General features: G+C 34.4%; 12 protein-coding genes and 1 long non-coding RNA gene across 25 annotated transcripts in view; 7 read left to right on the plus strand and 6 right to left on the minus strand.

The window, feature by feature from the left end:
• Positions 1 to 11,475: 11,475 nt before the first annotated feature.
• On the plus strand, positions 11,476 to 12,980 carry LOC110824198 (suppressor). The gene has a single exon (XM_022054770.2). It carries the CDS (start codon positions 11,759 to 11,761, stop codon positions 12,743 to 12,745), a length of 987 nt encoding a protein of 328 aa, XP_021910462.1. The 5' UTR covers positions 11,476 to 11,758; the 3' UTR covers positions 12,746 to 12,980.
• Positions 12,981 to 18,458: 5,478 nt separating this feature from the next.
• LOC148268738 (uncharacterized) lies at positions 18,459 to 19,496 on the minus strand. Its single transcript, XR_015816925.1, has 2 exons — positions 19,164 to 19,496; positions 18,459 to 18,801 (listed from the first exon to the last, which is right to left on the minus strand). It is a non-coding gene; the product is annotated as an uncharacterized LOC148268738 (long non-coding RNA).
• Positions 19,497 to 21,931: 2,435 nt separating this feature from the next.
• On the plus strand, positions 21,932 to 46,892 carry LOC110824094 (mitochondrial inner membrane protein OXA1-like). Its single transcript, XM_022054627.2, has 10 exons — positions 21,932 to 22,381; positions 22,462 to 22,922; positions 23,323 to 23,413; positions 23,572 to 23,619; positions 43,234 to 43,292; positions 44,889 to 44,964; positions 45,067 to 45,198; positions 45,404 to 45,511; positions 46,098 to 46,152; positions 46,377 to 46,892. The coding sequence occupies exons 2-10, from the start codon at positions 22,477 to 22,479 to the stop codon at positions 46,637 to 46,639; spliced, it is 1,278 nt and encodes a 425-aa protein (XP_021910319.1). The 5' UTR covers positions 21,932 to 22,381; positions 22,462 to 22,476; the 3' UTR covers positions 46,640 to 46,892.
• Positions 46,893 to 59,835: 12,943 nt separating this feature from the next.
• Positions 59,836 to 66,216, plus strand: LOC110806572 (Squamosa promoter-binding protein-like (SBP domain) transcription factor family protein). Of its 6 annotated transcripts, none has more exons than XM_022031476.2 (5): positions 59,836 to 61,888; positions 62,670 to 62,806; positions 64,320 to 64,407; positions 64,537 to 65,104; positions 65,486 to 65,812. In XM_022031476.2, the coding sequence occupies exons 1-4, from the start codon at positions 61,140 to 61,142 to the stop codon at positions 65,081 to 65,083; spliced, it is 1,521 nt and encodes a 506-aa protein (XP_021887168.2). In that variant the 5' UTR covers positions 59,836 to 61,139; the 3' UTR covers positions 65,084 to 65,104; positions 65,486 to 65,812. The 6 variants fall into 6 exon arrangements, with proteins under 6 accessions (XP_021887168.2, XP_088069276.1, XP_088069275.1 ...); XM_088213152.1 differs by having other exon boundaries at positions 59,837 to 60,271; positions 61,165 to 61,888; positions 64,320 to 65,104; XM_088213151.1 differs by having other exon boundaries at positions 59,837 to 60,115; positions 61,165 to 61,888; positions 64,320 to 65,104.
• Positions 66,217 to 72,148: 5,932 nt separating this feature from the next.
• CRC (Plant-specific transcription factor YABBY family protein) lies at positions 72,149 to 74,592 on the minus strand. 4 transcript variants are annotated; one of them, XM_088213155.1, is made up of 7 exons: positions 74,139 to 74,592; positions 73,647 to 73,781; positions 73,188 to 73,293; positions 73,020 to 73,068; positions 72,738 to 72,813; positions 72,510 to 72,569; positions 72,149 to 72,435 (listed from the first exon to the last, which is right to left on the minus strand). In XM_088213155.1, exons 1-7 carry the CDS (start codon positions 74,232 to 74,234, stop codon positions 72,295 to 72,297), a joined length of 663 nt encoding a protein of 220 aa, XP_088069281.1. In that variant the 5' UTR covers positions 74,235 to 74,592; the 3' UTR covers positions 72,149 to 72,294. The 4 variants fall into 4 exon arrangements, with proteins under 4 accessions (XP_088069281.1, XP_088069280.1, XP_088069279.1 ...); XM_088213154.1 differs by having other exon boundaries at positions 73,188 to 73,299; XM_088213153.1 differs by having other exon boundaries at positions 73,188 to 73,302; positions 74,139 to 74,583.
• Positions 74,593 to 79,129: 4,537 nt separating this feature from the next.
• LOC110809640 (DNA binding protein) lies at positions 79,130 to 96,284 on the plus strand. Of its 4 annotated transcripts, none has more exons than XM_088213160.1 (15): positions 79,130 to 79,341; positions 79,577 to 79,701; positions 84,352 to 84,459; positions 84,544 to 84,678; positions 85,304 to 85,864; positions 86,108 to 86,255; positions 86,367 to 86,708; positions 87,146 to 87,625; positions 88,003 to 88,907; positions 89,009 to 89,094; positions 89,177 to 89,395; positions 90,249 to 90,368; positions 93,529 to 93,903; positions 94,390 to 94,505; positions 96,043 to 96,284. In XM_088213160.1, the coding sequence occupies exons 2-15, from the start codon at positions 79,582 to 79,584 to the stop codon at positions 96,165 to 96,167; spliced, it is 3,840 nt and encodes a 1,279-aa protein (XP_088069286.1). In that variant the 5' UTR covers positions 79,130 to 79,341; positions 79,577 to 79,581; the 3' UTR covers positions 96,168 to 96,284. The 4 variants fall into 4 exon arrangements, with proteins under 4 accessions (XP_088069286.1, XP_088069284.1, XP_088069283.1 ...); XM_088213158.1 differs by lacking the exon at positions 79,130 to 79,341 and having other exon boundaries at positions 79,477 to 79,701; positions 96,043 to 96,149; positions 96,219 to 96,284; XM_088213157.1 differs by lacking the exon at positions 79,130 to 79,341 and having other exon boundaries at positions 79,478 to 79,701.
• A 1,115-nt stretch (positions 96,285 to 97,399) lies between these two features.
• Positions 97,400 to 99,975, minus strand: LOC110824288 (putative UDP-arabinopyranose mutase 1). Its single transcript, XM_022054875.2, has 4 exons — positions 99,519 to 99,975; positions 98,507 to 98,757; positions 98,229 to 98,397; positions 97,400 to 98,063 (listed from the first exon to the last, which is right to left on the minus strand). Exons 1-4 carry the CDS (start codon positions 99,840 to 99,842, stop codon positions 97,722 to 97,724), a joined length of 1,086 nt encoding a protein of 361 aa, XP_021910567.1. The 5' UTR covers positions 99,843 to 99,975; the 3' UTR covers positions 97,400 to 97,721.
• Positions 99,976 to 100,587: 612 nt separating this feature from the next.
• Positions 100,588 to 103,696, minus strand: LOC110823995 (cytochrome P450 85A-like). Its single transcript, XM_022054501.2, has 9 exons — positions 103,366 to 103,696; positions 102,865 to 103,186; positions 102,586 to 102,735; positions 102,237 to 102,488; positions 101,667 to 101,753; positions 101,476 to 101,554; positions 101,240 to 101,346; positions 101,036 to 101,160; positions 100,588 to 100,952 (listed from the first exon to the last, which is right to left on the minus strand). The coding sequence occupies exons 1-9, from the start codon at positions 103,563 to 103,565 to the stop codon at positions 100,841 to 100,843; spliced, it is 1,434 nt and encodes a 477-aa protein (XP_021910193.2). The 5' UTR covers positions 103,566 to 103,696; the 3' UTR covers positions 100,588 to 100,840.
• A 3,143-nt stretch (positions 103,697 to 106,839) lies between these two features.
• On the minus strand, positions 106,840 to 109,179 carry LOC110823994 (PLC-like phosphodiesterases superfamily protein). Its single transcript, XM_022054500.2, has 8 exons — positions 109,068 to 109,179; positions 108,837 to 108,953; positions 108,361 to 108,498; positions 108,112 to 108,210; positions 107,634 to 107,937; positions 107,261 to 107,484; positions 107,094 to 107,180; positions 106,840 to 106,973 (listed from the first exon to the last, which is right to left on the minus strand). The coding sequence occupies exons 1-8, from the start codon at positions 109,161 to 109,163 to the stop codon at positions 106,944 to 106,946; spliced, it is 1,095 nt and encodes a 364-aa protein (XP_021910192.1). The 5' UTR covers positions 109,164 to 109,179; the 3' UTR covers positions 106,840 to 106,943.
• A 1,224-nt stretch (positions 109,180 to 110,403) lies between these two features.
• Positions 110,404 to 113,521, minus strand: LOC110824244 (Dihydropterin pyrophosphokinase / Dihydropteroate synthase). The gene is made up of 3 exons (XM_022054819.2): positions 112,941 to 113,521; positions 110,739 to 112,430; positions 110,404 to 110,646 (listed from the first exon to the last, which is right to left on the minus strand). Exons 1-2 carry the CDS (start codon positions 113,005 to 113,007, stop codon positions 110,965 to 110,967), a joined length of 1,533 nt encoding a protein of 510 aa, XP_021910511.1. The 5' UTR covers positions 113,008 to 113,521; the 3' UTR covers positions 110,404 to 110,646; positions 110,739 to 110,964.
• A 23,326-nt stretch (positions 113,522 to 136,847) lies between these two features.
• On the plus strand, positions 136,848 to 139,458 carry LOC110824142 (cytochrome b5). Its single transcript, XM_022054695.2, has 3 exons — positions 136,848 to 137,138; positions 138,765 to 138,831; positions 138,978 to 139,458. The coding sequence occupies exons 1-3, from the start codon at positions 137,052 to 137,054 to the stop codon at positions 139,235 to 139,237; spliced, it is 414 nt and encodes a 137-aa protein (XP_021910387.1). The 5' UTR covers positions 136,848 to 137,051; the 3' UTR covers positions 139,238 to 139,458.
• A 993-nt stretch (positions 139,459 to 140,451) lies between these two features.
• On the plus strand, positions 140,452 to 142,607 carry ATE1 (ATPase E1). Of its 2 annotated transcripts, XM_088213166.1 has the most exons (3): positions 140,452 to 140,823; positions 141,134 to 141,363; positions 142,468 to 142,607. In XM_088213166.1, the coding sequence occupies exons 1-2, from the start codon at positions 140,469 to 140,471 to the stop codon at positions 141,343 to 141,345; spliced, it is 567 nt and encodes a 188-aa protein (XP_088069292.1). In that variant the 5' UTR covers positions 140,452 to 140,468; the 3' UTR covers positions 141,346 to 141,363; positions 142,468 to 142,607. The 2 variants fall into 2 exon arrangements, with proteins under 2 accessions (XP_088069292.1, XP_088069291.1); XM_088213165.1 differs by lacking the exon at positions 142,468 to 142,607 and having other exon boundaries at positions 140,453 to 140,823; positions 141,134 to 141,461.
• The window catches only part of FLN2 (fructokinase-like protein), a 7,325-nt gene continuing 6,147 nt past the window's right edge, over positions 141,592 to 142,769 (plus strand). The window contains exons 1-2 of the mRNA XM_088213161.1: positions 141,592 to 141,930; positions 142,468 to 142,769. The exon at positions 142,468 to 142,769 is cut by the window's right edge and continues 33 nt beyond it. Coding sequence (XP_088069287.1) covers positions 141,890 to 141,930; positions 142,468 to 142,769 — 343 coding nt within the window. The 5' untranslated portion in view covers positions 141,592 to 141,889. The remainder of the gene's footprint in view (positions 141,931 to 142,467) is intronic.

Raw genomic sequence — 142,769 nt, forward strand, 5'->3', positions numbered from 1 at the left:
ATGCCCGAAAAAATTACAATGAGTACAGTACGGACAGTCTTTTTTGTGGTGGTTGTTCTCTCATTCATCTTTAAGCCTTAATGCAAAAGCTACATTTAGTTCACTAAAATTAGTACTCACATTCCTCTATCTTTTTTTGCAAGACATTAATGAGAAAAGCTTGTTTATTGATGGTGCGGGATCGAACAACAACAGTTGACCTTTAATTTGCATAAAATAATCATTAACTCCATCAAAAGAACCATAACATATTACTTTTATGTAAGGATAATTAACTCACTCCATCACATGTACATTTGCTATATGTATATATCGGCTTAAATTGTTTAATTCCTCTCAAAGTGCTTTTAATTTGGTAAAGTATACACTTATGGTATTCTGTCCTTGAACCAAAATGACAAGTTCCTTACTAAGTTGAAAGATTCGAGGGTACTATGTTGAAACGATCCTTCAAGTTAAGCAATATATATATATGGCTAAATCAGATAAAATGATACTCGCTGATATCTCCATCAAGATTGAATTAAGAATAAATAAAATTACCATATTATTGTTTATGATCCACACATGTAACAAATTGTGATCACCTTTACTCAGTCTCGAGATGACCTCATTTACAAACCTTAGCTTGTTCTTGACAAATAGGACTATTAACATCGCATGACTCCTAGATGCATAATTGTTACCTATTAACATCGCACGACTCCTAGATGCATACTCGAGGGTGCTATTATTCTTGACAAATAGGATTATTAACATCGCATGTCTCTTAGATGCATAATTGTTACCTATTAACATCACACGACTCCTAGATGCATACTCGAGAGTGCTATTATTCTTGATAAATAGGACATTAATTTATGATTATTTGAATGATGTATAAAATATGTACTCGTTTGACTGTCAACGACTGCTTTGCCAATTTGCGACGAGGAACTAGAATGATCTAAATTCTTGACTTAAAGGATTTGAAAAAAAAAAGAAAAAAATATAAAATTTAAATATGATAGCATATCAAAATTCAAGGAGTTTCAAGAAAAAACTGAGAGAGCTGGGAAGAACAAGAAGTTGTTAATTGACATAACAAGAAGGTGTTCCCTTTTACAAAGTTTTATATAATATGTCTACCCTCAATGCATTATGGCCCCTTACAATAATAAAATAAAGGTAAATATTAAATTAGTTTAGTAAATGACAACTGTTAATTGTTATTACAACTCGGCAACTTACTAACTTAATATCTGTAATGATCCCGGAATATTAAAGGAAATAAATTATAAATTAAGTACGGAAGCATAATAAATGTTCAAGGTTTACATTCCTTACATAATAACTTAAAGAATCAAACAGTACTACAGAATTCAGTATTTAAAAAAAAAATACAAGAAATAAGGAAATAAACGGAAAATAAAGAAAACTAGCATCTACTCGTAATCCTCTTACGGATCGGTCTCTAGAACTTGGTCCTCTTGATCTAAAATGATTAAATAATGGATTAGCTACACTAATCCAGTAAGGATATCACATTATATCATCGACACAGAAAAAAAAGTTAGTAGAAAATCAAAAACCACCAATGGAGCACTAAATTTAGCAAATTCATTTACCAATCATAAAACCGTTTATCGTCCACTTACCATAGTGGAATTTATAAAAATAACTATACAAATAATATTATTATGCAGATCATGATTTCATGTATAATCAGAAACATAACACATATTATAATTCTATATCCATCATCAATAAATCAAACAATAACTGTCACTCTTTTTACCAACCTGCTGGTATCCATGGGGGTTCATAGGGATGTCCCCGCTACACGTGAACCCTTTCTTTTAACATTCTCCATTACGAGCCGTCCCTATACTTCGTCCGGTATGAGCGCCAAATTACAAAACCTCAATACCCCGTCCGATATAAGGGTGAAGCGAGTCGTCCCCATACCCCATCCGGTATGAACACCAAATTACTAAGTCTCGATACCCCGTCCAGCATGAGACAACGTTCACGGTAAAGTTTCCTATGTACCCGGTCCGTCCACCATCTCTCAGGATATCCAGTAAGACTGTCGTTTCATCCATTCACTTAATCACACAATTTTTACCGTTAAACCTTCTTTTTTTTCCAATTCAGCCGTAAACACATAGAATAAAGCATACATGCATTCAAAACTATAACATAAATTAATAAGATACCATCATGCATATAAACTGTAAAAACAATCAACAAACAACATTAGATAATTTTCGGTTCTGGCTCCATTAGCAATCCATAATTAATTATGTATATTTTCTAAATTCGCACAAAATACTGGATTTTTATTTATTTAGACTTCAATTCTATTATAGAGAATAGGGTAAGGGGTCCTTACTCAGTTCGATGTCTCAAAAGTTAAACTGTTCGATTGCGCCTACGGGCGATTCCCAGGGTCCCTGAATTTTTTTTAAAAAAATTAAAATACGTTAATAGTACCTACAAATGTCCTAAAAAAAACCCAAAATCAGTCCCAGGGCCCACTTGGCCAATTTTAAAATTTCGGCACGGAGGCTCCGCCATGCTCTGGTGACGATGCCGCCGCCCGCGATGGCAATCTGCCTCGGGTCGGCTATTTTTTGCCGATTCTGCATCAATCCCTTCGAAAAAATATGTTAAAGGGCATCGGTTAGCTGAAAAAATACAAAAAATTAAAACTCACCAGCGGCAGGGCTCTCTGGTGCGGCGGCTCCTCCAGCTCACGTTGCGGTTGCGTGTTTTGCTCCGATCAACCTGTAGAGAAGGAAACAATGATCACAACGATAGAAAAATCACACATAACGGGAATCGGGAAGGGCCTCATCGGAGCTTTTTTGTGAAATTTCCTGCAGTCGCACCACCGGGCTTTGCCCATGTTTTTCGGCTAATCGGCTAGTTTTTTTGCTCTAATTTGGCCATGAGTGTGTTTAAAATTGAATTCCGAGTAAAAAATTTTTTTTTACCTTTTTTGGCGGTCGAAAAGGGATCCGGTGTGACAACGGGTGGCAACGGTCTCCTTCCCAGTGGCTGGGTCTTTTTCTCCGGCAAGAGGGTCTGGCGGCTAGGGTTAGGGTTTGGTGTGGATGGAGGTTATTTATATCCGTCTGTTTTCAATCTGGACCGTCTATCGCTTTTGATCTGAACTGTCCGATCGCAATTAAATAGAGAGTGAATCTGGACCGTTCATCGCGATCTAATCTGGACCATACATCGCGATCTAATCTGAACCGTGCGATCATGTTTGGGGAGGGAACGCATCTGGGCCGTCTGTGCGCGCAGAAATGAATATGTGTCGTTCGATTGCGGGCACGCGGATCGCCTGCGTGGTCTTCTACGTGGCACTGCATCAGCGTCTGCTGCCACGCGATGCATCCTGATTCATCGGCCTGCTGACCGAGTATCTGACGTGGTAAAACTTCTATAAATTGTATTTTGATTCCCGATTTCTAATTTTTCTTTCAAAAATACCCCCAGGATCCAAATTTTCACCTATTTTTCTTGAAATTATTTTTAATTTCATTATCCATCAAAATTATTTCATTTTCATTCCAAAATAAAATTAAAAAAATTAAAAAATTACATTTAGATAAGGGTCAAGCCACCCTTATTTTAATAATCAAAATGTAAAATTTGTAATTTTGAAATGTAATTTTTATTACCAAATTTAACATGTAACAATCCCTCATCTTTTCACACAAAAAACAAATATATATATCATGCTCATTCATTTTTAAAATAACAAATTCCATCTTAAACTGTTTAAATTATAATAATTACTATCGAAATAGAGTCCCTATAAAAATATTATTTATGGTAGGAGCTACATTAACAAAGTCCACATGACACATACAAAGAAATAAACATATATACATATATATATATATATATATAATATCACAAGTGACCACGAAAAGTATTTCCTCCTTGTTTGAAAATTAAGGTTAATATTAAAACACAACATATAACTGATAAATATTTCTACAGTTTTGATGTTTCCATGTATTCATTTATATTTAATTGAGTTTTTCAATCTTAAATAATATATTAAACCAATAATTCTAAAAATTATCTAGTCATTCATACGTAAACCTGTCAGATTAAAAATGTGGATTAAATAGAAATTTAAAAAAAAAATTCTAAAATTATCTTCTCATAATAAAAATTGTGTAATAATAATCTGAACTCTAGATCTCTTATTATAATATTATTTATTTAAAAAATTTAAATAGATAGAAAATAATACAACTAATTAATTATTTATATTTTAATATATTAAATATTTTGAAATATTCTGTTAACTTATCTGTTGGGAAGTCTCTTATGCATGCAAATAATAAAATTTATATAGATGTCAAATAGATTTAAAAAGAAAAAACAAATTGATGAAGTTTTAGAGAGTTTATTAATTTTTCTTAGTGAGTGGAAATAAAATAAGCCAAAGAAAGTTCTCAATCTTGGGAGGTAGATAAAAAGAAAGGAGGGTTACATACTTTTTGGGAAAAGCATATATATATATATATATATGTATATATAAACATATATGTGTTTTTTGAGTGAAGAAAGAAGACAGAAAAGATGCTCACCACATGGATGAATGTCTTTTTTCCTTTGAAGATACTCATGCATGCACCTTTTGTGAAGCTAATAAGGCCACGTTAATATGCATGTCTGTCCAACTTTTTAAGACTAGCTAGATCTAAAAGATAATTAGATTAATAGATGTTATCTGCCAGAGAAACTTGTCCTATGTATAACCCTACTTTGCTTAAGTTTTTTTTTATATATATCTCATCATCTTTAAGTAACAAAATTCTCTATCTTATCCCTTCCTCCAACATCTAAAACTTCATGTCCTGTTAATGAATCAAATTCAAGTCTTCATTTCATTGCCTGCGGAAAGTTGGAGCACTTGTACCCAATTGGTAGACGCTGATGAAGAGAGAGGAGGTCCAGGGATTATAGGGTAGGGACCCTTATTGTAACCCATAAAGGGAGACTAATCAGACCCTTGATGGATTCAAAATGGCATCTGGTGAGCCTACATCAGTAACGTTAGGTCAATATCTTAAGATGGAGACTGACCCACCATACGTATATATATATATATATATATATCCTTTTCTTCTTTTCTTTTGATCTATGTATATATTTCCAAGTTGGTTGATAATTGGATGTAACAAAAATTAGATTATTTGAGAATAGGAACATAACTTTTTAAAACGCATGGTGTAAAATTAAAGAAAACAACAGAACAGGAAGCATGTATCCAAACCAAAAAGATTACATGAAATTTTGTCTAGGCCATGCGGAGACAAGAGCAAGCCTTTTGATCTTAACATGCAGCCTAACAGCACCGAATTCTTGTGGTCTCCGTCCTCCAAATCGAGCCTACCTAGCTAGTTTTTTTTTGTTTTTTGTTGGACCATAATTAGCCAATTGATCACTATATAGATATATATATATATGTATATGTTTAGCCCTAGTCTAAATGATAATAATAATGATTGCAACAAATCTTGGTCGAAGATGGAGATCAAGTGAAGTGAAACTCTTTCTTGTGGTTGTGAACCCAAATAAGAGAGAACGGGGACCATTACATATGCAGATATCTATATGTATATACACATAAATGCAAGCTTGTCGTGATCATCAAAATTCAAACTCAGTTAGCGTAACCAATGTTCTACGCGGACGTGGTCTTAACAATTTCCCTCGTGTACTTGCACGTGTATCGGGTCCGACCTACTCCATCAATAGGCTTTGCCAAAATTTTAACACCATATCTTTACACTTTGGTTTTTCACAAGAATTTTTTTAACTAAAACATATATTATTTGATTATAATTTTTAAAAACTTGTAAAGAATTAAAATAACAAAACTAGTTGTTTCTGAAGATAAACTATCTTTTATTAAGATATCAAATTCGGACAGCGCAAGTGTATATGAAAATAAAATTTTGAATATTCATTGAGATATATTAAAAAGGTTTTCTAAAATCTTATCTTCTCTTTGCTATCAGCTTATGTTGATAAAGACTATCCATAAAGTTAGATGCACGGATCTCATACAAAAATTTTAGGTTAGACAATTTTCATAAATACAATAATATATTTTAGATTTTATTAATAAATAATTATATGTGTAATTATTTTTAAAAGAATTAAATATGTGTACGTTCCGTGTAATACCATATATATATATATACGGATAAATGATTTAATTAATAAAAGTTTAGGAGTAAATCATGATCATGAGTGCAAATTAATTAATTAACCTTAAGGGGTGAGGTGATTATTAAACTAAGTACGTAGATCGAGTAAAATTTAATTTCACATTTGTGTATGGTTGGTAATTTTTTATGTTCTGCCCATTATAATTTTTCATACATAATTCAATCTGCACTTGAGCCCCAGCAAGGCAGCGACATGAGGGTCGGGTTGGTGGGTTATTGGTTGCACCCTGCCCCTGCAGGATTCACTTCCACACTTATGATAAGCATAAATATCTTCAAATTGTTACATATGTCAACAAATGTTTTGCCCAAAATATAAGTAAAAATATGAAGTAATCCTAATTAATTCATGCACTTGTTATATTTTGTATGTATATATATATATATGCGACTGATTAACGTAGCAATACTCATCCATCACTTTTCTGCGCGAGAAATTGAGGGTGACATAAATATCTTAATTGGGAGATTTAAGAAATTTTTTTTTTATAGATATACATATATAATTTTGTACAGTTTTATCTGTCTACAATTAGAAAAAAGTTCCTCTCAATTTAGAAAAATTATTTATTTCAGCCTAAGTACTAAATAAAAGATATCAGTATTTGTTTAATTGACACATAATTTAAATTTCACTTAACATATTTTGTTAGATTTGTTTGAAATAAAGAAGTAATTGGTTGATAAATCACATTTATCAATCACTTGGATAATTACTACAAAATATATAATACACTAAAATAAAATATAACTTAGTTATACACACTTAAACTTTAGAATTAGATACACATTTATACATGTGTGGAGCATTTTTATATGAACATGTGAGTAGATAGAAAGCAAACTAAATTTCGACTATGGTTTGGTAGCAATCTAAGTTCTCTGCCACTTCTTAAGAGATTTGCAGTTGTGAACTCAAGAAACTCAAGAGACCATCAAAACACAAGAGAGGAAGCATTCTTTGACTTGTATTCCCTTGGATGAAGGGTGTACAATTTGTGATTGATTACAAATTGTAGTGTGAGACTATTTATAAATCGTTGGATGAAAGCTAGCTAAGCCACCCAACACAACTTCTCCTATTAAAGAATAGCTTGGACTTATATGGTGGACATGCATTCATTTGTGATTCGATGCATCCTATATAATTATCTATATATATTCTCAATTGATAAGAACTTGATGAGAGAAGAATACAAAAAGAAAATAATAAACTACCATAAAACGATTAGCTCATATGACTATAATGAACCGTAATTATTAGATTGTCAAGTTACCCTTAGGGTTCTCTTCAACTCTCCCTCAAAAACCAAAGATACTTCAATTAGTTGGTTGAGGAACTCCCAAGCAAGCAAACCTTAATAGAGCCTTTTGTAGCTTAATATGCTAGAGCATTGTAGAACATGTACACAAAATGAAGTGTTAGGATTTCAGCATTGTGGAGCCATCTTTTGATAGTTACGCACATTTGTCCAAAAACCACAAGTGAAAAATCTATGCTTTGAAAAGGACCCTTAAATGGATAAAACATTGATATCACCTTATAAATTTGTATTCTTTAACATGTCGATTGATGTTCAACTAGAACATGTAAAATGAGATTAAATAGAAAAATCTAAGTATTGTAAGCTCTTTAGTGAACTTTTTAAGGGTAAATAGTTTTTTATCCTTTTTTTAGAGAAATAATTTAAAAACTCTAAATGCCATTTACACTTGCCAAGATATTTACTATGTTAGAGGCTCATATATGTTTTATCTTTGCTAATAAAAGACTCCACTAAAAACCTAGTACAATTAGATTAGATAAGATTCAATCTTATAGGTTTATACTTGTGTTTAAAATGATTATTTACATTAGAGAAATAACATGAAGTTAATAAAATAAAAGCAAGGGAAAGAAAAGAATGTATGAATACTATGCAAAAAGCCCTAAAAACACTTACTACCTTGGCAATACTTATCCAATTTAATATGCATAAAATAGAGGCTGCCCACACAACATTAACAAAAATGCTTTCGTAACTCTTTTAGAGACTCTTTGACTTTATATAACTAACAAAATTTAGGTAAGAATGATTTTGTTTAGTATGTAATGTGCTCCTTTTTATAAAAGTATATATAAAAATCACTTCTTCTATCTCGTATAAAAACCCAATGATTGATGCAAAGTCACAGGAAATTATAGTTAACTCCTTTATCAGTAGACAAAATAGGTGCAATTGGGAGCATCTTGTAGCTACATATATATGTTCAATTAAGAAAGAATTGCGAATGAGAGAAAATAATACATAAAAAAATAAATTTCTAAGATACGACAAGTCATGGGATCATAGTAAAACGAAATCACTAGAGGGTCAAATTACACTTAGAATCCTCTTTATCCCTGCTTTCAAAAACCAAAGATACTTGGCTTGGCTGCCTGAGAAATCCTAGGTAGGGGAACCTTAATAGAGCCTTTTGTAACTCCATTCTAAGAGCATATAGTCGTTATACATATATGCAAAAGGGAATATTATGATTTCAACATTGTGGGGCCATCTTTTTTACAGTTAAACACGTTCGTCTAAGAAATAACATGCAACAATCCATGTTATTAAGGAGGTTTATAGGTTTTTTCTTTAAGAACATAGTGATTAAATGTAAATAATTTTTGAAGAGCTTTGAGAAAGTCAACTTGATGTTTACTTTGAGGGAAGCTCATAGAAAATTATATAGGGGTGAAACTAATTGTTTGGTCTAGACCCAGTTGAACCAAACTAACTACGATTCGATTCTCGATCTCAGAAGTTCTTGGGTCTAAAGTGGATTAGATAGGATTCAGTCTGGTCTGAACCGAAATAATAAAAAGAATATAAAAAATGTAAATTGCATAAGTAGTTAACCTTATAACCTCTTCCATCTCCTTTTTTCATCTTTATTATTTTCAGCCTTTAGTTGACAATAATATCTTTAGCTTTTTTTTTTTTCCTTTTTCAAGCGGCAACACAATAACCTATTCTTTCAACTTAACTCTTTTACTCCAATGTCATACATGTATGCAACACTTTGGCAATTCCTATTTAGCATACTCTAGCTTATTTAACACTAGTAACGACACTACTCTAGGCTCTCGGCCTCTCTTACAAGCATGCAAGCAACACACGATTGTCTAAACCTATTTACTTTCTTCCTCCTCTTCGCCATGGAGCTAGTTGGTCGCACACACCTCTATTAGCATGTCGTGCAGTTGTTGTTTTCCTTTCCTCAATGTGCTTTAAGTCTTGGATGAATAAAATGTTCAATATTTTAATTATGAATTCTTGTTACGAATTATGGATGGATTAATTTATGTTTAAAATTAAATTATTCTTTTAGTTGTTAAATTTATCTATAAAATTTATAGTAATTAAGTTTTTTCTCTAACAATAAAATTGATCTACTAAAACTATTTAAAGATAAAAAAAAATCAATTCTTTTGTTTCTAAAATAGTTTGGTTCAGATCCTAAATGATTTTCGATTTTGGTTCAACCGCCAATTCAACTTGGTTTAGAATCTTTGTACACTCCTGATATCATATTTAGCAAGAAATAAACAATTCCCTCCTCTCTTGTCTCCTTATATCATATTTAACAAAAAATAAACGACTCCCTCCTCTCTCGAACCTAATGGAGTTATCACCACTCCATTGATGTCGTATTCAATGGAGGAGCTACAAAACTTGCTAATGATGAAGCGTTGGAATAGTTTCATTTAGCTTGTGTTTTATTAAATCTATTTGCACCACTATTTCCAAATAATATATATATATACGCACGCACACATGCATACATATAAATTAAATTTGAATTTAATTTACGTTAAGGCATAAAATTGTATCAAACAAAGCAAAAAAAAAAAAAAGAAACATTAATAACCAAAGATAACTTTTTTCTTTAAATTGGGCAATTTTGTTTCATAAATGTCTATATTTCAATCATTGATTTAAATTACTAATCCGGAGACATTGTCAATTACATGATTTGCTTCACAGAAGATGTTTCAAAAAATAAATAATTTTCCTCTGTTACTATTTCTTCAAGATTTTTTTTAAAAAAAAAAAAAAAACTTAAAATTAATAATGTCGCATTCTACTTTTAAAATTTTATGCAAAAATGAGATTCAGGTGTACAGATGAAAAGATTATTGTGAAAAAGACATCCAAAATGAAAGTAAGAAATTAATGCAAAAGAATATTTGTTTATTCTCTTTTCCCCACCAACCGCAAGCACACAGATTAACCTTTAAATTTAGAGCTTAATTGCTTGGTAAATGAAAAAAGCAAGAGAAATTAAATAGTTATACAAACAAATTGTAGCTATACATCCTTTGGCACAAACCCTAGTTTCATCTATTCTCTCTTTAGCAATTCAAGTTCTGCTGAGTGTCAAAAGACAACCTATTTAGGTTGCCATGTTCGTGTATACATAAATGCAGATATATATATATATATATATATATATATATGAGTACATATGTGTGTGTGTGTGGTCGTATATTTGTTTTCTTCTTGCGCACCAATACTCCAACTTTTATCTTTTTATCATGAATAAGCATAATTGGGTAACACTCCAGGAGCTGGCCAATTAAAATCCACTATCAATTCCAAAGACCTAACAGACAAACCCCAAAGAGGAAGCAGGGCAGATATTACTGGGCCAGACTATGGTAGATTTTATGCCACCACACACTCACACCAGTCAAAGAAATAATATGTGACCAACCAAAATTACTACCTTTAATATAATTAAAGGTTCCAATTTTATAAAAAAGAGTGAATTTCAAGCTTTTTTTTCACCACAAAACTCTAAAAGCACATCTACCCAATTTTTTTTTTTTTAAATCTTCATTTTATGATAATCATAACATTAGATTTTTAAGGAGAATATATATAATATGCAATTTCATTTCAATCTACAAATTTTGTAAAGATAAAAATATCAAATGAAGTATTTGTAATTCTCTATATTTACTTACAATAAAAAGGAAAAGGTATGGTAATTAATCCAGCAAGCTAGTACATTAATTTAGACCCATATTGCAAAAACACCCACTTGAAAGCCAATCAAAAATCCCACTACAAAACCCTAGAATCCAAGGAAACACAGCTCTTTGCTCCCCACCATCCCCTACACAACCTTCTGGTCTTTCTTTTTTTCAAAGTCTCATATCCATACATACAAAAACATTGGTTTATAAATTGTGTGTGTGTATATATATGCCCCACTTCACTATACTTCTATAACTAAAGCACAAATTCTCACCATGTGGGTCTCCCCCAAAGAACCTCCAAAACAACTCTTCATCATATAATTTTATACACACTCCACCAATTTCATTATTATTGATATAAAAAGCTCCCACTACTCTCAATCATTTCAAAACCCATTCCCTCTCACTTAACCCTCCCAATCCTTTTATATATACTTCATCCCATCTCTATATCTTCTCAATTCTCATCATTCAAACACCCTAGAATATTTCGTATTCAACCATGTCCATCACTGGACTCTCTGACTCCGATAGACTCTACAAGAAATCACACCACTGGAGGAATGACTCCGGCGAGCTTGACGTTTTCGAGGCTGCAAGGTATTTCTCTGGGTATAATGAAGGTGGTGCTGGATATAACGCATGTGGATCCTACACGCAGAAGATCATGAGAGAAGAGAGGCAGCCATGGAGACCAGGAGGTGGAAGAATAAGCTTAGACGTGCCCATGAGATCAAATCCAGTCTCGCATCTTCACCAACAGTACTCTCATCATCATCTTCATCACCATTCATCATCTATGGAGAAGCAGATTATGAAGGAGAAGAAGTACAAGCAACCGAGCTCTCCAGGTGGCAGACTGGCTAGTTTCTTGAACTCTCTATTCAATCAAACAGGTTCCAAGAAGAAGAAATCAAAGTCAACGACACAGTCAATGAAAGACGAAGAGGAAAGCCCAGGTGGAAGGAGGAAAAGAAGGAGCAGCATTAGCCATTTTCGAAGCTCCAGCACCACTGATACAAAGTCCATGTATTCTTCGTCTTCGGCGTCAGGGTTTAGAACACCTCCTGCTTACGCACACACGCCGACAAAGAGCTATAAGGATTTGAGAACCTTGTCGTCGGATCACAAGCAAATAATTTCCTTGCCAAAGAACGCAAAATCTACACAAAATGATGAGGCCTCTGCAGATCATGACCAAATTAAAATCAACACAGATTTTTCTTGGTTGGATGAGAAATTAAAGTTAATTGACGCTTATACAGAGAAACAAAAGAATGTGGGTAAGAACCAAGATAGAATGTGGGAGGAGAAGGAGTTTAGAAAGTTGAACGAGATGATGGATGATGGAGGAGAAAGTGACTCGAGCTCTGATCTGTTCGAGCTGCAGAACTACGACTTGGGTATTTATTCAACTGGGTTGCCTGTTTACGAGACGACGCATATGGACACTGCCGTGAAAAGACCAATTTCCAATGCAGCCCTATGAACAGATCGATCCATCACCATGATCAACCTGTACATTTTCTCGTCGTCATCATCATGTGAATCAAAATTTATGGCTTCTTTCTTGTTGTTGTTGTTGTTTTTTTCTTCTTCTTTTTTTTCTGTTAATTTATATGAGGGTTTTAGAAGATTAGACTAATCTTCATATGGCTGCCTTCTTGCTAATTTTCTTTCTTTTCCTCTGTGTATGTACAGTTTCGAATGTTTGTTTGTCTTTTTTTCTTTTTTTACTTGTGTTTCTTTTTCTCCTTTTTTTTTAAAAAATAACGAAAAGAAAAAGCCAACATCAATTGAAGTAACTTTGAAATTTCCATTAGATTGTGCCGTGATTAGAGATTGCCATTAAACTAATTACAGATTAAAAAAGGATTAATTATCACATCATGTGGATAATACAATTCCTCTTTCCTATTTTGACTTTTTGACAAGAAGTAATCATAGATAGTATTATATTTTTAATACTATTTTGAATTACACGTGTGACAGGCATTAAGGCATATATGTATATATATATATATATTCATTAATTGATTATATCACTCTTACAGGAAAAAAAAAAAAAAAAAAACACATTCAATAAAGTAAGTATATATTGTGCGGGCGTTGGCTACCACGAATCATACGCAATGGCCAATTTTGCAATTTTCTCCATTTTATAATTAACGGGAAACTAGAGAAAATTTGCATTATGATTTATTTGTGTATATCTATACATATATATATATATATGTATCAGATGGTGCCACGTTATTCGTTTTCTTTTTTTTTTTTGGATGCCTTTTTCAATACTACGTCGTTTAATGTCTGTGTACTCAGATTACTATTTCTAACCATCTTATCCTCCTAAATTTTTTGTCTACTTCTTTTTGTGTCCATAGCCAATTTTGTCGTGGCGATAGCAACACCTGTTATATACTATATATTATCATTTCTAACAATAATAAAAACATAAAAGAAAAAAGAAAGCTCCTAACTATTGCTCATATATATATATATATATATATTCTAACATACAATATGGGACATGTAATATATATATATATTAAGAATTGTACGTACAACGAATAATAAAATAATGCCAACAACAATAATACTTAATATAAAAAATACAGTAATATAATGCCTATCCTTGACCCAACCTTCGGGCTACATATGTATGTATATATATATATATAGGTATACACACCAACCAGACAAATCACTAGAAAGAAAAGGAAAAACAAAGAGAAACATGCAAAAGCAAATATATATAGATATATATATAATGGCGTACAATATTCAATAAAATAATTTGAAAGTTGATTAGAAAAACCTTAATTAGAATATATATATAGATATATATGTAAAGAATCGTACGGACAAATTATTAGCTAGCTATGGGGGATGATAATTGTAAACCATTTATGTATGTGTGTGTGTGTGCGTTTATATTTTATATATAAATATAAATATATATATATATGTTTCTACCTAATGTAGAAATGGAAGGCCAAGAACCCAACAGTCACATCGCTAATTATGATAAACATCGATCTCTATAGATTACTCCCAATTAAACCAGCTGTATGAATAAATCAAAATTAAGCTAAAACTATTTAAAAACTTTTGAAGCTAACCTAGGTAGCTATAAGAAAAGGGAAAAGTCTAATGTGCATGGGTTGATGAAAAATAACTTTATTGAGACATGTATATATACATACATATATAGTTTTTAGTCAATAGCTAGGTATTAAATAATATTTTTTACAAATATTATTACAAGGAAAGAATAATATATATATATAATGAACTCTCATCTTTTCTTATTTAAAAAAAAATCAAATAATATATTTAACTAAATAATTAAATCAAGTCTTTCACGTACTAAAATTAATAAATTTGATGATGATGTTGCTTACTCTTAAAAAATCATTAAACTATTTATGAACTATCAATTTAAAACTTAATTAGGTGTCTCTCTTCTTTAATTATCAGAATAAACTGTAATGATCTCATGCTTGAAAAGACTATTGGGTATTTTTCTTTAAGAAAATTGAAATAATTAAACAAAGGATTAAAGCTCAAAAAAGGATGAGAGATAGATTTGATGATGAATCCTATGGATAGCCTTTAGAAAGAATTAATGATGCAAGGAGCACCAATGGAAGAAGCATAAATGATGGGCATAAATGATGCATGGGGCACCAAAAAGGTATAGTGGGTGGAGGGGCCAAACATGTTTGTGATGATTCAAAAGTGAATGTTTGATTGCACATTTTCATATAAATTTGCAAGAGATGTGGATGTTGTGAGCTTTCTTGCCCTCCATTATTTATTAAATCTCAGATTATGCTTGTTTTAGTTAACTAGTCTTTATCCACTTTATCATTTTAGACGTTATATGCTTCTTCTTTTTTTTCATTCAATTGTATATACTTACAGTATTTACATATATACACATATATATAAGAACCACAATTTAATATGAATACATGTAACATTAGTGCCAACTAGTGACAAGCCAATCCAATTCAAACACAAAATAATATAGTTGTACGTAAGCAATAAGACTATATGTAAGCACGAGACAAACATAGTCCAAAACACTAAATAATTCTAGACTGAGTGGAATACACAATTGGTTAAAAATCTGGACTTGGGACCAAGGAAACTATCCATATCTCAAAGGCATTGGGTCCTAAAGGAAGTAAAACACGTAAGCAGTTTATAGTTTATTACAAGGAGAGTTGTAGGCTATAACCTGATTTACATGCAAACTTTGAAATTAAAAGAATATATAATTAAGTTGGTATAACTAAAATAAAAAATTATTTACAAATGTAATTATCTATAGGCACCATCAATATTTTAATTACGTCTGTTACAAAACTTATGAAACTGTCATTGTGGTAACAATTTAGTAAAAAAATCTTAATTATTTAATGATGAGAAAATAAGGTGTTATTAGTTAAATATTTTTAGAGGTCTATGTAGAGGAAGACTTACTTTGGATAAAAAAAAATCAGGGACGAACAATTATCAAGACTTAATAATGATCCATACTTAATTGGTACCTAAACATACTTCATATTTTTTTAAGGAAATCGTAAAGGTTGGAGCTCAATCATCAGGTTATTATAGGGATAGCTTGGAGGCTTCATAATTGCAATGGGATCTCAACATAAGTTGATGATTTGGAAGGATGTTTGGGTGGATGAACTGCCTCTTATGACAATATTTTTTAGGTTGTTTATATTAGCGAAGGATAAGGACATGTTTATAGAAGATATTATCTCGTGATAAGGAGCTAAATTGGTCTTAGAATTTGACTTTAAAGAGAGAGCTCTTTGATAAAGAGATAAAATAATGATAAGAATTTATGGAGACCATATATGGAGTGATTCTATATTGCCATAAACTAGAGAGACTAATTTGAAGAGAAAATAATAAGAGAATCTAGACAATTAGATCTTTTCAGGTAGGTTAGTAGGGAGTCCCATTGCCAAAATCACTTCTAGTAGAGAATCTAACCTAAGATGAATATGTTTATATAGTAACTGCTAAAGCAGAGGTTGGATATGATGGAGGTACTGCACCATAGGAATTGTAGATTAGAGATATTAAATCTAGCCTTTTTTATTGTCAACAACCTGAGACTATAGAGCATTTATTCATCATATACAAACAAATGTAGTTGATACAGTGTCATGGTGGGATATCTCTTCAATTTCTCCCATGAACATCCTTACTTTGTTCTCTATGTAGAGAAGTTTATGTCAAAAAGACGATCACGGAATGTGTTAAGGATACTCTTTTATGTTATAATTCATAAGGTCAACTAGGAATGAAAGATTTTTATAAGTTAGATGAAGATAACTTTGAGGAGAGGCTTAGTTTGTAATCCTTATATATTCATCAACAATTATTAGAAATATTAGTTTTACCCTTTAATGGTGTTTACATCTTTCCACATATGCTGGTGTGAATAAGCTCAAGATGTGCACGTGTTTGCCAATATTCTCTATATGGAAAAGATATTCAATGTTTTTGCCAAAAATACATCCTTTATAAATGCTCGAATTCATATTAATGAATGGAAGGCCTTGAACTATATTTTTTAACTTTTAGCAGCTTTAAGATTTTATAGTTGAGATGGTCAAACCTTTTATGCCACAAGTCTGAGCAAGCTGCCACAAGTCTTCGCTATGTGAGTTCTGAAGCATACCTTATTTGCGCAACGAAAAATTTTTGGACCTCTCCACATAAACTTTGGCTAGAAAATGATTTTTAGTTCTCCGATTGAAAATTTTACAACCTTTATTTTCAAAATGAACTTCATATCCATTTTGTAGAATTTTTCCAATACTTAACAAATTCTGCTTCAAATTTGGAATTAATAGTACATCTTGAATAACTTTATGCCCCATCTCAGTTTCCAAAATAGTACTATTTTTGTCTTTAGCTTGAACCAGATTATCGTTTTTCATGTATACCTTAGTCTTGTACAATGCATCTATGTCCCGAAATAATTTTTAATTACCAATAATGTGGTTAGTGCAGCCACTATCCAAGTACCAATTATCATCTTTCTCTTCTATTACAGCATGGCATGTATAGAAAATATTTTCTTGACTATGCTTTTCTTTTACGAAATTTACTTAGTCACAAACTTGAGCTCTGCAGTGCTTCGCGATACGGTCATACATTTTACTCTTGCTGTAACTCTCTTTGTCCAATATCTCAATGTACTATGATTTCATTTCTTGCAAATGTCATACGACATATTTGAATTACTTGAACCTGATTCTTTTTGAATTTGATCTTGCTGCTTTTGCACATTTTGTCTACCTTTTATCTCATAATTCCTTTAATTTTTTTGACGCTTTTGAGTTCTGAAACTTTTGTTAAAAGCAATTTCAACTAACTTACTCTTGGCCTGTAATTTTCTGCACCTCATGCAACTTTAAGGAAATCATCAATTCTTGAATTATAAGTGTGAACAAATCTTTCCATTCTTCAATAATTGCAACAATATACTCATATATTTTAGGAAAATTATTTAAAATTTTCTCAACTACCATTTGATTGAAGATATCTTCACAATAATTTAACATCTGGTTCACGATCTCGATCACCTTTAAGAAATACTCTTTTATTTTTTCCAACTCTTTCTTTTGCAAATTTTAAAATTGTCTTTATAAGTTATGCAACTTAATAAAAATTAACTTCGCATATCTCTGAAATTCCTCTTGCAATATATCTCATACTTCTTTTAATTTTATTGCACCAATTATTTGAGAAAACAAACTCTCTACAACTTTTTCGTGGATAAGAAAATGAGTTTTGACATTGTCCATCTAATATTTTGCCAACTTCTTCATTTCTTCGGTGTTAGTTGTTGCCCAACAATAAATTAAGGATTACTATTCTCAATTATATCACAAAATTCTTATAATAATAGTAATATTTATATTTTAATATTTCACATATCATAATTTTCTCTCGAAAGTACAAGAACCATCAACTCTGATATACTTGCGCTAACAGCAAAAATCATCAATTCAAGATGCTTCTTCAAACTTTACGAATATAAATTCACTACTGCACTAACACTCGTGCTCAAACTAAGTTTTTATGTCAGTTGTTATGATTAAACTAAAAACTACAAATTATTGATAAGGTTGAAATGTAAATTATCTAATTTGAGAGACATCATAAGGCTAAAAACACATCAATTCTTCAATTTTAAAAAACAGGGATAGAGAACATAGAGACAGGGGGATGCTTATAAATAGCTGTGTGTGTGTATATATTTGTGCGCGTGTGGGTGACCAACTTAGGAGAAAGAAAAAAAAAATGCCGCCGCTTTACTTTCTTCACCACCACTTTCTCCCTACTTCTTCTTTCTTTACCGCCATTCTCAAGTCTTCTTCTCATCTTCCTCAACCATCATTCTCTCTCTCTCTCTCTCTCTCTCTCTCTCTCTCTCTCTCTCTCTCTCTCTCTCTCCTTGTGGTCCTCTGTTTTCGGCTTCATCGTCTTCTTCTTCTTTTCTAAATTCTTTTTTTCACCACCATAAAAAAAATGAATTAATTATTCTAACATGACATTCCCAAGTTCCAATTCTAAAGTGTATAAAAGAAGAATCATGCAAGACTTAAATTAGATAAACATGCAATTGCAACAGGAAAAAATATCATACCCGTAAACCATTAATCTATATATAAAATTCAAAATGCAATAGGTATTCACATGGCATTAAGAGATGCCGCTAACATGCTATAATTATACCCTTAGTGTAAATTCAACTTAAAGAAGAATGCTGTTGGGATGCATGACATGTTTGCTTTTTCCACAAATACTCACTTCAATGTTAAGTGAACACCTCATAATGTAAGCCAAGAGCCCAAACAGCATCCTACCTCATTGGGTTTCTCCTTCTCGGGTTTTCGTCCTCAGTCCACTATCTCTCTTCTCTTCATTCTCAGCTCCTTCTCCCCCCCCCCAAGCAGCTTCGGGCTCAACCTTTTACAGGCGGAGGGAGGTAATTTTGGACCAATGTTACGCGCTAGAAATCTCCAAAATCACGAGATTTCTTCAGCCAACAAAGCGTGCATGACTCTATCTTATCTTCTCTCTTGTCCCCCATTTTTCGTTGCCCCAATCAGCCTTCATCCTCACCTTCTCTGATTTTTGCTTAAACGAAACAATGTTGTTTGGATTAATAATTCAAAACGACTACGTTTTAGGCCTGCCTATTTTCTGATGACCTAGCTTGATTGGCGCCATTTTGGACGCCGGAGGTGCTGGGCTTGAGGTGCGTGGTGCTGCACCATGGGCTTTATTTCGTCTGGGTCGCTGTTTCAACCTTTCTTTTTCTTTCTTCTCGTCTTTTTATTCTTTCAGTTTCTCCTCCCTTGCTGGGCTGGGCTTGGTCAGGCTTCTGCCCCTTTTCTTTCTTTTTCATTGGGCTTGACTTGGGCTTCATCTCCATCTCCTTGTCCTTTTCTTCCATTTTTCTTTCTCTCTTTCTTTCTTTTTTTTTTTCCTTCTTATTTTCATAAAGACAAAATGAAACATAATAATAATAAAAATAACTATATAATAATAACAAATAAAAATGAGGATGATATAATAATAATAATAATAATAATAACAACAAAAACAATAATAATAATAATTTTGTAAACCATGGATAATTTGAATCTTCCAATTATTGTTATTATTATTATTATTAATCTAATTATTATTTTATTATAATTTTATTATCAATTTATTATATTACTATTATTATTTTATCACCGGATAAAATTAAAGTATGACAGATATGTACAAATTTAAAAATATTAACCTACTTAAAAATATAATTTATACTAAAAATATGAAAAATAAATAAATAAAAAGAAACTATAAATGATTTATAAATTTAAATGGATATAATATTTTATTCTTTTAGTAAAACACATAAATTTTAGTAATTAAGTAGTACATATACATTAATAATAATATAATTTCTTAACAAAATGATATAAAAATATCATATTTATAATATACAATCTTTTATAGAAAGAAGAACATACCATACCAACTATCTAATAAATGAATTATTCGTACAATATTTTAACTTTAAATTAATTTAATATCTATTTAAATTATATATTTTGTGATGCAACTATTGATAATTAAAAATATAAATATATCAATTGCTAATTGATTATATCAACAAAACTTATTTATATTAAATATATATTCATGACTAGTTTCTAAATTTTAAATGATTAAAATCTATAAATTAAATTAATTTGAACTAAAAATAATTAGTCAATTTGGTGGTAACAACGGTATTAGAGTCGTTCAAATCTCGACTATCATGATTTCTTATTCTACATCTTCTTTGATGTTGCTTTTAATTTATCTTTTTATTCTTTTGTTTTGTTACAAGAAAGTAGAAGAAATAAGACAATATTATAAAAGTTGATTAAATAAATATGAGCATTGTAACAATAAGCAAGACAAAGAAGGTGCCTAAGATTAAGAGTTCGAGAAAATATAACGAGCCATTTAGGGATTTGGTGGACTAAAGAGCTAATTAATTGATACGTACTTTGATTTTGTCTTTTCTATGAATATGATATACTTAATGTTTCAATCTTGGTCTAAGCAATCTATAATCTTTGACTCTATCACTGGTGAGTTCTTCATATCAATTATATTCTCAAGTTGATGTCGAATGTGCTAGGAATTCACCTTAATAATCAAGTTCTTGAACTCAGAATCCCAAACTAATTATAGTCTATTATTGGTCCCATAAAAGTTAACAGTCACAAGGTTACCATTACCAAGGTTGCGTATATATCTCATAATATAATTACTCTAATTGTCTTTGATTAGACCATCAGTGGTTGCCTCCTACTAATTTATTCACAAACATAATCTTTAAGTATGTTAGTGCCTTATTCATTCTGGTTGATTTTCTTCGTTGTGGTTTGTTATTGACGACTTCTTCATTATTGCTCAATTCTTCTAATATGCTAATTTCATCTAACTAATTTTATTTTTTATTATGTATACTCAAATCTCTGCACTGATTAACACAATCTTCAGCTTGATCTCGTATAAGGCAAGTGGTTTACGGGATGATAATCATGTTATCTCCCAATACTTGATCAATTTGGAACTCCCTTCTCGGCTCTCTATTATTGTAATAAAAAATTATTTCATAAAACAGATACGATAATTTTGTTCGTATCATAAAAAATGTACTTTCAATTTATGGGGTCAAGTTTGTACATGTTCCTATTAATAGAGATGTAAAAGTCAAACATCCGAAACCCTTTAAAAAATAAGCAAGAAATATAAAAAAAAGACATCGAGATTGAAGAACTTTAGAATGAAGATGGCCTCTTGGAGAGAAAATCCTATAAGGGTTTTGTGTTTTATCATTCACTCAAACATTATGAGATTTAACGAGGAATTTATCGCTCGGGTAAGTTCGGTGTATCTACAAACACACACACCATTTTTCCTTTAAATCCTAGGCTGATGGTCTGCACCTTTTATTCTCCTCTTCAGTCATGGGCTTGGGAAATCAGTCCTCCGTAGAGGCCCATCATATATTGATAACATTTATAAAATTTGAAAAAAAAAATGATTTAATTAAATATTTTGATTACTCAATTAATAATATTCTGATTGATTCAGTTCTAGTTCGTTTATCTTCGATCGGATTGGTTGATTAAGAGTCTTTGAATGCAAGTCCTATTTTTTAGTGTGCTTTTTTAGTTGCACCCTAGGTGGGAAATTTATTGCTTCATTTCATTTCTTAGGTACTATTTGCGGCTGCTCCGATTATTGTGATTTGGATATTTTTGAGCTAGGTTTTGTTAGAGAGGACTTTTCTTATTTCTTTTCATGCGTGAATTGTCCAATTGTGGTGGGGTTTTGAATCTAGGTATTCTGGAATTACGAAAACAAGTTCTGTTATTGACGTGAATGTGTAATGGGTTCTGTGGGTTTTTGATCTTAACCTTTTACGCTGTTGTTTTTGTTTGTCTCTGAACCATATACTGTTCCATCTCGGTATCAGAATCTCAACTCCCACATCCTGAATTGCCATTGCTGGAGTAACGACAGCTACAAGGTACCTCCTCCTCCTCTCTATTTTCTTTCCCGTGCGTTTTACTGTTTCCGTTTCTCTAACTTCTCTTCTTTGTTTCCTAGAGGGAGTCTGCATCAATGGCTTTTAGGCGTAGCCTTTCGAATATGTCTTCTTCTCTTCTTACTAGAAGATATCAGCCTTGTTTAAGCTATCTTCTCCATGATCGTGATACCAAAGAGGAACCTATCGGCCTCCATGATGTTGGTCGGCGGAGCTACTCTATTAGCAGCTTCAACAGTTCGATTCCCTTATACGAAATCAGGTCTTTTCACTTCTCTCGGTGGCCTGCCTTTGCCCCATCATCTTCTTGCCGCTTTATGTCAACTTCCATCGGTGAAGGATCGAGCGAGATTAATGCCTTAGGGGACGTTGCGCAAGTTCTCTCAGATACCACCCTGCAAACTGCGGCTTCACATAGTGCTCCCGTAAACGAGGTAGCAGTTGCGGCTGCTGATTCTTTCTTCCCTGTTGCAGCCCTGCAACATGTCATTGATAGTGTACACTCTTTTACCGGCTTTAACTGGTGAGCAAGTGTCTAACCATTCTTCTTCTACTAGTGGCAATGACAATGAAAAACTAGGAATTTTTGCATTGCTGGACTTGTCATCTCATACGTTGTTCTAAAAGTTAATTTTGAACCAACAATATATCTGGACACGAGAAAGGAATTGGTCACTTTTGCTCAAAGAAATTGGGAAGAACCATTTTAAGTACATTGCAATTGCAACACATTGGGTTTGTGGGAAGCAATGGTTAAATTTCATATATTATTACAAATATGTACATGTGATGTCCGAGACTTAATGTCTGAACCCCAAAGTTTCTACTTTTGCTGATTAACATATAATTTACATTTCACAGTTCATTCTGCCGTATGTCATTTATCAGCAGAAGTTTCAGATCTTCTTTATGATTTGTTTCAGGTGGGCTTCCATAATTGTAACTACTCTTCTGATTCGAGGAATAACAGTTCCCCTCTTAATAAATCAACTGAAAGCAACTTCAAAATTGACTGTATGTTGCCTGGTCTCATGTTTGATTCTTTTATGCATATTCATCCCCTTTTTCTACAGTCTGTTGCATAGGTAGAAAGAGGATAATACCTGAACTCACTTCTCATCGTGTATTAAGTGTTAGGGGATACATTTTCAGTTCATTCTTCTTGTTTGTAGTTATTGAGGCCACATTTGGAAAAAATCAAGCAGCAGGTGCAAGATAAGGTATGATACTATATCCCCTGCTTTTAGGCCAATGTCTTTAGTTTTCTTGGAAGTTTCTGTTTTTTTCTTAATGTCATCACTTTAACCGTGTAATAATCCTTTGTTCCTTTTAGTTGTCACCTTAGTGCATATTGGTAATTCAGGTTTTCCTAAAACGCTTCGAAGAAAAAAAATCTTGATTTAAATACTGCTACTTAGCCGAGCCCTAACATGTTTTTGATGTTAATATTCGAGCCTAGTGAGAGAGTTTTTTGCCAATGCTAGTCATGGTCTCGATGTTCAGTTTTGGCTGGTTTCTTCATCCATGTCATTTCCCCTCACCGAGAAAATTCTTGGTCATTGAAAGATGTTTCAATGTGGTTTTGGACTAGAAAATTCATGAGATCCATACAATCTGGAAGAATGGAGTTCAAAGCAAATTCTCCATCTTTTGTTTAACTTGTGGATGAGGTGGTTCTTCAAATTGTTACGTATGTTCTTTTGGGTTATAGAGAATGGTACGTGGGTCAAGGTTCATAAACCTCTCTTCACTGGGATCAAGAGAGGAAGCGTCAAGGAATTGAAGGAGAAAAATGAGAGAGGTGAGGGGCTTTTGCTAGTCCCAGAAGGTGCAAAAGCTAACGGCTGGTGTTGGATACTTTTGATAATGGTGCAAGCTTGTGGTTTGATGCTAATTAAGGGGAAGGTGGTCAAAGTTGACCCTTGCTGGTTGGAGGTTGAGCTGAGAGGCCTTTAATGGTCACTTGGCCTTCGACTCCTAGAAAACTTTAGTTGGATAGTGTGGGAGGGATGGTCTTTCTATGCACGCGGTTAGCTGGGAGTCAAGTTAACAATTGTTTTATACAAAAAAGGCTCAAGTTCAAGAGCAAGACAATGTTACTCTTTGCCTTGTAGAAATCAATGATTGAGATAGATATATCATGTCAATTAGTGTTGATTTTCAAATTGTTTTGATAAGAATACAAGAAGACTAATGAGCCAACACTTGTAATGAAAAAAGTCTATGCCAACACTTGTAATGAAAAAAGTCTATACCAACAACTATTAAGAAGGTAAATGGGTTGTTGGCAGGAATATTCATCAATCTGGAACCGAATCGAATTGGATTAAAAACTGAAAGTGAGAAAAGACTTGGACTCAATTGTTTCTCATTTGGTCCAGTCCAGCCTAAACTGAAAAAGTTTTGGTCTTATCCAGTGCGGACCAAAATAGATTAAAACATTTTTTAAAAAATATATATTTTAATTTAAACAATATTATATTTATTATATGCATATAGATATTATACATACATATGTATTTTATGCACTTATAAACAATGTATGTATGTACATATAATGTATATATACTCCATCTAAAATATAAATATATATGTGTACACAAATACAAACGTGAAATGGACAAAGAAGAGGAGAGGTAAAGATGAAGAGGAAGATGATGAAGAGAACATGAAGATGAACGTAACTAGCGGTGGCAGTGTAATGTTTCTCTCTTCTATAGAATTGCACTGGAAGCAAAATGGAGGTTGCTTTTTTTTTTAGCTATATATGATGAAAAGTAAAGTGGACTAGCATGAGCCAATGACGATGTTGGATAATGGACAGGTGTGGAGAAGGTGTATGGTCTTTTGACGTTAGGCATGCTGGGAAGAGAGGAGAAGGTCTATAGGTGAGTGAAAATAGGAGAGGGTTTAGGTCAACCTTTACTTTTTGGGATAATGAAACTGAGTGGCTATTGAGAGCATTATAGGAATTTTATTGGAGGAAAGGAGGGAAGTTTGGGGGGAGGAACATGGTGGCAGGGAGCATGAACTGTTGATAGCTATGGGAGGAAGCATAAGGGGCAATTATTCGGTGATCACCGAGAAGAAGGGAGAAGCGATCAGGTACAATCTTTGTTCCAGTGGGATCTCAGGCTGGGGGATGGTGGAGGATGATGGTGGTGCTGTTTGAAATGATGGGAGGAGTGTTTGAGGTATTTGAGTAGTAGAAAAAGGTAAAATTGAGCACCAAAGAGGAGGAGAGTTGCCCGGTGGTGGAGCAAATGATTGTTCCCTACTCTCTGTGGTGCCCGAGTTGCAATATGGAGTTGGTAGTCAGGCTAGAGTTTAGAAGAGGGAATAGTTCCGCTGAGGTCGTGAGAGAAGGAATAGTTCTGCTGGGGTCGAGAAGGGAAACGGGTAGGGAAAAAGTGACTAGATTTCAAGATGGCTTGGGTTTTAATTTAAATTTCACCAAATTATAGGAGAGGGACATCGTTTCAAGAGAAAAGAGGTGATGAGAGGGCCTTGACCCAAGGAGCTTATGAAGAAAGCTGAGGCCATAAAGAAGACGAAATTTACATGGGCTGAGAAGGGGAAGTGGATAAAATAATTGGATTGGGTCCAAAAGCATATATGCACCTGTGACCAATGCGTGCTTGGAGTGAACAGATTTGAGAATAGGGGAAGAGGAAGAAAATTGTGATCGACTTAAAAAGAGGAAGCATGTGAGGGAGTTAGATATGGCTTATGACAATGAGGATAGTAACAAAGAAAGAGGGGAGAGTAGTTGAAGGAGAGACGAAGCGGAAAAGAGGGAGGAGACACCAATAGGGGTGGAGAACCACAAAGGGGCGTGCAACAGGGTGAGGGCTAGGGCGGGTCCACTACTGCTTTGCCACTGGCACTGATTTCAGCTGAGAGTATCGTAGATGAAGAGAAGTTTGGGAGGAGGGAACAATTGAATTGCAGTTGATAACACAGGTGGAAGGGGGTGTAATGATGTCAGCGAGATTGGGGGGAGGAATGAGGAAGACAATTCTTAGTGGGTGCTTCAAAATATTCAACATATTAGCAAAATACTCAGAGTTAGCTTTGATGGACTTGATGAACATACCGTGACATTATTTATAGAAATTGGAAGAAGAGGAAAGAATAAGGTGAGGGGCGTCGACCAAAGCTCTCGGGAAAAAACAAACATGGAGTAGAAAAATTAAGGAAGTTGAGAAGGTTGCATTCAATGGTGAATTATGATAGCTCGAGGAAGGAGGAGAAGAAGGGTGAGACAGTGATTTTAAAACTAATGCAATGTTAGGAAAAATTATATTTTGAAATGTTAGGGGGATTCAATGATCACAAGAAGAGATCAGTTATTAGGGGTTGTATGATGGGGTGGAAATATGAAGTAGTTTGTCTGTAGAAAACAAAGGCAAGTTCCTCTATTACTAGTATGGCTTGAAGTATTTGGAAGATTAGGGAGATTGGATGGAGGGAGCTTCTTACTATTGGGTTTACTGGTTGGACTGCCATTTTATAGAATGATGATGTACTCGATTGCCTTGAGGTAGTACTTGGGCTCTACTTTATTTCTTGTCTCTTTGAGGGTAGAAGGAAAGGATGGAGGTGGGTGTTTACGAGATGTATGGTAGAGGTGAGGATAGGGAAAGAGTCAAAACTATGGGAGGATTTGGAGGGGTGTAGAAGGAAATGAGATCTCCCATGGGTCGTTAGGGTGATTTTAATATGGTCATGCGAAGACAAAAAATATCATATGAACATTTTTGTAGGACTTGTGCTAATGAAGTTTGTGAAACCTTAGACATGATACATTTGATCGATTTGCCCTTGGTTGGGGGTAAATAAACATGGTCTAATCAGAGGTCAAACCCGATATGTGACAAGATTGATAGACTTTGTGTTTGTGAATTGTCAATTTTTGCGTATTTGTCAGAAACTTTTGAGCACACCATCTCAAGCAACTTCCCTATTTGTTTAGACTCTACAAAATTAAATGGGGTCCATGTCCTTTTAGGTTTGAGGACAAATAGCTTAAGGTCATTGGATTTAGGAAAAAAAATAGAGACTGATGGAACGAAACAAGAGTGAAAGGGAACGCAAGCTATAAGGTAGCTAAGAGACTTCAGGCAATCAAGATTGAAATATAAATATGTTACAAAGAAGAGTTGGAAGGAGGGGGAGGAGAGTGTTCTCACTCAATCCTTATTTTAGGACCTTGGGGACTTGATCGTTTGGAGGGGAATGTGTTTTATTCACTGAATACTTGGCACCCGTGGAGTCCATTCGCCTTGAATTGGCTAACATACTGTAGATGAATGATATTTCTTGGAGATAGAAGTTAAGAACTAGATGGATAAAGGAGGGTAATAGAAACACAATTTTTTTATTGTATGACTAAACATCACATAATAGTTAATTATAGAAACTGATGGCAAGGTGGTGAAAGGGAATGAGGGGTTGAGGAATGGAGTCAAGTCTTTCTTTTAGTAAGCTCTATGAGGAGGACTTTTGTTGGAGGCCTAAGCTAGATGACTTGGACTTCTTGACCCTACATGAATAGAGTAATTGCATGCTTGAATAAAATTTTTTTGAGGAGGAGATCCTGGAAGGCTTTATGCAAATGTAGTAGGAACAAAGCACCTAGGCCATTTCCAGAATTTTTGACATGTTGTTAAGGGTGACATTGATGACTTATTAATGAGTTCCATGAGATGGGTTCCTTCATAAAAAGCTTAGACTCCACTTTTCTGGTGCTTATACCCAAGATTTAATGGGTGACTAGTATTAAGGATTTTAGACCCATTAGCCTTGTAGGTTGTGTCTACAAGCTTATTGGAAAAATATTAGCAAGAAGAATGGCGAAGGTGATGAAGAGCATAGTGGGGAATGGTAACATGCTTTTGTGGAGGGAAAACATATCCTAGATGCAGCCTTAAGAGCCAATGAGATTGTGGATGAGCTTAAATACAAGAATTTAGAATGTATGTCGTGCAAACTCGATATGAAGAAAATCGAAGATCATGAGAACTGGAGCTTTCTCGATTACATGTTGGAGAGAATGAGAGTTGGAGGCAAATGGTGCAAATGGATAATTTTTTGCTATGAGGGTCCATTAGCTATCTTCAAAACTAACTGTGGTCTCAGGTAATATGACCTATTGTCTCCATTATTATTCATCATAATTATGGAAGCTCTTGATGCATTGCTCTTGATATGGAGATGGAGATGTTAAAACGATTGGAGGTGGTACTGGTGATCAGGCGATGGAGGTGACTCATTTGTTCTTTGCTGAGTGATACTTTGATCTTTTGTTAATCGAATGAGACGATCGTATTCAACCTTAGATGTATCCTTGTGTTCCCAAGCTATTTCAGACTTCAACATTAATCTTGCTAAATCTAAGCTGGTGAGATGGGAGAGATGTAAGTAGATTAGGTAGCGTTTTGGGTTACAGGTGTGTGCATTTGCCGATTAAATATCTAGGATACCATTGGGAGCCAAATATAAAGAAGTATCGTTGTGAATCCTGTGTTGGCTAGGATTGAGCAGAGACTGACCAGGTTGAAGAGAAACTTTCTTTTAAAGGGAGGAGGCTCAAGCTTATCAGACACACTATGTCCAACATCCCAATCTATTATATGTCCTTATCGGCAATCCCAGGAAGCGAGGCTAAAAAATGGAATCACTCCAATGTAAATTCTTATAAGGTGGCACAGAGGATGATGCGAGAGGATATGGGAGGATCGAGTCAACTTCTATAACTCATTCAATGTTATGCAATACCGAAATTTAACTGTTTAGAAAACTCCTCCCTCTAATTGAGTCTAAAATGCTAAAGAAATGCAAAAACAAAAATTAGGGAAATAAAATAAAGAAAGGAAAAATGTCACGGACTTACCAATAAATTGATCTCTGCTCCTTATCTCAATAAGACTTCTGAAAACTCCTGCTTCTTGAAGAACTTGAATAAGTTAAATTAGCAAAAATACTAATAGAAGAAAATGCCAAGCTTTCAAAAATTTCTCTCAAATTGATTGTAATTGGTGTGTTTACAACCTATGGGCATATACCTATTTATAACATTTTCTGGAATAATTCTAGATGATTACAATCTTTTGAAGAAATTAATAAAATAATATTTTAAATAAAATTCTATTTAATTTTAAGATAATTACATAATAAAATATTTATTTTATCCTATATAAATATAAGATAACTAATTAAATAATCTTAAGGATAGAATTTGCATTAAAATAATAATTAAAATAAGATGAGATTTATCTCATGTGATTTTCATATAAAGCATATGGAGAAATTAATTTAGGCATATGAGAATTAATTTAAAAACATGAAAAATTAAAAGGTGGAGTCCACAAGCATTAAAATTAATAAAATAAAATTATTAATTAATTAAAAGTGGGAAGGGTCGGTTTTTGGACAACCTGGATGGGTTGGGGTGGCCGACCCGCTCGAGTCTTGCAAAGTAGGCCCATGGCCAGTCGTGGGCATGCATGTTTGGGCCAGCAGGGCCGGTTTCTGGCCCGGCTGCGTGGGGGCGGCTAGGTTAGCCTCCTGGCGTCTTCCTCTCCCGAGCCACGGGTCGCACACCGGGCAAACTTATGAGCCGCACAGGGCTGTTGCAGGGCGTGGGCTCGGGCCACACACATGCGCCCTTATTGGGCATGGGTTGGATGGCCAGCACAATATGCCCCCCTTCTTCTAAAAGATTTGTCCTCGAATCTGAACCTTCCCTAACATGTTTACTCTGTTGTTGGTACATATCATGACTTGATTCAAAATTCCTCTGGGATCTGAATCAAATCTTTGTAGTCCACTTGCCATGGTAATTAGCTGTAAGAGGAGAACAGTATGATTATGCAAAGAGTGGTTAAGGTCAAAATGAATCTTTTTGTAGGTAAGTGCAATTAAACTTTTTTTTTCACAAGAGATATTCCTTAACATTCTGTCTCTGTTTTCAGGACACTCTCTTGTTTTCTCTCTCTGTTTTTCTCTTAATAGACTATCTTTACTTGTCTACTGGCAGTCTTTATGCTCAATGGATCATTGACCTTTTTTGCGACCTGTTTTTCTCTAATGTCCTTTTTGAGTATTCAAAGGATCGTTTAATTTTGACCTGATTTTCATGTGCCTCTTTTAGTGATAAAAGAACATGATTCAAGCCGTCTTTTCTCAATGAATATCAGTTGGTGCAACCGCTATGTTGTACCTGTCTGTCAAACTGCCACGGTCTCCCTAGTATCAAATGATTGACATGCACAGGTACAATATCACAATATACCTCGTCATGATTTTTTTTGATGGAGAACGGTACTATAACTTGCTTGGTAACTTGGATTTCACCCCACTCATTCAACTACTGTAACCGATAGGGTTTCGGATGCTTGATGCATGTCAACCCTGCTTTTTCCACGAATAGAGTGTTTGCCACATTAGCACAGTTACCACTGTCAATGATCATTCTACATACCTTACAATTGACAAGGCATTGTGTGTGGAAAATGTGTGGAAATTGTTCTCCCTCTGCTTGTTGCCTTCACTCCTAACTTGTAAGTTAAGAGCTCTTCGGACAACAAGGACATTACTCCCAAGTGGAGTATTTTTAATGGATTGAGACATAATGTAGTACCTACAAGAAATGTTAGTGAAAAGAATACATTCTTTCCCTCACTTTCGCTCGTGTTTACCTCATAATCTCTTAATTGACAGTTTTGTCTGTCAAGTTGAGCGTCTGGAATTTGAATCACTTGAATTGGGTCTGCACGTTAGTTTTTATGACACAACAAGAAACCTTAAAAGGATATGATTTCTATGAAAGCTCAGAAACAAGCACACAGAAGGACTAGTGTGCTTCTTGTGTGTTAAGCAACTAGAATCGATTAGTCACTTATTTTTTTTCTACTAATAGAATAAAAGTAAAATAAAAGATAGGTACGTAGATCACAAAGATTGACAAGATGGATTGATGTGTAGGGATCCGATCAAATCCCAATGGATATAACCGAAAGGTGTACCTGTGTATACTTCCCCCGATTTGTCGGCTACGCTCTACGACCGCTAAAGTTTTTTCATGCAACCTTGATGCAAGATTATAGAAATGTAATTTGAAAATTAAATATGGATAATATGCGGAATGAAAACAAAAGTTTTCGTTCGCACCCGTTATGTGAGGTACTTTGTTTTCGATTTACTAATTAGGTAGACTATTCTGCTTTTGTTATACAAGATACAAATAACGTGCCAATTGCCTAACGGGTGCAATTGGAATATTTTTGTAATTTTGATATATATAATTTTTTTTTTAATAATAAACACGAACCACTTGAATTGAATGGATAGAAATGAATTCAAGCGGCATGCAATATGAATTAACAAATAAAAAATTAATTTGAATTGTTAATTAATGAACAAAAATACTGAAAGCAATAAAGATAAATTTGGGTTTTAGAAGCTTAGACTCTGATAGTAGATGATGCGGGAGGGTGTGGAGAGAATCGAATCAACTTTTATAACCCACTCAACGTTATGCAATATCAAAACTTAACCGTTTAGAAAACCCCTTCCTCTAATTAAATCTGCAATTCTAAAAAGAATGCAAAAACAAATACTAGGGAAATAAAATAAGGAAATGAAAAATACTACAGACTTACCGATAAGTTTATTCCCCCGCTCTTTGGTTCAATAAAACTTTTGAAAGAAACTAAATTAACGAAAATGCTAATAGAAGAAAAAACTAAACTTTCAAGAATTTCTCTCATATTGATTGTAGTTAGTATGTTTATAACCTATGAGTAAAGACCTATTTATAACATTTTTCGGATAATTTTGGATGATTATAATATCTTGAAGAAATTAATAAAATAATATTATAGATAAAATTTTATTTAATTTTAGGATAATTACATAATAAAATATTTATTATATCCCATATAAATACAAGATAACTAATTAAATAATCTTAGAGATAAAATTTGCATTAAAACAATAATTAAAATAAGATAAGATTTATCCCATGTGATTTCCATGTAGAACACATGGGAAAATTAATTTAAGCATGTAGGAATTAATTTAAAAACATGAAGAATTAAAAGGTGTGGTCCACAAGCTTTAAAAATAATAAAATAAAATTATTAATTAATTAAAAGTGGGAAGGGCCGGTTTTTGGATAACACAGACAGGTTGGGCCGATCGGCTCGCTCAGGTCTCGCAAGGTAGGCCTGTAGCATGCGCGTTTGGGCCAGCGGGGTCGGTTTCTGGTCCGGCCGCATGGGGGCGGCCAAATTGGGCTTGCCAGCTACGGGTCTTCCTCTCTCGGGCCGCGAGTTGTGTGCATGGGCCACACGCGTGTGCCCTCGTTGGACATGGGCTGGATGGCCAGCACACATATGAGTTGGTGCGCGCATGTGGGCTTCCCTTTACGCACATGTGCATGCAGGGAGCCTTGTTCGCACATGACAGGTCTTCCTAAGGCGCGACATGGGTCAACATTTTGCCTTTGGATTTGATCTTCTTGGGCCGTGGTCTACTTTGGTCATATGGCCTTGAAGCCATCTTGGGTTGCACTAAAAGTAGGCTTTTCCTTTCGATTCTTCAAGTCTATTAATCTTACTTGGACCTTAAGCCTTCTTGTTTGGACAAACTTAATCCATCTCTTAAAATAATCCCAATTAGAAAAGTGTTCAGAAATGAAATTACTTTTCTGTTCTGAGCGTTCCTCATTGATGCAAGATTGCATCTTTGGAACTAATTCTAGACTGTTTAGGATCATATCAGGGGAGAAGCGGAAATATCATCTTGTAGCATGTGACGAGGTTAAAAAGCCTATTCACTATGAGGTTTAGGCTTGAGATGTTTGATGAAAATCAATATAAGGATACATTGATCAATGATATGAGGATGCATTGATCAATGGTTCTTCATGTGATTCTAGGGGGAATAGGGAGTAATTCATGGAAGTTACAAGGAATCTCAATAATTGAGAAGTAAAGGAATATGAGGCTTTAATTTATGTTCTCACCAAGGTGAGACTTGATGAGACCAATGGGGCTTAATGCTAGGGGGGTGTTCTCGGTTAGATGTTTATATAGTCATTTGACCAAAGAAGAGATATGGGTACACACTTTCCATTCAAACAAATATAGAAGGTTAATGTTCCCCCTAGAATTGGTTTCTTTGCTCGGGAGGCAGACATGAGATGTATTTTGATTTTAGATAAATTGATTAGGATAGGATTCCGATCAATGGATGTTATCTATGCAAGAGAAATGCAGAGTCATGTTGTCATATCCTCTTTTGGTGCCCTTTTGTGTATAAACTTTGGTATCTTGCTTGTGGCCTTTTAGGTATAAATTGGGTGATGGTAGGCTCAGTGAGGGAGGAACTTTGAGTGTAGAAAGGTCTTGGCAGTAATGAGAAGCATATTAACCTCATTCCCCTAGTCACTTTTTGGAAGGTCTACAAGGAATGGAACAAGAGAGCTTTTGATAACATGGAAGAGAACGTCGATAAGATTAAAAATAGGTGGTTCCAGACTCTAAGTTTTTATATTATAGATCATCCTCTTTGTACATCTAAGGATTTGGGAGACCTTATTGATATTCTGATAGATATGTAAATATTTTTTGTAAATGAGTTTGCACCTCCTTAGTACTTTTTTTTTTAAATACAAGAAAAATATTATTATGCACAAAAGTACCAAGAAGATACCGTCCATGTACAAAGTATAGTTACAAGTCAATCAAGTGGTTCATGACAAACCCAAAATTATCCTAATTTTTGATGTTATGACCTAGCAAAATAGAGATAAAAGTGTGAATCCATTTATCTCTAATGTTTGTAAAATTAGTCTCAATACCTTCAAAAGCTCTCGCATTTTTTTCGTTCCACACAATTCAAAAAATAGTTAGTGGAATAAGAAGCAAATGTTTTTTCTTTGTACAAAAGCCTGCCCAAGTCCATAGATCTCTACTCACATGATCAGTCATTACCCAATTTAATCCAAACAAGCTCAAAACAGTAGACCAACTGCTGTAAGTTGTTGGACACATCAAAAGTAAGTGGTTGCACGTTTCCTTATCATACTTGCATAGGTCATCTGTTAAACAGGGTGTTACCTCTCTTTTTAAGCATATCAATAGTAAAATGCATTCATTTGCAGCTTCCCAAATAAAAAATGTCATTCTAGGAGGGGCATTAGTCTTCCAAATCTGCATGATGGGTGCTGTAATGGTATCATTTCTATCACTTATGCAGATAAATTTGTACATCGAATTCGCAGAAAAACCATTTTTTTCATCAGGTTTCCAAACTCTTTTATCTCTAACATCATTCAACTTCATGCTGTCCAAAAACAAAAGCAAATTGCAGTAGTCATTGATTTCTCAATCTTGTAAGTTTCTTTTTACCTTCACATTTCAGGCTTTTCCCTCTCCCACTGTTTCATATGTTCTTCCCCCTCACTTCCTTATCACTAGCAATATCAAAAATTCTGGTAAAGCGCTCCTTAAGCTTAAAGTATCCCAGCCATTCATCCTCCCAAAATCTAATTTCCTCACCATTACCTAACTGCCACCCAACACATCCCTTGAAAGAATCGCTGTCATCCCTAATTTTCTTCCAAAAACTCATCCCTTGCGGTTTGAATTTACCTCTCCTACCACTCTCCTTTTCCCAATCGCCCCACCTCACCTGCACAACCTTCCTCTACAGTCTTCCCTCTTCCACAGGAGATCTCCGTAACCATTTCCCATGAAGAGCATCATTTAGCTCCCTAATAGACCTTAATCCAAGACCCCCCTCCCTAGTCGGTTTCTTCACCTCCATCCACCTAAGCAAATGGTATTTTCTCTTCCCATCCTCATCACTCCATAGGAATCTACATTGAATGTTTTCAAGTTTCTTCGCAATGCTAGCCGGAATGGTTAAAATAGAGAGGTAGTATATAGGTAAATTAGCCAACGTGCTTTTGATCAAAGTAAGTCTACCCCCTTTAGAGAGAAAATTCATCTTCCACCCCGCTAACTCTTTTTTGAACATCTCCACAATAGACTCTCAAGTTTTCACATCTTTAAATTTTTCCCAAGAGGTAAACCAAGATATTTAATAGGAAGTGTCGTTGTCTTACAACTGAACACCAAGGCCAACCTCTCCTCATTCTCCCAATCCCTGATTCTAAGCATTTCTGTCTTTCTCATGTTTATTTTAAGACTGGAAATCATTTAGAAATAAAGAAAGATGCATATCAAGTGAAGCATAGCATTGATAGTAGGTTCACAAAAAATTAAGGCATCATCCTCAAAAAATAGATGAGAGATCTCAACACTTTCCTCACCCTCCCCACTTCCACCCCCTTCAATAAATTCAGCTCCCTGCTGTCTTCGTCAATCTACTAAAAGCCTCCATAATAGTGAGAAATAGTAATGGTGACAAAGGGTCTCTTTGGCGCAGCCCTCTAGAAGCTTTAAAAAAATTCAACGGACCTCCACTAACCATGACCGCAAAAGAAGTAGTGGAAATACATTTCATGATTCATGTTCGCCATTTACACCCAAAACCCATTCTTCTAAGCATATAATTTACAAAATCCCAACAAACATGGTCATAAGCCTTCTCCATATCAATTTTACACAAAAGACTGTCCCACCAATTCATCCACCACTTCATTAGCAATCATCACAGCATCAAGGATTTATTTACCTTCCATAAACGTATTCTGGTTTTTGCCAATCACTTTACCCAACACTTTAGATAGTCTCTTCCCTAAAACTTTAGAAATCATTTTGTAGATGCTTCCCACCAAGTTAATCGGTCTAAAGTTTTTAATATCTTTTGCATCCACCACTTTTGGAATAAGAACCAAGAAAGTTGAATTTATAGAGTTGACAAAAAGACCCCGTCCTATAAAACTCATTGAAAACAGCAAGAACATCTTTCTTGATCACATTCCAAAAGACTTGATAGAATTTCATATTAAAGCCATTCGGACTCAGCGCCTTCTCCCCATTACAATCATCAAGACACATTTAATTTCCTATTCGGTGAACGCGCTTCTAAACCATCTCTGCTTTTGACACACAACATCCTAAAGTGCAAATTATCAAGATTGGGTCTTTTATGCACATCTTCCGTATATTGTTGCTGAAAAAACAATCTTGCCATTTGCCTCATATCTTCATTACCTTTCACCACTTCCCCATTACAACAAATGATGTATCTTATCCTATTCTTATCTCAAAAAAGAAACCAATGTTAATATTTTCAGCAATAGCTTAATTAAGAGTTTATGGGGAGCTAGACTTGTTTTATCCTTTGTTTGAGGCTTTGAGGGATATTTCTGGGGATTAGAGGAAATTGGACATGATTAATGGTTGTAGTGCGAAGGTGATGAGTACTTGTGGATTCCAATGCAAGTGCTTGAATTGTTTTTGGATTTCCATTGAAGTTTACTAGAAGGGAGAAGGTAAGGAGAGGTAACTATTATGGGTTTATCGTGACTCTATTAGATAGTGATGGGACTTGCCTTGGACTGTTGGTGGCAATTTGGTATGTTTATGTTTGGCCATGGGAGGACAAGTCGAGGGTCATTTGATTCATTGACGTCAAACATATCAAAATTTTCACTTGAGAAAGTACTAAATGACCCTCAACCTGTCCGTTTGTGCCTAAATGACCCTCGAGTTCACTTTATGATATCTTGACTCTATCAAATCTTCTTGACCTTTTGTTATCTTAGAGTGAATTCATCCTTTTTTGCATTAACATCTTCTCTTTGGGTTTTGAGGAGAGGAAACTAGAGTTGGTTCAAAAATTCTTTTATAGGGTCACATTGAGTCACCAACCGGTGTCTTTATTTGATAGTTGTTAGATGTCCCTTTCTAATTTGAGAGAAATGGTTAAGAATTCATGGTATCCATGAGCTCATAGTGGCTGGACAATTTGAATGCTATGCTAGAATTAGAATAGCTAAAAAGCTTGGTTAGGTAAAGAATATGATCAAGTCTTGGATCTCACTTAATATGAGCGCAACAAAGGTATAAGGGAGAAATTAGTACAAGACACTGATGTACATGACCAAAAAGAGATTACATATGCCCTACTAGATGAGGATATAGAAGATGCATGGAAAATTTCGAACTTGCATATTTTATGCTTATGGATAGAAAAAACAACTTGAAGGAAACATTCTGGCAACTATCATCAACTAACTAATTATCATTGTTGGGATATTTCTTTATTCACATATGGTGGTTAGAGGGACCAAATTTAGTGCTGCTAGTGATACGAAGGTAGCAATCAAAGATTTTTATAATGATATCTCCTTATAAATTGAAACGTTGATAGCAAAGATTTCTCATAAATATGGATGGTCTACATTTTGGTATGCGTGGAGGAGCTTTAGAGGATCTCTTTTGATAAGATATGCATGTCCTTGATCCCTAATAAAGTGGTGGATTTTGTTTGGAATTATGGGTCAATCATCTCTAGAGTTGGATATTAAGAAGGTTTGTGGTCATGTCAGTTGGTCTTTTATACTTGTTACATCGTTGGTTTCGGTGTTGGGTGAAGTAAATCGATTGGGAGATGCATGTCTATGCATATTTTATTGTCTTGATTAATAGAGGCCAAGGGAAGTTTTAGATCCTCCAATGGTCTCAGATGGGATAACCTTTTTTCCTCTTTATTTTAGTTGTGTAGGCCTTTGGCATAATGATCCATAGAGCTATATCTTATAGTTTTAACTAAGGAGTATGTATAGGTGGTGGAAACTCTTTAAAGGAAGTTACCCAATTGCTTTCTGTTGATGACGATAGCATAGGAATTTTCATTGAATTTCATATTCATTGTAGTGTGCTTAGACCCATGAGGAGTCTAATGATGAACTTTGAAAAATTGGATTTTGTATCTATTAGGCAAACAAATGGTGATAGGGAAGTATCCTCGAGTTATGGGTTACAAGACTAATTTTTTCTCTTTGAAATATCTTGGATTGCCCTTAATTGTTTCAACATGGGAAGGACCTTACTAGTTACAAGATGGGAAGGAGGTCAACTTGTTGAAAAAATAGCTTTCTTTGAAATGGAGGTAAACTAATTAGTAAAAAAAAATACTAACCCTAGTCAAAAGTGCATTATTGTATCAACCTAATACATTTTGTATTTCCTTTGCCGTCCTTAGCAAGATTGCAAAGCATTTTGAAGTTATTTGCTGTTAGTTTTTATGATTATCCAAGGAGATACCACTTGTAGAATGGGCGACTGGCAAGTAGCATCCCGTAGTTGGAGCTAGGTAAGTGCTAGCTAGCTAAATCATTGTTGAAATTCATTTGTTGCAAGGAGAGGTCTTTAGAGGGATGTCATCAGTGTTAAATTTGGCCTTCTTAGGAGGGTTTGGATACTGGGTAAGAGGGGCTTATGGCTGTAGTTTATGGCAGTGGGGTTCAGTTAGGATTGAAGTCCTGCGGTTGATCTAGTTAGCTTTAAGGTCAATAATGCTTCCTTTGTTAGTTTTTAGGAGGACTGCTGATGTGGTAAAAGCCCTTGAGCTACTAAGTCTCTTGTATTTTCAACTTTATTAGAAATAAAATAATCTTGTTTGGTTATTTAGATTTGAACAGTTTCGAACAATCAAGTAGGAAAACTTATCTTTCTGGACACTTGGAGGATCAAGAAGTGGATGACTTGGTTGGGTTAGCAATTAACTTAGCTCCTAGCAAGACGATTCTAAACTATAGGGATAATTTGGTGGGGCCTTTTTTGAAGAATGGTGTGTTCTTGACAAAGCCTTATCAAAATCTTTTATCTTATAGTCTTGGCATATGGAGATTACTGGAATATCTCTTTCGAAATTTTTCCAATAGATATGAGTAGTGGTCTAGTGTCAAGTTCTTGTTTTTCTTTTTTTTCTTTCCTTTGGTTTAGGGGAGTTCATTATCCTCCTCCAGGGCATTTCATTTTCTCCTCTTAATAACGATACTTATTTTTCCCTTGTTGCTCTTCATCTCTTGTTAAAGACAATTTGAAAGAGCAAAGCAAATTATGGTTAATAATACTCGGTTTATTTTGTCACTCTTCAAGGGCAGGTCCCGCATTGGTCAGTTTTTTATTTCAAATGAGTGGGTTATTTGCTTCCTAATTTCTCTAGAAAGTTTTCCGTAACCTATTTTGACTATTTCCTCATCCTTCTAAAATCATGACGACTGGGATCCTAGTCCCTATATGTGGATCCAATACTCGAAGTTTCTCAAAAAGATAGGAGAACTGTGGGATAACCTTTCAATGGAGTGTTGGAAAGGTTTTAAGTTGGTAGGGAAACTAAAATTTATTAAAGTAATGTTGAAGTCTTGAATAAGGAGGTATTTGGAGATATTGAGTTAACAAGCACGATCTTCTTAATCATTTAAGTTTCTTGGATAGCCTGGAGATGGAGAATGGTTTAACTGAAGTCTAATTTGATCTTCAATTTCAATTCATAGGATCGATCATTGATGCAAAGATGACTTTTACCAATTTTCAATAAATCGGTTTTAGTTATTGGAAACGTTTCTAATAATCAAGCTTTCCTTAGTTTTAAATTAATTAAGAGACACTCGTTAATTAACCCTTATTAATGAAAATTCTTGAAAACGCTTTTAGAGTTTAATTCACTAACAACATTAAGGACTAGAAAGACTCAATTCTAACCAACAAACTAGACCACGTGGTTCATTCATATCAGATTATATATTTGTTTAGTATAAATACTAATTACCACTGGTTATCAAAATATTCTGAACAATTATGAATTTAAGAATCCTGACTAGCGATATATTATTATGCTAATTGCACAACAGATCTTGTTGTAACAAATAACAAATAATAATTTTTGTATATAGAGAAAATATATAAATACTGAAAATAAGAAAGAGAAGAAAATAAATCAATTCGATCTCACAGTCCTTGAATCGAAACTTCAATTAGATTTTCAACTGGAAATTAGAGTATTTAGCTGCTCATTTTGAATGTTAAACACCAACAACTTTTCAGAGCAAGCTAGCATAGGAATTTTACAGAAAAACAGAATCTGAGAAAGGAAAAATCTGGCTACCTTCTCAACTCTACTCCTTCCCTATGTAAAGAACAAAAAAATAATAATTAATTCTTAAGAAGATAGAGTCATCTTAGTTCTTATCTTTCAGCTTTCGAAAATGCCACTTTGACTCAATATCACGTCTGCGGATAAGAGTAGGATTAGAATTTGAAAGAGTCCAGGTAAAAACAGTTAGTATCTGCTAATGCCGCTAGGGAGCAAGCCTTGCCCAAGTCTTAATTGCTGATTGACAAATATTTTTGTGCAAAAATCAACTCAGCAATGCTATTTTTTTGGAGTTGAATCCTATATTTACACCTGCATTAAAAACTAACAAAATCCCTTAAGTTTGGTAGCAAGTAACCTAATTGTAAACTTAAACTAAGTAACAAAAATGATATTTATATACACTATCAGTAAGGAAACTAAAATTTATTAAAGCAATGTTGAAGTCTTGAATAATGAGGTATTTGGGAATATTGAGTTAACAAGCATGATCTTCTTAATCAATTAAGTTTCTTGGATAGCCTGGATGGAGAATGGTTTAATTAAAGTCCAAGTTGATTTTCGTGCCTTCCACTTCGAATATGAATTGGAGATGGAGGTCTATGATTAAATGGATTAGAGATGGGTATGCTAAGTTTACATTTTATAATGTGTTTGCGGGGAAGAGATTCAAAAGTTTTATTAAGATATTAGAGCTCAAGGATGGCAGGGTGGATGAAGAGCCTTTTTCCATTGAGGTTGAAATAACTAGTTTTTATAGAAGAATCTATGAAACGGAGATGGATTGTCATCATTTCCTTTAAGGGTTGGATTAGAGCCCTATTAGCTGACTTGAAAGACCTGTTAAGGATGCTAAGCTTGGAGATCTTACGTGGAACCTTAATTATGACAAAGTCCCTTTTTCATATGGATTTTCAATCGCCACCTTCTGAAATTGTTGCGACTTTGTTAAAAGAGGCCTTCATAAAAGTTTTCCAAGAGTTCTTTTTTGAATGGTAAATTGACATAAGCATGAAGTCAACAGTTATTATTTTGGTATCTAAGAAGGGTTAGATGAACTACCACTATATTAGTTTAGTGAGAAGTATTTACAAAATAATCACTATGGTTTTATCTGCCAAGATGAAAGAAGTGTTGGGTGGTACCATTTTCGCTAGTCATAGTGCAAATCTTGTGTGTTTGCTAATGAAATGGTTGACAATCTAAAAAGGAAGAAAACGAATGTGTTAAGATTTTTAAGTTAGACTACAAAAAACATATGGCAAAGTAGATGGGATTTTGTTAATAAGACTATGCACGATGTAGGACAAATAGGTTTGATATGTCCAATTAAGGATTTAGGGATAACACATTACATCTAAGTTTCTTAGACATCACATCTAGGAAGTCTTAAACATTATACGTACAAGTTGATTGCATCACACAATTAGAAAATTGAGAACTCTCAAACATTATTATATAACTTATGCTCTAATAAGTAAAATTACAAAACTATTTACAATGATTTATAAGTAGTCTTCCTACATAGAGTTAAACTAAGATTGAATTGGGAATACTAATCCAAATAGGAAATATACTAATAAGAATAACATCTAAGTTAAACGCTATAATAACACTTCTAAATACTATAATAATAGACTCCTAAATAGTATAGTTGTTTTACATTTAATATAATTACAATTTCTACTTTATTTAAAAAACCTAGTACTAGCTCATTCTGCATCAATGGATTGGAAGGGGTTGAAAGTAAAATGATTCTGAATTTCTAGAACCTCCTTCTTAGCTACTAATAATGGTGAGTCCAAACCTTGGGTTAAGTTCAACAATGGGTTAGTGTGGGGGATCCTCTTTCTGGGATTTGTCATGGTAAAAATCTGGAAACAATGAGATAGTTGGAATTAGAGCATTTTTGTCTCTTGGTTATAGAGTAACTCTATTGCAGCATGTTCGTCTAGCATCCCATTGTGTCATCTTTCATGGTTTAGAATTTTGGTTGCAGTTGCTGAGAGAATTGAGAAAATCGTAGGAGATTTCTTGTTGCCAGGTGTCTATAAGAATAATGGGAATTATCTTTTTTAGAAAGAACTCTGTTCTTGATATTAGAATTTGGTCCTTTGAATCTTCAGAAGCCTATACTTGTCAATCTCTTTATTCAATTCACTCATCCATAGCCAATAGTAAAATAACTTCTCTTTGGGGAAAGGATCTATTTGGACAGCATTGCTTTATAAAATTAATATTAATTACTTGATTCAAATTTGCAGGCCCCAAAATTCTCTTTCCCCTTATGTAGTTGTATATTTTTGCATTTTGAGGTGGCTTTGAGGAGGGTTGCCCTGTCATTTTTCCCCCTTTGATTTGCATTCAGTTTGCCTACTGAATTGGAGATTTTCATTTTTACATGTGATTTTGGGAGGAGTACACGCTTTAGGGTCTTTTGGCCGGGGGTGGGGGGTGTGGAGGAGGCAATTTGTTGAGGAGAAGTGCTAGAATTTTGTTTTTGAACATTCTATTCTTACCAATTTTGTGGGAAAAGATTGGAATGCCTACAACATACTGACATTTATTTTTACCTGTGTGATTTTGGGAGGAGTATTCCACACTTTGGGTGGGGGGGTGTGGAGGAGGCAATTTGTTGAGGAAAAGTGCTAGAATTTTTTAAACATTCTATTCTTACCAATTTGTGGGAAAAGATTGGAGGGCCTACAACATACTAACATGTTTTTCGTTTCTTTGCGGATTTTGATCAGGGTATGGATCCTACAGCTGTGGCTGATGGTCAGAAAGAAATGCAGAAGCTTTTTAAGGAGTAAGCAACTTTTACATTTCTCTTTGAGGGGTTTGTTGGTATTGTCATCATTGAATGTGAGTTGTACTAAGATAATAATTATTTTTTTATAGCCCCAAACGGGGGTAGTAACCTTTGAACCTCCACCCTCTTTATGGAGAGGAGGAGCGACATAACTAATCCATCAAATGTAAGTTGGTTTAGTACTAAGATTATTTTACGAGGAGTTCAGATGCTTCTATAAGGTATTGAATGTGAAAAAACACTTTTCTTGAAGACAAAAATATTAATTGTAATAAAACGTAGGACAGAGTATAGTTCTATATGGTTATGTTTTATTGCAATTTAACCATGAGTATCAAATGTTTGTTGGTTTAGTACTAAGACTATTTGACAAGGAGTTCAGATGCTTCTATTAGGTATTGAATGTAATAAAACATTTTTCTTGAAGATAAAAATATTGATTGTAATAAAACATAGGACAGAGTATAGTTCTATATGGTTATGTTTTATTGCAATTTAATCATGAGTTTTTTGTTTTTTGACAATTCAGTTTGTGGTTTGATTTCTTGTCATTTGCATAAATCACTATTTCAAGCTATTATCTTATAGTTCTTTTTTTTCCCCTAATTTTAATTCATTTACCTTTGAATTTTCACGTAATCATATTTAGAAGCATAAATATGTGCGGATAAAACTAAAGAGTTTTATGTAAAATAAAGAAAATAAACCACATTAAATTTTTACCAACAAAATCAAAGTTCAAATTGCTTTAAGTTAAATCACATGTTGAAATTGTAGTTTGACAAAAGATTCATTTTGGGAAGGCTAGAAGTGGAAGCTATCTCCTTAGTTTCAGTAACTACTTCTGACTGTGTACAGTTTCTTTGCAACATAAATATCAAATAGTGGAGATGTATGCGGTGCATGGAAATCAATCCAACATCTAAAATATTCACTGGTGCATGTGTATTACATCTATCTCTAAAAGTTTCTTGTGAAAAAGAACAAGATAGCTCAAAATCTTTAGAAACTCAAAGTAGGAAGTTGATGCAGTGTTGTTTTGTTTGTCTGATCTCCAAGATTGTCACACATGATTATGTACTCGTGCATATCCACCTTTTATTTTCATAATGATGCTAAGATGAACTGTATGGGTAATAATTTACTGATTCAATAATCAACTTATACAATGATTTCCAACATCTAAAATATTCATTAGTGTATTTGCCTACCTCTCTTAAAGTTTCTTATAAAAAAGAATAAGATAGCTCAAAATCTTTGGGAACTCAAAGAGGTAGGAAGTTGATACAGCAGTGTTTTGTTTGTCTTATCTCCAGACAGTTGCACATGGTTGTGTTCTCATATATGTCCACCTTTTATTTCCAGAATGATGCTAAGATGAAATGTTTTGAGTTATAATTTGCTGATTCATTAATCACCTTATATCATGATATGCATCTGGGAAAGTTATTGTGATGAATGCATTTGATTTGGTAGTTTCCTTGAGTCTAAATTTGGAAAAAAAAGGGTCTTCCATATCTTTCCTTTGTTTTTCTAGTAACTAATATGTTTAGCTAGGTTGATCATTTCATCATGCTGGTGTCGGTATTGCAGATATGGCGTGAGTCCGTTTACTCCTTTGAAAGGGCTCTTTATTCAGGGCCCTGTCTTTGTTAGCTTTTTTCTTGCTGTAAGTAAATTTTTGCTCGAGTAACATCTTCTGATAATTAAGTTTTTTCCATCTAAAATCCCTTTTGTAATTTTAGCCATGCCGCTGATATTTTGTTTGCAGATTTCAAACATGACAGAAAAGGTGCCGTCATTTAAACATGGGGGTGCTTTTTGGTTTACAGATCTCACTACTCCAGATAGCTTGTACATATTTCCAATTTTGACAGGGTTGACTTTCTTGGTAACAGTTGAGGTGGGTATCTTTTCTGTAATTAAAGTAGAGAATAGAACTAAAGTGGTGCCTGTTCAGATCTCCCCTGTTATTATTCTTTATGTTATAAATTCCTCCTTGGTTAATCTTATTGTCCTTTTCTTTCATTAGAAAATGAATACTCTCAGTTGAATTGTGCAATAAGTTTTATGTGGACTTGAACTTACTGATTTCATATCTTTCTCAGTGCAATATGCAAGAAGGTATGGAAGGAAATCCAGCTGCTGGTACCATTAAAAACATTTCTCGGGGCTTTGCTGTTCTTTCAGTTCCACTGACAATGACTTTCCCAAAGGTGATATGCTATTCACTATCTGCTGAAGGAATAATATTTGCGCAACATCCATAATGAAAATTCAAGGAAAATGAAAATGCACATGCACACAGTATTTTAGACGCTTTTTCCAATTGGCTTTCTGTGTCTAGCATTATGATTCTCAAATTTGGCTTGTTTTGATTTGTCTTATTTCAAAGCCTTGTCTCACTTATTATTTGTGAAAAAGAGGTCAAAACATTGACAAAGAGCAGTTTTAAGTACTTTTGAAGCAGTACTCTTTCTTGCTTGGATGTTTAGTTCCCTATTTTGGTGTCTAGATAAAAAATAAATACTGATCATCTCTACTGTTGGAAAATTGCTTGCTTTGGAAAATCGAACTCTTCTTAGTGCTTGAAGTGCCAAGATTGACAGCCGCAACTTTAGTTTCTCACTTGCACTGATTTTATAAATTACAAGGGAACTCGTTGTTCTTGCTCATAAAATTTATTTGTTTCTTTACCTCGAGTTTCTCTTTTCTTATCATTGTTTTAAATGCTTGGAGCGCTTGGTGACTGCTTAAGTATATATACCACATGTGATTGAAAGTTTTCACTTATATCTGCAGGCCGTATTTTGTTATTGGGTTACATCCAACGTGTTCTCCCTCATGTATGGACTAGGTGAGTTGTCTGATTTTGTTGTTTCACTTATCAAAGTGATATCTGATTCTACTTTCTTTCGTACTTGGTTAGAAGCTTCTCAATGTAATACACATTACATTTTTTGCTACTATGTGATGGTGTTGTCGTTTTTATCTTTTTGGTGACTCAACTTCAAACTGTCAGTATTTAGTAAATAATTGATTTGTGGGTATGGTCAATAAGACTTGATTTCGTTTCTTCAGTGCTCAAGGCTCCAGGGGTCAAGAAGTTCTTGGGTGTCCCTGAAATACCTGTGGCACCACCATCTAGTGCTCCCCAACCAAGCTTCTCGTTGTCTTCGATACTCAAACAAGCCAAAGCCATGCATCAGGTTTCTAACTCGGTTCCTGCTGAGCAACCAAAGGTAATGGATCAAAGAAGATCTTCTTCATCATCTGTTATCAGCCAGAGGCTAAGAAGCCTAGAGAATCAAGTAAAGGGGAGAAAGAAAAATAAGAAGAGGTGATGTCAGGTTAGGCATTCAAATAACTTTAAACATTTTTTTTTTTTTTTTAGTTTTATTGTTATATTCATGTATGGGATACAAGGAGCACAAAGAGAGTGAGAAAGGTACGAAGAACACAACGGCGTGAAATTTTCAACTTCACTGCTTATAATTTTGGTTTGATTAGCTGAGGATCTTGAGAAGGAAATAATGTACTCTGTGAACTGATTTTTGGAAGAAGAAATACATAGAGCCTCAGGTAGAAAAGTTTTGACTTTCTGTGTCGATTCTGACTGTGGTGAGATCATAGACAACATGGTAAGTTGGTAATTTTGGTTTAATTGCCGAATCATGTCTTCACATGTAAGTATTATGCCGGAACGAACAAATACACTATCAGTTAAGGATCTAGTTTCAGCACCAGGATCGGGACTATGAAGAATCTCCCTTATAACATGCTTGGCTTGGCCTGGCCAGAGAAATAGAATTAAGTAGCAATTATTCGAGATTTTATAGAATTAATTTATTGGGTGTTCTAACATATATTGATTTAGGAAAAGTTATATGTTGAATGTGTGAAACAACATTCTCTGCCAATGTGTGTAAGTGATTTTCTTCTTTTGGTAAATAATTGATTGGATCTGTTTCCATCAACTTCAAATTTTATGAACAAAACTCAGATCTATTAATTTAAGAACCATAATACTAACTTCATCATAAATGCTCAATATAAGCAGCAAGGAAAAACACCAAATGATACGAGTGTAATTAATTTCCAATTGGAAAGTTGGATAGGCCCCTAGCTCAGAGCCCAATCGAACTCTTAAGGCAAACGAAATGAAAAAGTAACACAAGTATAAACTATTGTTGAATAAGTTGAAATAATTCTTGTTATTATATAGTTGTCAAATTAACATATTTGATCTTATAAACATGTAGTTCAAATTTTCATATAAAAAACTCAACCCGAAGTCCAAATGTTTCCTCAAATCAACCAAAAACTTGACCGAGCTCAATATAATTGGGGAGGAGATTAGTTATAAGCACTTAATTAAAAGGTGGGTAACAAGTAATTTTTAATTTTAATATTAAAAACATGGTAGGCATATCTAATGCATAATTAGATTACGTGTCGAGAATAATAACTAAATATAGTCATGGAACTGAGTTTATGTAAAATTTAATTTTTAAAAAAAAAAAATCATAAAACTGAATTATTTTTACGAAAGAAAATATATTTAACTTATATTTTGGTTTAATTTTATGTGTAAATAAACACAATTAAATAAATATGTGAAATAATTTTTAATATAATAAAAATGGAGTTAATAAATAATTGTGATCTTAAATTTTGTGAAGCTCAGCTACCTATTATGGCTAGGTATTTTAATTGATTTTTTACCTATGTATTATTATTATTAAGTTAATTAAATGCATGCATGTAACCTGTTTTTTTAATTAGCAATAAAATATAGTACATAATAGCACTGTAGAGAAAAGCAATTCTTACATCTTATTACAATGCTTATATCAACATAAACATTATTTGAAAATAAAAAGGTAAATGCTTTTATCATATATATATATATATATATATCTTGTTTTTTCTTACCCTTTAATAATTTATAATTAAATACATTATTTTTTTATTTTTTTATTCTTTTTCTTTTCAACCCAATTCAATAGTGGCTTTAATCTCCATTATATTAATAATTAAAAAGAAAACAATAGTTTAATTAATTAATTTATTTTTTTTTTAAGAAATGGGATGTCATTGTCTTTACTTTACCACGAAATATAAAAATCTTAAGGAAAAAAAAAATCATATATATAGTGATATTATTAATTATAGAAGGTTTTATTTATTAATTAATTTAACAATGTGCATCTCTTTTTAAGAATTTAATGTAAAATGTTCTGTAATTAAGATTATCTAATTTGCTTCCGTCATGTAATGATGTAATGAAATTATCACAATTAACAACTGTAATCATAATTATGACTTATCATCTCTATAATCAATCATATTACACAATATAATTATATTAGATATTATTATTTAACTTAAATTAATTCATTTACTATATTTAATTTTTTATATATTGTAATTAAATATTACATCAAAATTTGACAATAAATTAAAATTATAAATTAATAGTTAAATATCAACGAATTTATTATATTTTTTTAACGAAATAAACATTTTATGACAGTTTGATTCTTTTAATTAAAATAATCATAATTTTTTATTTTTTAAAAAAAGATATTATAAATTAATAATTATATAATGGAGGACCTACACAATTAAATAAACTTTTTCATTACAAAAATGAAAGTGATGATTTAATTAGTAGTTGGGCTACTACCCTTAGTGGTTCTTGATATGAAATTATATAACTTATCTTTTCCATTAAATATAACATATATATATATATATGTATATAAATTAATATGTGAACAATGTGGAGGAAGGTATAAAAGGAAGATTAGGATTTATGTAATATAAGAATGAAGAGGCAAATGAAAGATGGGGCCAAGAAAATTGATTAGAACCCAAAATAGGAAAACAAACAAAATAGGAAATCTTTAGTGAAGATTTTGAAAATTTGTCAAAATCATGACTTTTGTAGTTGCTGTGTGGATCTTCCCAACCCAACACACACACACATACTCTCTCTTTTACTCATAAGTGGCATTAATTTGACCTTATAACTTTTTATTTGGGTTGCTTTGTTTTTTGGGGGTCTATACATGTCTTTACATTGATGTTGAAATCTAGAAAAAATGACAAAACAAATTGTCAATCATCAACTTTGAATTATTAAAACAAGTTACCATAAGGTAATAAGTTTTCTTCAAATTTTATTTAATGGAATAAGGAATAAGAAAATCATGTAAATGAGATATGAGTTTGAATTGATTTTGATAGATAATAATATTTGTTAAAGGAATTCTTGAAAATCAAAGTATGGCTAAAAAGAAAATTTGATGGGGCACAAAAGAAACAATTTGTACATAAAATTGGTAGTTCAATTTTGATGTCTCAAAAATGACATCTTTTCGTCTTTTAAATATTATTCGTTTACTTACTTTGAAAAAGTTTTTATTTGAATTAACTCTCCTTTAATTTTTCAAAGTGTTTATTTTTTCAAAAAAATAATGTTTGGAGAAAATAAAATTATTGTACATCTTTTAAATTCTCCTAAAAGCTAAATAACTTATTCGAATTGTCTTATTAATGAATTTAAGAGCAAAATATATGTAAAATAATAATAATAATAATAATAATGTTTAGCGAAATTAAAATGTACAATTGAATTTTTTTTTAATGTAAAACACTCTTCTTCTTTTTTTCCTACAACAACGTGTCGTGTAATGTAATCAATATATCACATCTTCGAAAATGTCAAAAAATATATAAAATAGTGAATGTGACATATGATGTATTTTTACAAATACCAACTCTAGTATTGACATAAATAATTGAGCCACAAGGTATCCTATATGAGATGCAACTCTAAAAAATATAGGTGGAAGTGGACTCTCAATATGCGATCAATGTCCTCGATTCACATTTAACACTAAACTCGTAATTTGGTTTACTTATTGATAATTTTTGTTTTTGTTCTTTCTGTTTTTTTTTTTTATAAAATTTTTTTGTTTCTTAAATTTCTTAAAACTATAATTTGGTAGCACATACAAAATGAAATTTGTATGCTGGAATTTCTTACTTTATTTGTTTCACTTATGATATAAGATGTTCTTTCACTATTTAATTGAATGAATTTTCAATTATTTTTCTTTAATAATTGAGAACGTGCAAAAAGAATCCTCCCAACAAAAGTCTAATACTAATGTTGCATATTATCCAGTTAATGAATGTATGAATTTCTACTGAAAAATCTCATTAAGATAAAAAAATTCAATCAACTAGTTAAAAATAGTTTTTTTTTTATTAACAATAATAAAATAACTTCTCGGATATAAGTTTGGTTGTAACGGCCCCGGAAATTTAAAATGGAATGTATATTAAAAATATCAAATGCAGAAGCGAAGTCAAAATTCGATTAACATCCCTTACACTAAAACCAAAAACGTGCTCAAAATATAAAAGATCAAACTAACTAAAAGAGAGATTCGAAAGTAAACTATGAATATGACTTTGGAGTCTTTAGGCGTCCCCTTCGTCGTCTTCTTGCGGAACGGGCTCGGGAACAATGTCTTCTTGATCTGAAATGATTAAATAAGGAATGAGCTACACTAGCCCAGTAAGGACATTACGATATCTCACCGTCACGGAGATAAAGGTGGGTAGAAAACACAAAAAGACCAATGTAGCATAATTTACAATAAACTCATTTATCAGTAATAAAACCTTTTACCATTCACTTACCTCGGTGAAATTCATAAAACAATATACGAAAGCAATAACATTATCATAATCATGAAATCATATAAACTGTGTAACATAATACTTGTCACGCCCTTGCAATTCAATTATTTCACAATTACTTTTCCTCATTCACCAGCCTACTAGTATCCATGGGGATCCATAGGGGTCCCGCTACCCGTTACCCTTAATACTTGTAATCAGATTCCAGGGTCGTCCCCATACCCCGTCTGGTATGGGCGCCAAAACTGTAAACCTCAATACCCCGTCCGGTATGAGGGTGAAACGGGTCGTCCCCATACCCCGTCCGGTATGGGCGCCAAAACACATAAGATCTCCATACCCCGTCCGGTATGAGAGACCACAATCCCGGTAGAGTCCCCTACGGACCCGGTCCGTCCACCATCTCTCAGGATATCTAGTCAGGCTGACCCCATTACACAATTATCAATTTATACAATCTTCCATTCTTCTTTCCCTTAATCAGCATCATCAATTCGCATTTAGATAAGCAAAACAGTAATTCATGCCAAACAGACAACATACAGTATCGGTATTTCAGTCATTCAACCAATAATCAATAAAACAGTAAAATATGCACACGAAACTATAAAATGAAAACATCAAACCTCATACTGCATTTAATACTGAAAATTAGATCAAACAATAACAGACCAACATTGTATCAGACTCGGGCTCCATTGGCAACCTCAATCAGTTATACATCTATAAAGTCTCAAAATACCGTTTAATTATTTATTAAGCTTTAATACCGTGATAGAAAATAGGGTGAGGGGTCCTTACTCGTTTCGGGGTCCGAACACGGCTTCACAGTGCGCCTACAGGCTGTCCCTAATTTTCTCTGAATTTTTCTCGGGGAACTGAACCGCACTACTGGTACCTGCACGTGTTCCAAAAAAATCCCAAATTAGGCCCAGGGCCCCTCTCGGCGCAAATCGCAACTCCGGCACGGCGGCTCCGCCGTGCTCCGGCGACGGCACCGCCGCTTGCGGCGGCGGTTTGCCTCGGGTTGGCCGTTTTCGGCCGAATTCGGCCACACTCGCATTGGTTCCTGTGATAAAACAACCCTACGGCCCTCGGGGGGCCGAAAATTTACGGAAAACCGAAGCTTACCGGCGGCGGTGCTCTCGGGTGCGGCGACTCTCCGGTGAAGTTCGTGTTTTGGTGATTCGGCTCCGATCAACCTGTAGAGAAAAGAATGGTGATCACGGTGATATAAAAATTGCATTAAACGGAGGCCGGGAAAGGCCTCATCAGAGGCAAAAACCGAGAAGGGGCGCGGCGGCGCCGCTGGCTTTCGGCCGTGTTTTCAGGCCGTTTGGCCGGGATTTTGGCTCCGATTTGGCCACTGGGGGGATCAGCGTGGAAAAACGAGTTGGGGGTATGAATTTTACCTCGATCGGCGGTCAGAAATCCCTCCGGTGCGGCGGCGGGTGGCGGCAGCCGGCTTTTGGTTCGTCTTCTCCGGCGAGCGGCAGGCGGCTAGGGTTTGTGGTCTAGTGTGGGGGTTCTATTAATAACCCTTTGCCCTTTTGATCTCAGCCGTCCATTTTGATTTAATCTGGGCCGTTCGTTTTTGATTAAATTTGGGCCGTCCGTGCGATTAAATCTGGGCCGTCCGATCGCGCCTACGTGGATCGTCAATGTGGCCCATTTCGGAACGACGTGGTCTTGCCACGTGGCAGGTCCCGGTTGGCCGGAACTACTAACCGAACCTGCTGACGTGGCTGCCGACGTGGCTTTTTTTTTTTTTTTTCGGCCCCTTTTTCCGGGCGCTACATTGGTAACATTCTATTATTGTGATTGTGAGAGATAAAAATAACATTCTATTATTAGTTAAGCTCTTCCCTACTCAACCTTAGTACTATAAATTTGAATGAATTTCTAATGAGATGGTTAATATAATCTTTAAATAGAAAACAAAATATTTGTTGGAAGTGGAAAAGAGGAGACAAGGAATGGGATGAGGGCATTTTCCATGGAAGTGCAGGACATATCCATCCAAACAAACAAGCTGTAAATCATAACACTTTGAAGGCGATGGTCCTTTTCCTTTCAACAAAGTAAATTTATGCAGGCTTTTTGGTTCACAAAATTTCACAGAGATAATAAATCAAATGCCCAAAAAGTTGGACAACAGAATTTGTCATCTTCCTCCTCCTCCTCACGATTATTCTAATTATTTCTAACTTTTAATTAAGTAAAATATATTATTTAATTTATTAATATATTAATGAAATTACACCAACCAAATTATATTTCATTCCCAAATATTTTTTTTTAATATTATATATATATATATACGCACACACACAAAGCAATGGGTGTGTAAATTTTTGTTAGGCATGCATTACAAAAGGCGAAAGTTTATTTAAAGGTTAATAATGTAGTATCAGAGTTTAAGGTCAATAATGTCAGCGCATAGCCAGAAGCCACGTTCACAACTTCCACCCCTCGGCCACGTGCCAGTCTACATCTGCTATTTTGCATCTTTTTATTGGGCCACGTTTCACCTCCATTTCGCGTACACGTGGCGACCATATTGTATACCCACTCTTCTTATCTAGTATATTTTGCCTGCTGCTCCCTTTTTTCTAGTGTTTCAACTACTTAACTTTCAACACCCCCCCACTCACCAACAACAAACTGTTTCCATGCCTTCAATAATATAAGAAAAATTTAAATTCCAAAAATGGTTGGTGAAATTTTTTTCACATCTAAAATTTTGAACTATATTATCCAAAAACTAAAATTATATTTATAAATTTGTGTGCAAGTTAGTTTCTAAATATTAATATATACATATATTAACATTTATATAAATCATTCTTTATTTATAAATCTAGTTAAATATATATTTTTCTTCTACGTTATTTATTGTCAAAATTTATCATTGCCAACATTTATTTATTGTCAAAATTTATCATTGCGAACATTTGAAATTAAACTCTCAGTAGAGCTTTACTCAAAATGATTTACGTAGATGAACCATTTTGAGCATACATTTAACATTCTTAGATATAGTTTGATTTATCCTCTCAGCTACGTCATTACGTTGTGGGGTGCCAAGAATTGTCTCCTCTTGCTTAATATTATGTTTTAAACAATAGCCTTCAAACTCCAATATGTATTCTCCTCCATCATCACATCGAATATATTTCAAAAGAAAATCATTCTTTCATTTACCATAATATAAAATTTTTTAAAATACTCTAAGACCTAGTCATTTCTTTGTAAAATAAAACTCACAATTTTTGTGAAATATCGTTAATAAAGATCACATAAAATCTGTTAACACTTATACTTTTAACTTAAGTGAAATCATATTTATCAAAATAAATTAAATCAAACATATTATATTTTCTTTTAAAAGTACTACGAAAAGAAATTCGATGTTACTCGTATAGTAAACAAATATATAAGGGTTTAAAGTCATACATTTAGCAATCAGAATGAGAAACTTTTTTACTAAAATCTACAACCATTTGCTAACAATATGACCTAGTTTTTTGTGCCAAGTGTCAAGTGAAACATCATCTTTAGCAGTGTTCAATTCACCATCAAACAGACCCATCTAAGTCTTCATCATCCTATTATAAATCTTATCTCTAGCCACCACCACATAATTCTTAATCAACTTTTATTTTAAATCACAAATATAGTTGTTATAACTGTCTAAATCTAGTGAATGAGTAGATAATAAGTTTAAGCATGACATCAGGCACATATTTTAATATTGATTATGTAAAGTAAATCAGTGTTTATACGAATTGCATCACTAATTATATACTTTGTAAACTGATATTATCAATTTTCAATACACTAAATTTTTCTGAGTTACATTCATGAAAAATATTATTTTGGGTATAACATGATAACATGCTCCTGAATTAATAAACCACTCAAGATAAGGATTTGTTGATAACATTATGTTAATTCTCTTTAAAGGTAAGCTTTATTTGTTCTTTACATTCTTCATATACAGTAGCAACTATATTATCATTATTTGTTTTTTTTTTTTTTAGCATTCTCATTCTTTTATTATCTCTTAAATAAATTGTAGTTTTTTTAATATGACACTCTTTGTAATAATGACAAAATTCGACTTTCTCTTTTAACCTAGGCTTTCTTCTACACCCGTATCCTCGGTTTGATTTTTTCATTTTATATATTGTCATTTACCATTTATAAAGTGACAACTCTATTGGGAGTGAAGTTGCTAAGAGACATACTAATGTTCTCTAACTGTCTGGTAAAACTTAAGAAGAGTAAAAGCCTATATTTCACTATTAAGTTATATATTCATGGTGCTTCATTGATTTACCAAATCCTGAAAAGTTACTCAAATATTCTTTTACATATTACCATTTTTTGAACTTCAAGTTTACTAATCTCCTAACCATAAACGCTTCATTCTAGGCGCTCTTATTCTAATACATATTATCTACTTTTCCATAATACCAGAGAATCAACTTCATTGCAATATGAAGATAAATATTATACATAACATATTTTTTAATATTTCTTATAATTTACGCAAATTTTTCCAATCGAATAATATGTATCTAATAATTTAATCTGATATTTCCAAATTATCCATCTCAGTTCACTCACATAATTTTGTAGCGCCCGGAAAAGGGGTCGAAAAAAAAAAAAGCCACGTCGGCAGCCACGTCAGCAGGCCCGGTCAGCAGTCCCGGCCAACCGGGACCTGCCACGTGGCAAGACCACGTCGTTCCGAAACGGGCCACGTTGGCGATCCACGTAGGCGCGATCGAACGGCCCAGATCAAGCGTGCGATCGGACGACCCAGATTTAATCGCACGGACGACCCAGATTTAATTAAAAACGGACGGTCCAGATTAAAATAAAATGGACGGCTGAGATCAAAAGGGCAAAGGGTTATAAATAGAACCCCCACACCAGACCACAAACCCTAGCCGCCTGCCGCTCGCCGGAGAAGACGAACCAGAAGCCGGCCGCCGCCACCCGCCGCCGCACCGGAGGGATTTCCGACCGCCGATCGAGGTAAATTTCATACCCCCGACTCGTTTTTCTACGCTGATTTCTCCAGTGGCCAAATTGGAGCCAAAATCCCGGCCAAACGGCCGAAAAACACGGCCGAAAGCCAGCGGCGCCGCCGCGCCCCTTCTCGGTTTTTGCCTCCGATGAGGCCCTTCCCGGCCTCCGTTTAATGCAATTTTTATATCACCGTGATCAACATTCTTTTCTCTACAGGTTGATCGGAGCCGAATCACCAAAACACGAACTTCACCGGAGAGCCGCCGCACCCAAGAGCACCGCCGCCGGTAAGCTTCGGTTTTTCGTAAATTTTCGGCCCCCCGAGGGCCATAGGGTTGTTTTATCACAGGAACCAATGCGAGTGTGGTCGAATTCGACCGAAAACGGCCAACCCGAGGCAAACCGCCGCCGCAAGCGGCGGTGTCGTCGCCGGAGCACGGCGGATCCGCCGTGCCGGAGTTGCGATTTGGGCTGAAAGGGGCCCTGGGCCTAATTTGGGATTTTTTGGAATACGTACAGGTACCAGTAGTGCGTTTTAGTTCCCCGAGAAAAATTCAGGAAAAATTAGGAACAGCCTGTAGGCGCACTGTGAAGCCGTGTTCGGACCCCGAAACGAGTAAGGATCTCTCACCCTATTTTCTATCACGGTATTAAAGCTTAATAAATAATTAAACTGTAATTTGAGACTTTATAGATGTATAATTGATTGAGGTTGCCAATGGAGCCCGAGTCTGATACAATGTTGGTCTGTTATTGTTTGATCTAATTTTCAGTATTAAATGCAGTATGAGGTTTGATGTTTTTATTTTATAGTTTCGTGTGCATATTTTACTGTTTTATTGATTATTGGTTGAATGACTGAAATATCGATACTGTATGTTGTCTGTTTGGCATGAATTACTGTTTGCTTATCTAAATGCGAATTGACGATGCTGATTGAGGGAAAGAAGAATGGAAGATTGTATAAATTGATAATTGTGTAATGGGGTCAGCCTGACTAGATATTCTGGGAGATGGTGGACGGACCGGGTCCGTAGGGGACCCTACCGGGATTGTGGTTTCTCATACCGGACGGAGTATGGAGATCTTATGTGTTTTGGCGCCCATACCGGACGGGGTATGGGGACGGCCCGTTTCACCCTCATACTGGACGGGGTATTGAGGTTTATAATTTTTGCGCCTATACCGGACGGGGTATGGGGACGGCCCGTTTTACCCTCATACCGGACGGGGTATTGAGGTTTACAGTTTTGGCGCCCATACCGGACGGGGTATGGGGACGGCCCTGGAATCTGATTACAAGTATTAAGGGTAACGGGTAGCGGGGCCCCTATGGATCCCCATGGATACTAGTAGGCTGGTGAATGAGGAAAAGTAATTGTGAAATGATTGAATTGCAAGGGCGTGATGAGTATTATATTACACAGTTTATATGATTTCATGATTATGATAATGTTATTGCTTTCGTATATTGTTTTATGAATTTCACCGAGGTAAGTGAATGGTAAAGGGTTTTATTACTGATAAATGAGTTTATTGTAAATTATGCTCCATTGGTCTTTTTGTGTTTTCTACCCACCTTTATCTCCGTGACGGTGAGATATCGTGATGTTCTTACTGGGTTAGTGTACCTCATTCCTTATTTAATCATTTCAGATCAGGAAGACATTGTTCCCGAGCCCGTTCCGCAAGAAGACGACGAAGGGGACGCCTAAAGACTCCAAAGTCATATTCATAGTTTACTTTCGAATCTCTCTTTTAGTTACTTTGATCTTTTATATTTTGAGCACGTTTTTGGTTTTAGTGTAAGGGATGTTAATCGAATTTTGATTTCGCTTCCGCATTTGATATTCTTAATATACATTCCATTTTAAATTTCCGGGATCGTTACAAATTTCATATATGATACAATTACCATTTATTGCATTTTGGATAAATTGTATAAATTTAATTAAATACAATTACATAAAAGTTCAATCATACAATAAAAAATAAATAAGTGCAAATCATAATACAAGAACACAATATTTTACTTCAAAAATCATCCAATAAAGAGGAAAAGACTACGTTTCAAATTTCGAATCAAATTGATTATCAAAAAAATTAATGAATATAAACAATTCCAAATTCATTATAGACTTGAAAAAATATATTTTAATTTTTTTAAAAAAAAATTATATCTCTAAACAACACCTTATGAATCTATATGTTTATAGATAAATACTAGAAAAATAATTGCTTAAATATTTTTGAATAATACGTACTCTCTAATTACTGAATAACCTAAAAAAGATATAGTAAAAGAATAAAAGATTCCCATGCACCCAAAAGGAATTTTCTCCTCTCCTTTTTCCCAAGTGTCACAAGCTCATTTTGTGTTTTTCTTTTTTGTGCCCTTTCATCAGCCACAAACTCTCATTTTATAATAATTTTTTTTTTCTCTTTCCCTACTCAATTTAAGATTTATAATTCTATACAAATACAAACACCAAATCCCTAAAAGAAACCAACTCCTGTATATACCTACATATATACATATATATATATATATATATATTTTCTTTTTGTCTTTAATGTGGCCTAAAACCCACCTAACACAATTGCCATGAATTTTTTTTTTTCGTGATTCTTGCACTAAACAATTCTTCATTTGTGCAAAGTGTTTTTTTTTTTTTTTAAAGTGACTTTGGTTGTTCTTTCTAATGTACCTAATCAAGTATGTAAGTTTGAATACATTGCTAAAATTAGTCCATTGGAACTTCTCTTTAGCAATTGTAATTGGGTTGCATTTATCTCATAAATTTCATACATGCTTATATATTCAAGAGCTTGCAATGTATTGGTGGAGAAATCATTGTGCAAAAAATACACACACACACACACACAAAACACACATGGTGTGTGTAGATCAACTATGTTTATATATATAACTAAATTATTTACCACTTTTGTGATTGTTGAATTTTTTTAAAACTTTTCTATAAATCATTCTTTTTTTTAAGTCGAGAAGTAATTAGAATAATTATGAAATTTTTTCTTCAAATATAAAAATATATTAGATGGTCATTTTAAAATTAATATGAGTATGCTTTGAGATATTTCTCTATATGTATATATTGTACCGGTCTAATCAACATGCATTTGAAAATTAACAATTACTTTTTTCTTATTATTACGGATTAAAATATATATATATATATATACACACACTAAAAATATGCACATGTTTGACGTTAATATTTATAAAATCAAATCATATTTGTTATAATAGAAATTTCTTACATACTACATACATGAATGTATAAGTCGTATGTGTGGAAAAGGGAGAAAAAGAAATAACGCAAAAATGGCAAAGCCTGGCTGCTTAGTCAAGAAAAGAAATTTTGGGCCAAAAATCCCTTCGTTCCACTAGCCGACATTTGGCATTTGCCATGCCATAGCTTTTTTTTAATTAATTTTTTAAAAAATATTAATTTATTAATTAAAATTTAACTGTAAATATATATATCGATAATAATAAATATATAATATTTATTTTAATAGAATTGAAAAATTAAATTATTAATATATGAATAGAATTTCAGAATTAAATTGAATAAAATTTTAATTAATATATTATATTTCTAAGTAAAAAAAAAATTTATGGGAAATGGGTCTTCTCAATTTGAGGAACAACAATGGTTATAAACCTTACCGACGTTTGTTTTTGGTAAAAAATAAAAATAAAAAAAGACTTTTTAAAGCCTTAAAAAAACAAAACATTTCTGCAGATTGCAGTATTGTTCCAAAGGGATTACCTTAAATTAAAATAGTGATTAACAGTTTAATCAACCAAAAGAGAAAGAATGGTGTACAAAAGAGGAATTACACGGCCTCTCAAAAGCTACAAAAAGGCCTGGGCACATGCTTTGGGGACAGGGTAGTAGTAGTAGTAGTGGAAATCATGTTGACTCACAGTGTATCTGCTTCGACCTTCCCACATACCTGAAATTTATTTTTACTCTCTTTCTCTTTATCTTTATCTTTTTCTCTTTCTCTTTCAGTTCCCTCCTTCTCTCTCTCTGGTAAGCTTGACCATACCCATTTTTTCTTTTTGTTTTTGTCATTTTCTTTTTGCTGTATATGTTGTTTGGTTCCCGAGAAACTGTGGGAAAAGGGGAGAAAACCCGGAATCAAGGCGCAAAACCAATCCCTGCCTTGCGGTTTTTCAGCAAACAAACGTGTGTCTATGTGAATTCTTCAAATGGGTTATTTTATGTTTGGTTTGTTTGTTTTCTTTTTGTTTTTTTTTTTTCATCTTGAAATGTCTCTTTCATTTTTTTTAATCTATTACGCGTGGTTTAAGTGTTGGTAATGTTGAGAGGAAACTCTTATGATCCTTTGATCTGGGTGGTTTTGGATTGTTTATTAGTAGCTAATACGATTCTGTCTTTCTATATTTCTGTGGGTTTTGAATATTTTTGCTTGTTTTCTGTTTTACTGTGAGGAAATTAAGAAAATAAAGTGAATGGAGAAGAAGTTTTATGTGTTCATTTCCATTGCTTATTTAGTTTTTTCTTTAATTAAAAAAAGAAAAACCGAGGAAGAATCGAAGACCCAGGATTTACTCGGTTGATATATTGCAAGGAGCTTCCTTAAGTTGATTTCCGTGGCTTGTCCACAAAATGGAAAGATGGGAATTTAGTTGTTCCTTTCTTCTCTCTTCCCATCCATGTTTTTCGGCAGCCAAACAGAACTTAGATTTGGTTTGCCCAGAAATAATAATGCTATTATTTTTCTGATTATATTTGAAGTACAGACGTGAGTTTTTATCTGTTTTTTTTTTTCCGGCTACTAAGTCCTTCAATTTTGTGGTTCTATTTTTAGATTGAGATGGAGTACTACCAACTACTTTTTGCATTATCATTTGGTTTTGTTTCTGTTTTATTGCATATTTGCTGATACATATTGCTAATTCTTACTTGTTTTCCCTCTGCTTGCTGGTAACCTCGTGCGCATTTTATAAAAAATGATGAATGGGTTAAATATGAATTGGCTTTTGTGAATTAGTGAAAAAATGAATTGGCTTTTGGCTGCAAGTTGTTAAATATGATTAAAGTCTGCTTCGTTCTAGTCTTGATAGGTAGTAACGACACCTTCTGCAACTTCAATTCTGTTATGCAAATGGAGTCTTGGAGCTATTTATCTGACGGGAAGGGCCTTATTTTTTCTGAGGAAATGGACATACCTGTTGATGCTTTTGTGAGAAGTAAAAAATCAGTCATGGGATGGGATCTTAGACCCTCTTGTAATTTTGATGACAATAGAATTGTTTCAGATAGGGAAGCTGGTGAAAGCATGGAAATTTACGATGTAGGTTTTCCTGATATGACAAGAAGACCATTTGATAGCTCAAATGCTGGGATGCTTAGTGGTGAAGTTAATAGTGACTGTAGTAGACGGGTCACCTCTGCTTGTGTGATTAACTCAACTTTATCATTTGGGGAGGATGAATCTGGTTCAAAAATTTCTAGTTCGCTCATGAAATCTTACAGTCAGGATTCACCACTAATTGATTTGAAGCTTGGGAGACTTAATGAGTCTAGTAACTCACAGAATGGTAAAGTTTCAAAAGAGAGGTCGGCTGCTTCTTCTGTTCGTCCATCTTTTCCAGCTAAAAGAGCACGCACAACGAGTTCATGCTCACAGATCCCATTATGCCAAGTCTATGGCTGTAACATGGATCTCAGCTCCTCGAAGGATTACCACAAGCGGCATAAAGTTTGTGAGGTTCACTCAAAGACTGCCAAAGTTATTGTTAATGGCATCGAGCAGAGGTTTTGTCAGCAGTGCAGCAGGTAGGTTCTACTTTTTGCTTCAATTTCTCTAAGGCATTTGTTGCTTGAATTTAGGTTTTGATAGGAACTCTTTGTTAAGTTTCTATAATTTCCTATCAAATATCAGATCTACCTTAATGCAAACAGATTCTGCTTCAAATGAAGCAGAACATGCAAGTGATGAAAAGGTTGACTGGCCTTTTGGTGTTGATTGTGTAGAGTCATATAATATGGGTAATGTTTGAACTCCATTTTTCGTATTTGGCTGGTTTTACTTATAAAAAGGTTGTATTCCAAGTTTCTGGCATGCCTCATGACTTTCCAGTTTCTGATTTGATCACATATTTATACAAAGCTATATTTGTAACAGATCAACAATGTTTATTGGATTCATTTCGGCACAATAGTTTAACTAGGAGGGATGCAAATTCTAATCAGAAGATTGTAAAATTGAGCTCATATAAAATTTTCAAGGGAACTAGTAAAATACATTCTCAAGTCCATCAAAGTCTATGGAAATCGAAATTTGTTTTCTCAATTTCACTTGCAACTCCATATGAACTGAATTTTTATTATTCTAGTGAGATCTTCACACACCCCTAGTTAATAAGTTGATATATCTATAAATGTTCAAATCAAACAATAATTCTTGATTTTTTCCAATAATAGCCTAGATGCTATAAGTATCATTTTGTGCCTTTGACTTGGCCTTTTTTTTTCTCTTAAAGGAATGTGCCCTTCCCTTAACCTATTTGTGGTTCTCACTTGTTTTATTAAATGTTACTGTCTTCTGGTTACTCAGGTTCCATTTGCTGGCTGAATTTGATGATGGTAAGCGAAGTTGCCGTAAGCGCCTTGCAGGTCATAACGAGCGCAGAAGGAAGCCTCAGTTTCATACACTTTCTGGTAAACTGCATAAGCAACTGCAGTCATATCATGGTATGAGAGTTTAGTGGTTCTGCTGAACAATTTTAGAGGTTTCATGCATTATTGAAATAGTTTATTGCAAACTGATACTGGTAGGCCAGTTAATAATAGCACGTGCCAATAATCCTGTGTTTGCCCTCTGCAAGGTTAGGATCTCGCTTCTTAAGTTTCAGGTCTAGCAACTAAAGTTTTAAGTAGGTTTGGAAAATTCCGGGTCATTTTAAGGACGTGTGCCAGACTTACTTTTAAGTTATGATTTACCTTGTCTGGAAGTTAAATCAGATAATTGCTGTTGTTGACATGTAGAACCTATCAAATTATGCTCATATGGGCACTATAAATTCTATAGTCTTGTGTTGCTGTCTAATAGTGACGATACAAAACTCTTTTGAAAGATTAGTTAGAATACAAATTTTGTTTTGAGAGAAAAAAAGAAAAGGGTAAAGGGGTTTAAAAATCCCTCTGGGGTAACCTTTTGTAGGATCGCAAGATGTCAAGACTTCAGAGAAATTATATATCATATGTAAGTTAACCAATGAACTCAACTGTGAGACCGACCTGTTAAGTGCAACACTAGTTAGACCTTAGCGATCAACTGCTGTTGGGTGGAAAAGCAGCGGCTCAATAGATAAAAGACACTTTAGGGATAACATATTAATAGATTAATCTTTCCCTGGAGCTTTCAATTAACTTTAGGCTAGTCTGCACAATGAGTGTTGTTATGGGTGTTATAAAATCATTAGAGCAAGATAACTTTGATCTCATTTCTGAAACTATAGTCATGTGCATTATCACACAATTTTTTCCCTTTTGATGTGAGTAAATATGAAGAAAAAACTTCCAATTTCAGGAATCGTCCTTGTTCTAAATTCCACAAAAAGAATAAGGCAATGTTAAAATCAGCCACCCCTTTATTTTTTGTCTAGCACTTTTATGATTCTATCATTGTCCTTTTTAAGTTGTTGAGAATGTTGTCAATAAGTCTGCTGCGAAACAATATGACTAATGTCAAGCACTGATGTATAGAACAGAAGCTAGATCTTCTGAGCGTTGTACATAACATGGATATCGGGATATTCGCTCAAATATTAAACTTGTCCTTTGTCGCCAGTTGAATAATTTGTAATGCCAATAAATGTAGCAGTTATATTAGGAATTTAATTGATTATCAGTGGGGAAATATGACAATACTCTGTGATGGACAAATTGAATTTTCTGGAGTTTACTACAAAGTTTTATAAGGTGCAGTCCTGTAATACAAAGAATTTGAGGGTAGAAGTTACTTTTAACTGCTTCATTTAAGCTTTTGGATAGAGGTTAAGTAATTTGGAAGCTGAAGTCACCTTTAGCTATTGTTGATTGTTTTCCCGAAATTTTATTAGGCCTAAATTTTCTGAGTAATCCCCTTAGTGTGCTATAGACTTGCACAAGATCGTAGGATAAAAGTTCCTTCAGTGGTTGATAACTTCTAACATTTTTATTAGGAAATTTGATCATCACCTTTAGCAAATACTGGTTTTGCCAGGTACTGAATTTTTGGGAACTTCCGTAGCCAAAGGAGCGGCATTTCTTTTGCCTGATATATTTCCTGGTGGCATCTCATTCCAAGAAAGGTGTGGAGAAGCTAATGAGTATAAACATGTTAAATTTGAACAAGAATCAAATTACACTATGCCCTTTGGAATTTCTATCCAAAACGCGCAGTCGCTACAAAAATCTTTTCTCCATGTCCATGACAACAGGAAACAATATGGCCCTGTGATCCCTACATCAAAAACTGATGACTGCAGTGGTTCTACTACAGTGTCAACCATTCAAGAAATATCTGGGGTGTCACATTCCAGCTGTGCTCTCTCTCTTCTGTCAGCTCAATCACAGGACTTGTCAAGCCAGGTGGCAGGAAATCCAAATGCTAGGTCCTCCATCAATCAAGCCAATCATGCACCAGGAAGTTTGGGTCAAAATTTTGACATAACTTTGGGCTCACGTCTTATTGAGAAACATATACCAACTGGATTTTGTTTATCAAGAGGTAACTTTGTGAACGTTGACCACGTGGGTCCTGTTATGGTTACTGATTCTGGTCATGTCGTTGACTGTGAAGTTCAAGCAGATGGGTTTTTCCAAGAATCTGATTTCTTGAATTCCAAGTGCTGCATTTCTCCTGAAAGTGGATCTACAGTTGATTTGCTTCAGCTATCATCACATCTTCAAAGAGTGCAGCAACAGAGGAATTCCATTCTAGTAAAGCAGGAAAACGAGGATCTCTGCTATTTCCTTACCACTTAAAAAAGTTATTGGAGGAACAAGGTATGTATGCTTAGCCATATGAAATCTTTATTTTGTATTATTGAGCTTAGCAGGTATGGTTCCTAGTTAAATATTTCTATATAGTTTGTGATTGGTTAGAATGGGGGCTGGGGAGACCCTGGCCTCTGGTAGTGGACCTTGTACTAAAGCAAACAGAATAGTATCAATAGAAGTCTTGATTTAGCTTAAACGGGGTGAAGTTGAATAGCTTTTTAAAAGGTGAGTCAATATGGATTCTTTCTTTTCTTAAAGATAACTGAAAGTAGACACATATAATTTTATATATGGATGGTGCATAAATTTTTTGGCTATTTATGCATGTCTTTAAAGGCATATTTGCTTTCAATTATGTTTAAATGATAACCATTTATATTTATTCAGGTTCGGGAGGTGCAGTTTAACGTATGCTGCATCAAGTATTGTAACTGTCTGGTGGATCTGCCCGGGGGGGCGGGTGGGGGTTGTGGAGGTGTTTAGAAAGACAGTTGTCTTAGAATTTTTTTTCACAGTAGTACATTCATTAGAAAGATCAGTAAATGGAAATGTATGGGTTTTTTTCTTCCTCCACCTAATTTTAGAAGGATGGCGTTTTATTTTGTTTGCCTAACTCTTTTTCTGTTGATTTGTAAACTACATCTGACTCAACTTCAAGACATTTTACAAAAGTTTGTATACCGTGTTCATAATTGAGTTTTTTCTATCTTCTGATCTAAACTACTTCAAGACACTCTGCTTCATTTGATCACAGTGAAGGGACTTGGAAATCTGGTACTTAAAAGGCATTGACCATAAAATTTAAATACCTAAGGCAGCATCATCCTGTCGATTTCTTTATATAAAGAAATGGTGATTGTTTGGAGAGAGATAATGCTTGATCAACAATTGTATCTCATTGCTGTTTGCTGTTAAAATATTCTGCAGCGTGCGTGTGGTGGATGAGATTTTGGTCTTTGTGACTTCGACAGAACATGATTGCTTTTTCCTTGCAGAAATCATCTGCTCCTTTGTGTAAGGTTATCTTATGATTGTGAGAGATTTGACCAGAAAGATTCACATGATATCTATATATATGTATATATTAATCCAATAAAAAAAAGAAATGTCTTTTTCCTCATGCCGTCTTAAAAAAAACCCAATTCCCATCTCATGCACCCAGCACACTCTTTAATATTTGCTCACTGCCCTATGAGTAATGAGCTGTAAAAGGGGCACCACCCCAAAGTGGAGCCATTAATTTCCATTTTGCAAAGACTTCTTTAATAACACAGAGAATGGCAACTTGTGATAAAGAATTCAGTTTCCAAAGGCATCAGAAATGCTATTAATTTTTTTGCTTAAAATCATGTATGTGATTAAATTTAAATTATCAGAAACTTTACCATGATTACCAGCTTACTATCAATCCATTGTAATTAAAGTAGTCTTTATTGATATGTTTTTTTATTAAGATAAATTTTAACTAAAATTTTTGTATACAAATTTTTAAAAGAAAAATTAATCAAATTTGACTTATTATTTGTCTAATTTACTTGCACTCTCTCCATCTGATCTGCATCTCCCACTCTTGCAACCATAGGTTTATACATCTTCTCCATCTATGCTTATCATGTTTACCATTTCATCCTCTCTTCAACTTTTCTACACCCCAACACAAAGACATTTCTTCTTCCGGACTTCTTGATGGAGATCAAGACACAAAGTATAATGGACCATGTGTGCAAAGAGATGAGCATAACGTGAATTCAAAGTATAGTGTGAACATAACGCCTAGTGTAAATGCAAGTCATGGTGCGAACACAACTCAAGATGTACACAGGCCACATGGGTTGAACATCATTATGCCAAGTGGACTACTCACTAGATCACGGGTCAAGAGACTTAAGTAAAGTCATTCAAACTTATATTCAAAAACATATCAATAAAAAATGAAAGTTTGCAAAATTGAGAGAGTTATAAAAAAAAGTGGGTCGAATTAACTTTGTCATGTGAAGAAGCAACTCATTGATCTTCTATAAGTCATTAAGCCAAATTTCCAAGCTCAAGTTCACGAAAGATAAAGCCAGTTAACTAATTGTAATCGCGAAGACTAAAGTTCAGTTAACTAATTGTAGTCATGTGCTATGCATGTGCTTAAGTTAGATTTATTTCTTATTTTTTCATGTGTGACATAAGATTTTATGGTACATAAGATTATTATTATTTAATTAAAATTAATTAAGCTAGGTGGGATTTAGTAGTCATGTAGCATTCATTAATTCACATGGATTAATAATTTATTTTTCTATTATAATTGAGGTTTAACCTTAGGATTAGATTAGATATAAAATATTTAATTTTTTTTTACTCTTTTAAGGGTTGGGATTAGTGAAAAAACAAAAAAACAAAAAAACCATTAGTCCCTTCCCTTCTGGCACTATTGTCAACTTCCTCTCATCTCTCAAATTCCTCTTCTCCTTTGTTAAAATGTTGACTCATTTTCTAAGAAAGGGTGATTCATTTTTCCACTTCTTAGTTTCTTTTATTTTTGTTTGAATGGTGATTTATGATATATGATGGATAAGTTTGTCATTCAGATTATGATTTTACACACACAAAAACATGAGATGTGTAGAACATTTGTTACAGATGTTGTAAAATTAGTTGACCAAGTGTGGTAACTGAGATTTTGGTGGGAAAAAAATGTATTTATATATATATATATGGTAATAATATATAAATATATATATGGGAGTGGGAGAGGAGTGAATGGTGTCGTTTGGGGGATGAAATAGACAGCTAGGATAGGTGAGGTTTATGAGAGGGAATGGATGGCTAGTATGAGTATAGATGGTGAGCTGGGATGGATAACCAGGATCAGTAGTAGGTGGAGTATAAATAGGAGGAAGAAAAAGGAAAAAAAAAGAAAAGAAAAAGGAAAAATAGAGGAGGAAAGAAAAGGGGGAACGGGAAAGGGAATGAGGAGGCTGGTGATAGAAGATTCGAGAGAGAGAGAAGTCGGAGAGGGAAGGAATGAGAAGAGAGAGCAGGAGAAGGAGGAAGACGATGGTGGGAGCTACGGAGGTGCGAAAAACGATGGAGACCGGAGGTATGGTGAATTTAAATTTTGACTATAAGATGATGGTGAACTGCTGATTTGTTTCTATAAATGTTGAAAGAATGTGTAGACAATAAAGGGAATGGAAATAGGAAATAGGTGATTGATGGAATAGGAAAGCGGAGAGAGAGACCATGAGTGATGGAACGGTTCGGTTGGGGTTGTGAGTGAAGAGAAGTAGAGGAAGCCATGGGAGGAGAGGTCGATAGGTACGGAAATGTATTGTCTAGACAGTGTAAAGAACTAGAAAAGGAAGTAGAGGAAGTAAGGAATAGGAGAGTGAAGGAAGGATTTCGGTTACAGGCTAGAGGAAGGAGGCCGATGAGTGAATAGGTGTAAGAGAATCCGTGGAGATGAGAGGTAAACTGGTACGGAAAGGGTGAGTAAGGAGAAACAGAATACATACGGGAGAATAGGAGGCGGAATGCCGAGAGAGAGAGGGAGGCAGGAAGGGAGAACGGCTGCGGATGGTCGGGTAGGGCATAAAGAGTGGGTGATAATGATAGAGAGAAGAGTGCTGGAAGCCGAAAAACACAAAGAGGAGGGAAGAGAGGGACTGAGAGTGAGAACAATTGGAAAGAGTGGCAGTGGCAGGTGTGATGAGGGGTGAAGTGAATGAAAGAGAAAGGGGATTGGAATGAAGGTTAGGGAACAGTGAGTGTGTGCATGTAAGGGTTATGTATGTGTGTATTTTGTGTGGATGTGTATTTGTGTGAATATGTATTTGTGTGGGTGTGTATTGGTATATATCATGCAAATATGATTGTAAATTTGAAAACTGCATGGAAAGGTTGGTTGTTTGTTAATAATTGAAGTTGGAATGACTGACGTATGGGTTAAGTATGCATGTATGTGTGGCTTATTGAGTAGAGACGGGGTGAGGTTGCATTCGTGGTGGTCGAGATGGGGACGTCGATATTGGTTGTCGTTACTTAAAAAAAGTAAGTCGATCGCCGATATTGGTGATGTCTGGGGTTGCTAGATTGGTAACGAGTTGAGTTGCCGATGTTGGTGACGAAAGAAAATAGTAACGGTGTATGTGTGGGTAGCCAGCTAGGGGTTGAGTGGTGGAAAAGGAAAGAATGGTCACTGATATTAGTGATGGATTGGAGTAACAGTGTGGGTGAATAGTCGGGTCATGGTCGAGGGGGTGATGTCATGGGGTGACCACACCTAGTATGATTGACAATTTATCATCAAGGAGACGTGGTAGTTACAGTAGAGTTAAATGAGTAGTAGTGGGGGTTGTGGGTAGAAAAGAAAGCATGACCAAGGTAACGGGAAGAGAAAACATAGAAGAATAGGCTTTTATTTGGGTTTACATGCTATATTTGTGATTTAAATTTATTGTAGTAAATTGTATGTACTCATTCTCTATCAATTACAGATGAAGTAGGACTGGAGACTAGATTGAAGTTGTAGGTTTACAAACCTATCGTATATAAGAAACGGATCAGAGTTTACGACTAGTAGAACGAGATAATTACGTATTTAGTAGTAATGTAAATCATGTGTAAAAACAGGAATTTATAAAATTTGTAAGCTATTATATTGATGCGTCTACAGTTGAAAATTTCTTTTAAAAATTGATTAATTAGTTTCAGTATCTTTTTTATATGTATGATTGATTTGAAATGAAATACAGGTATCCTATATGCTAATATAGTTGAGACAACGCCGCTGAAGAAAAAAAAAGGAGCGTTACACCAAGATATGCAAACTACAAATACCAAAGAGAATTAATCAAAACTAATTTGCATCGGGAGTTGTCGGACATGAGAGTTCACATTTTTTTCTTTAAATTTCATTTTACCCTTTGTATACCATACACGTTGTTTATATATCATTTAGTCAAGAAGTGTTTAAGGAAGTACCAAAAAAAAAAAAGAAAATTGGGTTCAAGAGCATAAATCAAAATAAGCTTCATTCTAAAAACAAAACAAATCTTAAAAATTAGCGGTGTACATTTTAGTTCCAATTTTCTAGAAATTTCATGCTAAATTCATGTCATACATGGATAATGGAGAGACAAACTACATGATGACCTTGAATTTTTGTATGTGGAGACATTTGATTCCAACAAAATAGATCTTAATGTATTTTGCTTTTTATTGTCATTATAATGCTGATCTCCAAGAAAACATTCAACCATTTATATACAAAGAATGGTATTTGATGAATTCTTGACTTCTCTTGAAATGTTGGTGCTAATAGCTTGGATTAATTTTGTTCGTTGCTTTTGATTTTTAATTAACTTTAAACTCCTCTTTTAGTTAATCTCATTATTTATGTCTTGTTTCAATCAATACAAATCCAAATTATCCAAGATTTTTGGAAATCCCAATAATTTTTAAAATTATGTTAAATTTCTAACCGTTCTGACATCCGTGGAGAAATTACATAAATCATTGGACAAAATAGTTGGTCTTGTACTCGTATTTATATTAATATAACCTATTTACACTTCTTAAAATTTTAAAATTATTTGGAAAAACATATTATTTAAATTAGTTATTAATTTATTTTGATAAATTATATATACAATAAAAATGATTTAATTGGTTCAACTATTGAAAACTTCAAAAAAACAAACTCGTCAATTCCTATACTAAATCCAAAATAGAGTCAACCAGTAATCAAAGCTAGGCAGAAACTGAAGTCATTCTCAGTCAGGTACATCAACAGGGAAAGAAACACATTAGCGGATGGTCTAACTGGGCTTGGAACTTCCAAGCATGGATATGAATTATACTACCATCTTGGATGTGTCCTTGCATTTTATAATCCTTAATGTATTGATGGGTTAAGATTCTACTTGTAAATCTCCTATTGTACAATCTTTTAGGTTTACTTGTACAATCTTTTAAGATTCTGCTTGGCCTCCCTGTTGGCTTTATATTTTTCCTAATAAGAATCTATCCTTCTCTCGAAAATGAAAATGAAAAGCAGTAAAGCTGGTAATGTTCCAGCAGAAAGTGATGGTACTAAGGAATCCAACCAATATAAATCTTGTGTACTAAAAGAGAAAAGCACCACAGTCAAAAGGGTGATCAAATTTTATACACCAAGCTATTTGAGATCAAATAGCTGAAATATGATATTGACTCTTGTAAGAATAGAATACAAAATTTAAAATTTTGACTTAGTATGGGCAGCTGCTAGATGGATAATAGCAGCATAGATTTTGGTTATTTTATGTAGATAATTAAAATTAAAATCAATTTTTAAGTTTCAATATTTATTCCAAAAATTGTTGTTAAAGTAATTAATTCATTAGTAGTAATTGTACTAGTTTTTAATGTTTAAATAAATTTAAATTCTAAAATATAGAAATATTTGAAAATATACCGTTAACGAATGAATATAGTAAGAATGATTAAAACTGATAAAAACGGAAAAGAATATATCCTTGGCCGAAAATATGAAAGGAATAAAGGGTTGAAATTGGTTTTGGAGAGTGTTTGAAAACTTATTAGCTTCTCATGCATTCTTATTTTTCTATGATATAATATAAGTTCTCACTTGAGTACCTATAATATGCTTAGATTCTAAGAAATTTTGTACCTAAAATTTACAGAGATTTTTACTTTACGTATTCTCAAGAGATCAAGAGAAGAAAAAAGAGAGAGAGAGGGAGAGAGAAATTTTCTTAGGATGAGAGGTTCCACCAAGAGTTGAAGAAGAAGAACATTTTTCTTTCCAATTATTGATGTATAACCTATGAGCTTGGAGGAAGAGGAAGGCAAAGGGAAATTTTTCTTCTCCCAGGGTTTTCGGCAAGACTACATTAGAATGATGTTTTTGTTAATTAACTTTTTTAGTTCTTAATTATCTTAGTTATGCTTATTTATAGGTTATATAATTAATTTTACGATATTTTCCTTCTTAAATTGCGAATAGACAGGTATTACCTATTAATTAAGTTCAAACCTAATTAGTTACTCACGGCATCAAATAATATAGGAAACTTAATTTGACATACATGCCCAGTTCAAATGGCACAGGAAAAACTAAACATGCATGATATAATATCATATATCTGACGAGAAAAACAAGTTTCAAGTTAATTAATCTAAACTAAACCAGCTAATTATAATTAATGTTGAAAGCTCATGATCAGCATCAATCTGGGTTTACCGCTGATCCCGCCGTACGTATCTGTCCAACTGCGACATGCTACTTCATCCCTCCAAGCTCTAAACCCTAGTTTTATATATAACACCACAATCGTCAGCACCTGTACTAGAAAACAACTGTGATATAATTTTCCAATTAGATGAACTAAAAAAAGAATTAATTTGATCCACTTACTGCGTTGCTGCTTCCAGAAACAGATCCAGTACTTGACGAATTTGGAATGTACCTTGCCCACTACGATCCCAAGACAAGTCAGATATACACCAGAAGAAATTTAACCCAATTTTTTCTTAATTTAAGATATAAATCCTTCTCAAAGAAAATGTATTTGAGAGTTTCTTACATAAAAAAAAAAAAAAAGGAAAAGAAAGTATTAAGAAACAGAAAGTGAAGGAAACGTACATTTTTAGCTGCTGTGCTAAAAGCCTCTCGGTGTGGTATCTCCGGGTTGGCAGCTTTGATACGCTGTATCTCCTCCCTTTATCATGGTGCGTGTGTATAAGATGCATGATTAGTACTTAATGAAAAAAAACTTTCATTTCTTTTTTTTAATGTTAGTGTCAATCTCCAGAAAGGGAAATCCTTTTCCTAGGATCATATATGTTGGTAGGATCATATACGTGCACATGCTATATAATATGCATAATAACAGAAGGGAAAGACATAATGATGCGATGATCCTACTTCATGAATCGATTGTAAGCAGATGGAAGCCTGTGTTTCTTCTCAGGTGCTGCAAAATAGTTCAGTACCCGATGTAAGTATGTCAAGTATTAATTTTTAACAAAATAAATTAGAATGTATATATATATGATTATTATATATACAGCGCAAGAATAAGGTTTTATATACGTTTCACGACAAAAGGTGCCTTGGGGAACAATGGTTCACTAGATGTCGTCGATGTGGATGATGAAGACGATGATGACTGGCCCCTCTTCAGGTCGCTACAAAAACTCTGCTTCTCCTTGCAATAGACACATCTCAAGTCAGTCACCAATTTAGATATTAGTCATTTCATATACGTATATAGTATACATTTATGCTGTAATTTCTAAAAATTACTATTCTTTGAAATAACATCAGATGGTTAAAAATATCCAATACCATGGCTTCTAGCACTGTTAATTGACTATGATATCCCATTTTTTAAAACTTTTTATCCTTCCATATATATATTTATTTTCTTTTGTAATCTAGCTGAGCATCTGCATGGAATCACGAAATAATTACTACATAATTTTATTGTTGATTTTTTTCCTTTGGTGAAAGTTGAATAAATTTTCTTGGTGTTTTACATATGATAAGTACCTGAAGGCTTAGGCTCATTTGGTGATCAAAACATTGGCCTTGAAGTGGAGGTCTAGTGCTGAGAAATGAGAGATTACTGCAGTGACCACATTTCACTGTCACAGTATCCAGCAATCTTTTGCATGGAATCCCAACCTACAACACAAACAAACACATTAATTAATATATATGTTAAACAAAACATACGCATAGATGTATATATATGTATGTGTATCTTTGATCTTTCATAGTTAAATCATCAGATAATAGTTAGAGTATGTATAGATATGAAGTTTTCACCAGTCTTATAGGTAAGAACCCACCAGTACTACTATATTGTCTCTGTAAACATATGCTTACTTTCTTTGCAGATGTAATGAAAAAGATCTGGTTATTTATAGCAAAAGACCAGAGACAAATTATCATTCTTTTCTTTCAGCGCTTTGACTAATGAACAAGTTTTTTGAGTTTATATAAATATAGGTAAGCTAGCCAAACAAAGAGTAGAGTTACCGCAAGAACAGTGCTGCAGAAGTTGCATCTCACATAGCAAAGATGCTCTGGTTGTGGAGCTTGCAGGTCCATGGAGACTTTCTCTTCTAGGTCCATGGTTGTGAAAACTAAAGAAGATGATGATACGGAGAGAGAATATATATGTATATGTGTATGTACTCAATATGAATGATAAATATATTTAGTTGGGTTTGGGGCCATTTAGGGTTTTGCTTGGGGAATGAAGACAAGAAGGTTTTAATGGTGGAGATTCTCTTTTAGGCGTGGAGGAAGAAAAGATTATGTACATGTACAATATAATAGGGGTAATTTGAGCTGGTTAAATGTGCTAGAAAGGTCTGTAAATTTAGCAGACATGCTGTACGGGCTTTTTGTCTTTTTTAAAAGTGTAAGATCTGAAAATTCATTAAACTAAATTGACACTTCCCACACTGACCAATATCTCACCATCTGTGATCCCTTTTTCACTCTGCCATCCCATTAAATACGACACTCACACGACGTCGTTTGATCCGTCCAAATCCCATGATCATATATATCTACATTCACACACACACACACACACACACACACACACATATATACACATATGCTTCCCTACCTAATGGCGAGGCCTAAGGGTGGTAAATTTAATTATTAGTGCAGTAAATATTGATTAATTAATTGACTAAAATATCCTCATTGGCAGCATGGATTTCCATTTTTACCCCTTGTTGTATTGGCTCTTTCTTGCTTTTAGGAGTCATGGCTGTGTTGGTGGTGGTAAAATTTAATTATTTATTGCTTCAGTATAAATAAAGTTTTATTTTCCTTTAAGAAAAAAATAATAATAATAATAAATCCTTGCTCAAACCCCTATAATAATTAATTACATTTGTACTATTTTACCAACTTTCATTAAATTTAATTTAATTAATTTCGTTATTTATATTTTAAAAATCTATTGAAAATAAATAGTTATTTGGGGAGGTAAAACACATTAAAAATATTAAATTTAAATAAATTTGGAACTATAATTAAGTTTTATAAGTTCATGTTTTGCAAATTCAAATTATTAATAAAACTTATTATTACTTATTTTTACATATAAATAATGCACACACACATATATATATATATATAGACATCAAAAAGAAAATATCTTCTTGAGTAATTTAAACACAAAGAACAAGTTCAAAGCTTAATTCTCTTAATTTTTTTAAATATTATTCGACAAATTCAACGATATTTTATTAGTTTTTCTTCATTTATACATGTTTTCGCATCACAAAGATATATTACCAATCAAATTAAATTCCACCCTCTAAATATAATCAAGAACAATTGCACTAATTAGTTAAAACTCGTAACTAATTCAGATTATTTTATAATACGTCTGTAAAGTTAATAATAAAAATTTAAAACAATTAATCCATGCACAATTATAATTCAATATTATATCAATTACAACCGAACAAATTAGAGAAGCAGACAATTATTTAGAGTTTACGTACACACCAAGAAGACGACAAAAGCAAAGTAAACAATTTTATTGCCTCAGAAATTCATTCACAGCTTCAACCAAACAAAACTTTTAACAGGCTTCAATCACTTGTTGCTATAGGATCGCCAAGTGAAAAAATAAATAAATAAAAGATAAGAAAAAAGTATGAAGAGAAGTTGGAAAACATTAAACAGATAAATGAAAAGATAGTGGAGAGAAGGGGTGCTGTCCAAGCATCCCATCTTTTGTGGGTGCATTCCTAAATGAGGAAACCTGAAGTTGACAGGTGCAAAGTATCACGAGTCATTTTCCCATTCATTGACACAGATCGATATAAATATGTATGCACCAGTGAATTAAATTAGGAGGGTGTACGGAACTAGTAAATGTTGAAGCCGATGTATACATACATACATACATACGTACGTACGTACGTATATACATACATACATCATACTGCATATGTGTCTTGGTTTGATGGGAAGAGACGTCCTTGAATTTCCAAACGAGGAAACAAAGCTAGTTTGACACTTGGTGTATTACCATTTCTTTGTCGGTATAAGTCGACTTTCCCTAGGTGGCCCCCCTTTGCTGTTCTCCTGCTTAAGCTCCCAGGTGTGTATCATATGTAGACTCTATTACTTTTGTATGAATTTTTCTCTGACCTCTCAACTCAACCCTCAAAGTCGCTACTAGCTATTCTCATTCATCATTTTCTCTCGTTCTTTTGTCTTTTTGGTTGATATAATATACAAATATATTTGGTGGAAATTCATAAAGTTGATGATGAGAGGGAGAGAGAGAGCTTTTTAATTTGCTTAACGAGATTCCCATGTCTTTGTTGAACCTTTACACCATGTAGTCCCGTCCATTTAACGGATTTGGGCACCATCATTTGAAGTGTGGATAACTCTCTTTCTTACCCATATCAGGAAATAAGTGAAATGTGATTAGACTTCTCCTTCTCTTACTTTCTGCATCCCCTTTCTCCTCTTTCATTTCAATAAAAGACCAATATATATTTTGATTTTTCATTCTCCTCTCTTTTGTCAAAAATAGCTAGAGATGATTTTGAATTTTCGCTTGTATATCTTTGCATACCCGTTACACATTGTATAGTGAGTTACAAGATAATTTGACAAGTTATGTATAGAGATAAATGCAAACTCGGTATAATCATCTTTAAGGTGTATAACACAAATAATAACTTCATCTTAAAACCTTGCACACAATTATTATGACAGTGTTGGCAGCATTTTGTTCTGTTGACAAGAAGTTGATTTGAGTAATACTCACAATTTTAATCTTTAATATCCTCTCACAAATTAACCCTTTTTGTGTTGAAAGATATAGTTTTTCCCTTAGTTACAAAAACATATGACTGCCTCTACACGGGGTTCGCAAAGATATTAGCAATCTGATTTTTGTTTAGAATTATTTGAATCAAAAGTTGTTTCGAAGATACTCATCCTTACAAAGTAAAAACCAAAAAATGTTCCCTTAAAGAATGGAAAACCAAATTGGTTATTGGAAATACTACTCATACATTATCAAACTCATTTGTGGGAGGTGTGGTTAAATAGATTGTAGGTTTGCTTAAATACTACTCATACTTATCAAACACAATTATAATTATCAGATAAATAAGTTATTGTAAATTATCTTTTTGGCTCACGACAAAACTACATTATTTAAAAAAAAAAAAAATAAGTTTTAGTGATTAAAACATAACTTTACAATATTATCACATAATATTGATAAGATAATTAAAAATTAGAACATCCCTAATTGAGACACTTCACTTCAATGAATGACAATAAAGAAAATGCAAGACTATAACAAGTCAAACTGATTTACTTGTCATATTCTTAAAAACAACGTGCACTAGTTATTATACATCTTTAAAAAATTACTCAGATTTCTATAAAATTATATTTTCACCAAGTATACTACAAAAAATCACTTATTGATTTTTTATAATTAGAAAATAATTCGTCGATTGACATTCAAGATAATAAGTTATGGACAAATAAGAAGGAATAAATTTTAGAAGAAGATTACTAGTATCTTAATATGCATGATAAACTGTTTTATAACGCATTAATATTATGAGAGATGAATATTTAGACTAACAAAACCTATTGATAGTGAAGGCAATATTAACTATTATGAGAGTAGCATAAGTGAAGTGCACTAATTGTCTATTTATAGAATTTAGTATTAGAAAATATAATTCTTAACTATATTTGTTAAAAACCTATAAAATATTAATCAATATAAAAATAATTCTAATAATATGTTGCGTTGCAATCTAGTATTAGGAAATATAATTCATAACTATATTTGTGTAAAACCTCTAAAGCACTAATCAATATACAAATAATTTTAATAATATATCATATTTTTTAAAAAAACAAGAGATTATTCTTTTATTAAATGATAAATTCATCTTAAAAATGTATATTTTACATACCTACAAAATATTTTCGACACTCTAATAATTTTGCATTAAAGTTTAATTTTATATAACATCTTAAATAACATTCTTAGAGTTTTCTCTTGTGAGAATTTCATAAACGTAGTGCAAAATATATAAGTTAAACTCATTTATATGATAGATAATTAATGTCTGACTTGAAAAATGATAATTTGTAGGAAATAAGAAATGAATTGAGTTTGTTGAACTATGTTCTTGCAACTTGCTTTATATCATATAAAATCTCCTTTAGTTTGTATACATGTTTAAAGAATCTAATGAATTTTTAATGCTGAGAATATGCAGATCATTTTGGAGATAATTAAAAATAAGACTATGAAAATTTTAATATCTTTAACATCATATCTTTTAAAAAATAATAATATCCAAAATTAATCTAAAAACTATGAATTTACAAATATATTAAATATTGCATTAGCGAATCATAATCTTGTCTTTAGTTGTAGACTTTCACAACTGCTTTCATTTTATATTGTTAATAGACATTAAAATATTTTTTTATTCTTTAAATAGTCTAAATTTTTTAATTAAGTTACTTTTTAGAAGGCAAGGGACGAGATCCAATTATTATTTCTTTTTAACAAAGACATCAAATTTATCACAATACTTTTATATTCAAGTCAAAGTTTAGTATAAGAGAAGGTTTGTAGTTTACTAATTGAGTTGGTAAAGATGATATTGTCTTGTAATTTACCATGTTTATTAGTGTTAAGGTCATGAAGTGGGTAAATAAATTCATATTTATGATTTGTGATAAGGTTAAACAAATAACAATAATAACAAAGTTCGCAAAAACTGAAGTTCTGGACTTGAAACTTTAAGAGAAGTATAAAAAATATATACTTATGACAGACGAAAATTTGATAAAGATAGAACTTGAAAAATAATTTAGAAATGAAGGGCATAATGAAAATAGTAGAAATTACCATTTATGAAAAGATAAGTAGGAGAAGAGATGTTAACTGCAAGGAATTGTACATGGGGTTGAGAAAAGAAGAGTTTAGGTATTGCAGGAATAAAAGTCGCAGAATGATTAAAAAAAGTAGCAGATTTCAAAATAGCCGAAAGAAGTATTGGTCGGGAATTTTGCAAGTCATGCGAGCAGCCCGAGTTCGACTCCAGGCAACAACGATACAATCCTTCTTTGCTGGCAAAGCATTTCTACGAAAAATCTCGCTTGTCTTTTTAGCGGTCTATCCGCGCTGTCAGATTCATAAATAACAGTTGAGTGCTTTTAACATTACTATTTATTATTATTATTATTATTATTTATGGAGGGAATGCATTGTTTATATTGCGTTTTTTTAGTCTTTTCCAATTTTACTTTCCCGCCATTTGAACCACTCTTTGCTCCTTGCCGGTTCCTGCATAAGGGTTGGGGTTGGGGTTGGGGTTGGGGTTTGTCTATTGATCGTTGGTTTGCTCTACATCTTTCGCAATACAATTTTCGAGTTTCAGATTCAATGGTGAAAGCTAAAGGTGAAGAAGGGAGAGGAGAAGGGAAAGCAGACGGTCTGGAAATCATATCGATTGGATCCCTTTACAATGGTCCATGGGACAAGAAATACTGGAGCTCCTCTAGGGTTCGATCTCAACTTTCTTCTTCCGTTTCGCATGCTATTATCGTGCTTTTACTATTTCAAGTCTTAGTGATTAATTGATTTTTTGTTCACATTTAAAAGTTTGACTTCCATTTCTTTTAAGAAAACCAGCGTCGTGTTTTGGTTGGAGAAATGATTCGAAAGTTGTCACTTTGTACTGATCGATTTCCGCAGTTTAAATATCTTATTAGGATTTGAGTTAGGATTAAAAACTACTACTTTTTCTAGAGAATTTTTTTTTGAAGTATTTGCTAAGAATGGTACATAATTTTGACAATTTTAAACAAAATATGCTAGTTTGAAAGGATGAGATAATTGTTTGGGTGATGTAGATTCTACTATTTTTGAAGATTTGAGCTATATCTTGTATTGACGAGCACACACTTCTATAATTTGTTGCAATAATGAGTTTCGTGACAATCAACCAGAGAGAACATGCAACTGATAGTAATTATTTGGTTTAGTTTGCCCGGTAAATTGGATTTGGATTAAAAAAAAAGTACTGGGAGCTGAACGGGTGGCTCGTTCTTTGATATGGTCAATTGTGAAAGTAATAAGGTTGTTTCACTGATGCTTGATAGACTAGTCTTTTATCCTGCTTGGTATGGTACCAGAATATTATGTATGTCCTGCTTGTTGTAACCAGTCCATGTGAAGCACTAAAAAATCTCTTAGGCCCTTTTTGACTAAAGGCATGAAGCAAATGGATGAATTTAAGGTCTTCTGGCCAGCTCTGACAGCACGAGTTAAGCTGCCACTTTTTTGATGACTCCATTGTCAAGCTTATAAATTGGCATGTTGAAGCTTGATGACGATAGATTTTTGGTTATAGAAGATGTTGGATGAAGAAGCCTAATTTTTGTTTTCTTCTTGACCCCTCATATTATAAAAACCAATGAGTGACTGGCATTTTAGCAAGAACCATCAAAAGCTAGGTTAACAAAGAAAGAGTGAGGGGGGGGGGGGGGGGGGGGAGGGAGAGGAACTGAAATGTTGAGTACACATTTGAGGCTTTTATTGTTTTTTTAATATCTCAATCTCACATTGAAAATATATATAATTAAGTCACGTATAATATTGAGTTCCATATAGTGAATCAAGTCACATATTACCAATAACTTAAGTTCAGACTTTTGAAAGGTGGTGGTTTAGTGGGTTATTAGTGTTTGGATCCAAAGTGTTACAAATGGTATCATAATACATGCCAACTTGGTGACTCTGAGCTGGTGTAACTTGGATCTTTTATCTTTTTGACTTTTGATTTGTGATTGTCCGATATGTGATGGGAACATTAATAATTTGATTAGTGGAGATTGTGATTATTATTTCCCACATAGGAAAAACATGCAATTATTGAATTTTAAGAGTTCAAGTTACACATTACCAATAATTTAAATTTGAGTTTTTGAAGGTTGGTATCTTAGGTCAAAAGAGTTGTTGGGTTAGCGGTGCTTGAATCCGGGATGTTACAATTTTCATATAGTATAGAATTTGAGTGGTTGTAGCTATGTCCATTTCTTTAGGATACTAACCTAAGTACGACGTTTGTTGTGGTTACTGGTGCAAGCAGAGACATGGTAAATGTAGTAACCGTAAAAGGAAGAGTTGCTTAATGGATTTTACTTAAAATTCTAAATAGATGAGCAATTATCTTTCTTGTTAATCCATAATTTGTTGTAATTGTATGGGTAAGGTTAGGCCTTTAGTAGCATTGAGATTTATTAAATTCTTTACATTAAATTTTTTTAGTAATAGTTAGATTTGGATTAAATTAAAACTTTATACATAGCTTTACAAGTTCAATTCTTAGGAAGCCATTATTAGTTAAGATATCGAAAATTCTCTAAATGTACTTGTCTTCTATGATTTTGTGATGCGATCATGATTTTACTAGGTTTGATGATTAAGAGATCCTAAGCATGACTCTTATACTTTTATGGTATTTTTGTTCCAATTCTTAGGTTTTGTTTCTTAGAATCTCTAGTGTTTTGTTCATTTTTTTAGGTGAAATAGGACTATAGTCTATTAGAAGGGAATAGAATAAGGTAGTAACGGAATTATGATTACATTATGTTATTTAGTTCACGAATAGTAATAGTTAATTTGAACCTTATTATTATGTTTATTTCAGTTATAAAGGATTAGACCTGTAATTAGATGTATGATCAAAATAACTTTTTATTGTATTTGGTAGAGGGTGCATTTTAATGCACTTTTACAATTATATAATACAACTAAAATAATAAATAAATAAGATTGTTCAAATAACGAATGCATAATAATTAATAATTAAAGTTCTTTAATATTGCATAACAATTAATAAACAACATGTAAGTTTTTAAATAATAAAAATAAAAAATCTAAATGTGCTCCAAACATAATCTAATTTTGATTTTGAAAAATTATGAATTGTTCATTTTTAATATATAAATTTTAATGTCTATTTGAGATTAAAAAATTATTTTTTATAAAGTTTTGGTGTTAATTTATTAGTTAATGTTACGGTGTATTAGGTATAAAGTAATATAAATTTAGGATATAACTGCGCTCAAACAAAAATGGTATTGTCAAGGGGCTGTAATCTCATGACCTCTATGCATGAATCGCAACTACAATGTCATGAACCATAATTACAATGTCTTTTGGATTTGTGATTAAGTGAACCGAACATGGTAACGTGGGGCATAATGTAGTTAGGTGATATATGCAAAAGAAAACTTAGAAGAGGACTATTCATTGTGCTTTACAAGATAAACTTCTTTTAAGTAGAGTTACTCAAGTTTAGACAAAGGCAAGGAGTGGGTTTTGAGAGCCAGTACTGATACTAACATTCTTGTAATCTGTTGGAAACTCCTCATATTTAAGTAGATCATACTATTCTTGAAAAAATTGGAGCTGGATTTAACTTTATAACCATTACGAATTTGAAATGAAAATAATGGAAAAAAGTCGGATGTTGCCAATAGGATTTACAACGGATTCAAGCCATATCACGTGGTTTCAAAGAAGCTTGCAATTCTCTCGACCTAAATCATATCATTTTTACATAAAGATCTCCTTGGATAAGTCATGATCAATAGATATGAGAGAGTCATACAGATTTTATTCTTTTGGAGATAGAAATGCACGGACAAATGATCCTTCATTATGTTGTAAAAGTCAAATTTTAATTGCATCTGTTTTGCATGAACTTGATCATGAATAGTTTTCCTTTGGTCAACCATGCTTCTCTATTGAAAGGGTAATATTAGGTTTAAAAGCTTTCTAGGTATAATAGCCAAGAGAGTGGCTTGTATCTATAACAGACTAAAGGAATTGACCTACTTCTAGAATGTGGCCTCAAGGTTTGGAAAGGCAAAACTATCATCATCATTGGTGGTAGTAGCTGCAGGACATTAAGCACTGCCATCATTATGATATATGAAACCATATACCAAGAAGATTGGAAGAAAAAGTATTTCCAACAAATGGATGAAGAGATGGCCTAGGAATAGAGGCAATAGAAAATTTTGGCTGGAATAGTTAAGGAATCAGACCGTTGAGAGTGATTCATGGTGAAAGCCAAAATTTAACTTCTTCTAGGAGCAAGATGGCTTTGATACCATATGAAGGTTATGAATGAATGAGCTCTCAATGCGTTGGTTAATTGTATAATGTTAAATTATTTGGGCATACAAAGGTATGGTAAACTCAATTCTACCGATAGAGTACAACTTAAGTACAAGAGATAAGTGGTATATTGAAACTTATCATATCCTAGTAGTTGAAGAGGTTATGTACTTCCGTGTAAACAGTCTCATGGGTGTAAGTTTCAACTTAGTGGAACTTTTTATTTTCAATTTTATTGCAGAGAATTGCTAAATAATGCTTAACTAGGCTTCGAATTTTGATTCCTTTTATTTAAAAAAAAAGATTTGGAATTTTGGTAGAACTATGGTTTGGAGGGAGAAAAAGCCTTCTGATCTAGTTAGGTGATTATATGCTTCACCTGCTTCTTAGGATGCCCAGTTGCTACAAGGTAAAAAGAGACACAAAATCTGTCATTAAATGGTATGCTGATGAAGCCTGTTTGTACAGGAGGCTGTTTGTGCCTTAAAAAGCCTAAATTGAAAATTTTTTTCTCTCATTGAAAGCATATTAGCTTTGGAAATGTAGAAAGGATCAATTGATTGATCTTTATATATATGGCTTGTCTGATGTTAAGTTTTAGTATCTGTATATGGGTATGAGAGTGACATGGTTTAAATTCTCTAATTCTATTCAGTCATTGAAAATATTTATCTACAACACTCTAGCTAACTCTACAATGGGGTAGCTTTTGGAGTAAGAAATTTAGGATTGAATGATCCTAGGATGGCAACGTTTGTACTTGTGTGTGTAGGTGTATTTTGAGAGGATACTTTTTGTGTATATCGGGTGCTTCTTTCTATGTGTAATTTCAGACAATACTTTGTATATTCAAGGATCATTTTAATTGGTAATTTGGATTTTGGCGACAACTTATAGAGTTAGCCCATTGTGCACAGAGAACTTGAATCTTCGCATGATAATTATATGCAGTATAATTTCTTCCTACATATATGTTTCACTTAGGGTCATGTTTGCTGTTGGTTTAATCTTCTTGTTTTTTAGGGTAAAGACCGTTATCCTTATCCTGTGGGTTACAAAGCCATTCGAGGTTATAATGGGAGCACATATAAGATGGAAATTCATGAAGGTGCAAAGGGGCCTTTGTTTTTGGTGGGTAGGCAGAACTTGCAGCTCTCAAATTGTGGTATCTGGCATAATCAACTAACAAAATGCAGGTTCAATAATTTTATGTAGATTAATTCTGCTGATGGACATATATCTTCTGGGCAAACTCCAGATATTGCATGGGAGCAAGTCCAGAAGACAAGTTGCCCACGCTTGAAGATATTGCACGTGAAGAGATTTTCGAGCAAGATAGATGGTGTGGAGGTATACTTAATACTTTTGAAATCACTCTGCTGAAAACCTAGTTCAAGATAAATTTGTTTACAATGATCCATATTTTGAAATCACTTACCTTGATTGGAAATTTCATCCTTTCGTAATAGTTAGAAAAGAATTTTGCATGAGAATCACAAATATGAAAATTTAGGGATTTATAGATAGTCATGATTACACCTCCACCCATCCTGCGGAGGAAGGATAATTAGCAGCTGACAGTGCATGAATTCTCTTCATCATCTAGTCAACTCTGTTGCTTCACATGTACATTAAGGTTCATCTCACTGGGGCATTTACTGAAGAGACGAACAAATAATATTACCAAGGTTTTCAAGTAATCTGGATAAGATGGAGCATATTGAATAACTATTCTGAGCGATCTGTTTGAGTATCTTATGCTGCTTCTGTTACTATATTATGACAACCGTGCTTTTTGGCAATGCTGGATAATTTTTTACTTCAATCTGGTAATAGATGGCTAAACTCAGAGATCATTTTCTGTTTATTTATCTTTATCCTTCATGTTCAGTTTCAGAAATGTCTATTCTTTGGTGAAAAGAATCCATAAGATTAAGTGAAACTACATTCCTCCTGTCTTGCATGTGATTTGCAGTTTTTCGGGTTTAAAAATCCATTTGTCCAAAGATTGCTTCGGGAACTGGTGGCCAATGTCAACCGAACATCAGAATCGAGTCTGTTATCTTCAAGTTTTTGCAACAAGCCTGGTAAACTTGAAGATGCTAATCTATATGCAGATGCACGTACAAATCTCAATTTATTGTCATACTTGGCTAAACCACAAAGTAGAAAGAAGAGAAGTAGGAGATCAGGAATTGCAAATAAAAAGTTAGCAAGTACGGCAGGCCTTAAAAGACCACGAACTCAAGATTTTTCATCTAATCTTGAGGCTTCAGATTTGGAAGAAAAGAATAAGAGAAATGAAAAGGAGAATTTTGTGTTTCCCTCTTCTTCAAAAGTAAAAAATGATCTTTGTAGACTTCCAGGAGGATCTCCATCAAGAATTCAGTTGAAACCTATACCTTCAGAATCTAAAGGTGACTTTCAATTGGAATCAGTTCCCCTATATGATCAGCTCAGGGAGGAGGTTGTCACTGATCAAGAGGATATTGAGCTCAGGAGAAGCACTGTGGCAGCCAACAATTTGTCAAAAGAGGTAACATCAGCAAATGCATCTTCCCTATTATAAAATTTCCTAAGAAGATATTCAACTAAAAATTCCTTGATTTTCTCTATGTATACATACCCTTATATTCGTATGTTTTCTCACAGTATTTAGGTCATTGCAATAATGCGCTATTTTATCGAAGTACTCAAACTGTTGCGTCTGAATGTTATCTGCAATCATGGTTCTTTAACCAATTGGTTTAGATAAAGAAGCATTCTTAATTTCTCTCAGAATGATAGGTCACAAGATACTGAGGATAAAGGTTCCTGTTTACCAATGGTAATAGAAAGCACAGCTGGAGATGCACCAGTTCCCAAAGATTGCCCAGCCATAGATGAAGCCAATGTTTATGCACCTGATACATTAGACTTTCTGCAAGGTAATCTTTAGTAGACAATTATTCTGATCAATAAAGTTCTTGCTCTAAAATTTCGGCAACACAGCATCATTTTCCTCCCCCCAAACGGTTATTGACAGCAGTTGCATGCAGATGAAATGTCTGCCTCAAGTATCGGGGATAAAAGTATTGGTCCTATAAAAGAAGGATTGACAGATGCTTATATGATCGTTAATGAAGGATTGGTGTCTGAATTGCACCCAGAAGAAGAGACAGTTACATCTGTTTCGAATGTTAGTTTGAGTTATTTTGATTTAGCTGGTGAAGCAATTACAAAGTCAATGATGACCCTTCTACTTCCCCAAGCAATCCCTCTGTTGAAGAAGGCATCAGCGAAGGAAATGGCAACAATCACCCCTTCAGAAATGCCTTGCAGGGCAACTTTCAGTGAGGAAAATAATGAAACTACCAATTTTGCAGATATTCCATCTCTTGGTACAGTTAAAACACCAAAACCTCATTGTTTGCTAGTGTTTTTGCTGCTAACTTATGGTAGTTTGATTTTAACTTTTACATAATAGAGGCGAAACAGTTTTCCTAAAAGCTTAAATTGATTGAAGATAACCTGATTTATTATTTATATATTAATATGGCCATTTAAGCTTTCTAGGTTGAAGGATGTGGATCTATCAAAGACTCATGGTATGTAATGCTACAATTAATGAGAGAAATTGGAAAATGGCTGTCAGATTTGAATACTAGATTTTTTGTTTCGATACCATGTTAAATAACGAAGTTAAAGTAGATATATCTTTTAAAAGTTTTAGGTTAATAGTGAAGGACCCGGTCTATTATTTATACTTAACATCAACCATGATTAGATTCTATCATATCATGTTTCCTACAACTGGAATTTTCTGTTAAACTTGCAGCCACTCTAACTGAGGGAGCACATGTTGAAAAGGAGGAGATGCAAATTCAAAATGTCAGTCCAGATTCAGTTGTCCCAAGTTTTGAACATTCCAAATCTGTTGTCCTTGACAGTCATGATAAAGATCTGGATGGGTTTCAAACGAATTACCAGGTGGCAATGATATCTCATGGTGAGGATGTTGCTCTTGGTAATGTTGAGAAAGACACATGTCCAACCACTATGCATGAACAGCTTGCTGGCGCCAATGCACAGAACTTGTCTGTTTTTACTCCTGAGACTAGTGGGAGCAAAACTCTCTTCTTTTATGGCAACACACACATGGTTTTGAACAGAAAGCTTCTGGAGGCTGATATATCCAAGCCTCTACTCAGCAAGTCTGAAGGACTCCAAGAAGAGTCTAAAGATTTGGACAGAAACTTAGTACATAGTGAATGTTACATTGAAAAGGACCTCAAGAATGTGCTAGATCCTGCTGAAGGTAATAGTAATTTTGCCAAAAAATTTATCCTCTTGAAGATGATCTTATAAAAGTAAAATTTTCTTGGAAGTTCTATAATTATTGACAAGATATCCCAAAAAATTGATGTAATCACTTCAGTCTGCTCTGCCATGTCAGCCAATTTTGTTCCACAAGCTTCCAATTAACTTGGTATTATTATGGCATCTTGTTTCTGGCACACAAGCCAAAGAAACTAACCTTACAATCAAGGGTTTCCATCATCAATTTGATTAGTGCATAAAAATTATTCTCTTTCATTATGTAAACAACTTTTTGGAATGTCTGGATTTTTTATTATTGAGCTATCCAGGGAATTCTAATTTTAATAATGTCAATAATCACATTTGTTGATATAGGTGATACTAGCCTGAGAAACATGGGCAGTAGTGTGAGATTTTCAAAGAAAGACATCAATGTTAATGCAGATCCTGCTGAAACTGGCTCCTCTATTCAAGCCCTGCATAAAGTGTATACCAGAAATAAAGTTTCCAGTCAAGATCATTTGGTAGGAAAGTATAGTGGTCCAGATCCTCCCTCTGAAAGCAGTATGATGTGCAGAAATATTGATGATAATTGTGTAACTGAAACCTTTTCTGGCAGTAGAACTCTGCTTCTTTCAGATGTTCATCATGTGAGATCTAATTATGACAGACCACCGAAAGGTGATCCTTTCCGTGTTGAAATCAGTCTTGAAGGACAACTCCATAGTTCGAATATGGAGAAAATGACATCAAAATCGAAAATTGTATCAAACAGTACAGGTGCTATATCACAGAATTCAACGTTGATTCATGGTTCTGAAGACAAAGACATGTTGCAACCTTTTGATTCATCTGTTCTGCATTTTGAGGAAAGGCAAGCCCATAGTGAGAACGAGATGGTTGTGCATGAAAACCTTGCAGCACCACGTCTATCTCAAAAATTGGGCATAAGTCACTGCAGAGAAAATGCATCCAAGTCTGTGGGAGATATAGCTAGTTCAGGTTCGAAGTCTGTTAGGGACTTGGCTTTCAACAATGATATAGAAGGCATTGCTGAGCTTGTTGGGTGCTATTTACACCCAATGCCAATTTGTTCGGTATTGCTGAACATTACAGAGAATGAAATCTACATTTGTGCTTCGTGTGGCCTTTTGATCAATAAAAAGAGAACCCTGTTTGTTTACAAAATAGTTGTTAAAGAACCATGGGAAGGAAGCCCTTCTTTTCTTGGTCATACATCAGTATTGTTGCCATCTTCCCAAGAAAACTTTGACAGAGAAGTAAGTTGTTACAAACTGCATTTCTGCGATTTCTGTTATAGTTGATATATGCATGCACATATTATGTGTTTACTTCTGACGTCTTTCCTACTCTTCATTAGATTTTAGAGGAAAAATCAGGTTTGCAGTTCAGTCCAGATGGCCAGCATCTAATTTTACTTGACAGCATAAAAACTCCTAACTGCAGGTTGATTCTTCTCTATCAAATATTAGTTATATCAATGAAACCCAGTAATCTTAGTGTTAATGTGCAGTGCATTTCATTGCAGGCAAGGGATAATTGATTGTTCGTGCTCTACTTGTATGTCAGACTGCTTTCTGGGCAATGCAGTGAAGATTGTGCAAGTAAAACATGGGCATGTTTCTGTTGTGACAAAACTGAAAACAGTTGCATGTGTCCGGTGTATATTGGTTTGCAATCCTAGCCATCTCATTGCTGGTGGAGACAACGGAAGGCTGCATCTATGGGTCATGAATTCAACATGGAGGTGATGTATTTTGCAAATACATACCCACTAGATTTACATTCTGTTCTCTGAGTAATCACCATGGATCTGTCTCTTTGTTTTATACCTTAAAAGGCTGATGTGCATATTATGACCTTGAATTGGTTGCTGTGTCAAACTATTTCATTGTTTTGGATCGTGTCTTTTCTTTTGGCTTTAAGCAAAAAGTCATTAGCTACATAACTTGGATGCCAAAAAAATGAATAGCGCTCATCTATTGAATAAAGGTTTCTTTTTTTTTCACTTGTATCATAGCATCATTAATGCACCCCTTTCTATTTTTATGTATGTGGAGAAATTTTTCCACATAAATTCCTCAACGTTTAGTAATAAGATAGACATAATCGTATTTGTATCTCATTTTAGTATTTATCCTCTTGTGCAGCTTACTCCTTTTATGCTTCTGATAGTTGTATGTTGCTATATGTATAGCACGCTATCAGTAGTAGTATCTCAGAGGAAACTTACTCATAAAACCTACATAATATCAAAGTTTGAGGTTCAAAATTTGAATATTCCCTCCTGTTTTTTTATGCAATTTCTCCTATTTATCAGTTTCATGTTTCCATCTATCTCTCTTCTGTCAGTCGGCCTGATCACTGTGTGCAGTATCGCTTTTATGTGAGTGAATGTTAGAATACAACATATGTAACAAGTTGGTTGCAACTTATTGTTTAACATTTAGAACCGTAACTGAATGCACCATTTTACTGAAACTTCATTTCACTTTTGTTTCCTGTTCTCTTTGCTCCATGTTTTCTTATGTGAGATTGAAATGATATAGATGTATTGCAGAAATATGGATTAATTTATTTTGCATTTTTACCATTTGCAGTGCCCAAACAGGAGAATTTGTGATTCCAGTTAATCATTCATGCATTGTGGAGTTGAAAAGAATCCCAAGGTCTGCCCATCTGGTTATTGGTCATAATGGTTTTGGAGAATTTAGTCTATGGTATGTAGATCTCTCCTTAAGGTTTATATTCTTTTATCAAGATAATGAATTTTGGTAATCTCTAATGTTATACTTGGAACAAATGATCTCTACAAAGAAACATAGAATTTATTTGTGCATCTACATTTTTTATGTCTAGAAAGGCAGATAAAATATAGATTTCCAAACTCTAGTACAATTCATTTGTTTCAAGTGTAAGCCTTAAATTGTTTCTCATCATTCAAATTTGTAGATAACTCATATATTCAAATATGCTTGATTTGACTTTGTTTCATCCACATTTTGTTATATCTCAATCACAATTCCATGTTTTGCTTAAACCCACAAGGTTTGTTCTTGATGTTTATTGAACATAATAACAGATTTTTCTTTTTAAATTTATTTCTTGTACAGCGCATAATAATATTTGGTTCTTGGGTGCTTCCTCTTCTCACCTTCTAAAACTAGGGGATTGTTGTTATTATATATATATTTTCTTTGGGGGGTTGGGATTATGTTTTCCTGCCGTCTTCTACAAATCATGAATTCAAACATTCCACTGCAAAGGTGTATTTGCTTCATTTTTTGTTCAATTCGTAATTAATTTTTGCTGTAACTTATATATTAGTCTTAATTTGTATAATTAAAACATAATTTGTTGTGATTTGAGTTGCCATCACCTTCACTTTTAATTCTCTTACGGTGGAAATTTGATTCTTAGATCAGCAAAGAATTCAAAGTGAGTTAGTAGTAATTTAAACACAACAAATTATGTTCTAATTATGTGTACTAAGGCTAATGTTCTTTATGGTAAAATAAAATAAATCAAAAGCGTAACAAGGAGGTATAACCCATCTGCAAAAAACTACAAAGAGAAAATTTTGATTGTTAAGATTTGTTCGCTTTTACTTTCTACAGCTTGTGAGGAATGAATGTGTTTCTCTTTGGATATTAGGGTCTTATATGTACAATTTTATATGAGTAATAAAAGGAAATACAATTAATTATAAAGAGAATGGTTCATTGCTAATATATCCTTTAATGTACTAAATATACTCTTCCCAATACTCTCTCTCAAGCTAGCGGAATTAGATAGTATCCACTCCCAACTTGGTAATAATTGTCTACAATCCAGGATTGCTCAATTCTTTAGTCAACATATTGGCAAGTTGCAAAATGGTGGGTATAAAAAGTGTGTATCAACCCACTATCCAAATTTTCCTTGACGAAGTGCCTGTTGACTCCAATGTGGTTGGTTTTATCATGTTATACTGAATTGTGAGTGATACTAATTAGCAACTTATTGTCACAGTAGACTCTTATAAGCCCATCCTATTTATTTTCCAGACTTTCGGGATCATTTTTAACAGTAGGAGCTTACATACTTCTTGCATTACTGCTTTGAATGTTAACTCTGTAATAGACTGGGCAACCATATTCTACTTCTTACTTCTCCAAAGAAGATACAATAATCAGTAGTAGATCTTCTGTCTACTAATGATCTTGTTTGATTTGCATCAATGTATGTTTTAAAAAATAGCCCATTGTTTCTTTAAACATAATTTCCTTCCCTGGTGTACCTGCAAATAGTAGAGTATTTTGTAGGCAGTTTGTAGGTATACTTTTTTGCGCTTGTGCATGAACTGGTTTACTACACTTATTGCATGAGCGATCTTAGGCTTGGTATGCGATAATATATCAATTTTCTAACCAGTCTCTCTTATATTTCTCTGTCAACTTCTTTCTCTTCTTCTGCTAATCCCAGTTTATGATTGGATCAATTGAGGTGCCAGCAGACTTGTAGGTAATCTTGCTGGTTTACTTTAGAAGATTAGTGACATACTTTTGTTGTGATACGAATATTCCGAATTTCGAATAAGCTACTTCTATCCGAAAAAATAATAATAATTTTTTTAATATTTAATCTTAAATTCTCTAGTTAAACATTTTTTAAGCACTGTTTTTTTTTATTTATCATTACCTGTTATAATTATGTCATCTATATATATATATATTAGCAGAACTGTAACTTCCTAAATCTGAGTGTTTAATGAATAAGGTATGATCTCTCTAACTTTGTTTGTATCCCATGGACAGCGTCACTTTTAAATCTTCCAAACTATGCTTGAAGAGATTGCTTGAGTCTGGATAGTGCCTTACTTAGCTTGCATACCTTATATTGTTCTTATTCCTTTGGTAAATTTGGGGGAAATTTGCATGTAAATTTCTTCTAATTCTCCATTTAGGAAGACATTTTTTTTTTACATCAAATTGTTGCAACTACCAATTAAAATTTTCAGCCAAGGACAGTAGGACATGTATTATATTCATCTTTACAGTCGGTGCAAATATCTTTTGGTAATTGATTCTATAGGTCTGTGTATGCCATTTGACCACCAATTTTGTCTTGTAGCTCTCTGTAGTTCTATTCAATTTGTACTTTATAGCAAGTACTCACTTACACCATACTGGTCTCTTTCTCATACTTGCTTCAATTATATTGTCTGCATTTCGACATTCATAGAGTTTTTTCATTCTTCACAGGTTAAAGCATCAGATAGTGTGTTAGGAATTGACATTGCATTCCAACCCAAAAGAAAGTTCTTGTTAGATGAGGATCTGGAGAAGAATGAATTGTTGTGTATTTTATTAAGTATTAGGGACTTACATATACAAGTCTCAAGCAATTATACAATATGCAAACTTTAGATGGGTTAGCCCAGCTTTACTATTGCCATCTCCCACCACAGAGCCTCCTAATAAAATTCAAATCCGTATTACCATCAGATTGCTGTGGCATGGAAGTAGAAACTGATTGTAAAGTTATTTGGTGTAGGGCCAGCAATGGAGAAGATGACAGACGAAAGTTGTCTCTTGATGAAAATATTAGATTATTGTTTTATCTTTCTCAGTTCTAAATTCATTCTTTTCTTTTCTATTCTTTTGTGTTGTTAGTCTGCTGGTGAAGATTTTGGAACACACTTTTTGGCGTCTTCCTATGTCCCTTTTTCTTCTCTTTCATGTTCTAATGAGTAAAATGCACTAATGCACTAAGCTCTTTGATAGTCTTGCTTTCTCATGCCATTCGTTGTTTTCTTTACTCCTTTTTTTTTTCTTCATTCAATTATTTATCATTCTATTGATTTTACCTCTCTCCGATAAGTTAAGTAATAGAATGCAGGTTTGTTTCTTTCAGGGATATTTCAAAACGAGTCTTGGTGTCAACATTTTCCACTCAATGCACTTCAGTTTATCAGTTCTTTCCAGTCAGTTTATTTAGCTGGCACCCTGCTTTCAGTCACTCTGCTATTAAGGGAAATGTTGATGGAATAATGGTTGCCACAAAAATGTGGTTTTCAGAGTTTCATGAAAATTCTGCCATAATGCCAACTGATGGAGAAGATATTGCCATTTGGCTTCTTGTCTGTACTCCCTCTGACCCTGATGCCCAACAAAACTGTATATCAAGCCCCTGGCAAACAGATCCTGCCAGGTGCTGGAGGCTAGCTTTGTTGGTGAAAGATGTGGTGATCTTTGGAAGTGCACTGGATCCCAGGTGCGTTTAATTTCTTTTCATACTTACTAAATAGGGTTTTCAATTTCTTAGCATCGAGGACTTACTTCATACTGTTCTCCTTTACTTCTTTTTCAGTAGCAGTTGATCAATCTGTTTATATGCTTGCAGTCAGTCACCTATTGGTCTTACCATTGGTTTAGTGCTCTATATACTAGTGATGAGTGGTAAGAAATATGCAAATTTACACGGGATATGAAATGGACATCATAATAACTTCACTGGCTGTCATGCGCTTGTCTAATCCAAAATAAATTGCTGGTATAATAACGGGATGAATCAGTTGAAACAAATTTCGTATTAGACTTTAAGAGTGCTAAACAATAATGATAAATGCATCACATTTTTGCAGTGATGGTACGAATTGATACCAGCCAATGGTGTATATTTGTTCTAATTAAGCTTGGCTGTTGTGGACATGCTTTTTTAAACTTCACTTAAAAGTATTAGTTGTGGAACTCTGTGCAGTGCTATTGTCGCTAGTGCATCATCTGGTCATGGGATCATCGGCACGCAAGATGGACTTGTCTACATGTGGGAATTGTCCACTGGAACAAGACTTGGCACTCTGCATGATTTCAAAGGTATGACTAAGTCATTGTGCAGATTTCAATTGATACTCTGTTTCATGATTTAGAAGCATTATTTCATTTATATCCATTTGCATTCATTTTGTATTTTTTATCATATGATAGTGCTCAGACTTATTATTTTAGTGTGTCTACACACGATATTGGAATGGGTATGATATGCAGTCCAGCACATCTTGTGAATGTGAGATCTAAAACTAGAGGTAATAATATGTAATAATACAAAGACCACGGAAAAGACTCTTATAGTAGAAATTGAAAACTTGAAAACAACACACAATAGAAATACATATTCTTGAATGTCTAAATTTTAATAATAATAAATTCTTAATTGATTGTAGATTATTAGTTAGTATTATTTATTTAACTTTAAATATAAAATTATTATTTTTTGTGCAAAAAACTGCATTTTGTTATGTACATGACTTCATTATAATTTTCTACAAGTTTATATTAATTTCTTAATTTTTAAATTAAATGTATTTAAGTATTTGTATTTTATCTGTGAACTCTTATTGATCGGGTCTGTGGATTTTTAATTATGAACATTATCAAATCAAACACTTAAATCTGTATAGAATACTTGCGAATGAGTTTCTATAACATAAATTTTAAATTATGGGTATCGAAATAGTTGTGAACATAAGTAAATATGTGCATGCACACACATATAGATGTATATCATATAGTAATTTTTTTTGAAGGGGGTGAGGGAAGGGAAGAGGTAGATGACCTTTTAATTGCTTTATGAGTTAAATCCGATTGTCTGTCTCTCACTTTGGTACTCAAATATTTGAAGATTATATTGCAACATGGCATTAAGATGAACGCTTATCAACAACACTATCAATCAATCCAGTTTGCATCTAAGAATTTGCATTGATGTAAAAGAGTAGAATATATTATGAAATTTAGACATAGTTTAACTACAATGAGCAAAATTCTATTAAAATTTGATAACAAAAATTTAGGCTATATAACAAAAATTTAGAAGTATTATGAAATTCATTTACAAATTTACACTTAATTCAATTAGTAGAAGTTATAGAATTTATTTACAAATTTATATTTAATTCAATTAGGAGATGTTGTAACTTACACTAAATGACAAATTAAATTCAAATGAAAAGTAGTATAGTTTCTAGAAAAAATAAAATATAGAATATATTGTTTTAATTTACATGAAATGTTATAAGAATTCAATCTTTTCATCTTTTTGACCATCCCTCTTTATCATCTTATACTTGAAATAGTGTGAACTCGTAACAAATTTTACACAGTACTTTATTTATTCTAAACATAGGGTTACACTTTATATAGCTGCAAAAAGACCATTTTAGGTTTTAAGATCACATTAGCACTCTGGTTTTGCAATTTTTTAAAATTTTCATTAGTTACATATATTTTAATTGGTTAAACACAAAAATATCAAAAATAAAAATTCAATGCAGATTTTTACAAATGTAAAAAGTTCAATCTATAGCCAATTTACATCTGATGAGAGATTATTGTGACTTAAAACTGATATCAGGGAGCATTATTTCGTGCATTGCAACCGATGATGATGATTCGGAACCAGGTGTGTTGGGTATTGGTGGCGATGATGGTAAGCTTCTGGTATATCGTCACTCCCGAAAGGTAAGCTGTAGACAGTAAGGAAACCAAGCAAGTTAATTAGCTGCCACAATAACTTTGGCTTTCTCGTAGATTCCAGCCTGATCGGGTGACCAAGTTTCTCAAGTATGTTTGTTCATCTGTGTCACAAAATGTAAAGTTTCTCTTCCTTCTCGTTTTGTTTTCCTTTCTCACATTGCTTTAAATGCTTTATATATCACATAATTCCAGTAAATACAGAATGAAACCGGATCCAAACAGAAGACAATTAATAAAAGTAGACTCAGATTCCAATATAAACGTCTAACTTGTCCCATGCCTTTACCTTTCTCTCCTGCTATTTCTTTTTCTTTCTGCTAAATCTGTATTTTTTTTTTTTTTTTGTTTGGTTTGGTTTTCCGAATTACGTTTAATTTTCCATAGAATAAACTGCTAGCAAATGACAGTAGGAGCTATAATCAGAGATGCTTGAAATTCCGGTGATCAAGGCATGATCTTGTACTTCAGAACCGGTCATGTCCCGACTACCCTTGGTAACCATCTTCAGCATTGATATGAAATTAAATAAATAAACCCTAAATTTTCACGGCTTCCCTTAAAAATCTCTTTTCTTCTTGTGAGCCGTAGGGTTCGTCATTCATAAAGAGCATATTACCTAATTGATGTCGTTTAGGTGTCTCACCGCTTGGGTGAAGTTGTATTCAAGCCATTGTTCGACACTGGTATTTAAGAACTGTGTTGCATTTTTATTAGGAATCAGTTTTAATTATTTATGTAATTTATAATAGTTTTTTATTTAAATTTTTTTAAAATATAAAATTAAATTTTAATTTTTAATTCACTATATATTTATTTAAAATTTTAATTAATTATAAATTATGGAGTTATGCATGAAATACAAACAAAATCTACTTACGCCTAACAGCATTGATATATTTTTCTATATTTATCAGCTCGTGGTTATGTACGGATCAAAACGTGAGATGGGATGCTCACTTTACCATCTTCTTTCTCGGTGACCCTACAGGGAAAAAAAAAAGGGTTCAAAAAGCCGACCCGGAGCTCCATTAGAGGAGACTTTGACCTCCAACAAAAGGCCTCTACGACCACACAAAAATTTACAGCGTCTAGAGGACAAAAAAAAAAAAAAAAGCAGTAGCCACATATGCCCATTACCCACATATAATCATTTCCAAATTCAAATCTGAAAATTTCGTTGTTGTTATATTCAAACCAATATATGATTATGCTCAAAATGAAAACCCAAATAACGATAACGCTGACAAATATCATACTAATTATATTACAAATAATAACCTCAACAACAACACTATTTCTGGTACATGGCGTAGCAAGGGCAGCCCGGCCCGTTCCTTCCCCGGTTTTCATGTACGGGAAGACTTTACTCTTACTCCTGTTGCTGATGCATTGGGTTTTTAATATTTAATTAAGTTTATCATTTAAAAAAAAAAAAAAAAAAACAATACTTTTCTGGTAGAAAAAGTGATAATAAAAATAATCATAGTAATAAGTAATCATGGAGAAACTAATAATCTATATCTATACCAAGAGCAGGAGCTCTTCATTCTGAGCATTTCATTTGGTGGTGCCGTTGGGTAGGCTGGTAGATGCTGCCTTAGCAGGGTTAAGTTCATCCCAAGACTCAATCCATGTGACCATTGCATCCGCAAGTTTAATGAAGTAAGGGTCTGTCTTTCCAAGCTTATCTTTCACGTACTTAGCGAGCTCAATGTAACACTTCTGAACGGTAGTGCATTCCGGTGGAAGGGTGACAGCTTGAAAGAAAGGGATGATTTCTTCTTGCCAGAAGATACCATTGTACTCTTTTTTCAGATTGACAAATGGATTGCTTGCCTTGCTGTGCCATATGTAGGGCAAACCGGTCTTCACCCCCCATCCCATGTGGTCGCATATAACCTGCAATTTCATCCATGTCAAATAAGCATTTTAAAACAATCAAATCAATCACAATGAACCAGTGATTCCATTAATATTGGATCGAAAAACATTGATCTTGTCATTCGCTTCTACTTAATAATTTAGAACAAGAGGAAGAATAGACAATTCGCACAGAACATTTACCTTCATGCACCAACCAGCCCACATATCGTCATATCTTCCAATTGGTTGTCCATGACCCATAAGTCCAAAGTACATTGCTGGTCCGATGAGTTCCCGATTGAATGCCAAATTCATACCGCACATGGGGAACAGAGTACCCCTTGGGATTGTCATCACCGCATCAACATATCTACAACCAATGGAGAACAAAAAATGAGAATTAATGCATACGACAGTTTCAGTCTTACTAGTTTAGTTTAAAATGGCAAATAACTAATCTAGGAGTTTGGTATATATACCTTGTGTTTCTCTCATGAGGCTTCACAAGCTGGGTAGGAGCATCATAGTCAGGGATGTTGAGCCAGAGGCCATGAGAGACAGCCGTCGGGACACCCTCACGAAGACTAAAAGGATATCCACGTACAAAGTCTGCACCTTCTCTGTATGGATCATAAAGGGTGTTGAAGAAATTTGGAGTTGATGGTGACAGCAGGTTCTTTATGTGCTGCTCTAGTGCATTGATATCTTTTCCAGAAGGGTCTTTAGCCACCTATAAATTATAAAATGAAGATGAATTCATATGAATGTGTTAACTGTTTGGATGCATATGCAAACAGGGAGCGGAGACAGCTGAAAGGTATAAATCAACCAAGTGACTGTCTAACTCAAAGATGCCTCAATTTCATTTTTTCTTGCTAGAAACTAAGAACAGAGAGAGAAGAAGAACACAGATCTAGCAGGATAATTCAATGCTATCATAAGTTAAAAACAGAATTCTAACCAGGAATGACTAGTAGAGCAAAACAAGAACCAAACTCCACCAATCTATGATAAACAATGTAAATAAAATCTACATATGATAAAGATCTATAAAACGATTCTACCTAAAACTCAAATTCACAGGAGAAATTCTCATTCAGTCTATGTTTGGAACATAGTCAAAAAGTCAAACTTTCACACAAACATATAGTAAAATCATGTCCAAATCCCACCAAAAATTATCAGATAACTCCCCGGCTGTACAAACCCACAGAGTTACAATCAAACAAGGAAAGATCCGAATCTGCCAAAGATAAAACACGCACCGGGTTGTTCCATTATTCAAATATCAGGAACAGAACCTTAATAATCAGCCCTAAGAACCAAATTTAGGTGATCTTTTTCCAATTACCAAAAATTCAAAATCACTTCCCTTCAAACGCCGTTTCTCAGCAACGAAACAAAACGCATCAAAAAGGTATCCACAAAATACCGTTTAAATAAAAAGAACGAAAGGTAAAGAAACAGATCAAGTGAAGACAAGCGACTTACGAAACAGTCGTCATCTATAGTGAAAATATACTTCTTCTTGGAAACCATGTAGCCAAAGCACCGACAGGCAGAGTCCTTAAACGAAATGCAAGAAGCTTTAGGACCCAGAATCCTGTTAATGTCGTTCCTGTTGTAGAGCTCGTAATCAAATCCCTCAGGAACTTTGATGGTCTTTGATGGGTCACCATCTTGGACGATGATCAGATGGTACGGCTGGAAGAACGGCCTCCACATCTCCAAGAAATCCAGGTTCCGGATCGTGGGTATCACTATATCCAGTTCATCTTTCAACAATGGTGTAGGTTTCAACGACGATTGCGCCATTGTTGAGAGACAGAGGGTGACGAGAGAAGCAGGAAAAGAGGGGAGTTGTAGTTGTAGTTGTAGTTGTAGTTGTAGTCCAAAGAGTTAAAGGGAGATTTGTCTTTGCGTTTATAGAGGGTTCTAAAGATTGTTTTTTTGAAACACAAATTTATAGTGTTGGATTCCCCAGTTCGGTTCGGATCCGCCCCGAATTTGAGCCTGATTTGATGTGAATATAACTGTATAGGCCTAAAAATGTTGGTATGTTGTTTGTGTTATTTTTAATTATTTGATTTTTTTTATTAATATTTTGTTTTTTAATTTTTTAAAAATATATGTATTACAATACCTGTTAAATATTATTAGTAAATTTGTTACATAACATTAAATTTGATACGCAACTATTAAATATTATTAGTAAATTTGTTACATAATATTAATTTAAATGTACATTTGTTATTGGTTAAATAAATTTTTATATTAAATAGCTAAAATATAAAAATATTTTAATTATTTTTAATAAAAAACTAAAAAAAAATTATATTTCTCTTCATTTTAAAAGCAAAAAGAATTTATCTTTTATTTTTATTATATTAAAAAATAACTAAAAATTAAAATATTTTTATATGTTAATGGTCACGTAACAATTCACTCAACCATAAATATTAACGTGTCTAAGTAAAATGATTAAAAGAACAAAAAATTAGTATGTTAATTAATTTAAATATTTAAAAATAACATTTATGTTATTATAATGTTTTAAATAGTATTCAACGTTGTTAATGTGAATTATAATTGAATGAGATATGTATATATATATATATATATATATGTAGGGTAAAGGGTAAGTAGAAAAGAATAGTTAAAATTTCAAACATTCTTAATTTTAATGGCTTTAATAATTGCATGCAGCTTTTCACGTTACCAGCTGCCTTGGTGTTTGAGTTAAAACTAAGCATATGATCTCGATATTATATATAATAATAATAATAATTAGTCTAATTCAGTTGGAAAAAAAGTTAAATCCTTAATGATTTCAAATTAGTAAAATTTGATAGCGTTATGTGCAGCCCATTTGGTGCTTCAACTCTAGGGAACTGCACAATTTTCTCTCCCCCAACTTCCTCCCATCTGCACCGACCATATAAATATTAATCAAGAAATTTTTGTTAAAAATATATATATATATATATATATATATATATGTACTGAACCTGTATTTTGTAACAAAATAGTGAAGGAATGTAGATATTTGAGCAATGCCTATTTCCTTTCCGGGACACAACCTGCTTCCAGCTCCAAATATTAAGCAGTACTTGTGAGACTGCATGTTATTTTCCTGCGCTCAATTTTACAATTTCTTGATTAGATTAATTCTAAGATTCAAACACCCATTAATCAGGTTAAGACTTACTCACCAGCCATCTCCACGGATTAAACCTGAAAGGCTCTGGATATATGTATGGGTCATAGTTTATTTCCCTGGTATACACGTATATTCTCCATCCTTTTCGTATAACAAAACCTGAAAATTAATACATACATATATCTCTTGGAAATTTCTTGAATTCAAAATTTATATATTTTAGTAATTAATTAAGCGATAACTATACACGGTGATAATATATAACTTTTAAGGAGTTTTATTGCCTACCATTCAATTCGACGTCTTGGGTAGTCTTTCTTAGTACTCCATTGACAACTGTAGCCAATCTAGAGGTTTCAAAAATCACCTGTACATCAAAAATATATATATATATATATATATATGTTGAAACTTAAACTGGTATATGTATAATCAAAATTAAATAAACAAATTGTTAGATGATTATATTTGTTGCTCACTGCGCGAGTGAAGGTCATGGACTTGTAGTCATCCCAGTCAATTGCATCCCCTGCCTTTTTCCTTTTCTGTATAGCCAAATGCTCTTCCTAACCCAGTACAAGATATATATATATATATATATCAGTAAATCTATATCTTAGAGCCAGACAATAAAGCTGATGTAATATAAATATCTATAAAGAATTATCTCGACTTCTTTTTCATCAGGTTATAATAAAAATAAAAATATTAATTATGATGTTTTGTACTATAAATTAAATAATTTTAAAACCTAAAGATATTGTTCTTTAAAAATTTAAATCCAAATTATCAATAATTATATATTAGAGTATCATTTAAAAATATAATTTTTTATTTAAACATCATGAATTTGAATCTCACTAATATATAAATTATTTTTTAAGTATATTATGAGATTAATTATAAAATTTAATTTTGACGAAAATAATATTTTCTTACAAATAAATTTTATTAGTTTTGATGACTATAATAATAAGATGCATAATTAAATAATTCAATATTTAAAAAAAAAAAAATTATTTACTAAAAGATCACACTGATTCACTTACTCGGAGTTCTTGAAGAACTTGAGGATTGTCGTGAAGGTACTTGATGGCCATCATCGAGGTAGTCGAGACAGTTTCATAACCCGAATTTAAAATTGTAATGACTTGATCAAGTATCTCCTCATCACTCAGATTGTATTTTGAATTTTCCTCTCTCATAAGTTGGTCTAGCATGTCGTTATGCAATATTGTATACGATGAGTTTCTTCTTTTCTCCATGATTTCTCTCAAGATTTTAATAACCCTTTTCCTCGCCTGTAACATGTTCATCACCAAAGAAATACTAAACAATATTGAGCAAGAAATTCAGACATATAATTATAATAACTAAGGCTTAGATAATTTATACAACCTGAACCCCACGGTGATAGTTTGTGCCTGGAATGTTGATGGGAAGTGATAATGTTCCTAACACCAGCTTATCAAACTCTGTTTTGAATCTTTCATAGAACAAACTTGATTCTCCTTCAACAATTTGTTTCAAGGCCATTAACAGAGCCATCTGAATGAAAGATAACCAAAATCCAAAAGCCAAAATCAGTTTTTATTCGTGCCATATACAACAGAAGCTTATTATAAATATATGAACCCTCTTTTTATTCACACCCTCTATTTAGACAAAAGAGCTGACCTCGGTGGTTTTTTGTTGGATATCAATGGTTCTGGCTTCCCAATTGTCAAGGAATGATCTAATGAAGGAATCTGTTTTGAGCAGCAGATGGTCTTTAATGGCGGAAGGGGCAATAAGGGATAGCAATGAGCCTCTAATAACCTTGTGAGCCGAACCATGCAAGGCTGCAATATTGGATTTCCCAAGAATGTCAAGCATGGACTGTGGATAGCCTGGAACGAAACCTTTTTCTTCATTCATGAGTATGTATCTGTTGAGCTCTGGGTCAGTACAGATCACTGTAGGGCAGCCCAATATGTGTGTCTTGAACAAACTACCGTACCTGTCAATATTCATGCCTTACTTCATAAGTACATCTTGGAAAATAATGAATAACGATTCAGATATAGTCGAAAACAAAACTTGGGTTTTGGTGGGAATATGATTAACATAAAGATTTTATGAAGAAACACCTTGCAACTGAAGCCAAAAAAAAAAAAAAAAAAAAAAAAGAAAGATGACCTTGCTCTCTGGTTCTTTATAAAGTTTGGTCCTTCAGAAAGAAACTCAGTTGTCTCCCCAAAAACAGGCCAACCCATTGTACCAGAAGGCAAGCCTGTTGTGTTGTATGTAATCTCATTCCATCTGAGAAGAAAGAAAACGAAACACACGCAAAACGACAATGCAATCAACCCACAAACCACCACCAACAACACAGCCATCGATTCGTATGAGTCTTCTGCTAAGGTTTCTTCTTTATGAGTCAGAGGAATATTGAGTTTATGGGTCTCGCTGCAAAATATTAAATAAAAAGGGGGGGAAAAAAAAAAGGAGAAAATAATCTCTTGAGCAGAAGTAGATAGAGACAGAACGAAATACTACTATGAAAGCCAAAACATTGCACCCATCTAGTGAAGCCTATTATGACATGCAATCTGGGCAATACTAATAAATGCTGGTTAATGTTCTAATGATATCAGATTTTATCATAACTTTTTGGATCCTGAATATTACTCTTCAGATTTGGTTACTACAAAGACAAATTTTACAATTTCATGAAGAGATTTGTGAGCATCATCTCTTCAATGGTTGACTAAATCATCCCTTTAGATTACTTTAGATTTTCTGATCTCCTCACCCCTTTTTGTTTTTTCATTCCTGGTTTACAAATATGGAAAGCTTTTTTTTTTTTTTTTTTTTTAAAAAAAGTTTGCTTTTAATTCTTTTTGTTTAAAATTATTGAAAGTAATTATATCAATTTTAAATTATTTTGTATAAATATTAGTAAAATTTTATATATAAAATATTTATATTTATTAACAATACATATAAAAATAACGAAATAATAAATAATCTTCTAAACAGAAGAATAATGTAATAAATGATATGTAACGTGATTAAAAGGTTGATGGATGAAAATGAAGATTGACATATGAAAATTGTGATAGACGGATGTAAGTCAGAGCTGACAAATAAAACGGCAAGTTTCCAACCTATAAAACGAATAAATAGTGATATTTATATATTTTTATTCATAAATATACTACGCTCAAATTAATAAAAAAAATAAGTTAGACACGCATTTAAAGTACACTAAATGCTCAATTTAACCCTTATTTTAGTTATTTATACTTATACAATATCATCGTTTACTAATACACGATTACGATATAATTTAAAAGTTATGACACAGCTAATATAACGTCTAATAAAACTCTACTATCCTTACTATTATTCACATGGTGACTGTAGGTTGTTAATTGTTGTATTTTTTTTTTTTGGCTATAATGCCACTTGTACCACGTTGTACCATATGTTTATATGACATGTAGTTTAAATTTTTTATACTTCAAAAATATTATAGAAGTAGAATTAATATAATTATTTTGTATATAACATTTTTTTTTTATTTTTAAAATTTTCAAATATATTTATATATCCTCTACCAATCCTTTAAAGACACATATTTAATATGCAATCAAATTCATTAATGATTTTTATTTTTTTCCTTTCAGAAATAAATTTTGTTGCTTTGTGAAAGAAATCATATTGTTGCTTGAGAAAATATTGATACAATTAATTTACGCAAAATATTCCTAATGTAGAAATGTTAATTTTCTTCCTTTAATGTGTGAATTCATATAGTATTTCAGATATATAGATATGCACACACACACACATATATATATAAGTAAAATCCAGAATTTATACATGGCAACTCATTATCTTAAATTATTTTATATTTTATATTTAGTATGATATATGTATATAGTTATCTACTTAAAATTTTTTAGATATAAACTAAATAGTTAAAATATAAAAATAAATATGGGTATAATAATATTATTATATGATTAATTTTTAGTTAGCTGTAATTCTTGAAATTAAGTACCATATAAATATTTTACTACATATTTTGGTCTCATATCTTCTTCATTTCATAATATTTCAGTAAAACTAAGTTTTTTTTTTTACATTTTCATTAGAAACTTTTCTGTTTCTATTAAAATAATTGTTTTATTTTTATATAATTAAAAAAAGATTATATTATATCTATTAACATATGATACAAGTCTTTAAAAATTACGTGTCATGATTGTAAATTATTATTATTATTTTTAAAAAACTAGGTAATTAATCCACGTGGAATGGATATTAAATATGTGCATGTATGAGATTCTTGAACATAAATAATTATGTGGGTAATCAAAAATTTGGTTCATATACTAGTAACTTATGAATGTGTGGGCTAAGCTCTAGCAAGTATATATCGAATTTACAAATGTAAGTGTCCATTGATATATAATAATTAAGTATATTATTTTTTATACTCTATATAAATTTAAAATTATTAAATTATAAAAATTTATTTAACTATTATGATTTTTATGAAATCGTTTAACATAAGAACGCTAGTATTTCAAATAATTCGAAGATCACATTCATTAATTCGCAAACGCATAAGCAATTCGAACATAACGAGTAAGGCCAATCTCGAGACAATTAATGAAATCACAAGCTAATCTAATATGCAACTGTACATTTAAATGGGTTTGCTGCTCTTTTTTTTTTGTAATAACTTTCAAAACTATCCTATAACCCACAAGAAAACTTAGTAATCATAATTAAATCAAAATTTAATTGAAATTAAAACTCTATAATTAAAGTATATTAGTAAATCCTGATTTTTTTTTTTTTTTAAAATAAAAAAGTTAAAATTAGTAAATGATGGGGAGAAGTTGATGGGAGCTAAATTTGGTAATTCATTAATTGTGTTGACTTTTGGAGACTGCCTTCCACTCCACTCTGAAAAGTTAACTCTTCTAAAATGGACCCATCAACTAATTACTGTCAGTAAAATAATCGTAGCTCTTAATTTCTTTGAAGCTTTTTAGAACATTCATTACATTTAGCATCTCCATGCTGGCTAATTTTCAGAATTTTAAAATTTATTTTTCTCCTTAATTATCTCCAAATTCTTGAAAGTGTTTTTATCAGAGTTAAAACATGACTTTAAATTCAGTAATTTTATTAAATCAAATATTATAAATTAAATAAATTTTTACCTTAATCATTATAAGTATTTAAATCTTGTAATAAAGTAATTTTTTAAATTAAATTAAAAATCAAAATAAAATAAAATAAATTTATCATTTAAAAATAAAATGAAACTAAAAATATATTTATTTAAAGTTTAAAAATTAAAACTAAAAGTGTTATTATTTTATATATGCAAAAAAAAAAAAAAAAAAAAAAAATCTAACGGAATCAAATTATTCTGTAATTAATTTTTAATACTATTTTATATTTTATATTTTTAATTTATGAGTTTGACATATTTGATTTATTTGTATATTAAATATTTATACATAATCCGCACCTGTTAGATGTTTTTAAGAAACAATATACTATTTGGATCTTTTCTTCAGCCAAGACAATTATTTACTATACTTATATATATATATGCGTCGACTTGTATCAAATTTCACGATTCGCTTTCAATTATAAGAATTTGGAACTTGCATTATCATATTGGACTTAACCCAGTTCATACATCATGCTGGCATATATATATATATATATGTATATTGATATCATTGTTATGGAGAGCATTTCTCTGATGATCCCAGCTGCAAGAAGGGAAAAAAGGAATGAGTATAGTTAATTATAATATGTGCGATGGTGTATATTTCTAAATTAATCAAATATAAACAATATATATATATATACTCTAAAAAATAGTCACGTACCACACAGTCATGTACATCATCGCGGCCGCATTGCAGCTGACCGTTCAGCATATCCAAAGCTCGAAATGCTCCTCCTCCATCACTTCTCTGCATCACCCAAACAAATCATTCTAAGAATAAAATATTCTGTAATTACTTACTGAAAAAGTTAAAAAAGTTTTCGAGACCTTGTAATAATCCACAGCTACAAAATTAGCCCATCTGTTGCCCGCAGCAGCAAAACAAGTTTTGAGCATATCATTAAGGTCTTCTGAATTGTCTATACAACTCAACTCCTTTACTGGAATTGTTTTGAAGTGATTTACCAGCACCAGTGATTTGCTCTTGTCGTTCAATCCCGCTGATTCTTCCCGGTTACTGCAACTCCCCGATTCCTCTCCTTGAGACCCATCTGAAATTTTTTCTTCCATGTTAAGGTTTTCGGGAAAAATGGCTCCGTGAATTATAAGATATCATTCATTTTAAACAAAAATTTATATATTTTAATAATTAGATGATACTTTTGAATTACATATTGTATAATTTGAATTAGGCACTTACAGTGATTTTCAACCATGTAATTCCACTGGTAAGCGATTCCCTCGGTTTGTTGCTTGGCACGAGCTGAGGTGAAGACGATGAGGCGGTGATTATTTGCAATCATGTCTTTGACAAGAGGCCAGTCTTCACCATTTTGAGGCATTTTGGAAACAGGAAACCAGTACTTCATCAACCCCGAATCCTTGAAAACTTTGGTCAACCCATTTGGGGTTTTAACATAATCCTCTAGGATTAATGTCACAATTTCTGATGGATTTGCTGCCAAGAAAGCCTCTACTTCTTTCAAAGTGTCTATAGCAGGTTCCTATGGTAATAAAATATATATAAGAATAATCACATCATTTTGTTTTCTCTATAAGACTGTGTGTCTTGAATTTTTGTATATATTTATTCAGAGGTTATGTTGTACTGTGTTATGATTAATACATTAAAACAAATAGTTATTCAGTGTCAATTTTAGTTATATGCATATACTTACAAAAGCAGTAAAATCATGGCATTTTCCTTGAAAAGAATGGCACAACCAGACATCTCCTTTGAAGTCGTAAGTGTCCAACATTAAAGCTCGAACACCGTTCTGCAGATAACATATATATATATATATATATATAGAGAGAGAGAGAGAGAGAGAGAGAGAGAACAAAATAAAAAACTCAATGAAATTAATGGAGAATATTATATATATATATATATAGGAAAATAAATATTAATAAATAATATGACTTACGGTTAATTGTTGGGTTACAGTGTCTTCTTGATTAGTAATTGTGACTCGGGGAATTCCAGTGTGGGGAGGCTCTCCGCGAATGGCAAAAGAGTTGTGAGTTGTTAAGAAAGCGTATTTGTTGAATGGTAACGAGTTGTTCTGAAACGACCAAACTCGTTACGTTACAAGATGGTCTCTGAATTCTAAAGTCTAATTGAGTATAAGTATATCTCCTCTTTAATTTTGGTCAAAATTTCACATGTTTTCTTTTTATAAAGATTTTTGTTGTATACCCTTGAATCTAGACACTTGTTTGTAATTTACCCAAAAATTAGTTCTAGCACATCTCGAGTTTTGATCTTGTTAAAGTTTCTTTCACAAATAAGGTAAAAAAAAAAAAAAAAAAAAGGAGCTTAATTTCTGGTTTGATTAGAAATGGATTGAGTTTTGAGATTTACTTTTTCTTACAGTGGGTTGGAGAGTCGTAGTTTAATTACCAGGAGCTTGAATTGGTCTGTGTAAATTGATCTCACACATCTTGAAGGGCCAAGCGCGCAAGAAAAGCAATACAGTCCAGCGCCGCAGTCTTTGTCTGACGCACATTCCTCTCCAATCTACTATCACAAAAAAACAATATATATATATATATCCACTGAAAAATGAGAAAAAAAAAAGAAGATTTGTACCGAGTTTTAGAATGTAACAGACAGTAAAATATAAGTATATACCAGACAACCTCCATTAATAGAGCAAGCAAAGGAGACGATAAAGAACATTATTGATGATATGATCCAAGCCACCTCTCCCATTGGACAAATCGTCATTTCCTCAGAAAATGCAAACTGGGTTTGGAGCACTCAAAAGAGTTTGTACGTAAAATATACATATATATATATATATGTATGTATGTATGAAATTTATTTTTCATAAATTGAAAGACAGACATGACACATGTATTTTATAGCCTTTTCAGTGTTTGGTAACGTAAAAAAGTTTTGTCTGCATATATAATATATATGGAAAAAGAAGACTCTATAATGAAGATGTAATTACTTATACAATTTATTTGAAGACATTAAACAATTAGGATTCGTGGGCTAAGATAGCCTCAATTGCCGGAATGGGTAAGGGTTTAATCATGCAAAGATTATCTCAGAAAATTAAGGGATTCTTACGTCCTTGTGGAATGGAAAACTAATTATTACCTTACCATTTTTTTATGTATATATATATATATATATATATATATATTGCATGTTTTAGCTCCTAAAATAAAGTTGCAGACTCGTTATTCCTCGTTGGGCTTTTCGTCTAGTCATAAATTTCACAAAGTGCCTACTTGCAGATCAATTTAATTTATAAAAAATTTATTTTATTTTAATGCTTATTAAGTGACTTATTAATTGTAAATTTAGTAATCATCATCTGTTTAATTTTAATTGTTATTATTGTCATTGATTAGTTGTTTAATGTATACTAATCTTTTTTTATACTAATGAAAAATAATTAGAAAATTTTGAAATAAGATATAAATATAATTAAAAACTACAAATAATAAAAAAGAATTTACTCTTATTAAATTGTATGGTTTTATAGCATACGTTTTATTTGTGGCTATAAGCTAGTACCCTTACGAAAGTCAAATTGAGCCAAAATAAATACTAATTTGACTGAAAAATAAGCTACAGTAAGTAGTTTGTTTTTATTTTGATCTGTAAGACACTAAACTATAATCAAATGGGCTAAAACAAGGTAACTTTATTGGCTTTGTTCTAGAGAAGCTTCTTCAACAATGGCTTCTCCTTGCTCCATGGATTCTACTAAAAAGACAAAAACTATGTATTCTATCTCTTCTTCAACCTCACTATCAATTAGCAAAGATAAGGAAGCACATAGGCTTATATATAGTACTAGAAGAACTGCCACAAGCTGCTTGAAGTTTTTTTTTTTTTTTTTTTTTAATAAAAGGAGCCAACGAAAAATTTTTGACCATCTTGGAACAAACGCCAACATACTTGAGTTCATCTTGTTCTCCAGCAAATTTACAGAAAAATATTAACCAGAAAGCATGAAGAGATAGTTGATGAATAGATGGAGAAATGCCAGTTTCGGATACTCCCGAGCAAGATGATAAAAACTTAACAGTGCCGAAGTAAAATTGGTTCTATTTTGCAATTATAAGTAAATTCTATATATAAAAAATTAAAATTTAAGAATAAAACAAAAAAAAAAAAAATACAATGAAATAAAATGTAAGAATAATCTCTCCCTCTTTTAGATGGAGATAAGACATCATTGAATCTCCACCTACAAATATATAAAATGACAATTAGTTAGGAGGCAGAAAATAGTTGGAGTAGTTGATAATCTAATAATGGTTATCAGAGTAAGATCGATACCTATTTTGCCTTGTAAAAGTCACAGAGGAATTAAATAGAAGATTATTTCTCTCTCCCAGCTTTCTTTTTTCTTTGTGCTTCCACTCTGTGTCAGATCTCCTCTCTGTTATTCTTCTTCCGCAACTTTCCCTTGTGTTTTAATTCTTCACATAACAAAAAACCAGCCTTGGACGATCAAGTCTGGTAACTTTGTGAGCTAATATAATTTTCTGATCTCCTAAAAATGTCATGCAAGAGATCTATGGATTCGCATTGCATCGCAGAGTCTCACAGCATCTAAATTATCTCTCACATTATGTACTCTTACAATGTTTGCACCTCCCAGTACACCGGCAGTTACAGAAGCAACAGTTGCAGGATCCCGCTCCACTGCAGCAGAGCGACTACAAATTTCACCTAAGAATCTCTTTCTTGAAGGCCCAATCAATAGAGGAGCATGGGATACCGCCAAACTTTTCCTTGCCATTTCTGCTCGAAGTGTTGGTAAACCCATAAGGATATCCAAATTATCTGCAGTCTTCTTTGAAAATCCAATTCCAGGGTCAATAATAATGCTCCAAGCTGGAACACCTGCTAGTTCAGCATCTCCAACTCTGGAATACAGTTCAGAGGCAACCTGCTTGCAGACATCATCATACTGCAGGTTCTCATTATTTTGCATTGTACATGGGTCCCCCCTCATGTGCATAGCTATATAAGGAATCTTGAGATTGGCAACAACTTTGTACATGTTAGGATCTAACTGTCCAGCAGATATATCATTTATAAGATGAGCTCCCTTACTGACTGCTTCTGAAGCAACTTCCGAATAGAAAGTATCTACGGATATAAGTTTTCCCTCCATCTCAGGCATTCCTACAACAGCCTCTAAGATGGGAAGTAGTCTATGTAATTCTTCTTCAGCTGAAAGCTTAGAGGCCATTGGTCGTGTAGATTGTGCACCGATGTCAATGATATCTGCCCCTTGTGAAATCATTAAGCGAACTTGAGATACTGCAGCCTCCACTGATTGGAACTTCCCTCCATCACTGAAGCTATCTGGGGTTAAATTAAGTATACCCATTATAGAAGTTTTCTGTGACCAGTCCCACAACTGATTCCCAATTGGCAAAACCCTTCTCATTCCTTCCTTCCCAACAAGGGATTCACCTCCCAATTTTTTCCATGCTTCAACAAGTCCGCCAGAATGAGCTGAAAAAGAATGCCAGTAACCAACTGTATCATTGTCAATAGTTGATCCCAGTAAATCCATCAAGGGGGCCATTACAAAGGGTCTTTCCCAAATTCTCTCATGTGGTACAGTAAGTATATCAGAACTAACTCTGAACTTTCCATAGAACAGTATATCCAAATCTATTGGTCTTGGACCATATCTTATACCATCAGTACGACCAATTTCTTTCTCAATTTTCTTAAGATTGCCTAACAATTCATGCGGCCCAAGTTTTGTAACAGCTCTAACAGCAGAATTGAGAAAGCGAGGCTGATCAGTCACATAGGCAGGCTCAGTCTCATACAAACAACCGTGTCTTGTAATGTGTATGCCTGATTTCTTCATTAACTGCATTGCTTCATGGAAGTTATGAAGTCTGTCACCTACATTACTTCCCAAAGCAATCACTACTTCCTGCTCAGGAGACTGAACTTCCACTCTCCTAAGTTTGGATGAATTGAGAGAGAAATTGCAAAATGCTGCAAGGAGAGTAAAACTATATATCATAAATTGAATTCCAATAACCTCTATTATACTAGTGGAGACCATGATATAGATACTGATATTAATCTTTTATTTATCACAAATATTCCATTGGCTTTTCAACATTGTCCTAATTCTTTTCTTCTTTTGGATAGAAACAAAAAAAAAAATCATCTAAATTTCCTACAAGGAAAACTTTGAGAGCTGAAACGGATTCATAATTTAAGAAACAATCGTCTTGTAATAGCCTTTAAGAATCTAAGCTTTAGTTCTTCTCTCTTCTTGTCACTATATTCAGGACAACAATTTTCAACTTCTTGACCTACAGGTCATGGGAAGCATCTACAAATCCATAAAACATTACTTCCATAGTTGTTCTAAAAAATTACTTTCGTAACAAGAGTGGAATTTACTTTGTAATGTCAATCCCCATGAAAACGAGGGTCTTGGCAGTACGCATACAATCTACAACATAAAACATCAATTAATCAATCTGAAATTTTTACCTCTATAATACTTCAGGGCACCACTAAATCCAGGGTTTGCGGGAAAAAGATGCTTGATAGAATTCATATTACAGGACGCAAGTAAATTCGAATTTGCTACTGTAAAGTCCAGTCTCTCGTATGCAGCTACAACACAAACAAGAATATTGATTACTCTCTTCGATCCTCTGTATTGATTACCACAGAACTACAAGATGCTACTCTCCCACTTGACAAGCCAACCAAACAGAAAATGTTGCATGATGGGAACCTTCCCGAGCACCTTGACCGTTCCCCAATTCCAATTTAGCCCACCGCAAACATCGCTCAGCAACAACAGGGAAACATTGATAGAAGTCAGAAATCTAATGGGTGCAGATAAAATGAAGCCGAGGAAGTTGCGGCAGGCAGAGCAGTGGATTCAGCATATGTTGAGGCTGTTCTCTTGGAGCAGATTTGGAACTGGTGGGAAGATGAGATAGAGGCGAACTCTGCACTAGGGGTTGGGGACAAGAGAGACAACAGCAAGGAAACAGACAAAAGAAAGAAGAAACAAGAAATCAACGAGGTGAACGAGGGAGGGTAAATTGAGGCTTAGCGAAGTTGATTCACGTGTGAGAGATGAACCGGATAAATTTAATTGATGATTAATTAATATACCACAATAATAATAATTAAATGATAATAATATATAATGAGAAAGATACAATTTTTTAATATTTAAATAATTATATATTTTTATTTAGATGATAAGATAATATAATTATATTTTTAATTTATTTTTATTTATTATGTAACAGTTTCAGAAATTAAAATGAAGATGTATGTATTAAAAGTTCTAAGTGAGGAAGCGAAATAAAAATTCTGATTAACATCTCTTACACAATAACAAAAAACGTATCCAACGTATCAAAGAATAAGTTAATTAAAAGAAATACTCGAAATAAAAACTATAAATAGAACTATAAAATCTTTACGCGTCTAACTCGCCGTCTTCCTGCGAAACGGGCTCAGGAATCACGTCTTCCTGATCTGAAATGGTTAAGTAAAGAATGAGCTACACTAGTTCAGTAAAGACATCACACTATCTCACTGCCACAGAAGTAAAAGTTGGTAGAAAACAAAAACGACCAATGGAGCATAATTTATAATAAACTCATTTATTAATGATAAAAATATTTACTGTCCACTTACCTCGGTGAGATTTGTGAAAATAATATATAAAAACAATAACATTATAACTATCATAAAATCATATACACTTTGTAACATAACACATGTTATACTTTTGTACTTCAATAATCAGACAACAAATTTTCTCTTTTACCAGCTTACTAGTATCCGTGGGGATCCATAGGGGGTCCCCGCTACACGTGAACCATTAACATTAATAATCTGATTCCAGGGCCGTCCCCATACCCCGTCCGGTATGGGCGCAAAAACCATGAACCTCAATACCCCGTCTGGTATGAGGGTGAAATGGGTCGTCCCCACACCCCGTCCGGTATGGGCGCCAAAATTATAAACCTCAATACCTCGTTCTGTATAAGGGTGAAACGGGCCGTCTCCATACCTCGTCCGGTATGGGCACCAAAATCATGAACCTCAATACCCCGTCTGGTATGAGGGTGAAACGGGTCGTCCCCACACCCCGTCCGGTATGGGCGCCAAAACCATAAATCTCAATACCCCGTCTGATATGAGGGTGAAACGGGCCGTCCCTGTACCCCGTCCAGTATGGGTGCCAAAACACATAAGGTCTCCATACCCCGTCTGATATGAGAGACCACATTCTCGGTAGGGTTTCCTATGGATCCGGTCCGTCCACCATCTCCCAGGATATCTAGTCAGGCTGTCCACATTATCCATTTATCAATTCACATAACCTTTTTGCCATTTTTCTTAGTCTCAATTATCCAATCAAACATAAACATGTAAAACAGTAATGAACACCAAACAAGACAACAATGGGTTCACAACAATTCAAACCATAGTAAACGAAACCGTGATTCATGCATACGAAACTATAAAATAAATACATCAGATATCATGCTGCATTCTAAACTGTAAAATAGATCAAACAACAACTGACCGATAATATATCAAATTCGGGCTCCACTGTCAACCTTAATCAATTATACATATCTATTAAGTCATAAAATACCGTTTTATCATTTATTAGGCTTTAATGCCGTGATAGAAAATAGGGTGAGAGATCCTTATTTTTGGGTCTGAAATTGGTTCTACAATACGCCTACAGGTTGTCCCTAAATTTTCTGAATTTTTTTCGGGAAACTAAAACGCACTACCGGTACCTGCACGTGTCCCCAAAAACCCCAAATCAGACCCAGGGCCCCTTTTCGGCCAATATCAGAATTCTGGCACAGCGATCCGCCTTGGGTTGGCCGTTTTCGACCGTCTTCGGCCGAATTCGGCCAAACTTGCATTGGTTCCTGCGATAAAACAACCCTAGGGCCCTTAGTGGGCCAAAAAATCACGAAAAATTGAGACTTACCGGCGGCGGAGCTCTCGGGTGCGACGGCTTCTCTGGCGCGAGTCGCGGTTTGATGTTTTGCTCCAGTCAACCTGTAGAGAAAAGGACGGTGATCACAGTGGTGTAAAAATTGCATCGAACGGGAACCGAAAATGGCCTCATCAGAGGTAAAAACTGAGGGAAGTTGCGGCAGCGCCGCTGGACTTCGGAGGTATTTTTCGGCCGATTGGCCGGTGGTTTGGCTCCGATTTGGCCATAGATGGATTCAACATCAAAAAACGAGCCAAGGGGAGAAAATTTACCTCGTTTGGCGGTCGGAAAACCCTCTGGTGCGGCGGCGGGTGGCGGCGACCGGCTCATCCGGCGACTGGTTCTTCTTCTCCGGCGAGGGTACTGGCGGCTAGGGTTTGGGGTCGGGTGTGGGTGAGGTTATTTATAACCTTCCCCTTTTAGTCTCAGCCGTCCATCACGATTTAATATAGACCGTCCGATCGCAATTAAAATAGGAACAAATCTGGGTTGTCCATCACGATGCGATCTGGGCCATCCGTGCGTGATTCAATCTGGGCCGTCTGCATGCGTGAGATCTGGGCCGTCCGTGCGTTTGAGATCTAGGCCGTCAGCACACGTGAGATCTGGACTGTTCGATCACGTGCATGCGGATTGCCCACGTGGCTCCGTCCTGCGTGGCCTCCCGCGTCAGCTTCCTTACCACGCGGCATGTTCTGGTTGGCCAGGGTTGATGATTGGGCTGCTGACGTGGCACAACTTTCCTAAATTGCGTTTTGACCTCCGGTTTCCGATTTTCTTTTCAAAAACACCACCAGAATCCAAAATTTCATCCCTTTTTTTCAAAATCAATTTCAATTAAATCCCAAAAATAATTTTACCATATTTTATCATTATTATTATTTTTATTTTTATTAAATTAAATTAAATTAAATTAAAACTTTATAAATTAAATATTGAAAAATTAAACTAAAATTCTAATATAAATTAAAATAAATTAAAAAATAAAAATAATAAATTTGGGTGTTACAACTCTCCCCCCTTTAAAGAAATTTTGTCCCCCAAATTTACCTCTTACTCTTGGTCGAACAAATGAGGATACTGGGCTTTAAAATCTGATTCTACCTCCCAGGTAGCCTCCCTTGGCGTATGGTTCTGCCACATGACCTTTACAAATGATATTTCTCGGTTGCGGAATATCCTGCTCTTTCAGTCCGTGATACCGACTGGTACTTCTTCATAATATAAGTCCTCTTGGAGTGGAAGCGGTTCATGATCCAAGACATGAGAGGGGTCCGGGTTGTACTTACGTAACATGGATACGTGGAACACATTGTGGACCTTATAGAGTTCTGGAGGCAGTGCTAGTCTGTAGGCAACAGTACCAATCATGTCTAAGATTTTAAAAGGTCCAATAAATCGGGGGTTCAATTTTTCCCTCATGCCGAACCTACTAATTCCATTGGAAGGAGTGACCTTAAGGAACACCCGGTCGCCTTTCTCAAACGCTAGATCTCTCATTCAGGTGTCCGCATAACTCTTTTGCTTGCTCTGAGTCGTCTGAATGTTCTTTTTGATTTTAACTATTTTAGACGTGGTCTCCTCTACCAAATCCGGGCCGAACAATCTTCTATCACCCACTTCTTCTCAATAAATCGGTGATCTGCATGGGCGCCCATATAACGCCTCATATGGAGCCATGCCGATGCTTGTTTGGTAGCTGTTGTTGTAAGCAAACTCTATCAGGGGTAGATGGTTGTTCCAATGGCCCCCGGAGTCAATGACACATGCTCAGAGCATATCCTCAAGTGTACGAATTGTCCTTTCTGATTGTCCATCAGTTTGAGGATGGAAGGCAGTACTGAGAGACAGCTTTGTTCCTATGGCTTGCTGAAAGCTACTCCAAAACCGAGAAGTGAACCTGGGGTCCCTGTCAGATACTACTGTTACTGGAACTCCGTGCAATCTGACTATTTCCCGGATATATATTCTTGCCAACTTGTCCAAGGGGTCGGTCATTCTGATGGCCAAGAAGTGGGAAGATTTGGTAAGCCGGTCAACTATTACCCAGATGGTGTCATGTCCTGAACGTGCCTTGGGTAATCCTGTTACGAAGTCCATAGTGATGTGTTCCCACTTCCACTCCAGAATCGGTAAAGGTTGAAGTAGCCCACTTGGGCGCTGATGCTATGCTTTGACCTGCTGACATACTAAGCACTTGGATACAAAGTAGGCTGTGTCTCTCTTCATCCCATTCCACCAAAACCGGAGTCGCATGCCTTGGTACATTTTGGTGCTTCTTGGATGCATGGCAAACTTCGAGCTATGGGACTCTATCATGATGTCTCTCTTTAATTCACTATCATCTGGGACACATACCCTGTCTTGGAAATGGAGTAATCCATCGGCAGAGATTCGGAATTCTGAGCTCACTCCCTGTTCTGCATCCTTCTTGCGGGCTACTAGGGCAGGGTCAACTGACTGGGCTTCTCTTATTCTCTGGATTAACTCGGGCTGGACTGTTAGGCGGCCCAAACATGTGGCTCTCCTCAAGTCCTGGAGTCGAACCTGTTGTGTGGCCCTAATTTGCCTGCATTCTAAAACCATCAAATGGGCTAAGATACCTGCACTTTTCCTGCTGAGAGCATCTACTACCACGTTGCCCTTACCCAGATGGTATAAGATATCACAATCATAGTATTTAAGGAGTTCCATCCACCTTCTCTGACGCATGTTGAGATCCTTCTGAGTGAATATGTATTTCAAACTCTTATGATCGGTATAGATCTGAAAGGTCTCTCCTTATAAGTAGTGGCGCCAGGTTTTCAAGGCGTGTATGATCGCGGCAAACTCTAAGTCATGGGTGGGATAATTCTTCTCATGATTCTTTAACTGCCTGGACTCATATGTTATGACCTTTCCATGCTGCATCAGAACACAACCCAGGCCTAGATAGTAGGCATCACTATAAACTGTATATCCCCCCGATCCAGTCGGTAAAGCCAGTACAGGTGTAGTAGTCAGTCGCTTCTTTAATTCTGAAAAAATTCTTTCGCAGTCCTCATTCCACTCAAATTTGGCATTCTTCTTCGTGAGTCGGGTTAGAGGAGCTGTTACGCTGGAGAATCCTTCAACAAACCTGCGGTAATAACCTGCCATCCCCAGGAAACTCCGAATTTCCTTAACTGATATCAACTTTTCCCAGCCAAGTACCTCTTCAACCTTTTTGGGATTCACTTATACTCCTTCCTTCGATATGATGTGTCCTAGGAAGGCAGTCTGCTCAAGCGAGAATCCACACTTACTCAACTTTGCATATAACTTCTTGTTTTTGAGGACCTGCAAAACTTGAGCAAGATGGTGAGCATGTTCTTCTCTACTTTTTGAGTAGACTAAGATGTCATCGATGAACATGATAACAAATTGATCCAAGAACTCTCTGAAGACCCTGTTCATAAGATCCATAAAGATTGCCGAGGCGTTGGTTAACCCAAATGGCATGACCAGGAACTTATAGTGTCCGTACCTGGTTTGAAAGGCCGTCTTGGGGATGTCTTTTGTTCTTATCTTCACCTGATGGCAACTTGATCGCAGGTCTATTTTAGAGAAGATCTGTGCACCCTGCAGCTGATCGAAGAGGTCATCAATTCTGGGATGGGAATATTTGTTCTTGATCGTAACCTAGTTCAATCCTCTATAATCAATACACAGTCTCAACGTTCAATCTCTCTTCCTTGCAAAAGTAACTCCGGCACCCCAAGGGGAACACTGTGTCTAATAAAACTACTGTCTTGCAATTCAGTGATCTGTTTCCTTAGCTCTTCCATCTCAATGCCGCTCATGCGGTAAGGAGCAATCAAAATGGGCTGGGTGCCTTGTTGTAAGTCTATAGTGAACTTGACTTCCCTGTACACTGGCAGTCCGGGTAGTTCGTCCGGAAACACATCTGAAAAATCTCGAACTACTGGAATCTCTTGGATACAAATTTCTTTCTTGGGCTTGCCTAGTTAGAGAAAATAGCAAGATTAAGGTACTAAAAAATTAAGAAAACTTACCATCAAGGAATAAGTACTAAATGATTTTATTAATTTGTAAATGGCTCCTCATTGGGAGGATTAAATACAACCTTCTTGTTAAAGCAATCTATGGTGGCGTGATACACTAATAACCAATCCATTCCTAAGATTATATCAAAATCCCCCGTGTCTAACCCTATCATGTCTACACTCAGTTTTCAATTTGCTATCTCTACGGCACAAGCCCTGTAGATAACTTCTCCTAATAGTGTTTCACCTCCAGCAGTAGATACAAACAACAATGAATCAAGTTTATCAGGTGATATATTAAGTTTGGAAGCAAAAATATGTGAAATAAATGAATGCGATGCACCAGTGTCAAATAAAACATAAGCAATATGGTCACAGATAGTGTACATACCTTGTACCACGTCCGGGTCGGCGTCGGCATCCTGCTGGGTAAGGTTGTAAACCCTGCCATGAAAAGGAGGTCTTCCTTGGTTCTGGTTCCTCGGGCACTCTCTCGCATAGTGCTGGGCACTACCACATATGCGACAGGTGTTGTTGAGGCGGTAGCATGGTCGGTCCCCGTGATCCCTGCCACAGTGCTGACAGATCTTTCCACGTGCTGCCCCTGGAGCCTGAGGAGGGGCCTAGATCACTGGTCTGGGCCTCTTATTTGGTTGGACCGGCGCAGTATGAGCGGGTCTGTGGGGTGGAGTCGAGGGTCAGTGACTCCCTGCTGACTGAGGACGGGTGTTGAAACTCCTTTCCACAATCTGTGCCTTTGCTAGAATGGCTGAGTATGTCTTGAGCTCCAGTACCAATAAGTGTTGCTTGATTTCTGGGCAGAGGCCCACTGGAATCTCCTGGCCTTCCTACTTTCATCCATCAATGTCTCTGGGGAGTATCGGCTCAGCTCTAGGAACTTACTAGCATATTTCGATACCGTCATGTTTCTCTGGACCAGCTGAACAAACTCCATCTCTTTCAGGTGTCGGATGTGCTCAGGGAGATACTCCGTATGGAAGGCCGCTAAGAACTGCTCCCAAGTGGCTGGTGTAGGCAAGGTGGTCTGCTTGAGCTCTCACCAACGACCTGCTTCTCCTACCAGCATGTAGGAAGCAAGGGCAGCTCTCTGCTCGGGAACCACTCCCAAGGTCTTGAAAGCTCTCTCAGTCTCCGCCAACCAGTACTGGGCATCTTCAAAAGAGGATCCCCCTGCAAAAATGGAAGGGTTCAGTCTCCTGTACCTCTCTATGTAGCCTGGGTCGATCAAGGAAGGAGCTGGGTCCCATGGAAGAGGGACTGGGCCCGGCTGGGGATAGACTGGGGGGCCCTGTGGTGGCACCTGCTGAAATGGTGGGAGCACCAGATTGTACTGTGGTGGTACCGGGCAGTACGGTGGCTGGGGCACCGGTTCATACTGCGGCGGTGGTACCGAGTGGTACTGTGTTGGAGCAGGCTCATGTCGGGGTGGCTCGGGATCCGCTTGCTGTAGCGGTGGCTCAACTCGTGGTAGTGGGGGAGGTTTGGGTAACTCCCTTCTCTCCTCTCGACCTTGCTGGGCGGCCATGATCCTTTCCAACATCTCAAATATTCTGTCCACATCTTTCCGAAGTGAATCATTCCGGGCTGCTCGGTTTAGTGGGGGTGTTCCTCTCCTCATTTCTTTACACCTACATTTCACAAGGAAGAGTTGGGTAACGATTTATCGGTGGGTATTTCTCTAAGCATTATTGTGTAAGGGATGAGTCCGAGGAACGCGGCTCTGATACCAACTGTAACGGCCCCGGAAATTAAAATGAAGATGTATGTATTAAAAGTTCTAAGTGCGGAAGCGAAATAAAAATTCTGATTAACATCCCTTACACAATAACCAAAAACGTATCCAACATATGAAAGAATAAGCTAATTAAAAGAAATACTCGAAATAAAAACTATAAATAGAACTATAAAATCTTTAGGCGTCTAACTCGCCGTCTTCCTGCGGAATGGGCTCGGGAACCACGTCTTCATGATCTGAAATGGTTAAGTAAGGAATGAGCTACACTAGCCCAGTAAAGACATCACACTATATCACTGCCACAGAAGTAAAGGTTGGTGGAAAACAAAAACGACCAATGGAGCATAATTTATAACAAACTCATTTATTAATGATAAAAACCTTTACTGTCCACTCATCTCGGTGAAATTCGTGAAAATAACATATGAAAATAATAACATTATAACCATCATAAAATCATATACACTTTGTAACATAACACATGTTATACTTTTGTACTTCAATAATCAGACAACAAATTTCCTCTTTTACCAGCCTACTAGTATCCGTGGGAATCCATAGGGGGTCCCCGCTACACGTGAACCATTAACATTAATAATCCAATTTCAGGGTCGTCCCCATACTCCGTTCGGTATGAGTACAAAAACCATGAACCTCAATACCCCGTCTGGTATGAGGGTGAAACGGGTTGTTCCCATACCTTGTCCGGTATGGGCGCCAAAACCATAAACCTCAATACCCCGTCCGGTATAAGGATGAAACGGGCCGTCCCTATACCTCGTCTGGTATGGGCGCCAAAACACATAAGGTTTCCATACCCCGTCCGATATGAGAGACCACATTCCCGGTAGGGTTTCCTACGGACCCGATTCATCAACTATCTCCCAGGATATCTAGTCAGACTGTCCACATTATCTATTTATCAATTCACATCACCTTTTTCCTATTTTCCTTGGTCTCAATTATCCAATCAAACATAAACACGTAAAACAGTAATGAACACCAAACAAGACAACAACGGGTTCACAATAATTCAAACCATAATAAACGAAACCGTGATTCATGCATACGAAACCATAAAATAAATATATCAGATACCATGCTGCATTCTAAACTGTAAAATAGATCAAACAACAACTGACCGATAATATATCAAATTCGAGTTCCATTGGCAACCTTAATCAATTATACATATCTGTTAAGTCATAAAATATCGTTTTATAATTTATTAGGCTTTAATACCGTGATAGGAAATAGGGTGAGAGATCCTTACTTGTTTCGGGGTCTGAAATCGGCTCTACAATTCGCCTACCGGCTGTCCCTAAATTCTCTGAATTTTCTCCGGAAAACTGAAACGCACTACCAGTACCTGCATGTGTCCCCAAAAATCCCAAATCAAACCCAGGGCCCCTTTTTGGCCAATATTGGAATTTCGGCACGGCAGCTCCACCGTGCTTCGGCTTCAGCACTGCTGCCCGCGGAGGCGATCCGCCTCGTTTTGGCCGTGTTTAGCCATCTTCGGCCGAATTCGGCCAAACTTGTATTCGTTCATGCGATAAAACAACCCTAGGGCCCTCGGTGGGCCAAAAAATCACGAAAAACCGAGACTTACCGGCAGCGGAGCTCTCGAGTGCGGCGGCTTCTCCGGCGCGAGTCGCGGTTTGATGTTTTGCTCTAGTCAACCTGTAGAGAAAAGGATGGTGATCACAGTGGTGTAATAATTGAATCGAACGGGAACCGAAAAGGGCTCATCGGAGGCAAAAATCGAGGAAAGTTGCGGTGGTGCCCTTGGACTTCGGCGGTGTTTTTCAGCCGATTTGCCCATGGTTTGGCTCCGATTTGGCCATAGACGGATTCAGCATCAAAAAACGAGCCAAGGGGAGAAAATTTACCTCGTTTGGCGGTCGAAAAACCCTTCGGTGCGGCGACGGGTGGTGGCGGCCGGCTCCTCCAGCGACTGGTTCTTCTTCTCCGGCGAGGGTACTGGTGGCTAGGGTTTGGGGTCAGGTGTGGGTGAGGTTATTTATAACCTTTCTCTTTTAATCTCAGCCGTCCATCACGATTTAATCTGGACCGTCCGATCGCCATTAAAATGGCAACAAATCTGGACCGTCCGATCGCGATTAAAATGGCAACAAATCTACACCGTCCATCACGATGTGATCTGTGCCATCCGTGCGTAATTCAATCTGGGTCGTCCGCACGCGTGAGATCTGGGCCGTCCGTGCGCGTGAGATCGAGGCCGTCTACACGCGTGAGATCTGGACCGTTTGATCGTGTGCACGCGGATCGATCACGTGGCTCCATCCTGTGTGGCCTCCCGCGTCAGCTTCCTTACCACGCGACGTGTTCTGGTTAGCCGGGGTTACTAACTGGGTTGCTGACGTAGCTGCTGACGTGACACAACTTTTCTAAATTACGTTTTGACCAATCGGTTTCCGATTTTCCTTTCAAAAACACCCACATAATCTAAATTTTCACCATTTTTTCTCAAAATCAATTTTAATTAAATCCCAAAAATAATTTTACCCTATTTTATCATTATTATTATTATTATTTTTATTAAATTAAATTAAATTAAATTAAAACCTTATAAATTAAATATTAAAAAATTAAACTAAAATTCTAATATAAATTAAAATAAATTAAAAAATAAAAATAATAAATTTGGGTGTTACATATAATATATAATATTAAATATTATATAAAAAGTATCTAATGAAAAAAAATAAATTATTTATATTTAAATAAATAATTATTATATATAATTAAATTAAATTTTTATATTTAATAAAATAAATAATTATTATTTATATTATCATATTAATTTAATTTTAATAAATAAAAAATTAAAATATATTTAAAATAATCACATACGAGTTAATTTATTAATTAATATTATTTAAAAAATTAATAATAAATAAAATTTTTTGTGTACAATTATATATTTTTATAATTAGTTTTAAATTTCTAAATTTATTTATTAATAAAAATATACAGTATATATATACACATGTAAATATATTGTATTCATATTGAATAATAGAAAAATATTTATATTTTATTATTAAATTATTTGAGAATTAAACAAATAGTACATTAAAGTTAAACTGTTTCAAAAATGTAAATAGTGAAAAATATTATCCACAAACAGGCAAAGAAAGATAGAAAAAATTATTCAATTTAACATAAATAAATCAATTCAAAACAACAAATTAGTTCATCAAAATAATAAGATTCATTCATTTTTCTTTTTAAATATTAAACATCAAATATAGTTTGAAAAAAATTCCTAAAACCATAATATAGTCTTGCATTTCGGTAACAGTAACCTCCATTTTCAATTATTTAAATATTCAAAAAAAATAAAAAATCAAAACTAACAAAATAATAAATAAAAAATATTCAAAGTTGAGATGTAATATTAGTCATTACCTGGTAAATTAAGCAAATTGATCATGAAAAAATTACACCGACTAGGAGGACAAGTCATTAAAGCTTTAGTCATGTTTAGTTTATCCATAAGTAACATAAAAGCTTTTATTTCTAGAAGGGGGTCTAATCTCATACGAAAAACCTCTTGATATAGTTTTTCTGCTGAAACAGACGCTTTTGAAATTGTTAATATTTTCTTCACTGAATTTAAATTAGTTCAAACTTCAGCCATATATTTTTCTTCACAGATTGTTATCAAACTCTCGCTTTCTTCTGCATAAAAGACTCTTGCACCTCATGTTTGGATTTCGAAGTAGGAGTTTCGGGCGTTGGAGCCTCATATGAACTATCTAGACCATGAAAATTAAAATTACTATTTAAATCTTGGGTAAGTGGTGTCTCACTTGTAGCATTCAGACCATGTTTATCACCACTCCTCTTCCTTTGTTTTCGAGGGTTTAGAGATGTCTCACTTATAGACCTACTAGCTTTACCCTTCCATACATCTCTAACTTTTTCTTATAATTTCGCACGCGTTTGTTTTTCAATTCTGCTACTTCAGGTTGAGCCTAAAATGAAAAACTATATTAATATTTAAACAGTATAAAAAATGGTAAATAATATATGATAAAGTAAGAGATTTATCTTTGTTAGTTGTACCCAAACTTCCTCTTTTGCTTCGAATCGTTCAGTTGTTGAATTTAAGGCAAAACCATTTATTCCATGTTTGTAAATATCATAATATTTTGAGAATTGTATTTTCAAATTTTTTATGTGATTGTATATTTGCTCTTTATCAATGTCTAGATCTGGAAATGCATTCATCAATTCTTTAAGTACACAATTAATAGCGTGTAATGTGAATGTCCCACCCGATCTACAACCACACAAATGTTGATCATAAAACAAGTTTACTAGGACGTCATCCATATGATCAGACCACTGGATCATTTTACTTCTTCCATCTGCACGTCTGTTCCTCCTAGCCATTTTCTAAAATATATATGAAAACACCAAATAAAATCATATACAAAAAAATAATAATATGATTACAACAAAATAAATTCCAAATTGTAGCATTCAATTGTAACATATAAGTTATACAAACATCATAAGTCATACAATTGTTATACACCATACAAACATCACAAACTTTACAAATGTCATAAATTACATAAAATGTAATCATCCCATGTACCAGCTGCTATTGCATCTCTAATTGCTTCGCCTTTTCTCATTTCCTTAGTACTGTCTCTAAAGTTACATGCACTTCGTTCGTTTGGAGAAGTGTTTCAAAGTTTTTCATCAACCTCTTGAAGAAGTTCATAAGTTTGATCCTCTTCTCGTAAATAATTATGTAAAATGCAACAAATAAATATAATAGTATTAACAATCTTAATCCGATAATGAAGTTCAGTTGAGGTTTGGATAATTAGAAAATATTTCTTTAGAACTCCAAATGCACGTTCAATTGCATTACGCAAAAAAGCATGTCGTAGATTAAATACCTCACAAGCATTGCGTGGTGGATTTCTAGAGTATTCACACAAATGGTAACGTTTTCATCTATATGGTGTAATTAGTCCACCTCGTAACATGAACCCAACATCCACAAAGCAAAACTTACCTATAAGCAATAAATAAATTAAATTATAACATTTTTCTTTAAAGGTGTACATTACATATTGAAGTTAAATATATTTTAATTACCTTCGGGAATTACTAGAGGATTATCAACTTTGTTTAGCGCATATTTTATTATTCTTGAATCTGATATGGTCCCCTCCCACCCAGCTAAGACATATGAAAATTTCAAATCAAATGTACAAGTTGCTAACAAGTTGGGTGGAAAAATCTTTTCTCTCGCGAAACAGTGGAGCATCTTTTCTAGACACTTTAACACGTTTATGTGTTTCGTCAATCGCACCAAGACAATTTTGAAATTAATTGTTTATTATTTAATTAAACATGCACTTATGTTAAAAGAATTAATTAAACGTATATAACTTATATATATACCTTAAAAAATGAAAAAAATGAGATTGTTGGCTATTTTCGGAGGCATTTTGTGATCCATTTGGTTGACTAATAAATTTATAGGCCATATGTACTATATATCGTAGCACATTGTGAAAATGACAACTTGTCGTCTCCCAGATCATCGAAAAACCCAATATATGACTCGATTTATCTCCTTGTGTCCTAATAGATAAAGTGTCTTAAGTACTTATTCTTCTACAGTTGCACGAACAGTATGTCTAAGTCCACTATCTCTAACTAGTAAACGACATAAATTCATAAAAAATAACCTATCATCCTAATTATATGTTGACAAAACTCACTTGATAACAAATTTTGCATAAACTTATCTCGAGCTTTCTCTCTCTCTAGGCTTAATTCATGAGTAAGCCTATAACTTATCTCGCATTTTCTACGAACTACTAGCTCATGAAGTATGATAAATTGGCATATTAAAATAACTACACGTATCAAAATATCCATATTTCTTATCTAGTGTGTGAACAGAAACGATACAAAATGTAGCACCCGGAAAGGAGGAGAAAAAAAAAAAAAGGGCCACGTCAGCAGCCACGTCAGCAGGCCCGGTCAACAGTCCCGGCCAACCGGGGCCTGCCACGTGGCGAGACCGCATCACTCCGAAAGGAGCCACGTTGGCGATCCGCGTGGGTGCGATCCGACGGTCCAGATCAATCGCGCGGACGGCCCAGATTCAATCAAAAACGAACGGCCCAGATTAAAACGAAATGAACGGCTGAGATCAAAAGGCAATGGGTTATAAATAGAACCCCCACACCAGACCACAAACCCTAGCCGCCCGCCGCTCGCCGGAGAAGACGAACCAGAGGCCGACCGCCGCCACCCGCCACCGCACCGGGGAAATTTCCGACCGCCGATCGAGGTAAATTTCATACCCCCGACTCGTTTTTCCCCGCTGATTCCTCCTATGGCCAAATCGAGGCCGAAATCCCGGCCAAACGGCCGGAATACGTGGCCGAAGCCCAGCAGCGCCGCCGCGCCCCCTCTCGATTTTTGCCTCCGACGAGGCCCTTCCTGGCCTCCGTTCGATGCAATTTTTATATCACCGTGATCACTATTCTTTTCTCTACAGGTTGACTGGAGCCGAATCACCAAAACACGAACCTCGCCGGAGAGCCGCCGCACCCGAGAGCGCCGCCGCCGGTAAGCTCCGTTTTTCCGTGATTTTTTAGCCCCCGAGGGCCCTAGGGTTGTTTTCTGACAAGGACCAATGCGAGTGTGGCCGAATTCGGCCGAAAACAGCCAACCCGAGACGACTCGCCGCCGCCAGCGGCGGCGCCGTCGCCGGAGCACGGCGGAGCCGCCGTGCCGGAGTTGCGATTTGGGCCGAAAGAGGCCCTGGGCCTAATTTGGGTTTTTTTTGGAACACGTGCAGGTACTGTTAGTGTGTTTCAGTTCCCCGGGAGAACTTCAGGAGAAAATTAGGGACGGCCTGCAAGCGCACTGTGAATCGTATTCGGATCCCGAAAACAAGTAAGGACCCCTCACCCTATTTCCTATCACGGTATTAAAGTTCAAAATGATAAAACGGTATTTCTTGAATTAACGAATGTGTGAAATTGCTTAAGGTGGCTAATTGAGCCCGAGTCTAGTGTGATTGGTGATTTACTGTTATTTGGCCTGTTTACAGCTTTAAATGCAAAATGAGGTTTGATGTGTTCATTTTACAGATTTGTGTGCATATACTACGTTTTTATTAATCATGGGTTGAATGACTGAAAAACTGATACTGTATGTTGTCTGTTTGGCATGAATTACTGTTTTGCTTGTTTGTATGTGAATTGATGATGCTGACTGAGGAAAAGGAAAATGAAAGATTGTGTAGACTGATAATTGTATTATGGGGGTCAGCCTGACTAGATATCCTGGAAGATGGTGGACGGACCGGGTCCGTAGGGAACCCTACCGGGATTGTGGTCTCACATGCCGGACGGGGTATGGGGATGGCCCGTTTCACCCTCATACCGGACGGGGTATTGAGGTTTATGGTTTTGGCGCCCATACCGGACGGGGTATGGGGACGGCCCATTTCACCCTCATACCGGACGGGGTATTGAGGTTCATGGTTTTGGCGCCCATACCGGACGGGGTATGGGGACGGCCCTGGAAACTGATTATGAATGTTAAAGGTTAACGGGTAGCGGAACCCCTACGGACCCCCACGGATACTAGTAGGCTGGTAAATGAGAAAATGATATGTTGTACAATGATTGAATTACAAGAGGCGTGATAAGTGTTATGTTTTACAGCTTATATTATTCAATGATTATGATAATGTTATTGTTTTTTCTTATATTGTTTTCATAAATTCCACCGAGGTAAGTGGATGGTAAAGGTTTTCATGTTAATAAACGAGTTTGTTGTAAATTATGCTCCATTAGTCTTTTTGTGTTTTTCTACCCACCTTTACCTCCGTGACGGTGAGATATCGTAATGTTCTTACTGGGCTAGTGAAGCTCACTCCTTATTTAACCATTTCAGATCAGGAAGACATGGTTCTCGAGCCCGTTCCGCAGGAGGACGACGAAGGGGATGCCTAGAGACTCTGTAGTCATACTCATAGTTTTATTTTCGAGTTTCTCTCTTAGTTAGTTTAATCTTTTATATTTTAAGTACGTTTTTGGTTTTTCATGTAAGGGATGTTAACTGAAATTTTGATCTCGCTTCCGCATTTGATATATTTAAATACTCATTTCATTTTAATATTTCCGAGGCCGTTGCACAAAATGCCTGAAACAAAACAAAATAATGAGTATAATTATTCCACATCAAAGCAAGCCAAAACATATATTTTAATTAACATACAGGATGACCCTACTCAATCCCCTATTTATGGCTACTTTAAACCAACAAAGATGCGAGCAGTTAAAAAACTTGGCATATCATCGCCCTTATATCCAACAGCCATACCCTCCTACTGTGACAAGTATTTCCTTATCCTCATGCCTTCTGTCATCAAGAGAGAGAGTAATTCAAGGTTCAATAACATGTTTTTCAAGCAACTAGATTTCATACTTAACAAATAATAATGATCAAAACATACTATTCTAAACGAAAAGACTCAGTTAAACAGACATTAAATATACAAATAATATGTCCACATAATCAAGCTTATACCAAGTATTGGCATATAATTTTTTTAAGATGCTATCTATATTATAAATTCTGCAAATAGTCAATGCATTTATTACAATGTGGTAGCTAGATTAGTATTGAGCACAAAAATTTAATCTGTATGCAAAAGTCATGGAATTATGGTACTGTTTGCAAGAGTACAATGCATAGTTTAAGAATGTAGCTACACCAATGTTATAAGATGAGAAACAAAAACGCACATGCACTCAATGGAAGAACCCAACAATTTGCTATCTTAAATGAAACTAGGCTAATGCCCACTTTGGTGAGACGAACAAGCATAGCACAAATTTAATAGAATTTTCGAAAAGAAACACTATATATGAATTATATGCGTCGGAATGTGCATTTTTATACATAGATATATTTGCAATTTCTTTTTTTAAATCTCTTAGATAATCAAAAGGCAAAAATAATTATTTTCTGAATTAATTATAATCATCATCGTCAACTTAAATTGTTAGCTATAGATTTAGACAACAAAAGTAAAAAGTTGTTAAAGCAAAATCTTCATTGCTCTGACCTATCTGCAATTCATTCTTCATTTCTCTCATTTTCCCACAAGACAAAATCAACAAGAGAAGAAGAAGAAGAAGAAGAAACAATGGCTTCAACAGCTCCCACCAAGAAAACAACTCGATACCACTTCTCTACTCTTCTCCTCTCTGACTTTTTTATCTTTTGCTCTTTCATCTTCTTTCACCCTCTCTAACTCTCTTACTTAAACTTCTTATTTCCTTACCTCTTCAAGCTCCTCTCTTTCTTTTCCCCTCTCTTCATCATAGTACCATAAACTTACACAAAGTGTGGAATAATAGTAGTTCACATAAAACTATTCTAATGGAATCATGTCATATTATTTTTATTTCAAAAAAAGAATATGATATAGTTTAAATTCATTATCAAATAAAATACAAATTAAAATTAATTAAAACTTGATAAATTGGTTAAAATTGATGTAGTAAATTGGTTAAGGAATACAATTGATACGAATACGAATATACTTTAGATTAAAAAGCTAAGAACTGTGGAGATAATACATGCAGGTAGACAATTCATTAATCATTGTTACCAAATATGTTTAATAAACACATAAAAGAAACACACAAGTAATATATCGTCCCTGTCTCCTAATTTGCACTACTTATACAAATAACATCACTGCATCCTATAATACAACATGAGTAGTATTTCTTGAAGGAATATAATGGTACTCTAATTTTTTCAAAAAAGAATAAACATAGGAATTTTGTTTTATAATTTTTATTGGGTTTTATGTTTTAGATGGTAATCTCTACAGATTTTTTAGAGAATACAGTTCTGCAACTCTTTTATATGTTTGAGGATGTGCATATTTTGGGAATAATATTTATTCAACTGGAAATATTATTGATATGGCTAATGAGAAACCCCAATTTATGTAGGTCACCACTTGACTAACATTTAACCCTCACTTCATCAAATACTGTGTTCTTTTTCCTATAACTTTTCATTTTCTTTTCTTTTATCTCTAAAAAATATCTTCAAATTGGTTTCTTCATGAGCATACAACATGAAGAAAATGTAAGACCCCTTATAGTTTTTGTTAGAGAGGAAGCAAGAGAAAGTGGAAAAGAAGGGGATACCTTATGCCAATTATGTCGAGTGATGGTAAGACTAATAAACAATGAAAATGCATTAACATAAACAAAAATATCTACAAGAATATATATTCACATACATCTATAGATATAATATCAACTCAAGAGAGGAAAATAAAGCAAGCAAAAAATTACATGACAAAAGACAGTGAAAAAAAGTTTAGTTAACATTAGTTATGCTGTTAACTGAGGAAGACACAGTAGAAAGTTGCAGCTTCTAGTTAATACTTGAACACATTCAATGATAAATGTGGTCTTGTTGATACAAAATGAGCATGAAATTTTTTAGTCCCGCACACATTTCACTGAAGCATATAGAAAAATCTCATATGAATGAGTTTAAGTTCTATGATGCTTTTAAAATATCATATACGAATGTTTCACTTTCTAAATAACATGAAAACATAGAACTTCAGCAAGTTAAAACTATTAATCATAAAAAATAGTAGCTGTAATCTGTCTCTCATTTTATAAGATCAATCCCTATTGACTTAGCATCGAGTGAAGCAAAAGATATGACTGTGTTAACATCAACACCAATGTGGTTACCGTTGTTATCAGCAAGTGAAGGATTAGAACTTGTATCGAATTCAACAGCAATAAATGAATTTTGAGGGTTTAAGATTGGTCCAAGAAGGTCCATTACTAATGATATTCAGCATTGGATGTGATCAAGAATGTTATAACTTCACCAAGGGGACATAATAGGGATGAGATGATGGAGAAGGAGAAAGGGTATGAGAAAGATGCAGTGGAATTCATCTCAGAATCAAGAAACCGAATAGGGTAAACATAAAAAAGTTTGTCCATGCCTGAAGTAAAGGAAGAAGAAGAAAGACAACTTCCAACAAGAAAACTGTAACGGCCCTAGAAATTAAAAGGAAATGTATATATATTTATTCTAAGTGCGGAAGCGAAATAAAATAGATTATAATTAACATCCCTTACACAATAGCCAAAACGAGTTAAAGTATGAAAGAATAAACTAACTTAAAGAAAATACTATGAATGAATGCTGTAAGGAAAACTAATAAATTCTTTGGCTTCTACTCGCTGTCTTCCTGCAGAACGGGCTCGGGAACCAAGTCCTCTTAATCTGAAATGGTTAAGTAAGGAATGAGCTACACTAGCCCAGTAAAGATATCACACTATCTCACTGTCACAGAAGTAAAGGTTGGTAGAAAACGAAAACAACCAATGGAGCATAATTTATAACAAACTTATTTATCAATAATAAAACTCTTTACTGTCCACCTACTTCGGTGAGATTCATAAAAATAATTTATGAAAATAATTACATAATAAATATCATAAGATCGCACACTCTGCAACATAACACATATTATGCTTTTGTATTTCAATCATCAGACAACAATTTTCCTCTTTTATTAGCCTACTAGTATCCATGGGGATCCATAGGGGGTCCCCGCTATACGTGAACCATTCACATTAATAACTTAATTCTAGGGTCGTCCCCATACCCCGTCCGGTATGGGCGCCAAAATCAGAAACCTCAATACCTTATCCGGTATGAGGGTAAAACGGGCAGTCCCCATACCACGTACGGTATGAGCGGCAAAACACATAAAGTCTCCATACTCCGTCCGATATGAGGGACCACGTTCCCGGTAGGGTTTCCTATGGACCAGATCCGTCCACCATCTCCCAGGATATCTAGTGAGGCTGTCGACTTATCCGTTCATAAATTCACATACCATCCTTATTTTTCTTAGTCTCAATTACCCAATTAACATGAATACGTAAACCAGTAACGCACACCAAACAAGGCAACATAACATCGGGTTCACAATAATTCAAACTATAATAGATTAAATAGTGATTCATGCACACGTAACCACAGAATAAACATCAAATATTATACTACATTTAGACTATAAAATACATCAAGCAGGAACAGACCGACAAATACATCAGGTTCGGGCCACATTAGCAATCTCAATTAATTATACATATCTATTAATTCATAAAATACCGTTTAATCATTTATTAAGCTTTAATGCCGTGATAGGAAATAGGGTGAGGGATCATTACTTGTTTCGGAGTCTAAAATCGAGTTCTCACTGCGCCTACGGGCAGTTCTTAGATTCCCTGAATTTTTTCTCGAAAAATGAAAAAAACTTCCGGTACCTGCACATGTCCCCAAAAAATTCCAAATCAGACCTAGGGCCCTTTCGGTCAATTTCAGAATTCGAGCACGGCGGCTCCGGCGAAGGCGTCACCGCCCACGGCGGCGATTAGCCTCGGGTTGGCCGTTTTCGGCCTAATTCGACCAAATTTGTAAGACCTCAAAACTATTTTTATTTTTGTATTAGAATTTTTTTTGGATTTTATTTTATTTTAATAGTTAATTTATTTTGTAATAATTATATGTTTAATTTAATTTAATTTAATTTAATAGAAATAAAAATAATAATAATGATAAAATTGGGTAAAATTATTTTTGGGAATTAATTAAAAATAATTTTGCGAAAAAGGGGTGAAAATTAGATTATGTAGGTGTTTTTGAAAAGAAAATCGAAAACTGGAGGTCAAAATTCAATTTAGAAAAGTTGTGCCATGTCAGCAGCCCTAGCCAACCAGAACACGCCATGTGGCAAAGAAGCTGACGCGGGAGGCCACGCGGGACGGAGCCACGTGGGCAATCCGCATGCACGCGATTGAACGGTCCAGATCTCATGCGTATGGACGGCCCAGATCTCACGCGCACGGACGACCCAGATCTCACGCGTGCGGACGACCCAAATTGAATCACGCACACTTAGAATTTTTAATACATACATTTTCTTTAAATTTCCGGGGCCGTTACAAAACTTGCATTAGTTCCTGTGATAAAACACCACTAGGGCCCTCAGTAGGCCAAAAAATTCCAGAAAATCGAGACTTACCGGCGGTGAAGCTCTCGAGTACGGCGGCTCCTCCGGCGCGAGTTGTGATTCGGTGTTTTACTTCGATCAACCTGTAGAGAAAAGGACGGTGGTCACAGTGGTATAAAAATTACATCGAACGGGAAACGGGAATGGCCTCATCGGAGGTAAAAATTGAGGAAACTCGCGGCGGCGCCGTTGGACTTTGGCGGTGTTCTCTGACCAATCAGCTGATAGTTTGGCTCTGATTTGGCCACAGGGAGGTTCGGCATCAAAAAACGAGCCAAGGGGAGAAATTTTACCTCGTTTGGCGGTCGGAAAGTCCTCCGGTGCGACGGCGGGTAGCGGCGGCCGGTTCCTCCGGTGGCTGGGTCGTCTTCTCTGAGGAGGGTTCTGGCGGCTAGGGTTTGGGGTTGGGTGTGAATGCGATTATTTATAACCCTCCCCTTTTAATATGAGCCGTCCATCATGATTTAATCTGGACCGTCCGATCGCGATTAAATTGAAAATAAATCTGGATCGTCCATCGTGATGCGATCTGGGCCGTCCGTGCGTGATCAAATCTAGATCGTCCACATGCGTGAGATATGGACCGTCCACGCGCGCCTTTGATCTGGGTCGTCCGTGCGCACGGGAACCGATCTAGGCCGTCTGATCGCGCGCACGCGGATCGCTCACGTGTCTCCGTCTCTTGTGGCTTCCCACGTCAGCGTCCCTGTCACGCGGCTTGTCCTGGTTGGCCGGGGCTGCTGACTGGGCTGTTGCCGTGGCTGCTGACGTGGTACTATTTTTTTAAATTGCGTTTTGACCTCCGATTTTCGATTTTCTTTTCAAAAATACCTCAAGAATCCGAATTTTTACCCCTTTTTCCCAAAATCAATTTCAATTAAATCCAAAAAATAATTTTACCCTATATTATTATTATTATTATTATTTTTATTTCTATTAAATTAAATTAAATTAAATTAAAACCTTATAAGTTAAATATTAAAATAGAATAAAATTAAACAAAATTCTAATAAAAATTAAATAAAAATAAAAATAAAAATAAAATAAAATAAAATAAAAATTTTGGGTGTTACAAAAACCATCTCTAGAGGATCACTTTAACACTAACTTAATCAATTATACTGCTATATATAGTTTTAAATTGCATCAACTGACTTGTGAAAATTTGTTGATAGCAATATTAAGAGGCATTTCACTTTCTGAAATTGGTAACACGATGGAAAATTTTTCATGGAAATTGTAAGAAAATCATCATTGACAACTCCACTTTCTAAAATTGATAAAGCAAGTGAACTTATATTTCCACATGCACTCAAATAAAAAACCATCGGGAAGATGAAGAATGCAAATCAAAGAAAAAACGAAAGAACTTTATCCTAAAAAGATTAAATAGAAAATACAAAAATATTTACTGATCAAGAAAGTGAAGAACACAAATCAAAAGTAGAATTAAGGACCCAACATTTGAAAGCAATCGAAGAAGAAGAACAAGCAGAGATCAATTGAACAAGAAGAAGATGCGAGCAGTTCGGTCCTCCCTACGTGCAGCGTGAATGAGGAAAGAAGAGAAAATAAGGTTTTCATTTGTGATGATAAAAATAGAATTAAGTATATTATATGGGGGTATAAGAGAAAAAAAAGTAACCTACCGATCATATATTATCGATTTGATGGTTCTAAAATTCATCCCAAATTTATCAATCAGATACTGTTTGTTACCATTAGAAGTTGAAATAAATATGATTTTCTCACACCCGTGAAGTACCATACATTAATTGTCTATCATTTATTATGATCCAAACAAGGTGTAAAGAGAATGACACCATTTAATCCCTTAGTATATAACTATATATATATATATATATCAATATTAGGGTTTTTAGATATGTGCATATTCATAGAAGCTGATTTAGCATTTGAATATGCAACCATGTACCTCTTGTCTATAGGGTCATATTTGTTAAAATCACAACCTTAATTATGGTATTAATGAACCATATTATGTTAATCACTAATTAATTTTAATTTTGTTACTATTCTCACAATTGAGCTACATTAGTAGGATTGATAATGCAAAATTGAAATTTCAGTTTTGCAAATCTCCTATAATTCCTTCTTCTTCTTCTTCTTCTTAAATCATCATTTCTTTCTTTATTTTCATTATATCATATAGTAAGAAAATAATAATAAAAAATTTAAAAGTAGTAAAAAATTATAAATTATTGCTATCTATCTTTTCATTGCTATTGATTTCTTCTTTTCTTTTTCTTTTCCTTTTTTTTTTTCTTTTAACCTCCCTTCTATTCAATTGACTTCAATTTCATCATTTCCATTAGCTGCATAAGTTGACTCTCTGTCTCCCTCCCCCAAACGAAGCCTTCCGTACCTGATTGTATAAAAAATTTTATTATATGTTTGAAAATGCAAATAAATAAAAAAAAATCGTAAAATAATCAAATACCATTTTTACTAAACACTAAACTATCGTCTAAACAAACCGTTAGGGTTGCTCCTCCTCTTCGCATTAAACGGGAGGTATACCCGGGTTACATCCCCAAGAGATTAAACGGGGGAAGAAGACGGACGGAAATCCCTCTCAGACCCGTTCTAGGCAAAAATCTCTGTCTCTGTTAGAACGGGGAGAGAAGACTTGGCCCCGACAAGTATGCCGACTCTCACCAAGCTCTACACATTGCAAGAAGCCTCCAGCCATAATACCAAGGACGATTGCTGGGTCGTCATTGATGGCAAGGTAGCTTTACATTTCCTCTCTTCTTTTCTCCTCCTTAATTTACCAACTGTGTTAGTCAACGCTATAAGGTTTCTGTAGTCTCTTCTTCTTTTCTTTGTTGGAGAATTTTCTTGAAGAACGTGCTTGTGCAATTAGCTCAAATTCATTTCCACCTTTGATCTTCTGTTTTTTTTCCAGCTTTTATTTTGTGGGTTTTTGTTTTATTTTCCATTTCGATCTCTTTTGTTGCTAAATTTCTCGTCTTTGACTGTATTAGCTGTGATCATAGCTTGAGTTGGGTGGTTGTTTCTCTGGGTTCTTTTGGATAAGCTGTGTTGCCTTTGTGATTGATGCTTATACAAATCCTCTTGAGCTTCCAGTTAAACAGTTTACGAATTTTGGGAGGCAGCTTTGATTGTTTGTTCAAACTCAATAATGTTTAGAGCAATAGAGTTCATCATGTGGAATTTATTTGGAAATGTATTGTTAGTTCAATCACAAAAGAATACAGTTAATTGAAAGGATAATGTTTCATTCCAAGGAAGTTAAGATTTTAGTCTAAATGGTGAAAACTTGAAATATATTGTTTGAGTTCTACTTGAAATCCATTTGAATTTGAACGTTCATTTCTCGTACTTGAAGTAAGCATATCTTTTCTAAATAAGTTGTAAAAAAATACTGCTTCTTTTTTTCTTAGAATTATTGGAACCTAATTGTTATATTTTGAAATAATGTTGCTACAAGAAATAGAATGGCTTCTTTGGATTATCATTTTTTTTTATGAATCTGTTATCATGTTCACGGGAGATAAATTTGTATATGAATGACAATATTTATTGCTTGCTTTTGCTTTGGTTTGCTTTTTGGACAAAATCTGTTGTGCTTTGTTTCTACGTTTTTAGTGATGGGTTAAACTTATTCTCGAAAATTTGGCATTACAAATTTTGTGAGAATTCCGGGTACAGGTGAAATATCCTAGATATATTCTCAAACTGATGCAAATTCGTTTGCTCAGTTATGCACTTTCTATATGTTCTACCAAGTTGTTTGTTGGTGCCTGGTCTACACATTTTGAACCCTCATCTTCAAACTGATGAAATTTTTTCACATTAAATTACTTGAACTAGCATGCCGGGTGAATAGGTTCTGTGATGTAGAATGTTTTTAATCTGCCATTTTCAGTCTGTGCTATAGATGCTATGGAATATTTTAGTCTTTCCCTGCTGCCAGCAGCAAAAGCTTGGAAAATTTATTCGTTACAAATCAGTTGATAGGCAATTTTTGTAAAGACATTCTAAATGATAACTGAATTCATGATAGGTTGTCTGCTTCCTGCAAACAAGTTATCATTCAAATCACTTGGAATCTGCTATGTATACACTCACTTCATGCTGACTTGTGAATGTTAATTTCAAAGATGAAGCAAGTTCGCAAAGCATATGATGCCTTGATTTCTGTTGTTCAAACCAGAGTTTAAGTCATTATTCTAATTTTATTTGTCCTTCTCTGATGATTGCACATTGTTAAGAATTCAAAGAAATTTTAAGTGCTCTTGGCATTGAGCTCTCAAACATATTAACTTTACCGGAACCCACTTTTCCAGATTTCTCCCCCGAAATTTCTTAAAATGCTTTTCATCTCTTCCAGATATATGATGTGACCACGTATCTAGATGAGCACCCAGGCGGAGATGACGTAGTCCTTGCTGTAACTGGTATTTATATTATCGTTGCCAAGTGATAATATCTTCCACTTTTCTAATTCATGAAACAAATTTAGTCCAAAGGGAATCCAGAACATTGTTGTAGTGTATAGGCATTATTCCTTGGTCTGACTGGCTTCTTATAATTTGCTTTGAAGGGAAAGATGCAACAGATGAGTTTGAAGATGCTGGGCACAGCAAAACCGCAAGGGAGCTCATGGAAAACTTCTTCATTGGTGAGCTTGATCTAACTTTTCCAGCAATCCCAGAACTTGAAATTTCTCACAAGAACCAGCCAACAGAGTATTTCAAGGAACTTGTGGAGTTGTCAAAGCAGTACTGGGCTGTTCCTGTGGGCATTCTCAGCATCTCAGTGGGGATTGGCTTCATGTATTTACGAAAGAAGGGAAGCAACTGAAAATTTCCATTATTGGCTGCATGGGAAAGAAAAATTGTTGTGACAAATTTTGAATAATTAGAAGCTCCAAAGGAGTAATTATTTCTCAGGATTCTTGAATAATTAGAAGGATAGAGATTACTGTTCCAAAAACTTGAAAGGGATTTTAGATTTTGGGTTTGGTTGGACATAATTTTTCCCTTAATCACATGATGAGGAACGATGCAGCATAGCTTTTAATATCTCAGGCTAAAATACCAAATTTTTCTCAAAATATTTAAAAATTGTTATGTACTCTTTTGGTTCATGTTAGCCCAAAAGCTTTGAACTGAAACAAATAAATCTCCATCCATTCAAGTTAACTAATGCCGTTGGAAGATTTTAGACATGGTGATGACGTGACATAAAAATTAAATCAAATGCAAAAATTGACACAGGTGGTTGGTTATCTGACGATGTCATGTTACACTCATTTTAATGGGTTAAACCCGAAACTGGAAATTGCTAGGGCTCATTCTTTTGCTTCTTTGTTCTCTCCTCTGCATCTTAGTCTAGAGCTCACACTTTCTTAGAAGTATCAACAGTATAAAATCGAGTGTCAATGACGTGGAATCTTGAGGAAGTCTCGAGCTCTCTTAACAAAAGTTATCAAGTGTTATTGTTTTATGGTATAAAATTCTAACTAAATCTGACATCTTCAAAAATTTGCTAATAAGAAGAATAAAAATGAGGAGTCGCCCATCGCTAGAGTCACTGGAGAAACAAGCCAGCAAGAGCAAGAAGTGGCTTTTACCAACAATGTCTTTTATATTTAACTGTACAATTGGTGATTCACCAAGATCAAATGCTGCATTGGCTCACTTCCATAGCTAAATATGACGACGCCATTATTTCTGAGCAAGAGATTCCCCCTAGCTCGCCTATAACAACATACTCCGCCAGGTTCGTTTTAGAGTTTTATTGCGTAATACTATCTTAGACATTGCAATACAAAAAATTCCAAACAATAAAAAGATCCTTCCAGCATTGTGTTTAAATTGAATTTCAACATTGCAAAGTTTTATTTAATATTTATAAATTATTATTAAAATTAATATTTTAAGCTTTTTTAATCAATCATTTAGTAATATTAAGAGGATCTATGACCTGAAAATAATGTTATATTTATTAAAAAAAAAAAAAAATTATCACTACTGGGCCATATGGGCCTAAGCTGAGGAGAGGTAAAATAGTAGCTTGTAAACGGGAAGAAATGATACCTCCCTGGTATAGCGGAGCCGACGAAGAAAAGAAAGAGAGAATGGCAGCGCAGCAGGCAGTGCAGAAGAACACGCTGTATGTGGGTGGTCTGGCAGAGGAAGTGAACGAGGCGATACTGCACGCCGCTTTCATACCTTTCGGAGACATCAAGGATGTGAAGACGCCGCTAGATCAAGCCACTCAGAAGCACCGTTCCTTCGGCTTCGTCACCTTCCTCGAGAAAGAAGACGCCGCCGCCGCCATGGACAACATGGACGGCTCTGAGCTTTATGGACGAGTCCTTACCGTTAACTACGCTCTCCCCGAGCGGATCAAGGGTGGCGAGCAGGGCTGGGCGGCTCAACCTAGTACGTTCTCCTCCTCTTCCCCCCCTCTCCCTTCCACCTTTTCCAAACACTTTTATGTCTCAAATTCGTCTTTACTTCTTATATTTTGGGCTTAGGGTTACTTTTAGGACAATTAATTGAATATAGCTAGCTTCTAATTGGTACTAAGAAAAGAAATTTGATCCAGATTTGTTCTTGTAAGCTTCTTCTTACTCTGATTAGTAATCAGGGATTCCTATTTTAGATAATTACAAGAAAAGCAGTTCTGATTAAAACTATACAATCTCAAGAATGAAAACTTACGGTAATGAGATCGGTTGTGAATGTTCAGTTTGGGCGGATGCGGATACATGGTTCGAGCGACAGCAACAAGAACAGGAAATGCAGAAAATTCAAGCAGAGAACAAGGCTGCAATGCAGGCTGCTGAGGAGTTGCACAGGAAGAAACTAGCGGAGGAGCGAGAAGGAGAAAAAGATGATGAAAAAGAAGTTAAAGATGATCCAATGGCAAGGGCTGAAGCTGAGGCTTTGAATTCTATGTGATCTATACAAAACTCTCTTGTAATACTCTTAAATCTAAAATGCTAGTTGAAATGGTTCTTTTCTAGTTGAAGAACAGTAGGTAAACTAATGCAATTCAGATTCTGCCACCCATAAAACTTCCATTGTTTTGAGGGGGAAGAAATTGGAATCCCCTTTTGGTTGATTATTCTTGTTCTTAAACCAAAATTTTCATGACGATTCTTTTGAAGAAAATGTGCTATATTGCTAAATTTAAGAAATGATTAAACTGATAAGATATAAAATTTTCACTCTTTTAGATGCCCAGATTCCGGGTACTCTTTAGTGAAGTAAATTTTGAGAGATGGGAGCATTAAAAACGACACCGTTTAAAGCCCTTCGGTGCGAATATCAATTTATAATCACATTGGAGAGAACCAAGCAATAAGCGGGAGTAAACTAAAACCTCTCTCTCATCCGCTCCCTGCTTAAACCCCCAGCCGAAAGGGAAAACTCCACGATATTGTTTTCTCATTTCGGATTCGAAAGTTCGTTGTTAATTTTTTTTTTCAAAGAAACTCTGTTAATGACGTCTCTCTCTTTCACTCAGTTCCTTTCATTGTCCAGGTTTCTCTCTGTCTCTGTCTCTCTCTCTCTTGTTGACTATTCAGTGTATAATGTTTTAATTTTTATGTTTTTGCGTGTTCAACTTTTCATTCATAGGCTTTTGCATATGCATAATAATGTTGTGTGTTCGTAGTTGCAATTTTATCCCTTTTCCGTCGCATAGCTCGCTCCAGTTTTTCCATCTCAAATCCTTGAAAGGCAGTTCCTTTTCGTATTTTTTTAGTTCGGATTAAATTATTTGAGATCGACTAAATTCTGCGCTGTTCCTTCCCTTTTATCCTGTTTACATTGTGTTTAACAAGGAATTATTAACTGGGTTTGATTGTAAGAGGAAAAAGTGAATTGGGTTTGCTTCGTTAGATGTTCTTTCTTTGTGTTACTTGTGTTCTAGTGATGTAAGAACTTGGTTCCGGAGATTAATTGGCATTTGCAAGCTATAGATGGGCCTTATCGTGTATATTGCTTTGTCCATAATGGTTATGAAGTTAAATTAACTATTATTAAATTGGCTGATTTCGTGGTTTTCAAAATACACAGATGGAATTCCAATTGGCATTGTTACCAGTCTCTGCACGTTACTCAATTTCAGGATTTCAGATTGCATAGTAAATGGGGTATTGCAGCTACCTCTAAGAAGAAATTAAATGGTACATCTCCTCAAGAAGCAATCAGTAAGAATGATGTAGTTGTTGAAAAGAAAACATCTAGGACTCCTAAAAGAGCTGGTGCACGAACTAGAAAGAAAGCTATTGCTGATACTCCAGAGGAGATTTCTGAGTTGGAGGTGAATAGTGATTTTTCAGATGATGAGAACACAACATCTGCATCAGACGAGACTA

Source organism: Carica papaya, chromosome 2 (assembly GCF_054855325.1).
Source record: "Carica papaya isolate Zhongbai chromosome 2, ASM5485532v1, whole genome shotgun sequence".
NCBI lineage: Eukaryota > Viridiplantae > Streptophyta > Magnoliopsida > Brassicales > Caricaceae > Carica > Carica papaya.

What these genes read in the sequence shown, in the direction of transcription:
- LOC110824198 (XM_022054770.2), top strand. Translation starts at nt 11,759, where the DNA reads ATGTCCATCACTGGACTCTCTGACTCCGATAGACTCTACAAGAAATCA.
- LOC110824094 (XM_022054627.2), top strand. Translation starts at nt 22,477, where the DNA reads ATGGCTTTTAGGCGTAGCCTTTCGAATATGTCTTCTTCTCTTCTTACT. An exon ending in TTGTTAGCTTTTTTCTTGCT is followed by an intron (nt 44,965 to 45,066) that starts GTAAGTAAATTT and finishes TTTTGTTTGCAG; the next exon opens with ATTTCAAACATGACAGAAAA. An exon ending in CTCCCTCATGTATGGACTAG is followed by an intron (nt 46,153 to 46,376) that starts GTGAGTTGTCTG and finishes TCGTTTCTTCAG; the next exon opens with TGCTCAAGGCTCCAGGGGTC.
- LOC110806572 (XM_088213150.1), top strand. Translation starts at nt 61,140, where the DNA reads ATGATTAAAGTCTGCTTCGTTCTAGTCTTGATAGGTAGTAACGACACC. An exon ending in TTTTGTCAGCAGTGCAGCAG is followed by an intron (nt 61,889 to 62,669) that starts GTAGGTTCTACT and finishes CTGGTTACTCAG; the next exon opens with GTTCCATTTGCTGGCTGAAT. An exon ending in GCAACTGCAGTCATATCATG is followed by an intron (nt 62,807 to 64,319) that starts GTATGAGAGTTT and finishes TGGTTTTGCCAG; the next exon opens with GTACTGAATTTTTGGGAACT.
- CRC (XM_088213153.1), bottom strand. Translation starts at nt 74,234, where the DNA reads ATGGACCTAGAAGAGAAAGTCTCCATGGACCTGCAAGCTCCACAACCA. An exon ending in GGCACCTTTTGTCGTGAAAC is followed by an intron (nt 73,069 to 73,187) that starts GTATATAAAACC and finishes ACTATTTTGCAG; the next exon opens with CACCTGAGAAGAAACACAGG. An exon ending in TTTCTGGAAGCAGCAACGCA is followed by an intron (nt 72,436 to 72,509) that starts GTAAGTGGATCA and finishes TTTCTAGTACAG; the next exon opens with GTGCTGACGATTGTGGTGTT.
- LOC110809640 (XM_088213160.1), top strand. Translation starts at nt 79,582, where the DNA reads ATGGTGAAAGCTAAAGGTGAAGAAGGGAGAGGAGAAGGGAAAGCAGAC. An exon ending in AATACTGGAGCTCCTCTAGG is followed by an intron (nt 79,702 to 84,351) that starts GTTCGATCTCAA and finishes CTTGTTTTTTAG; the next exon opens with GGTAAAGACCGTTATCCTTA. An exon ending in TGCAGATATTCCATCTCTTG is followed by an intron (nt 86,709 to 87,145) that starts GTACAGTTAAAA and finishes TTAAACTTGCAG; the next exon opens with CCACTCTAACTGAGGGAGCA.
- LOC110824288 (XM_022054875.2), bottom strand. Translation starts at nt 99,842, where the DNA reads ATGGCGCAATCGTCGTTGAAACCTACACCATTGTTGAAAGATGAACTG. An exon ending in CTATAGATGACGACTGTTTC is followed by an intron (nt 98,758 to 99,518) that starts GTAAGTCGCTTG and finishes TATAATTTATAG; the next exon opens with GTGGCTAAAGACCCTTCTGG. An exon ending in GGGCTGGTTGGTGCATGAAG is followed by an intron (nt 98,064 to 98,228) that starts GTAAATGTTCTG and finishes ATGAAATTGCAG; the next exon opens with GTTATATGCGACCACATGGG.
- LOC110823995 (XM_022054501.2), bottom strand. Translation starts at nt 103,565, where the DNA reads ATGGCTGTGTTGTTGGTGGTGGTTTGTGGGTTGATTGCATTGTCGTTT. An exon ending in TCCAACAAAAAACCACCGAG is followed by an intron (nt 102,736 to 102,864) that starts GTCAGCTCTTTT and finishes TCTTTCATTCAG; the next exon opens with ATGGCTCTGTTAATGGCCTT. An exon ending in CCAAGACGTCGAATTGAATG is followed by an intron (nt 101,347 to 101,475) that starts GTAGGCAATAAA and finishes ATTAATTTTCAG; the next exon opens with GTTTTGTTATACGAAAAGGA.
- LOC110823994 (XM_022054500.2), bottom strand. Translation starts at nt 109,163, where the DNA reads ATGACGATTTGTCCAATGGGAGAGGTGGCTTGGATCATATCATCAATA. An exon ending in CTATTAATGGAGGTTGTCTG is followed by an intron (nt 108,954 to 109,067) that starts GTATATACTTAT and finishes TTGTGATAGTAG; the next exon opens with ATTGGAGAGGAATGTGCGTC. An exon ending in CTGTAACCCAACAATTAACC is followed by an intron (nt 108,211 to 108,360) that starts GTAAGTCATATT and finishes TGTTATCTGCAG; the next exon opens with AACGGTGTTCGAGCTTTAAT.
- LOC110824244 (XM_022054819.2), bottom strand. Translation starts at nt 113,007, where the DNA reads ATGAATTCTATCAAGCATCTTTTTCCCGCAAACCCTGGATTTAGTGGT. An exon ending in TGCCCTGAAGTATTATAGAG is followed by an intron (nt 112,431 to 112,940) that starts GTAAAAATTTCA and finishes CTCTCCTTGCAG; the next exon opens with CATTTTGCAATTTCTCTCTC.
- LOC110824142 (XM_022054695.2), top strand. Translation starts at nt 137,052, where the DNA reads ATGCCGACTCTCACCAAGCTCTACACATTGCAAGAAGCCTCCAGCCAT. An exon ending in GGGTCGTCATTGATGGCAAG is followed by an intron (nt 137,139 to 138,764) that starts GTAGCTTTACAT and finishes CATCTCTTCCAG; the next exon opens with ATATATGATGTGACCACGTA. An exon ending in CGTAGTCCTTGCTGTAACTG is followed by an intron (nt 138,832 to 138,977) that starts GTATTTATATTA and finishes TTTGCTTTGAAG; the next exon opens with GGAAAGATGCAACAGATGAG.
- ATE1 (XM_088213166.1), top strand. Translation starts at nt 140,469, where the DNA reads ATGATACCTCCCTGGTATAGCGGAGCCGACGAAGAAAAGAAAGAGAGA. An exon ending in GGGCTGGGCGGCTCAACCTA is followed by an intron (nt 140,824 to 141,133) that starts GTACGTTCTCCT and finishes GTGAATGTTCAG; the next exon opens with TTTGGGCGGATGCGGATACA.